The sequence below is a fragment of the Anomaloglossus baeobatrachus genome, chromosome 1 (genome assembly GCF_048569485.1).
Source record: "Anomaloglossus baeobatrachus isolate aAnoBae1 chromosome 1, aAnoBae1.hap1, whole genome shotgun sequence".
Lineage (NCBI taxonomy): Eukaryota > Metazoa > Chordata > Amphibia > Anura > Aromobatidae > Anomaloglossus > Anomaloglossus baeobatrachus.
Genome location: NC_134353.1, coordinates 395,309,363 through 395,453,541, shown reverse-complemented (window position 1 = coordinate 395,453,541; position 144,179 = coordinate 395,309,363). Strand labels below are relative to the sequence as shown.

Here is a 144,179-nt window from a genome sequence, read left to right as displayed (position 1 = left end):
CAACCTGTGCCTCCTGTGACCCCGCTTCACCACCACTGCTGCCCCCCTCCGGTAAAAGAACACCGGAGTATAAGACGGACCCCATTTTTCTTTTTTTTACCTTTTTTTATGTCTAAGTTTGGGATGCGTCTTATATTCCGGTGCGTCTTATAAAGCGAAAAATACGGTAATTTGCCACAGGAACATTCTATGAGGTAGACAACAAAATTCGATTGGCAGGACAAACGATCTTTTATTTTAAATAATTCATCCTCATTTGAGAAGCAGAAGGAGGTCCTGCCATGGCAAATGCTCTTGCAGCATAAACATTTTCTGGATCCACATCTATAAGAACCTGCTGGGGCATGGGCTTTGGGCTGCGCTGTTATGGACCTCAGTCTACTTGGTGCCAGAATATTTTTGATCGTAGGGGCCCACATGAAAGTGATCCCTGGGGTAGGGGGTAGTATAGATTTGAGGAAGGGCTCATTTTGCAAGATCCCCCAATGTTTTAATAGAACATTCTTATGGCTATATTATCACTACTATAAGTAGTTATTAAATTCAAACTGAAATCTTGGTTCTTTTGTTTTATCTGTGCCCTTACGTGCCCCACAGCCTCCAGGTGGAAGCCGGGTGTCCCTTTTGGGCTTTATAAGGTCTGCTTGTTTGAAACCAGAGGACTCTTTATAAGCCCTCTGGATCAGGGATTTCGGATATTCTTTCTCTAGGAAACGTTGTTTCAAAATCTCCACTTGGTTTTTAAAATCCGATTCTTGTGTGCAGTTCCTTCTGATCCTCTTATATTGATTTAATGGGATGTTTTTTAGCCATTTTTTATATAGGGCAGGTTCCAAGCCAAAACAAAAAGAGGGCTGCATGATAGATCCCTTTGTAAGGAACAATAAAAACGAAAATATAAATAAGAATAATAAAGACAAAAATAAGAGCACATTCGAGACCCTACAGGGGGGCAAAGATTTCAATCACACCAATGGCACGCCCAATGTTTCCCAAGGCACTACAGTCATAAATAATAATTTTAATTTGTCTGATTATTCACTCAGTAATAATGAAATTAAAGTTTTGAACAAAGGTTTATCTTTTTGTCCCTCCTACAAAACCAAGGATTTTGACATTTTTTTTAGATATCCAGAATTATGTAAGGAAACTCACCTTGAAAAGACATTTTTTGATAAAAGGAGAGAACCCCCCAATGACCTGCTCGGTACTGACTCCTTTATTCATACCGCAGTAAAACCGAAATCCAAATTCTATCCGACTAAAAGCAAGGGACATTTCCTAAAAACCTTCAGTGACTTGGTCCTGTCCGACCTCAAGGAGGTCGTAATCAGAACAGAAGACTCAAGAAAAATGTATCCTACTCAGAAAGGGAAGCACTCTTTCTTTTTAAAAAACAATAATGATATAGTCATTAGAGCAGCGTATGAAGGGGGCGGGATAGTCATCAAAAATAGGGCTGACTACCTCAAGGAAGCCTATAGAATTTTGTCTGACACAGTATATTATGAAAAAGCCAGAGAATCAGACTATAACCAGGCCGTAGCTGCATATAAAGCTCTCATCCAAAAGGCGGCTGATGATGGCATACTTAACCTCGTAGAGAAAAAATTCTTACAAATAAAAAATCCGGCCAAAGCCTTCTTTTATCACTTACCAAAGATCCACAAAAATTTATCTAACCCACCAGGCAGACCCATAATCTCAGGGATTGACTCCTTGACTTCAAATTTAGCCAAATACATAGACCTGATGCTGCAACCATACGTATTGGACCTAAACAGCCACCTTAGAGACTCTGCCGATCTTATTGAAATAATCAGTGGTATCCCTTGGAAAGATTCTTACATGTTTGTCACCATTGACGTGGCTTCCCTTTATTCCAACATCCAACATCATTTAGGTCTCTTTAGTATCAGTTTATTCTTAGAAAACGATAAAAGGATCCCCTTGTCTCAAAAGGAATTCATACTTAAGAGCATGAGTTTTGTACTTCAGAACAACTACTTTTCATTTTCTGATATATTGTACCATCAATGCCTCGGGACAACGGTGGGGTCCAAGGCTGCATGTTCTTACGCTAATTTATTCATGGGGGTCTTTGAGTTGTTACATATAGAGAATGGTCTATTTGAGGAGGGGATCATACTCTATAAAAGGTTCATCGATGATTTATTCATCATATGGGATAGTAATTCCTCTGGGGTAAATGTCTTTCTGGATTATTTGAATAAAAATTGAGTGAGGCCTTAAATTCACTTCCACAGTCCATGCCGATGAAATTCATTTTCTAGATTTGTTGATTTATCATGAGGGGAACAAAATTATATACAAAAAACTTTTTCAAAAAGGTGGACGCAAATGGGTACGTCCACTACAACAGTGAACACTATAAAAAATGGCTAAAAAACATCCCATTAAATCAATATAAGAGGATCAGAAGGAACTGCACACAAGAATCGGATTTTAAAAACCAAGTGGAGATTTTGAAACAACGTTTCCTAGAGAAAGAATATCCGAAATCCCTGATCCAGAGGGCTTATAAAGAGTCCTCTGGTTTCAAACAAGCAGACCTTATAAAGCCCAAAAGGGACACCCGGCTTCCACCTGGAGGCTGTGGGGCACGTAAGGGCACAGATAAAACAAAGAACCAAGATTTCAGTTTGAATTTAATAACTACTTATAGTAGTGATAATATAGCCATAAGAATGTTCTATTAAAACATTGGGGGATCTTGCAAAATGACCCCTTCCTCAAATCTATACTACCCCCTACCCCAGGGATCACTTTCATGTGGGCCCCTACGATCAAAAATATTCTGGCACCAAGTAGACTGAGGTCCATAACAGCGCAGCCCAAAGCCCATGCCCCAGCAGGTTCTTACAGATGTGGATCCAGAAAATGTTTATGCTGCAAGAGCATTTGCCATGGCAGGACCTCCTTCTGCTTCTCAAATGGGGATGAATTATTTAAAATAAAAGATCGTTTGTCCTGCCAATAGAATTTTGTTGTCTACCTCATAGAATGTTCCTGTGGCAAATTATATGTCGGCAGAACAAGCCAAGCCCTCCACAACAGGCTTAATTCACATCGCCATAATATAAGATCTGGTTTTCTCCTACATGGCTTGTCAAAACACTGCACGACCCAACACAATAAAAGTCTGGATTTCAGGATTACTCCCATTGAGCAAATCAGCCCATTTGTACACAATAGATCTGAGGCTCTTAGCCACAAAGAAACTTTCTGGATCCACAAACTCAATACTTTAAATCAAATTGGTCTGAATGAGGTGGCGGATCTGTTTTATTAGCTTTTAGCCATCGGCCCTTCTATTAACATAATATTCAATTGTTCATCGCTAGTTTTTATACGTTTGTCCCATATTTGTATTCCTCTTGCATGCATGTATATGAATTTTTATGCATATGTATATGTATTTGCATGTGTATTATTATCATTAGTATTACTATCCAGTATTTTTATGAGAAATCAGCATTAGATTTTTATATATATATGTTCATTACATTTTTTTTATATATATATATATATATATACATATATATATATATATATATATATTTATTCATTTAAGTTTCATATTTATATCCTTTAATGTCTATTTAACATATACGTATAATGTTTTTTACCCTCAAATTTTATTCAAATGTTTTATCCCAGCGCGTTTCCATGCATCACGGACATAGCCTCCCTTTTAAATACAGCTATTTATTTATTTATTTGTTTTTTCAACTTTCCGTAACAATATGATAGGCTTTTTCTACCGATATCACATTAGGTTCTCTCATCAATGTTTTTCACTTGCACCGCACCTCTAATTTTATTCATTCGGCTGTTCACTCTTGTATCACACGAGTTTTTTCTCCCTCTTTCCCCCCCCCCTTCCCTCCTATTGGTCTCTGTTTCTCACGCCGGTCCCTTTGTAACCAGAACACTGATGTGGTCTGATCCCTCACATTTTCTGAACTTAAGTCACCTTCATTGTGCCTCTGCGCGTGCGCTTTCTCTTTCGTTCCCACGGTCTGAACTCAATTCACCCCGGTTCCCTTTGAGAACCTGCTCAGTGTCTTCGCGCATGCGCTCTTCCCCCCCTTTCACTTCTCCTGTTCCCTGCTTTCTAGGAATCTTTCTAGCACCGTGTCTATATCTTATCCTCCTCAGAGTTGATGTTCTCAATATGTTCCCAATGCGCACTTTTAATTAAATCAGCACATTTGATTCTCCCATTATTATTATTATGATATTTTTTTCCTCACCGTGACACCAGAGAAATCTCTAAATTTCCCTTTCCCCTGAAACCGGTCAGCTTTGCAGTAATGGTTAACTACTAACCACTCTGTTAAATTCAGTGATTACCCTTTTAGGTTCGGGGTTCACATTAAATACATACGTTTGTTATCATATTGACGCACTCTGAAAAAACCAAGCAGGATACATTTATTCTTTATATATTTTTATTTATTTTCTATTTCGTATTTCAAGCTTTTGTTTCATGCTTTTATATATGTTTTTTACATGTTAGCAGAAAATACTCCTCCTTTGGAGTTTCACGTGTCTATGAGTCACTCCGTTACCATGAGAGCATTGACGTCATAGATGTTAACGTGGCGGTATGGACTCCTTTTTAAGTAACCGGTCTGCAGACTGTGTGTATATTTTCTCTTTTCCCTGAAGAAGGAGACGGTCCCTGTCTCTGAAACGCGTTGGAATGCTGTAATAAAAGAGATTTTTATTAAATATCCTGACAGCAGTGGTTTTTTAGCGCGACTAAAACCCGTTTTTCCTATATACATATATATTTTTTACCACGTCTCCATGGGGCTGCTGCTTGAACCACGCGGACACTCGCATGCTCAATAAGGGGTTGTGACTGGCACAACCTCCCCAGGTGAGTGTACCTATCTATATCTTTATACGGTCATTGCCGGGTAAGACCCTATTTGCGCCTTTGTTTCCCCTTCTCCTGCAGTCTAAGGTATTTTTATGAAAGAAAAGAGTCCAACGTATCGACCCTTTAGGGGTCTTTTTCAAGGACAATGGTTCTATACAAAAGAAATAGGACAAAAAGTTACAATCATGCAACATGATACAGGAGTACAAAAAAGAAAAAAAGAAAAAGTACAAAATACATGATTTGAGACATGATGTAAGAATCATACGAGAGTTAATCTGACAATGTTACAAGGACTAGAGTGAATCAACTTATATAATTCAATCCTCCATGAGGTGATGAGAATCTGAGAAAATATAACCAAGAGTAAGTACACAGAAAAAGGTGTAAAAACATGCACAAGAACATACCTAGGATGTACGTGTACACAGTGTAATATCCACATGGGATGAATGTCAGACTGTATTTTTAATATACCTAGGATAGGTAAATAGAAAACAGGGCTTTAGAGAAAGAGAAGTCACATAATGGCTAGAGGGGTAATGAAACTTATAAAGGACCCACCTTAAGAATAAACAAGAGAAGACTTGTATATTAAAAATACAGTCTGACATTCATCCCATGTGGATATTACACTGTGTACACGTACCTCCTAGGTATGTTCTTGTGCATGTTTTTACACCTTTTTCTGTGTACTTACTCTTGGTTATATTTTCTCAGATTCTCATCACCTCATGGAGGACTGAATTATATAAATTGATTCACTCTAGTCCTTGTAACATTGTCAGATTAACTCTCGTATGATTCTTACATCATGTCTCAAATCACGTATTTTGTACTTTTTCTTTTTTTCTTTTTTGTACTCCTGTATCATGTTGCATGATTGTAACTTTTTGTCTTATTTCTTTCGTATAGAACCATTGTCCTTGAAAAAGACCCCTAAAGGGTCGATACGTTGGACTCTTTTCTTTCATAAAAATACCTTACTAATAAACAACGCGAGTTTTTGACCACAAAGATTGTTCCCTCTTCTTTTTCTTGGTGTGCCAAAGCTTACTTTTGGAGGTTATTTACATCGTCGTGACGACACTCTCGGTTTGCGGTCAGGGTTATAGGTTACCGCCACTGCAGTTTAACGAGCGTTTGGGGCTGATGGAATCTGCAGTCGGGTGGTGTGGCCTCCCGAGAGTGAGGCTGGCCCCAAGGGCTCGGGTGTATGTGTAGAACAACAGGTCGCAGCATAATTCAGTCTCAGTCCAAAGTGTCTTGCAACTGGTTTTTACTAACTTTCAGGTGATTTTGTGAGGTAACCCGGTCGATGCTGAGATAGACCAGGTGGAACCAGGTATCCTGCAGGCTGTTATAAGGGTAACCATAAACTCACCTTCCTAGCACTTTTCCTTTTGGACAACCCCTGACTTTAAGTATCGTGGGATTCATCCAGGGAAGTCGCAACTGCGTTTTCTACCCTTTCTGGCCCGTTTGCTGAAAGCATGGACCAAGGAAGATGGCTCCAGGTTCGATCCTCCTTATGGGCCCCCTCGTTGCTGCTGATGTTTGGACTCTGTGTTGGTTGGTGTGGGACTTGTTGTCCACCCCACCGGCAGGTTTAGCAGACCACTAAATGGATGTCTGGCTCTAGGGACCTGTTCCCCGTGCGTGCCTAGCCACCAAAGTCTCCATACACGACCAGGTGACTTCCTCAGCGTCTTTCTGTCCAACCTCTGGTGACCGTTCTCCCCCACCAACGGCTACTTCACGGGCAGGGTCTGACTAGCGTGTCCGCGCCCCTGCTCACTCCTTCTCCCTGTGCTCTCTGCTTCAGACTGGCTTGCTCCTCTCCTACTCCTTTTCTGACTGCCACTTCCACCTTAGCCCCAGCCCCTCCCCAGCACCCCTAGCTGAGATATGGAGGTATGCCCCCCTCTTGGGTCTGCCCAAGGGTCCCCTCTAGTGTGTGGGAGACCTGGTCACTATGTGTCTGTGTGTACACACCCTATTCCAGCCTTTAGGATTACCTGTTTGCACTCACCCAGCATGGGTGCAGTACTCAGTGGTGCCTGCCCAGGTCAGGGGCGCCACATTTACATATGCAAACTATCACACACTAGGGTTAGATACATGGATCAGTGTAGTATATCACACAAAATGGGATTAGATGTGTGGCCCTACTCCATACCCCTCAATGGGAGCAGTAGTATAATGTGTGACACCACGCCATCTATTTCTATGCAAGCAGTGGTGCAATACGTGAGAGTTGTATCACAGATGATGGATTAGATGCGTGGCTGGAGGGTGACCTGGACAGCTGGGCATGCACACGTCACAGCTGGGCAGGCACAGATAACAGCAGTATCTCCTTTTTATGTTTTGTTAGTAGTGGAAGGGGTTTCAGAGCACCAGGTCTACACCTCAGACTGATGCAGCTCTTACTAATCAATATTTACTTAGAAATGTTGGGCTAGGCTCTGTCCCATGCATTCAAAGTGTGCCATTTAACTATTTGTACTAAATAATGCCACTTTAGTGGTGTCTGCACCTAATTTTTTGAAATGTTGAGAGACTCCAAGTTGGGTCTTCATGTTGTGTGTTGTCTGTAGTGGCAGAGGTCTCAGAGCACCAGGCATACACGTGTCACTCATCCACCTCTTCAGTTTAAATTAATTTGAAAGCTATAAATGCTGATGTGGTGCCCCTGAGGCATCAGGTGCCACAGGGCATTGCATCCAGTAAAAGGTGCGGTGCTAACCCCGGGATTCCTGGAAGACCAGTTCCGGTAAATACCATTCAAACACACACATCCATGCCCTTTTCCCAGACTGGGTAACAGGCTAGAGACGGATCTGATGGATGGCCACCTATTGGTCGGGACACATCCAATCCACTAGTCATTAATCTTGTCAGACAGTAAGTCGGAAGACGTGCAGTCAGTAAGACATCAAGTCAGTCAGAGGTCAATGCTCAGACAAGGAGTGTAAAGTGACTTGTTGGGCTAAAGGCGTACGGTCGCCAGGAAAAGTACGGTGTGAGTACTCACTGGATCGAGCACATGCGAGGTGCAGAGCCATAGTTCAGGAAGACTCTTCAAGCTCACCTGATAAATCTGCCAATCATCAAGGTTCCTCACCAACGTTAGTGTCCGGGGCACATCAGCAAAGAGGGAACCAGGGAACAGGGACAGAGGTACGACCCAAGAGAGGTTCAAGCTGCCTGCTATACGGGCCAGGACTGTGACAACAAGAGGGGACCCCAAAACGCTTCAGGCCATGGGGACCCACCAACTACAGATGGGTGAATGGAAGTAAAGCTCACCAGGTCACTACACCGGCACTGGAATCAAGAGAATATCGAATCACCTGAGGCCCAGATTGAAACCAGCACCAGCCGGATTGCAGCTACTCCAAATCAGTGAGTAAAGCACAAGTTACACCGCAGCCCCTGTGTTGTCTGAATTCTTCCTACACATCTGCATCACCATACTACAACCACCATCATCCTCCCCTGGGGCCTAGCTCTACTTGCGGAGAGCCATAATATCCAAGCTGCCCAATACAACCAGCCCCAGCAGTGAGAGACTTTGCAGTGGCGGCTTTCCCCATGTAGCCGCATACCGCAAGTAATGTCACGAAAAACATTTTATTTTTATTTTTCCCTTTTAAAATTCCTCTTTTTTAAGCGATTCCTAGGGTCACGGAACCGGGCACCGGGCATTGGCCACCCGTGATACAACCCCGTGAAACAAGGCCCGGGACCGATTACCCCAAAGCCCTGGGGTGCGTCACTGACCTAGACCCTGTTTGGTGCATGACCCATGTCTGACTGCTGCACAATGACACTACGGGTACTCTGGAGCAATTGATGCCACTTTCATGGAGTCTGCCCCTAATTTTTGGAAATAGAAACTAATTGATAACTCTGACAGTATACATGTGGGAGGCCCACACAAGTATCCAAATCTTTTTATCTCTGCTGAGATACTGTGGCTGGAGCACAGAATTATATATGAATCAGTATTTATATGCTGAAATGTCTATTTGTGGCAGACCACAGGACCAGAGATTTAGCTATCAGAATTTAGATTTTGACATTTCAATTACTGGCAGGGACACAGAAGTAGCAATCTCTAGGTGATGAAATGGCCATCTGTGGCTGGATCACAAAATTATTACTATTTAGATGATGAAATGGCAATTTTTGCCTGGACCACAGATATTGCAATCCCTATTTAGACTATCTAAGGGGAAATCTTTTCTCCTTGCAGAGACTGACAATCTGACCAATCTGGCTGCCAGTGAGGAGACTTACAGCAGCAATGCTCCTCTGGGAAATATTCAAATTGTCTCTTCAGAGCCACTTTTGACTTTTAGGATTGCTACTTTTAATAGGTGGCACTAGAGTTTGTAGATTCCTTGAAGAGACAATTTGAATTTTTAGACTATGAAATAACAATTTTTAGCTGGACCACACAATTACCACTATTAAGATGATTAAATGGCAATTTTTGGTTGGACCACAGATTTTTGCACTACTTAGATGCTGACATAGCAATTTGAAGCTGGAGAGTCGATTTTATGCTATTTAGAGACTGAATGAGCAATTTGTTGAAGGACCACACAATTAGCAATCACTAGATGATGAAATGCTGATTTGTAGCACATAACATTCCCTACACTGGACGACCCTGCATTTCACTATTCTACACTATCGCCCTCCTAACTATATCAACTACCTAAAATTAAACCCACTAGCTAAGATGCCTAGCAGCAGCACTGTCCTAAAGCTTTAGCAATCACAAAATGACGCTGACGCCACATGTCTGCATTTTATAAGCAGAGGGACATGTGACTTAGGCAACCAATGACACAAGCCCTTGTGTGTGAATGTTGTGGATGTTTCCTGTGCCCTGATTGGATGCCATATCATCCACACATAAAGTTAAGAAAACAAATAAAAAACAGTCTGCCGCTCCTCTGATCTCTCCCCATCACTATTACCCTCATGAAACTGTCCCCCCGCTCATCATACAGCACCACTATCCTAGCCAAAGTGATATTAAGGTAGAAGAAAAGCATTAGTGCAACCACGAGCCGTTACCGAACAAAAACGATTTTCCCGATTTTTTAGAAAATTGCTGGTGAATCTGAGCCCGAGCCAAATATGCCAAGGGTCGTACCGAATTTGAGATTGGCGAACCATTTTCTAAAAAAAAACACCAGGAAGAAAAAATCCCCCATAAAACTATAAACTTTATTTATGACAACATATAGGTGCAAGTAAAACCAGGTTGCTTTATGCATATATTAGATCATGGGAAGGGCCCCAGGCAAATTACCTATTGTCACCCTTCCTGACCGCGAAGGTTGGCATCCTATGTGTAATGTAGTGGCGCCCCCGCTCAATGAGGAATGGCCCTTCTGACCCTACACTGAATACTTCTCAGTGCTGCTAATCTATATGAAGGCCTTAAAAATACAAAGTGATAATGTGACGCCCTGGCAAAACCAGGTGGTCACAAAGATAGGCCCCCGCATAACACCTTCCCACAAAGGGTTCCATTCAGCCAACCTGAAATCCTAGCCACTCCCCTTTTGGGTAGTACAGACACACCAGTGCGCCTGACCAGGTGGATGAGAAACGCCCACCTAGGGGTCTGGAGAACCCGGGGGCAGGAAAGCAGTCAGTTCAGTTAAGAGTAGTTTGGAGTTTGGAGGTGCTAGTTGACAGGCGTCGGGGTTGGAGTCCTGGTGTACTGGCTAGGTGGCAGACAGTGGCCAGTGTCAGCAGGAGATGGGAAGACGGCTGCCGGAGATCTAAGGTGGACCGGGGCAGGGTTGTAGCCCGTCGGTACCGACACCGGAGAACCGACCCGGAGACCGTGCACACAAGGGGGTACTTGGACCCTGAAGCCAGGACTGAAACTAACGGCATAGCTAATTAACCAATTGAGGTCAGGATTATAGGTTCTGTCCCAACCTAAGTCCCGAAAAGAGACAACCACCCACTGAGAGGGATAGGGCATCTGCCAGGGCCCGGTAGATCCCAAGGGTCAGCGTCAACGGGCAAGGCTCCCAATTAAAGGACCGGGAGCGGACCCCCGTGTTTCACACCGGGAGGTCCAACACACAACACAAAGCGTGCAGACGAGAGAGACATTGACTACTAGCCCGGGTGTGGGATCAGATACATCCGACCGCGGCGGCCGGCCACCAACACCTTGGTTTACCAAAAGGACTTTGTGTTTATTGACTCCACACATCAGTGCAACTTCATCTAGCACCACGACAACCAGTGACTCCACACATCAGTGCAACCTCATCCAGCACCAGGACAACCGAACTGTAAGTTTACTGGTCCCTGCAACCCTGCACAACCCTGGGCCCTGGGGCATCCATCCTTACCCACGGAGGGGTTAATATCCAGCTGCCATCCCATCGCCCCCGGGTACCCCATAATAGCAGCGGTGGTGCCACACTTCACCACACACCGTGGGTGGTGTCACGGACTAATTACAGCAAACCCCGTACAAATATGTCCTCTTTTATTCGAAGTGTCCGCATGACCCCCGGGTCCGGTAGAGTCCCTTGAGCCATACTGCAGATCCGGATCCGACATTAAGTATAGGTCACTCCCCAAACTTATTGAGAATGCCAGGACACCACTTTAATACTGTAAACAACAGAGAAAGAACGTGGTACGATTCCAATTTTAATAAAATACAAACTTTATTAATTGTACATTAAAATAATGATAGAGCAAGGAGTCCTCAAGGGGTTAACAGAGCTGTGTGCAGATTAGTTCACAATGATTGTAGTCAATATTTACTGTGTGATGCACAAAGTTCAGAGGGTCATACACATTTTAATTACATGGTGCATATGTCGTGGGCGGAGGAGGGGACGCTGCACTCTCCCACTGCTCGGGTCCGGCTGCTGCTGCCGCTGCTCTGTGGTGGCTCGAGCGGTGGGCCGGATCCCGGGGACTCGAGCGGCGTTCCTCGCCCGTGAGTGAAAAGGGGTAGGGGCTTGGATGGTGGGGGCTTGATATTGTCCGTGACGCCACCCACGGTTGTGGTGATTTTGGGGGACACCACCGCTGCTCTAGACGGGGATCCCAAAAGCGATGACAGGGAGCAGCTTTGTTGTTAGTTCTCCCCTCCGTGGGTAGGGGGTTGGTTGTCCCGGGGCCCAGTGATGGGGGTAGGGGTGGATGACAGGCGGGTTGCGGGGCCTGGTGTGGTGCAGAGTCGCAGGGGCAGCGCTGTGCCGCACGGCACGGTGGTACTCACTCAGCCAATGACGAAGACACAGTTCTCGGTAAAACACACGGCTGGATGGACGGGTCCCACTGACGGCTGCGGTGGTTTCTGCTCCCGGCAGGTTGATGGTGACTGCCTTTCCCTGCACCCGTGTAGTGTTTAGTTCCGATGGGTCCCCACCGGTAACCCGCTCCCCAGCTTGGATATGGGCTGGAGGAGCCCCTTTTTGCCCGCAGGCTCTGGCCCTGGGAAACGGTTGCCTTGGCGGTGGCGGTGCTTCCCTCTCACGGTTGGACGGTTGCCTTCTTACGGGACTTGGCTGCTGGGAAACCCAGGAGGTTCCCTTCGCTAACGGATTTGACAAATTCACGGCGACTCCTAGCCTTGTCAGGGTCCGTACACCCCTGCCAGATGGTGCTGACTCACCTTGTGTACCGGTCCGGTACCGCCGGGCCACCGCCCGTCCACGGTCCTTACGGCAAACTCCGATCGGTCACTCCTGCAGACGGTCACCACCGTCTGCCAACCTTGCTGATCCGTCCGGGCCACTCACCCGGACCAACTTCAGTCTGCTCTACTGCCACTTCGCTTCCTCTCACTTTCACTTCCAAAACTCAACTCCTTACTTTTCCCGCCTCCAGGACTGTTAACTCCTCGGTGGGCGGGGCCAACCGCCTGGCCCACCCCCCTGGTGTGGACATCAGCCCCTGGAGGAAGGCAACAAGGGTTTTGTGTTTGACTTCGGTGTGGCTGACCGGGAGTGTGGGGTGTGTAGGTGTTGTGCTCTGTGCCCCCTGGCTTGTCCAGGGCGCCACACATACATATATAGCCAGAATTACTTATAAGGTGTATACATAGATGGCAATTAAGTATATATTAGACACTTATTGTGACTCAATATTACATACACCACTCAGTAGTTGTGTGACCAGAGTCACTACTTCCTATAGTTAACAGCCAGTTATACACCATTTGCATCTAAAATACCCATACTGTTGTTTTTGGTATAGAGAAAGTAAGCCCTGTATACATAGCTAATAACATTTAATCGTTTGCTGTGGGCACATTCCCAACCAAAGAATGATCACTCCAATATCATGATACGATACTGACCGGTTCTGCAGCAGCTCCAGATACCCCGCCTGCTGGCACGAGGGAGGCACAAAAATATCACATACATACAGATAGGTTATTTCCCAAAGGAATCTTTCCTGGATATTATTCACAGGATAATAGTTTTTAAAACAAGATGGTTTTTATATCAATTTTCCCAATTAAAGTTAGACCTGGAATAGGCACTGTATCGACACAATAGTCGCTGTGTAGGGTCAGAGCAGCATAATCCTCTTCATATGCAAGCAACAATATTCAAATTCATCAAGTTGATGATAAAAAAGGCCAAATGGCCAGTACTTAGCCACACTCAGCAGCTGTATTTGTAAGGCCTTCATATAGATTAGCAGCACTGAGAAGCATTCAGTGTAGGGTCAGAAGGGCCAGTCTTCATTGAGCGGGGGCGCCACTATGATACACATAGGGTGCCAACCTCCGCGGTCAGGAAGGGTGACAATAGGGAATTTGCCTGGGGCCCTTCCCATGATCTAATATATGCATAAAGCAAGCTGGTTTTTACTTGCACCTATATGTTGTCATGAATAAAGTTTATAGTTTCATGGGGGGGGGTTTCTTACTGGTGTTTTCCTATATAGTACCCCTTGATAATATTTCTGAGGTTTTCAAACCATTTTCTAACAACTTTGCTCATTGCTATTAGTAAGTCATCAGTAAATACCGTACAGCATATTTGTGTTTAGATCCTATGGTAAAAACGTTGATGTTTATACAGCATGCAATGGCAGCTATCAGAGGTACATGGCAAGGAAAAATAAAATTGCTGTAATGCGCAGCCTTGTTCGGTGCCTCCTTCTATGTAAATATTATGTGACTTAAGCCTAAGCCACACGGCGAGAAAATCGGTGCGAGTGGAGTGCGATAAAACATCGCATTCCCCTCGGACCAATTCTAGCCTGTGTGTCAGCACACATGAGCGATTATTTTCTCAGCCCTAATCAGACCGAGATAACAATCGCAGCATGCTGCAACTGTAAGCTGAGACTCTTTCTCTCGCACCCATTCAAGTGAATGGGGCGAGAGAAAAATCGCACTGCACTCGCGGTACACTGGTGTACTGCCAGTGCAGTGCGAGAATGGCAATAGCCGACTACGGAGGAGAGAGGGAAGGCTGTGCTGCCAGCGCGAGCCAAGTCTCATGCGAGCATCGCAGTAGTGCCCCGTGTGGCCCCAGCCTAATAGTCCCTGATATTACTCCTAGCCATGGGTACACTATCCTTCATGATCTTTGATGTACCCATACATCATGGCTAGGAAGGGGTTCCCAACCAATGATGTCTGAGTATGTCATGGTGATCATGTTGCCATTGTTTCTGAAAGCACGGTGATCGCATGAAGGTGCCTGCTGTATCTGATGGAACTTGTCGCAACGGAGAGTATCGCCACACCTCCTCTTCCGCAATCATAGGATTGGCTTCTCAGTTCTCAACAGCCATTCACAGCAATTTCAATATTTAGCCTGAAACACTGATGTCCAGCTATGATCAGTGCTATAACAGCATCGTTCATAGGCAGCTGCTTAGGAACATTAGCGTCAGCAGCCTCAGCACAGAATTTACAATCAGACGATGAAGCCTAATCGACCAATCAGTAGGAGGGAAGTGACCTCTAAATGACCGGTTTGCTCTGCCTCATTCTTGCTTGGAGATTTGTGCAGAATGATCATTGCGGTTGTTTTGGTTGTGGTACGATTTTAGACTGTGTCACCACTTCTGCTGTTGCTGAGTTAAAACCTGAAGGACAGAAAAATTGAAGATGTTCCTGATCTTTTTCTGTTTCCTGCTTTTTTCTAATTCACTCCGATCCCTTTCTTCCCCCTTTCCAGTAATTGATCACTCAATTTTGGACTTTTTTTTTCTTTCGCACCACCTTTGTGTGTGTATCCTGCACCCACTGATCAGTGATGCATACACACGTGGTCACAATTGTTGGTACCTCTTGTTTAATGAAAGAAATCCCCACAATGGTCAAAGAAATAACTTGAATCTGACATAAATAAAACATCTATGAAAGTGAGCAAATGAAAGTCAGACATTGTTTTTCAACCATGCTTCCACAGAATTTTTTAAAAAATAAAACTCATGAAATAGGCCTGGACAGAAATGATGGTATCCCTGAAAATAATGTGACAAAAGGGATATGTTAAATCAAGGTGTGTCCACTTATTAGCATCACAGGTGACTACAATCTTGTAATCAGTCAGTGGAGCTGTATATAGGGCCTTCAGATGTGTGCTGCTTAGTGACATGGTGAGTACCACACTCAACATGGACAAGAGGAAGTGAAGGAAAGAGTTGTCTCAAGAGATGAAAAAGAAAATTATAGACAAGCATGTTAAAGGTAAAGGTTATAAGGCCATCTCCAAGCAGCTTGATGTTCCTGTGACTACAGTTGCACATATTATTCAGAATTTTAAGATCCATGGGACTGTAGCCAACCTCCCTGGACGTGGTCGCAGGAGGAAAATTGTTAACAAATCAAAGAGACAAAGAATATGAATGGTAACAAAAGTGCACAGAAAAACTAAAAAGATTAAAGGCGAACTTCAAGTTCAAGGAACATCAGTGTCAGATCGCACTATCCGTCGTCGTTTGAGCAAAAGTGGACTTCATGGGAAATGACCAAGGAGGACACCATTGTTGAAAAAAAGTAAGAAAAAAGCCAGACTGGAATTTGCCTAATTACATGTTGACCAGCCACAAAGCACCTGGGAGAATGTCCTATGGACAGATGAGACAAAAAAGGAACTTTTTAGCAAGGCACATCAGCTCTATGTTCACAGATGGAAAAATGAAGCATCTCAAGAAAAGAACACCATCCCTACTGTGAAACATGGAGGAGGCTCTGTTATGTTCTGGGGCTGCTTTGCTGCATCTGGCACAGGGTGTCTTGAATCTGTGCAGGGTACAATGAAATCTCAAGACTATCAAGGAATTTTAGAGAGAAATGTGCTGATCAGTGTCAAAATGCTTGGTCTCAGGCGCAGGTCATGGGTGTTGCAACAGGGTAATGACTCAAAACACACAGCTAAAAACATCCAAGAATAGCTAAGAGGAAAACATTGGACTATTATGAAGTGGCCTTCTATGAGCCCTGAAATAAATCCTACTGAGCATCTTTGGAAATAGTTGAAACATGCCGTCTGGAAAAGGAAACCTTCAAACACAAGACAACTGGAGCAGCTTGCTCTTGAGGAGTGGGGCAAAATACCTGTCGAGAGGTGCAGAAGTCTCATTGACAGTTAGGCTATGTGCCCACGGGGGACAGTGTCCTGCGGTTACAGTCAGGGCCAGAAATATTTGGACAGTGACACAAGTTTTGTTATTTTAGCTGTTTACAAAAACATGCTCAGAAATACAATTATATATATAATATGGGCTGAAAGTTCACACTCCCAGCTGCAATATGAGAGTTTTCACATCCAAATCGGAGAAAGGGTTTAGGAATCATAGCTCTGTAATGCATAGCCTCCTCTTTTTCAAGGGACCAAAAGTAATTGGACAAGGGACTCTAAGGGCTGCAATTAACTCTGAAGACGTCTCCTTCGTTAACCTGTAATCAATGAAGTAGTTAAAAGGTCTGGGGTTGATTACAGGTGTGTGGTTTTGCATTTGGAATCTGTTGCTGTGACCAGACAACATGCGGTCTAAGGAACTCTCAATTGAGGTGAAGCAGAACATCCTGAGGCTTAAAAAAAAGAAAAAATCCATCAGAGAGATAGCAGACATGCTTGGAGTAGCAAAATCAACAGTCGGGTACATTCTGAGAAAAAAGGAATTGACTGGTGAGCTTGGGAACTCAAAAAGGCCTGGGCGTCCACAGATGTCAACAGTGGTGGATGATCGCTGCATACTTTCTTTGGTGAAGAAGAACCCATTCACAACATCAATTGAAGTCCAGAACACTCTCAGTGAAGTAGGTGTATCTGTCTCTAAGTCAACAGTAAAGAGAAGACTCCATGAAAGTAAATACAAAGGGTTCACATCTAGATGCAAACCATTCATCAATTCCAAAAATAGACAGGCCAGAGTTAAATTTGCTGAAAAACACCTCATGAAGCCAGTTCAGTTCTGGAAAAGTATTCTATGGACAGATGAGACAAAGATCAACCTGTACCAGAATGATGGGAAGAAAAAAGTTTGGAGAAGAAAGGGAACGGCACATGATCCAAGGCACACCACATCCTCTGTAAAACATGGTGGAGGCAACGTGATGGCATGGGCATGCATGGCTTTCAATGGCACTGGGTCACTTGTGTTTATTGATGACATAACAGCAGACAAGAGTAGCCGGATGAATTCTGAAGTGTACCGGGATATACTTTCAGCCCAGATTCAGCCAAATGCCGCAAAGTTGATCGGACGGCGCTTCATAGTACAGATGGACAATGACCCCAAGCATACAGCCAAGGCTACCCAGGAGTTCATGAGTGCAAAAAAGTGGAACATTCTGCAATGGCCAAGTCAATCACCAGATCTTAACCCAATTGAGCATGCATTTCACTTGCTCAAATCCAGACTTAAGACGGAAAGACCCACAAACAAGCAAGACCTGAAGGCTGCGGCTGTAAAGGCCTGGCAAAGCATTAAGAAGGAGGAAACCCAGCGTTTGGTGATGTCCATGGGTTCCAGACTTAAGGCAGTGATTGCCTCCAAAGGATTCGCAACAAAATATTGAAAATGAAAATATTTTGTATGGGTTTGGTTTATTTGTCCAATTACTTTTGACCTCCTAAAATGTGGAGTGTTTATAAAGAAATGTGTACAATTCCTACAATTTCTATCAGATATTTTTGTTCAAACCTTCAAATTAAACGTTACAATCTGCACTTGAATTCTGTTGTAGAGGTTTCATTTCAAATCCAATGTGGTGGCATGCATAGCCCAACTCGCGAAAATTGTGTCACTGTCCAAATATTTCTGGACCTAACTGTATATCCGCAGGACATTCCGCAGGAGCTCCCAGAAAACCGCAGCACAACTTTGTCTGTTTCCATGCTGTGGTTTATTTGCGGAATGTCCTGCAGATATGGTGCGGGCATTCTGCATTGAGGATACAGTACTATGGCTTCGGCACTGCATCCTCAATGCAGAACAAGTGCTGAGTGATCGGGGCGTTCATACCTCCATCACGCGGAACTTCTCTCAGTGTCCGGTCGTGTTTACACTGTGAAGGAGAAGGTGGGCGGGCCTGAACTAGCTCTGGCTGTCACATGACCGGAGCTTGTGCAGGCCCCACCCACCTCCTCCTTCCTGCTCCTGTGCACCGAGGGAAAATGACCGGGTGTCTGCTATCAAGGCAGGTAAGTATGCGACCAAGGCAGGGGATTTCCGCAGGTAATGCCGCAGGAATAAATGACATGCAGTTATGTGCGGCTGCGGGATATCCGCAGTATATTCCGCAACCGCACATTCCGCAACATGGACACAGCACTCACCATGTCCCATAGGATAACATGGGGAGTGTCTGTACATGCTGAAACCTGCGGATTTATCTGGAAAATCCAGATAAATCCGCAGGTTTTCCACGGCAAAATCCGCAGAACCAAGCTCCCGTGGGCACAGGGCCTTACAGGAATCGTTTGATTGCAGTGATTGCCTCAAAAGGTTGTGCAACCAAATATTAAGTTAAGGGTGCCATCATTTCTGTGCAAGCCTATTTCATGAGTTTTATTCATTTATTTATTTATTTTAATTCTGTGGAAGCAGAAAAGCAGCAATGTCTGACTTTCATTTGCATAGATTTTTTATTTATTATTACTTTTGTCAGATTCAAGTTATTTCTGTGACCATTGTGGGTTTTTATTTCATTAAACGAGGGGTACCAACAATTTTCACCACGTGTTTGATTGGCATCCGTACTCACCTTTGACTTAGGACTTTTTTTCTGTACATTTTTTTCCTCTGTGCACCACCTCCATGTATGTGTCCTACAGCCGCTGACCTGAATGACAGTCGCATTTTTTTTTTCTGTTTGTTTACAAAAAAGGGCAAAAAAAATCAAATAAAAATAATTTTTTGAATTAAGGACAGTAAAATAATATTTTAGATTAATTGAGAGAGCTAGAGTAGGGACACTGTAATCCACAGTAAAGATATACTGTAGTAATCAGCTTAGTAACTAATTAGCTTATACTACAGTATTTTTTGCTAAAATATAATCACACTTAGCGTCAGAGAGTTGCGAGTGGTCAGTAATTATTTTTTTTTTACTAAAGTCCATTTAGTAATTGTAATTTCAAATTTTTTGTGGAAAAATTGTAGTAATATAGTGCAGTTTTTTTCTACTAATATATAAAGTCAGAAATAACGTCAGATAATTGTAGACACTCAGTAAGATATTTAACGGACATCCATTTAGGAATTGTAGTTTCAGAATTTTAGTATTATTGTAGTAATTATACTACAGTTTTTTTCTACTGCATAGAATTACAGTTAGCGTAATTTAGTTGAGGGCACTCCGTAATTGATTTTTACTGTTGTCCATTTAGTATCCTTTTTTTTTAAAAAAAAAAAAATTTACCAAATTTTAATATTGTCATTTTATTTTTAGCTTTTTATTTAAGGATTATTGTCTTCTATTCTTTATTTTTTTTTCTTTACTTCCTTTTCTTCTAAATTTAATTTTAAAAAAAGTTTAAACCAAACACACCTAAATAAAATTTGGTTATCCAACTCGCATACGTAAAAGACAAGACACACACACCACACACATGAAAAATAAAATACCGCGCTCTCCCAAAGACCCCCAGCACATGTCCACCTAGTTTTGTCCATCCATGTGGTCATCCTTGTTTATGTGTGTGCCGTCCATGTGACACATGTCATAAAAAAAACGCATGACCCTAAAATGAATTATTTTTATGTGTTAAAGATGTGCAAAGATAGGTAGATAGATGGATAGATAGATGATAGATAGCTAATAAATAGATTTTACAGCTATTCAACAAATAAATAAACAATTAAAAGAAAAAAACAACATGGGGTCTCTCTCCTTTTTGGATAACCAGCAAAGGTAAAGCCAACAGCTGGGGCTGGTATTCTCAGGCTGGGGAGGCAATCGTTATTGGGCCCTTCCCAGCCTAAAAATACCAGCCCGCAGCCGCCCCAGAAGTGGGACATCCTATTATATATGCCAATTTTTGCCGCTTCACCTTGGCTTTTCCCATTTACCCTGGTGCTTTGGCAGTCGGTGTAATGGCTTTTGGGGTTGATGTCAGCTGTGTAGGGTCAGATGGCATGAAGCCCTGGTGTAGTAATGGAGAGGTGTCTATCAGACACCCACATTACTAACACAGTAATTAAAATAAAAAGACACACAAAAATACTTTATTGAAAATAAAGCACTCCCAAACACTCTGGTATGCTAAGGGTCGACAGCTTAGAGAGAAAATGGTAATACAACTCTAAGAGCAACCCGGGGTCCACTGTGCTATGGATGAATATAGCTGCCAAGAGCTCAACGACCTGGACGGACACTTACTGACTTCAAAAAACACAAAAAGAAACTGAACTGTAACAAATGTTCAGTAAACATGCAACATTACAAATATGTGAATGGCAGCCTCAAGACTAGAAATAAAACAAAGAGAAAAATTATATGAAAAATACCCTGACTATAAATAAATAAATTGCAAGTGCTTAATAACAGGGTATTTAGTATATACATTTTTGCAAAAAGGTAAGAAGCTGTCCCACCTCGTCACGGTTTACCCATCTGGGACGGTCCCTAACCAACTAAAGTTAAAAACATTTTCTTTACCTGACTTGTGTCTATCAAAACTCCAATGTGAATGGTAACAAGTGGTCAGCTGGGTCCCAGATTAAATACACAGCAAAGTGGGAAGCAAACTGATTGCCCAGTCTCAATATAAGGAGGGCTGCACCCCCATCTTGCACTAAAGCAAGAAAATAGACAAAAAAACACCAAAAGAAACTGAGCTGTAACAAATGTTCAGTAAACATGCAACATTAGGGACTGTCCCAGATGGGTACACTGTGACGAGGTCGGACAGCTTCTTACCTTTTTGCAAAAATGTATATACTAAGTACCCTGTTATTAAGTACTTGCAATTTATTTATTTATAGTCAGGGTATTTTTCATACAATTTTCCTCTTTGGTTTTTTACTTACTGACTTCAGTATAACTGAGTTTATATGAGAAGGGCGCAAACGGTCAGTGTTAATTGCAAACTCACACTACTGTAAAAAATCGTAGAGTCAAGGCGACTACACCATGGTTGAGAACCAAGCGTCTTTTAACAAGGAAAAGTACAGGTGTAGCAGAGCTACAAAAGCACACCAGCGCTGCAGCACCTGCTGTAAATAATAAGGTTCAGGTCAGCAGTGCGCAAAACCAGCGCTGCCGTGTAACAAATTAACAGGCAATACGACATAAGCACGCTTAACCAGCACTGTTATTATGGAAGAGAACTAGGAGGATTCACAGATAACAGTTCGCTTAACCAGCGCTGTTACTAGTGATAGGAAAGGAAGGATTGCGGTAACCATCAGCTCACTTGGCCAGCGCTGATACCAGCTACAATTTTCAGTAGCGGATTTAGAAGAGGTCCCGCTACAAATATTATGCAGAAAATTGGACGAGACATGCCTAATGGATTCTCACGCCACAAGGCAAGAAAAGACTGAGCGTCGTCCCAGCGTTGTCTATATATAAACTAAACACTGCCTAGCCTCAGCTCATGCTCCAATCAACACAGCTGACATCAGTAAACAGGCATGGGCCAATCCAGAGATGCCACGCCATGCGCATGCGCAGTAACCACAAAGACTCAGACTTAGAAAAAGACTCAGCCCACGCATGCACATACGCCCGCTTTCCACACTTAGACTCTGGCAACATTACAGCCACTTGTAACACAGCGGAGGATGGTGCCAAATGCTGCGACCGGCACCAAGGTGGATCTGTGCCCGCAGAGTGAGCCTCGGACAATGGAGAGACAGCAGACACACACACTCTGATCCGAGAAGGAGGTCGCCTCCGGCGTATAGCCGTAACAGTACCCCCTCCTCCAACATCCCCCCCAATCTGTTGTTCAAATGCCGCGATATGCTCCAGAGCTTGGATATTTTCCTGTGCTTCCCCAAGTTCGGTCCTCCGGCCCGTAATCATTCCAGTCCACCAAGTAATATCTCTTGGCCCTATCCGTCTTAGAACCAACAATGGCATTAATTTCAAAATCATCCACTGCCGATTCAGAGTCTACAGGAAAAGAACCGGAGAACTTATTCAGACCTACCGGTTTCAACAGGAAAACATGAAAAGTGTTGGTAATAGCTCAATTAGAAGGTAACTTAAGACGGTGGGCCAGAGGATTCACTTGGGCAAGTATATTGAAAGGGCCAAAAAAATGAGAAGCAAACTTGGGAGAAGCTACTCTCAATCTAATGTTTTTTAAATATAGCCAGACTAGCTCCTCAAGGGAAAAGGTAAGAGTGGGGCACTGATGAGTGTCTGCCGATGCTCTCATTCGTTCCTTAGATAATCGCTTCATGTGTGTGATCCCAAATACCCCGAGCTTCAGTAGCCCAATTGACTACACTTGCGACACTGGGAGCGATGGGCATAGGAACTGGGACACGAGGATGCTAACCATTATTGAGAATGAAAGGAGTTTGCCCAGTGGATTCGGAAACGGAATTATTCAAGGCGAATTCCGCCCAAGGCAGTAAAGTGGACCAGTTTTTATGACTTGCAGATACGAAATGCCGAAGATAAGTTATTAACGTTTGATTTGTTCTTTACACTAGGGCTTTAGTTTCAGGATGATATGCAGAAGACAAATTCAACTTTATGTCCAGGAGGCAACAGTGTTCCCTCCAAAAATGTGAAGAGAATTGTGGACCCCTGTCACTGACAATTTTATCAGGCATACAATGCAGATGGAAAATGTATTTGATAAATTATTCCGCCAAAGCTTGAGATGAGGGAACTCCAGAAAGAGGAATGAGATGAACCATTTTAGAAAAATGGTCTGTAGCGACCCAAATGGTGCTGCCACGGGACTTGGGTAAATCCACCACAAAGTTCATCCTGACCATCTCCCATGGCTCCCAGGTCCAACTTTGTAAAACTTGTGGATCTCCTGAACCTGTCAAACAGTTCCGAGATAAGGGGTAAAGGGTACTTGTTTTTAATAGTAATAGCATTCAACCCCCGATAGTCGATTGAAGGCCGTAGAGACCTGTCCTTTATCCACGAAAAAGAAGCCTGCACCCTCAGGAGATACTGACTTTCTTATGAACCCTCGCAAAAGATTGTATTTAATGTAAGCAGACGTGGGTTCTGTTTCTGGAACGGAGAGTGAGTATAGAAGTCCCCGTGGTGGCTCCGCACCAGGAATCAAATCAATTGGGCAGACATAAGGCCAATGAGGGGGAAGGGTTTCTGCAGCTTTCTTGAAGAATACATCAGCATATTTCCAGTAATGGTGGGGAAGCATAGACAAATCTGACAGAACTTCAGGACAGATCATCTCCACAGGTGTTTGAAGACAGTGGTCTTCGCAAATGCTACCCCATTTGAGTATCTCACCAGATAACCAATTAATATGTGGAGAATTCTGGTGCAACCACGGTAAACCTATTAACATCATCCATTACATCTAAGTTGATAAAAAAGAGATGACCTCCTGATGATTGGAAGCTATCAGAAGGGAAATAGGTGCAGTCTGATTGGATATTACTTCAGATAAAAGGGAGCCATTTATTACCCGTACCTTGACGGGTTTAGGTAGCAATAACAAGGGAACTGCATGCAAACGTGGAAGACATGAAATTGCCGTCTGCCCCTGAATCTATGCAAGCCTTGGCAGATATAACCGATTTCCCAATCAACATGCTCACAGAAGACAAAATCTTGGTGAGGGATGCAGAGTGGTCTAGTGAGCCCACTCCGACAGTCACTAGACGCAGTCATTTACCCGTCGATTGGGACATCAGGTAGAATAGTGGCCTGGCTGCTAACAATAAAAGCAGATTGGACTACTGCAAGCTGTACGAGGAGTGGCTCCAGCCCTAGAGATGTCCATGGGATTAGGGGCATCAACAGAAGTTTGACGGGTAGATAAGCGACTGGTAAAGCTTGGAGCCAAACAAACCCTAGGTCTGCTGTGTGCTACCTCCAATTTGCTTTTGGAATGAAACAAATTGATACGGGTGGCCAGAGTGATCAACCCTTCCAGGGTGGTAGACACTTCCCGGGTGGCTAATGCATCCTTGACATGATTAGCTAAACCCCTCTAAAACACTGGAATAAGTGGCTTATCTAGCACTCTAGCTCAGCAGCTAATGTCCTAAAATGAATAGCCATACTGACTAGTAGAGGAATTCCCTTGCACTAAAGCCAGCATTTGTAGAGCTGTATTGTGGGTCACCTGAGGACCTAGAAACAGTTGCTTTAAGGCCAATTAGACTGGCACTGCATTTTGTACCACATGATTGTTGTGTTCCCATAAAGGAGTTGCCCATTCCAACGCCCTTTCGGTGAGCAAAGATATAATAAAGCCCACCTTACTCCTCTCAGTAGGAAATAAAGAGGCCTGAAGATCTATGTGTATGGAACATTGATTCATAAAACCTCTACAGGTATTGCTATCCCCTGAGAATTTGCTAGGCAAGAAAAGGCATGGGACATGACTAGCAGCTTGAGCCACAACATTGGCAACATCCACGGCTGGTGAACGCTGCTCAAGAGACAACAGCCGTGCTATAATTGTTGAATATAATGCTGAAGTTGGGCGTTGTCCACCATCTTAGCCGGACCCTGGCTCAGTCTTAAACGTTTTTCCGTTTTGTTTTTATTTCCTCTCTTTCTTTCGAGAGCTGTAACTTTTTTATTTTTCCGTCAATCTTGCCATATAAGGGCTTGTTTTTTGTGGGACGAGTTGTAGTTTTAAATGAAACCATAAGTTTTACCATATAGTTACTGGAAAACAGCAAACAAATTCCAAGTGCGGAAAAATTGCAAAAAAAGTGTGATCGCATAATAGTTTTTGGGATATTTTATTCACTATATGGTAAAACTGATGTGTGGGTGCGATGCCTCGAGGTTGGTGCGAGTTTGTAAACACCAAACATAAATAGGTTTACTTGTATCTAAGGGGTTAAAAAAATTCATAAGCTTGTCCAAAAAAGTGGCGCACGTTTTGCGCCATTTTCCAAAACCCATAGCGTTCTCATTTTTCTGGATCTATGGCTCAGTGATGGCTTATCTTTTGCGTCTCGAGCTGATGTTTTTAACTGTATCATTTTTGCTACGTTTTGATCACCTGTTATTGCATTTTGCACAAAATTTGCGGCAACCAAAAAACGTAATTTTGGCATTTGGAATTGTTTTCCTGCTACGCCCTTTACCAATCAGATTAATTGATTTTATATTTTGATAGATCGGGCATTTCTGAACGCGGCGATACCAAATATGTGTATATTTTTTTAACCCTTTAATTTTCAATGGGGTAAAAGGGGGGTGATTTGAACTTTTAGGGGTTTTATTTTTTTTAATTTTTTAAAAAAAATTTAAACTTTATTTTGTTATTTTACTAGCCCCCCTAGGGGACTATAGCGATCAGCAATCTGATCGCTCTGCCATATCTCCAGATCACAGCTACAGAGCTAAGATCTGCAGATATGCTGCTTTACTTTCAATGCCGGCTGTATTCAGGCATTGAGAGGAAGTGACTCATGTTAGCTACAGGCGTCATCACATGACCCTGTGCTACCATGGCAACCACCGGAAGTCACGTGATCATGTCACGTGACTTCTGATGGGGGCGGGATAAGTCAGCATAATTGCGGCGCGTGTACACATCTCGCTGCCAGATTTTGGCAGCGAGATGTAAGGGGTTTATAGTCGCGGATGGAAGCGATTCCACTCGCGACTAGCAGGCACACATGTCAGCTGTTGAAATCAGCTGATATGTGCGCGGATTGCCGCGGCCTGCCCACGGCAGGGGGCGTGGATTAACCGCACACGATCCATGACGTACCCAGTACGTCATGGGTCGTTAACGGGTTAATGTTATGCTAAAGGTTGGTGGCTTAGCGAGAAAATGGTAATAGAACACTAAGCGCAACCCGGGGTCCGCCGTGTTATGGATAAATATAGCTGCTAAGAGCTCAAAGAGCTGGACGGACAACTACTGACTTCAGTATAACTGAGTTTATATGAGAAGGGTGTAAGCGGTCAGTGTTAATTAACAGGCAATACGACAACAGCACGCTTAACCAGCACTGTTATTACTGAAGAGAACTAGGAGGATTTACAGATAACAGTTAAAAGTTCGCTTAACCACCTCTGTTACTAGTGATAGGAAAGGAAGGGATGCGGTAATCGTCAGCTCACTTTGCCAGCGCTGATACCAGCTACAATTATTCAGTATTCCTCTCAAAAAGACCCCCATGGACAGAAAATTAGTATACACCTGCCGCTAAGAGTCAAAACACCATGAAATAAAATATATGTATCTTTTATTTGTATAAATATTAAAAAATAGACTGACACAAAAACAGTAGAGAAGCAAAAATATTCAATAATAGATAGGGAAATTCAAGAGGCAATATATGCAAATATAAATACCAGCGGGACTACAATAAATAGGTAGAAAAAATATACAAAAAATAAATAAAGTAATTTCAGATATTAATAAATGTATAGCCTAATAAACCTACAAAATGTTTCTCATAAATATTCCTTATGCACAACCATCAAAAAAATATAAAGTGCATAGTGCTCTAAAGTGAGAGTGTTGCAATTAATATGGTATAAAGAATGGATTTAGATGTCCATTACCTATGTGCAAAGACCGTGGAATTCGCCTGTCTTCTGCCCGATGCACGTTTCGTCCTGCGTTGGACTTTCTCAAGGGAGGGTAGTATAGAAAGTCTCTATTGTTTAATATTTATACAATTAAAAAATACATAGATTTTATTTAATGGTGTTTTGACTCTTAGGGGCAGGTGTACATTATGTCCATGGGTGTCTTTTTGAGATGAACACTGTATTTATTAAGCACCTATGAGGTTTTTTTTTTATTACATACAATTATTCAGTAGCGGATTTAGCAGAGGGCCTGCTACAATTATTATGCAGAGAATTGGAAGAGAGACCTGCCTAATAGACTCTCACGCTGCAAGGCAAGAATAGACTTAGCGCCGTCCCATGTATAAACTAAGCACCGCCTAGCCTCAGCTCATTTTCCAATCAGCGTAGCTGACATCAGCAAACAGGCATGGGCCAATCCGGAGATGCCACGTCATGTGCATGCGCAGTGCCTACAGAGTCAGACTTAGAAAAAGACTCAGCCCACTCATGCACACACGCCCGCTTTCCACACTTAGACTCTGGTGACACTACAGCCACTCAGAACACAGTGGAGGATTGCGCCAAATGTTGCGACTGGCACAGAGGTGGAACTGTGCCCGCACAGTGGGCAATGGAGAGACAGCGGGAACTCTGACTCTGACCCGAGAAGGAGGCCGCCTGTGGTGTGTGGCCGTAACACACTTCTTGCACTGATTGGGAGAAAGAGGATCCCATCTTCCTCTATTTTTCTTCCTCCTCCTCTCCCTCTTCATCCTCCAGTGTTAATAAACAAAAGTAGACACCCCAGAGCAACAAATGATCCAGCACCCACCGTTTTTGACCCCTATGTGACGCGCCCACGGGGTCTAGGGGGGTTACTCATCACCGGGCCGGTGTAGGGAGGTTTGGGATGTCACAGCGGCCAGGCCCGGCTCTGTGACCCTGGCGGTGTCAATAAAGATGGAGGGGTTAGTTACAGGGGAGAATAAAGTTTGTCTTTGTGACACCACCTGTGGTTTGCGGCTAACATAGGAGTTGCCGCTGCGGGATATGTCCTCTGGGGCAGATGGTAGTGCAACTAAGTTGGTGCAGCTCTCCACAGGCAGAGCTCAGGCCACAGGGAGGTTGGGAGTTGTAGTCCCCTGCTGCCGTGCATTTATAGTGAGGGTAGGGCGCGGGAAGGATTGGACGACACAAAGGTTGCAGTTAAAGTTTACTCACTGCGATGTCACCACCTCTGGAGTGCCGGACTCCGCTTTCTTGGGCTCCAGCCGATTCTGGATAGTTCGGAGATCCGAACTGGTGCTTCTCTCTGTAAGTCCTTCCTTCTTGCACTGTGTTGTGTGAGTCCCTGTGGCTTGAAGCTACACTGGGACCCGAGTCCGTGTGTTGGCTCCATTCCTGTCCCGTATGGCAGGCAGCGTGAGTCCGTTACTGGTGCTGCTCTTGTGTCACGGCTCCCGGCTCTAGTATGCTGCTGCGCCCCGGGCACTTTGTGTAGGCCAGAAGACTTGAAAATCCTCTGCCTGGCGGATTTTGCTGGCGGGACCTGAAGTGCCCACCCAGCCTACGGTTCCGCACACTGTGTTGTGCACTTGCTCCTGAGGGAGCTATGGCGCAGCTCTCTCCCCAGCGACCGTGTTCTCTCCTCACTTGTTTCCCATCACTAACCAGTGTCCGTGTCTATCTGTCTGAGTGTGTGTGTGTCGCCTTACTCCCCATTATGTAGCTCCATCCCCTGGGATGCTGAACTAGTGGGTGGGAGGTCCCATACCTTGTGGTGAAAATCCAAATGACCCTACCCTAGTCCCATCCCGGTGGAAGAGCAACTGACTGTTTTGGTGGATTGTGGTGTTTACCGGTAATGACCTCCTCTGTACCCGGGATGAGCACCGCACTTCTGCTGAAGTGCAGTACCCTGTGGCAACTGAAGCTTCAGGGGCACCACATATGGACCTAACCTCATGAAGAATTTGAGCTTCAGATTCCTTATTTTGTGGCTCAGTAAGAATGATAATTCAGTGTCTACCCCAAAATGACCCCAATTTTGACTGACTTTTCAAAATTAGCCCATCATCAATCACTTTAACAATAAATTTGCTGACGTGTTCCCCAAAGGGAGATATGCATAAAAGAGTTCCTAATACTCTTCAAGGGTCCTCCTCAAGCCTATACCGAGGCACTTTTTCACCCATCATAATTGTGATCCTAGTGGTTTTTGGGTCCGGGGCATTGAACAGGTTAAGATAGGTGCGAGGGGGGGCGATATGAAGCGCCTCCTGGCACAACGGGAATGTCGGTGGATCCATGTTCTAGGTACGCTTAGACCAGGTGGTCTTAATGAGCAACAGAGCTTTGCTCCATTTTTGTAAGTTATGCTGAGCTCACTTCTTGGATCCTTAGTTTTTAATGTGTGTTTCTTTTAATTATTCTTAATTGTGTTTTTTATTCATTTCTTGTTTAGGCTGATGGGATCCATTCTTTCTCTACCATTGATATCATCTTGAGCAACAAACTCTTTATGGTGTACATTGCTATGAATAACTGTTGCTCTGCCTTATGTATCATATATATGTGTAACATTTTGGGTAAATTCCCTATGTTTGATCTCTCCTCCTAGATTACGTGCTCTATGATTCTTTGTTTACCCTCTGTCTGTGTTATTGCTTGTGCGCATGCGCGCCGGGAGCCGGCGGCTTAGGCGCATCCTGGAAGGTCTCTTCGAGTGATGTGGGCGGGACCTTGTGACGTCACCAGGGTATTCCCTGACCCGCGACGTCACTCTGAGGCCGGAAGTGATGCGGCCGTGCTGCCCGCTCGCGCTGCGCATGCGCCGCATGTGGCGGTAGTTTCACAGTTACGGAGGGCTTTAAAAAGTCCGACACACATAATCATGGCATGGCCCCCCGAGGAAGCCCTACGCGAAACGCAGCGTCGGGGCCCCCTGGACAGTACTACCACTTTTCATACCATGGGTGAGCATTTACAATCTTATTTAAAACTGTCATTCTACTTTGGCTGCTGTGCAGCTTTGCTACACATCTGATGTAATTGGCTGCATTATATGTGCTGAGCTCTGGATGCCTGTCTTTTACTTTACACCTGAGATATAATCTTATGTGACCACTGGGATCTCTGCCTCTTTAACCATATTACTAATACTCACCATATTGTTACAGGCCTATAGTATATGGTGGGAGGTGGTTCCCTAGAGTTACTGATGGTAATAGAGGGTGTTGTAAAAATTGGCTAAACCAGATTGCGGCACTGTTGAACTGTTATTAACTGCACCGGATGTGGGCTGCACTACATGCCATTTGAATTTTGTTATGCTCACCTATTACCCTCACTGTGGTAGTATAGCTGTTCCTTGTACCTCATTCCCCCAGTTTTTACTGTGCATTATTTGTATGAATTTTGTATCTAATAAACTTATACCTTTTTAATATAAACTTTGGATTATGACTCCGCTTTTTTTGAGTTCTCATACTCTTCAAGGGGAGGCTGAAATTATTGCAATACCTGGCAGTAAAAGGGAATTGTACAGAATATAATTGTACAAACTGTGCAAGAGTACCTTAGGGTACACCAACAGATTTAGTGTTTATGAAAGGAGGGACACCCAGATGAAACCCCCTGAATGCCCCCCTGTCTTGGGAATGAGTGGGATGAGTGGGAAAATTGTATGGGAATTGATGCAAGATTAAACTGTATATTAGGAGAAGTGGGGTTATAATAAAGTATATAACAGATACTAGGGTCATCATACTGTGTATAAGGGGAGCACTGGGGACAGTTATGGAGGACATAATACAGGATATAGCGAGCTGTGGGGGCCATAATACAGTATATAAGGGGCATTGTCATGATGTGACTACAGGTGGCACGTGAGGTATGACTGGTCTCCCAGCGACTACAGCCCTTTTTCACCAATTTATTAAAAATGTATTTAAAAATAAGATTGCTGTAATCTATAGCGATGCCCTACAATGTTCTTCAAAAGCAAATCTGAAGGTCAGCCCAGGTCACAGTAGTGTGTGAGCTGCAGCGGACAGTAACAAGTTGTGACATCATGAGTTCATCGCAGGTCAGTGCCCGTGGTCGTTCTCATGCCAAGTATTGCGTGAGCCTGAGGCAATGAAGTTCAGTGAACTCATGAATTCTACCCAGTTAACTACCCGCTATTCTCACACCAAGTATCGTGGGCAGTGAACTGGTTTGAACTCATGAGTTCACCAAAGTTCATTGTCACGGGCTCTCGCGATACTTGGCATGAGAACTAGCGTATTGTCAAGAGGAAGATGAGAGACACCAGACCCAACAATGCAGACAAGCTGAAAGCTGCTAGCAAAGCAACCTGGGCTTCCAGGTAACACCTCAGCAGTGTCACAGGCTGATCCCCTCCATGCCACGCTGCTTTGATGCAGTAATTAATGCAAAAAGAGCCCTGACCAAGGATTGAGTGCATTTACAGTACATACTTTTCAGTAGGCCAAGATTTCTGGGTCTAAATGAGTTGGGTTTTCATTGCCAGTAAGCCATAATCATCAACATTAATAGAAATAAACACTTGAAATAGATCACTCTGTGTGCAATGACTCTATATAATATACAGTGCCTTGCGAAAGTATTCAGCCCCCTTGAATTTTTCAACCTTTTTCCACATTTCAGGCTTCAAACATAAAGATAAAAAATGTAATGTTATGGTGAAGAATCAACAACAAGTGGGACACAATTGTGAAGTTTAACGAAATGTATTGCTTATTTTAAATTTTTGTAACATAGAATAAACTGAAAATTGGGGCGTGCAATATTCTTCGTCCCCTTTACTTTCAGTGCAGCAAACTCTCTCCAGAAGTTCATTGAGGATCTCTGAATAATCCAATGTTGTCCTAAATGACTGATGATCACTAATGATGATATAAGCCACCTGTGTGTAATCAAGTCCCCGTATAAATGCACCTGCTCTGTGATAGTCTGTGTTCTGTTTAAAGCACAGAGAGCATCATGAAGACCACGAAACACAACAGGCAGGTCCATGATACTGTTGTGGAGATGTTTAAAGCCGGATTTGGTTACAAAAAGATTTCCACAACTTTACACATCCCAAGGAGCACTGTGCAAGTGATCATATTGAAATGGAAGGAGTATCATACCACTGCAAATCTACCAAGACCCGGTCGTCCCTCAAAAATTTAATCTCAAACAAGGAGAAGACTGATCAGAGATGCAGCCAATAGGCCCATGATCACTCTGGATGAACTGCAGAGATCTACAGCTGAGGTGGGAGAGTCTGTCCATAGGACAACAATCAGTCATACACTGCACAAATCTGGCTTTTATGGAAGAGTGGCAAGAAAGACATTTCTCAAAGATGTCCATAAAAAGTGTTGTTTACAGTTTGCCAAAAGCCACCTGGGAGACACACCAAACATGTAGAAGAAGGTGCTCTTGTCAGATGAAACCAAAATCGAACTTTTTGGGCACAATGCCAAATGATATGTTTGGCATAAAAGCAAAACAGCTTATCACCCTGAACACACCATCCCCACTGTTAAACATGGTGGTGGCAGAATCATGGTTTGGGCCTGCTTTTCTTCAGCAGGGACAGGGAAGATGGTTAAAATTGATGGGAAGATGGATGGAGCCAAATACAGGACCATTCTTGAAGAAAACCTGTTGGAGTCTGCAAAAGACCTGAGACTGGGACGGAGATTTGTCTTCCAACAAGACGATCCAAAACATAAAGCAAAATCTACAATGGAATGGTTCACAAATAAACATATCCAGGTGTTAGAATGGCCAAGTCAAAGTCCAGACCTGAATCCAATCGAGAATCTGTGGAAAGAGCTGGAAAACTTCTGTTCACAAACGCTCTCCATCTAACCTCACTCAACTAAGTATAAACTTAAAGGGGATGAATAATATTACACGCCCCAATTTTCAGTTTATTATTTCTTTATTAAAGTTTAAAATAAGCAATACATTTTGTTCAACTTCACAATTGTGTCCCACTTGTTGTTGATTCTTTACCATAACATTAAAAATTTTTATCTTTATGCTTGAAGCCTGAAATGTGGGAAAAGGTTGACAAATTCAAAGGGGCCTTTCCCTTTTTGTATTAAACTACTGACATAAATTAACTTTTTTGATGATATTCTAATTTATTGTGATGCACTTGTATATGTATTTTGTATGTAACCCCTTCTCGTGCACAGCACCATGGAATCAATGGTGCTCTATAAATAAATATTAATAAATATTATTATATTATTATATATAATAATATTAAAAATAACTATTCATCTACTATATCTATTATCTATCTCTATCTAGCTATCTGTTAGGGCCAGGTGGACGGGTAGACCCAGGAGGTGGATCCACTGGGCCGAACACCTCACTGAAGGCAAGGGGTCCGGTAGCCGGAGCACTACAGGTAGCAGGACAGTCCGTTCAAAGGAGTGGAGTGTAGAAGTCCCTGGGACCACGGAGTCACCGAAGGTAGTCCGGATGACGGAGCTCAGGTTCGGAGGCCGAGATGTTGTCAGGCAGAGTCCGGAACCGACGGAGCGAGAAGACGGGTCACCACAGAGATCAGAGATGTTATGGACTGACGGGATGGCGGACAGTCACCGTTCGGGAATCGTCAGGACCGGATGGCGAGGCAGGAGCGGCTCTAGGAGAGAGATAGGTAAGTATACCGCAAGACACAAGGAGACCTGACTCCTAGCTTAGCAAAACACGAAGAACAGGCCCCGCCCACTTGGAAAGGATCCCCCTATATACCCAGTACCTGATCCTTCAATATCCTGTTGGAGGACACTGGCCCTTTAAGAAAGGGTCAATGACCGCGCGCGCGCCCTAATGCGCATGCGCGAGGCCCGGGTGCTAGAAGCCAGGGCAGGGAGCAGTGAACAGGAGGCAGGAGAGCCGGGCTGGGGCCGAGTCGCCGACGGGCGCCGGGAGCGGGGACCGGGCTGCCTGGGGACCGCAGGCGATGGAGCAGGAAGGCTGTGGAGCGGGGGACCGGGAAGCCTGGCACGGGAGCGGCGGAGCGCGACCTGAGAGCGGGGAAGCGTGGCAGGGGAGCCGGTAAGCAAGGCAGGGGAGCCGGGGAGCCTAGCAGGGGAGCCGGGGAGCGTGACACTATCTCTCTCTATTTATTGAATCTATTATCTATGTACCTATCGTTTATCTATCATTTTTCTGGATTTACATATAAAAACATTTATTTCAGTATCATGCATTTTTTTCCTGTACCGGTCACAGATGTAAAACGGACTTGTCACATGGACATACAGACGGCACACGGATGTCACGCGAATGCCACATACGGACACATGAATGGCCATACGGATGTCGAAAAATGACCGTGCAACATGTGCTTTTTTTTACAAGGATGTGTGAAGGGGGCCTAATGGATATGTAGAGACTCATACTATATATAGGAGGGTATGTAAGGGTTCATCTATATATATAATTGTCTAATTCTGTCTGTAATCCCGCATCGCTGATTGGTCGCGCCAGCCGCTCGCGACCAATCAGCGACAGGCGCAGTCCGGCTGTGAATTGGTGCGGGATTTGAACTACGGTTCGCTGATTTGTAGCACACAGACACCACCGCACACAGACACCTCCACACACAGACACCGCCGTACACAGGAGCCTCTATATACACCATAGCAACCTCTATATACACTCCAGCAGCCTTTATATACACCCCACAAGCCAAAGCCTCCATATACACCCCAGCAGCAGCCTCCAGCACGATTATACTCACCTTGCACTTTCTTCTCTTTTCATACTCTGTAGTACTTTCTCCCCTCGCTGGCCCTGCAGGCTGGGAGATGCGGCTGCTTCCTATTTCCTCCTCGGCATGTCCCGCCACCCTCTCTGCTCAGCTGCCTCCGGATTGGATGTGGGTATTGCTGAGGGAGTATTGCGGGCAGGCTCCTTAGATACCCGACTGCAGCCTTAGCAACATGACACAGACTGTCACAGACCCTGTGTTAGAGAGCAAATGGACGGGAGAGGGGAAATGTAGCAAATGCAGGGTAAAATAATGATTGCTGCGTGACGTTGCATTTCAAGAGTTAAAATGAGATCCAACGTCAAGGTTCAAGTTTTTGATCCCCATTTACAAGGAAAGTTGCTTATAGAAAGTCAAAAGGTATTCACAAGAAATGTGGTGTACAAAGATATTTTAGGTTGATATTGTTAACTAATATATTATAGTGTCGATGTACTTCTTTCATGTGATGATTTATTTAGATACAGTTAGATATTCATGTAATACTTTATATATTTTGATGATCTGTTTAATAATTTCGTTGATTTGTATTAAGTTCTATGAACAATAACATTTAATGATAATGTATATATTTTACCCTGTATATTCATTGCATTATTCTTAACTCTTCATAAATAAACTACATACATATTCTAGAATACCCGATGCGCTAGAATCGGGCCACCATCTAGTACTATATATTGAGGGTTCACAATGTATATAGGAGGGAAATGTGATGGCTCATACTGTTTATAAGGAGGATTATACTGTGTATAAGGAGACTATTTGGGGGCTCATACTGTATATGGGGGGCTATGTGAGGACTGATAATGTACAGTATATACAGTGGCTATGTAAGGGCTCGTACTGTATATAAAGAAGCTATGCGATGACTCTTACTGAATAAAGAAGGACAGAAGGACTGTGTTGGGGCTAATACTTTATATAGAGGGACTGTGTGGGATTTCATACTGTATATAGAGGGCTATTACTGTATATAGAGGCTATTTGATGCCTCATGCTGTATATTGGGTGCTATGTGGGGGATCATACTGTATTTAGGGGGCTTTGTGGAGGTCATACTGTGTATGGCTCACACGGTAAATAGGGAAGGTGTCAGCATAACTAATTCTGCTCAATATTGTGATACAATTAATATCAATATTAAATAATCTAATATATAAAGCTCAGTGTATGTGTGTGTATATGTACAGTATGTATGTATGTCCTCTAAAGGAATCCGCACCGTCGCATGTACAATCTCGAAATTTTGAACAGACACTCCATGTGACTCAGGGCATGTCATAGACAATGTTTGGGCGGGAAAATTTAACCCCGTGCTTTCCAGTTACTCTACAAAAATCCTGCAGCCATTAAACTGAATGGAGCTGAAGGCTATAAATAGCAACTGTCAGTGGTTGCTATAGGAACAAAATAAACTGTTAGTATACGAAGCTTATGTGTGAGGTAAAAAGATGGCGGTGGTGAGACGGATAGAGAGAGACAGAAAAAGACAGAGACACAGACAGAGACAGACGGGGAAAGAGACAGATGGGGAAAGAGACAGACGGGGAAAGAGACAGACTGGGAAAGAGACAGACGGGCAAAGAGACAGCCGGGGAAAGAGACAACCCTGGTAAGAGACAGACCTGGAAAGAGACAGCCCTGGAAAGAGACAGAGCGGGAAAGAGACAGAGCGGGAAAGAGACAGAGCGGGAAAGAGACAGAGCGGGAAAGAGACAGACCTGGAGAGAGACAGACCTGTAAAGAGACAGCCCTGGAAAGAGACAGCCCTGGAAAGAGACAGACCTGGAAAGAGACAACCCTGGAAAGAGACAGCCCTGGAAAGAGACAGATGGTCAAAGAGACAGACTGGCAAAGAGACAGACGGGCAAAGAGACAGACCTGGAAAGAGACAGACCGGGGAAGAGACAGCCCTGGAAAGAGACAGATGGTCAAAGAGACAGACTAGCAAAGAGACAGACGGGCAAAGAGACAGACCTGGAAAAAGACAGACCGGGAAAGAGACAGATCTGGAAAGAGACAGACCGGGAAAGAGACAGATGGGCAAAGAGACAGATGGGTAAATAGACAGACGGGCAAAGAGACAGCCCTGGAAAGAGACAGCCCTGGAAAGAGACAGCCCTGGAAAGAGACAGCCCTGGAAAAAGACAGGCGGGCAAAGAGATAGCTGGGCAAACAGACAAATGACCAAAGAGACAGACCTGTAAAAAGACAGACCTGTAAAGAGACAGACCTGTAAAGAGACAGGCCTGGAAAAAGACAGATCTGGAAAGAGACAGCACGGGAAAAAGACAGCCAGGAAAGAGACAGAGCGGGAAAGAGACAGAGCGGGAAAGAGACAGAGCGGGAAAGAGACAGACCTGGAGAGAGACAGACCTGTTAAGAGACAGCCCTGGAAAGAGACAGCCCTGGAAAGAGACAGATCTGGAAAGAGACAGACCGGGAAAGAGACAGATGGGCAAAGAGAGAGATGGGTAAATAGACAGACGGGCAAAGAGACAGCCCTGGAAAGAGACAGCCCTGGAAAGAGACAGGCCTGGAAAAAGACAGACGGGCAAAGAGATAGCTGGGCAAACAGACAAATGACCAAAGAGACAGACCTGTAAAAAGACAGACCTGTAAAGAGACAGACCTGTAAAGAGACAGGCCTGGAAAGAGACAGATCTGGAAAGAGACAGCACGGGAAAAAGACAGCGCAGGAAAGAGACAGAGCGGGAAAGAGACAGAGCGGGAAAGAGACAGAGCGGGAAAGAGACAGACCTGGAGAGAGACAGACCTGTAAAGAGACAGCCCTGAAAGAGACAGCCCTGGAAAGAGACAGACCTGGAAAGAGACAACCCTGGAAAGAGACAGCCCTGGAAAGAGACAGATGGTCAAAGAGGCAGACTGGCAAAGAGACAGACGGTCAAAGAGACAGACGGGCAAAGAGACAGCCCTGGAAAGAGACAGATGGTCAAAGAGATAGACTAGCAAAGAGACAGACGGGCAAAGGGACAGACCTGGAAAAAGACAGACCGGGAAAGAGACAGACAGGGAAAGAGACAGATCTGGAAAGAGACAGACCAGGAAAGAGACAGATGGGCAAAGAGACAGATGGGTAAATAGACAGACGGGCAAAGAGACAGCCCTGGTAAGAGACAGCCCTGGAAAGAGACAGACCTGTAAAAAGACAGACCTGTAAAGAGACAGACCTGTAAAGAGACAGGCCTGGAAAGAGACAGCCATGGAAAGAGACAGACCTGGAAAGAGAAAACCCTGGAAAGAGACAGCCCTGGAAAGAGACAGATGGTCAAAGAGACAGACTGGCAAAGAGACAGACGGTCAAAGAGACAGACGGGCAAAGAGACAGACCTGGAAAGAGACAGACCGGGGAAGAGACAGCCCTGGAAAGAGACAGATGGTCAAAGAGACAGACTAGCAAAGAGACAGACGGGCAAAGAGACAGACCTGGAAAAAGACAGACCGGGAAAGAGACAGACCGGGAAAGAGACAGATCTGGAAAGAGACAGACCGGGAAAGAGACAGATGGGCAAAGAGACAGATGGGTAAATAGACACACGGGCAAAGAGACAGCCCTGGAAAGAGACAGCCCTGGAAAGAGACAGACCTGTAAAAAGACAGACCTGTAAAGAGACAGACCTGTAAAGAGACAGGCCTGGAAAGAGACAGATCTGGAAAGAGACAGCACGGGAAAAAGACAGCGTAGGAAAGAGAAGAGACAGAGCGGGAAAGAGACAGAGCGGGAAAGAGACAGACCTGGAGAGAGACAGACCTGTAAAGAGACAGCCCTGGAAAGAGACAGCCCTGGAAAGAGACAGACCTAGAAAGAGACAACCCTGGAAAGAGACAGCCCTGGAAAGAGACAGATGGTCAAAGAGACAGACTGGCAAAGAGACAGACGGTCAAAGAGACAGACGGGCAAAGAGACAGACCTGGAAAGAGACAGACCAGGGAAGAGACAGCCCTGGAAAGAGACAGATGGTCAAAGAGACAGACTAGCAAAGAGACAGACGGGCAAAGAGACAGACCTGGAAAAAAACAGACCGGGAAAGAGACAGACCGGGAAAGAGACAGATCTGGAAAGAGACAGACCGGGAAAGAGACAGATGGGCAAAGAGACAGATGGGTAAATAGACAGACGGGCAAAGAGACAGACGGGCAAAGAGACAGCCCTGGAAAGAGACAGACCTGTAAAAAGACAGACCTGTAAAGAGACAGACCTGTAAAGAGACAGGCCTGGAAAGAGACAGATCTGGAAAGAGACAGCACGGGAAAAAGACAGCGTAGGAAAGAGACAGAGCGGGAAAGAGACAGAGCGGGAAAGAGACAGAGCGGGAAAGAGACAGACCTGGAGAGAGACAGACCTGTAAAGAGACAGCCCTGGAAAGAGACAGCCCTGGAAAGAGACAGACCTGGAAAGAGACAACCCTGGAAAGAGACAGCCCTGGAAAGAGACAGATGGTCAAAGAGACAGACTGGCAAAGAGACAGACGGTCAAAGAGACAGACGGGCAAAGAGACAGACCTGGAAAGAGACAGACCGGGGAAGAGACAGCCCTGGAAAGAGACAGATGGTCAAAGAGACAGACTAGCAAAGAGACAGACGGGCAAAGAGACAGACCTGGAAAAAGACAGACCGGGAAAGAGACAGACCGGGAAAGAGACAGATCTGGAAAGAGACAGACCAGGAAAGAGACAGATGGGCAAAGAGACAGATGGGTAAATAGACAGATGGGCAAAGAGACAGCCCTGGAAAGAGACAGCCCTGGAAAGAGACAGCCCTGGAAAAAGACAGGCGGGCAAAGAGATAGCTGGGCAAACAGACAAATGACCAAAGAGACAGACCTGTAAAAAGACAGACCTGTAAAGAGACAGACCTGTAAAGAGACAGGCCTGGAAAGAGACAGATCTGGAAAGAGACAGCACGAGAAAAAGAGAGCGCAGAAAAGAGACAGAGCGGGAAAGAGACAGAGCGGGAAAGAGACAGACCTGGAGAGAGACAGACCTGTAAAGAGACAGCCCTGGAAAGAGACAGCCCTGGAAAGAGACAGATCTGGAAAGAGACAGACCGGGAAAGAGACAGATGGGCAAAGAGACAGATGGGTAAATAGACAGACGGTTAAAGAGACAGCCCTGGAAAGAGACAACCCTGGAAAGAGACAGCCCTGGAAAAAGACAGGCGGGCAAAGAGATAGCTGGGCAAACAGACAAATGACCAAAGAGACAGACCTGTAAAAAGACAGACCTGTAAAGAGACAGACCTGTAAAGAGACAGGCCTGGAAAGAGACAGATCTGGAAAGAGACAGCACGGGAAAAAGACAGCGCAGGAAAGAGACAGAGCGGGAAAGAGACAGAGCGGGAAAGAGACAGAGCGGGAAAGAGACAGACCTGGAGAGAGACAGACCTGTAAAGAGACAGCCCTGAAAGAGACAGCCCTGGAAAGAGACAGACCTGGAAAGAGACAACCCTGGAAAGAGACAGCCCTGGAAAGAGACAGATGGTCAAAGAGGCAGACTGGCAAAGAGACAGACGGTCAAAGAGACAGACTGGCAAAGAGACAGCCCTGGAAAGAGACAGATGGTCAAAGAGATAGACTAGCAAAGAGACAGACGGGCAAAGAGACAGACCTGGAAAAAGACAGACCGGGAAAGAGACAGACCGGGAAAGAGACAGATCTGGAAAGAGACAGACCAAGAAAGAGACAGATGGGCAAAGAGACAGATGGGTAAATAGACAGACGGGCAAAGAGACAGCCCTGGTAAGAGACAGCCCTGGAAAGAGACAGACCTGTAAAAAGACAGACCTGTAAAGAGACAGACCTGTAAAGAGACAGGCCTGGAAAGAGACAGCCCTGGAAAGAGACAGACCTGGAAAGAGACAACCCTGGAAAGAGACAGCCCTGGAAAGAGACAGATGGTCAAAGAGACAGACTGGCAAAGAGACAGACGGTCAAAGAGACAGACGGGCAAAGAGACAGACCTGGAAAGAGACAGACCAGGGAAGAGACAGCCCTGGAAAGAGACAGATGGTCAAAGAGAAAGACTAGCAAAGAGACAGACCGGGAAAGAGACAGATCTGGAAAGAGACAGACCGGGAAAGAGACAGATGGGCAAAGAGACAGATGGGTAAATAGACAGACGGGCAAAGAGACAGCCCTGGAAAGAGACAGACCTGTAAAAAGACAGACCTGTAAAGAGACAGACCTGTAAAGAGACAGGCCTGGAAAGAGACAGATCTGGAAAGAGACAGCACGGGAAAAAGACAGCGTAGGAAAGAGACAGAGCGGGAAAGAGACAGAGCGGGAAAGAGACAGAGCGGGAAAGAGACAGACCTGGAGAGAGACAGACCTGTAAAGAGACAGCCCTGGAAAGAGACAGCCCTGGAAAGAGACAGACCTGGAAAGAGACAACCCTGGAAAGAGACAGCCCTGGAAAGAGACAGATGGTCAAAGAGACAGACTGGCAAAGAGACAGACGGTCAAAGAGACAGACGGGCAAAGAGACAGACCTGGAAAGAGACAGACCGGGGAAGAGACAGCCCTGGAAAGAGACAGATGGTCAAAGAGACAGACTAGCAAAGAGACAGACGGGCAAAGAGACAGACCGGGAAAGAGACAGACCGGGAAAGAGACAGATCTGGAAAGAGACAGACCAGGAAAGAGACAGATGGGCAAAGAGACAGATGGGTAAATAGACAGATGGGCAAAGAGACAGCCCTGGAAAGAGACAGCCCTGGAAAGAGACAGCCCTGGAAAAAGACAGGCGGGCAAAGAGATAGCTGGGCAAACAGACAAATGACCAAAGAGACAGACCTGTAAAAAGACAGACCTGTAAAGAGACAGACCTGTAAAGAGACAGGCCTGGAAAGAGACAGATCTGGAAAGAGACAGCACGGGAAAAAGAGAGCGCAGGAAAGAGACAGAGCGGGAAAGAGACAGAGCGGGAAAGAGACAGACCTGGAGAGAGACAGACCTGTAAAGAGACAGCCCTGGAAAGAGACAGCCCTGGAAAGAGACAGATCTGGAAAGAGACAGACCGGGAAAGAGACAGATGGGCAAAGAGACAGATGGGTAAATAGACAGACGGTTAAAGAGACAGCCCTGGAAAGAGACAACCCTGGAAAGAGACAGCCCTGGAAAAAGACAGGCGGCCAAAGAGATAGCTGGGCAAACAGACAAATGACCAAAGAGACAGACCTGTAAAAAGACAGACCTGTAAAGAGACAGACCTGTAAAGAGACAGGCCTGGAAAGAGACAGATCTGGAAAGAGACAGCACGGGAAAAAGACAGCGCAGGAAAGAGACAGAGCGGGAAAGAGACAGAGCGGGAAAGAGACAGAGCGGGAAAGAGACAGACCTGGAGAGAGACAGACCTGTAAAGAGACAGCCCTGAAAGAGACAGCCCTGGAAAGAGACAGACCTGGAAAGAGACAACCCTGGAAAGAGACAGCCCTGGAAAGAGACAGATGGTCAAAGAGACAGACTGGCAAAGAGACAGACGGTCAAAGAGACAGACGGGCAAAGAGACAGCCCTGGAAAGAGACAGATGGTCAAAGAGATAGACTAGCAAAGAGACAGACGGGCAAAGAGACAGACCTGGAAAAAGACAGACCGGGAAAGAGACAGACCGGGAAAGAGACAGATCTGGAAAGAGACAGACCAGGAAAGAGACAGATGGGCAAAGAGACAGATGGGTAAATAGACAGACGGGCAAAGAGACAGCCCTGGTAAGAGACAGCCCTGGAAAGAGACAGACCTGTAAAAAGACAGACCTGTAAAGAGACAGACCTGTAAAGAGACAGGCCTGGAAAGAGACAGCCCTGGAAAGAGACAGATCTGGAAAGAGACAACCCTGGAAAGAGACAGCCCTGGAAAGAGACAGATGGTCAAAGAGACAGACTGGCAAAGAGACAGACGGTCAAAGAGACAGACGGGCAAAGAGACAGACCTGGAAAGAGACAGACCGGGGAAGAGACAGCCCTGGAAAGAGACAGATGGTCAAAGAGACAGACTAGCAAAGAGACAGACGGGCAAAGAGACAGACCTGGAAAAAGACAGACCGGGAAAGAGACAGACCGGGAAAGAGACAGATCTGGAAAGAGACAGACCGGGAAAGACACAGATGGGCAAAGAGACAGATGAGTAAATAGACAGACGGGCAAAGAGACAGCCCTGGAAAGAGACAGCCCTGGAAAGAGACAGACCTGTAAAAAGACAGACCTGTAAAGAGACAGACCTGTAAAGAGACAGGCCTGGAAAGAGACAGATCTGGAAAGAGACAGCACGGGAAAAAGACAGCGTATGAAAGAGAAGAGACAGAGCGGGAAAGAGACAGACCTGGAGAGAGACAGACCTGTAAAGAGACAGCCCTGGAAAGAGACAGCCCTGGAAAGAGACAGACCTAGAAAGAGACAACCCTGGAAAGAGACAGCCCTGGAAAGAGACAGATGGTCAAAGAGACAGACTGGCAAAGAGACAGACGGTCAAAGAGACAGACGGGCAAAGAGACAGACCTGGAAAGAGACAGACCGGGGAAGAGACAGCCCTGGAAAGAGACAGATGGTCAAAGAGACAGACTAGCAAAGAGACAGACGGGCAAAGAGACAGACCTGGAAAAAGACAGACCGGGAAAGAGACAGACCGGGAAAGAGACAGATCTGGAAAGAGACAGACCGGGAAAGAGACAGATGGGCAAAGAGACAGATGGGTAAATAGACAGACGGGCAAAGAGACAGACGGGCAAAGAGACAGCCCTGGAAAGAGACAGACCTGTAAAAAGACAGACCTGTAAAGAGACAGACCTGTAAAGAGACAGGCCTGGAAAGAGACAGATCTGGAAAGAGACAGCACGGGAAAAAGACAGCGTAGGAAAGAGACAGAGCGGGAAAGAGACAGAGCGGGAAAGAGACAGAGCGGGAAAGAGACAGACCTGGAGAGAGACAGACCTGTAAAGAGACAGCCCTGGAAAGAGACAGCCCTGGAAAGAGACAGACCTGGAAAGAGACAACCCTGGAAAGAGACAGCCCTGGAAAGAGACAGATGGTCAAAGAGACAGACTGGCAAAGAGACAGACGGTGAAAGAGACAGACGGGCAAAGAGACAGACCTGGAAAGATACAGACCGGGGAAGAGACAGCCCTGGAAAGAGACAGATGGTCAAAGAGACAGACTAGCAAAGAGACAGACGGGCAAAGAGACAGACCTGGAAAAAGACAGACCGGGAAAGAGACAGATCTGGAAAGAGACAGACCGGGAAAGAGACAGATGGGCAAAGAGACAGATGGGTAAATAGACAGATGGGCAAAGAGACAGCCCTGGAAAGAGACAGACCTGGAAAGAGACAGCCCTGGAAAAAGACAGGCGGGCAAAGAGATAGCTGGGCAAACAGACAAATGACCAAAGAGACAGACCTGTAAAAAGACAGACCTGTAAAGAGACAGACCTGTAAAGAGACAGGCCTGGAAAGAGACAGATCTGGAAAGAGACAGCACGGGAAAAAGACAGCGCAGGAAAGAGACAGATCGGGAAAGAGACAGAGCGGGAAACAGACAGACGGGGAAAGAGACAGCCCTGGAAAGAGACAGATCTGGAAAGAGACAGCGCGGGAAAGAGACAGAGCGGGAAAGAGACAGCCCCGGAAAGAGACAGATCTGGAAAGAGACAGCGCAGGAAAGAGACAGAGCGGGAAAGAGACAGAGCGGAAAAGAGACAGAGCGGGAAAGAGACAGACGGGGAAAGAGACAGCCCTGGAAAGAGACAGCCCTGGAAAGACAGCCCTGCAAAGAGACAGACCTAGAAAGAGACAGCCCTAGAAAGAGACAGCCCGACAAAGAGACAGACTTGGACAGAGACAGACCGGGAAAGAGACAGACCGGGAAAGAGACAGACCGGGAAAGAGACAGATTGGGAAAGAGACAGACCTAGAAACAGACAGCCGGGCAAAGAGACACCTGGGCAAAAAGACAGCCAGGCAAAAAGACAGCCGGACAAAGAGACAGCTGGGCAAAAAGACAGCCGGGCAAAAAGATAGCTGGACAAAGAGACAGACAGGCAAAGAGACAGACGGGCAAAGAGACAGACGGATACAGAAATTGAGACAGATTGATGCAAATATAGACAGAGAGATAGAAACAGACAGACAAGGAAAGAGACAGACAGCAAGACAGACAGACAGCAACACACAGACAGAGACTGGGAGAGAGACATAGAGACAGTTACTATCCCGGGCAACGCCCGGGTACTACAGCTAGTAATATTGTAAATATGTTAATATTAATATTGAGAAAAATTAATTTCAGCCTATTGGTTCTGCACTCCACTACAGACATGGCCTCTCATATAGCCCCACGGGAAAATTAATTGCCCACCCCTGATCTAAAGTGTGGTATGTCTTTGTGGGGTGCAAGGTAGTTGGTAGAAATGATAAAGGGATACTGTCAGCATAAAATTACTGTTCAAACCAATGACATTTGTTCAGTGTACCTTTGGGATGGCTAAGCATGATTTTGCATCAATCCCAACCCACCACTCTCTTCCTTCATTGACAGTTCTAGCTTTACAGTAACGAGAGGAATGTGGATGACTGATGGAAAACAAGTAGGTGGAAAGGATAAAATAACTGCTTGGCCACTACAAGAGTACACCAGGTGTCTGTGTTATATTATGGTGATAGACTCTCTTCAACCGTTTCCTGACATATGATGTACAGATACATAATATGTTGGGTCTGTTATGGCCAGGAGACCACAAAAGATCTTGCAAAAGTCCCATAAACAATGATAGAAGATAGTATACAAGAGTAGTTGGAAACTTAGCTGGCTGCAATCCACTGACTACACAAACATAACTGGAAGAAGCAGTGGAGTGTTCCTAACAAACCTAGATGCCTCATCACCGCCGGAGAACTAACTAACCTTAAAGATGGAATGAGGAATCCTGACTTGCCTCAGAGCAGCCCCAAAGGAAAGTCAAAGCCCCCAACATATAAGGACGGTGATGTAAGAAAAAACAACACACAGATGGTAGATATAGAATTAAGCAAAGTGAGGCCCTGCTAGCCAGATACAAAAGTATGCTGGTTGCAGCCAGTAAAAACCCTGAATACCAACGCCTGATAAACAAAAATTCCCTAAAAGATCATACGATCTTCCCCCCACAATATCAGGAACTCTTGTGCAAATACATTTAATTAGAAATGCAAATATAATAGAAAAGATCTTAACTACAAAAACATATGAGATACAAAAATACAAAGCTCCTTATCAAACAGGGAGTAAAAACTCCCTTTCTTGCTGGGAATAAATCGCCCTCCAAAAATAGTGCAAGCAGAGCACTTATTCACTTGCAAGAAACAAAAATAATATTCTCAAACGCAGTTTAGAAAAAGACATAATAATCTATGAAAAAGCCCTTCAGTGCAAATTCAGCCTGTAAGCAAGCCCTGACTAAGAAAACAAAATACATGTCAGGCATAGCTGCAGACTCAGGATGACATGGAAACAAAACCAATGCAAAGGAATGAAAAACCGCTGTGGAAATCATTCCTGGAATAACCAAAAAAGCGCTGAAAAAAGGCAAAACAAATCCTACAGGGAAAGGCAAAAGCCTAAAGGCTGGAGGAAAAATTCAGGACATCTTAACATGGAGCAGAAACAATTATCACCGGCAAAGGTTAGACAGAGACTGCCTTCGTATATCCCCCCAGGCTGGACTCCATAAGCTTCATGAAAAAGCAATCATCTCCAACACCTGTCTGAGCAACAGATGCAGAATCAGTCTCACTAGCCACCAGAGGGAGCCCAGAAACACTCCCGGGAACAGCACCATCTCTGATGATATTCACAACATGGGTCCCTGAATTTGATGCAGGCTCGCACGCCTAGTTTGCATCTTTCCCAGCAGATGCTTGCTGTGTTATTCAGCCATTATCTGCCGCTAACAGCAAGTGGGTGGAGCAAAGTTGTCAATTTCTGACATCAGCACTTAATGCGCGCTGGTAAGAGGGCGCATCATTCTTTGGCATGATTGCGAGGTGCTATTGGGTTTTTCTGTCCTTATACTACTCCTGTGAAAGCCAGCCTGTAGCTGGAGATCAGAGAAGATCGGGATTTTCGCTATACATAGACATGCTGTAGTATCATACAAGCGATCAGTTGATTGCAGGTACAAGCCCCCTAAGGGGATTAACAAATACAGTGAAAAAGTTAAAGAAGTTGCCTACTACTTTAACATTGATGGGGTATGAAAGGTCATCAATGTCTGATCGGTTGGGGTCTTCACACAGCACCCCCGCCAATCAGCTGTTCTCAGTGCTGGTGGAGACAGCAGGTGGCCGATTATGCACAGTTCTGCAGTTGCCCTGCCTTTTAATAGCGACCTTGGCCAGGTACTGCACATCTGCCTCCCATTCAAATCAATAGAAGGCGGATGTACAGTTCCTGCCTGTGGCCACTATCAAAAAGCAAAGGAATTCCAGAACTGAGCATTTCTGGCTACCGCTGCCAGCATAGAAAATAGCTGATTGGTGGGGGATAATGGTCCTGCAGATAGGCCATCAATGTTAAAGTAGTCGACAACCCCTTTAAAAATATGGAAAAAATAAAACATATATAAAAAATCCAAATCACCCCCCTTTTTGCCCCATTAAAAAAATAAAGCAATAAGAATAAAAAGAAAGATACCTTTGGTATAGCTGCATTTGTAAAAGCCTGATCTATCAAAATATAAAATATATGTAGATCGGTAAACAGCGTAACAAAATGAAATGCCAAAGTTAATTTTTTTTCTGTCCGCCCCACAACATTACAATACTAAAAATGGCAGCTCAGGGTGCAAAAAACAAGCCCTCAAACAGCCCCATATCCCAAAGGTTTAAAAACGTGTGGGCATAGCAAAATGGCAACTCAAGCAAAAGATTTTTTTTACAAATTTCTGAATTTGTTTTCACTTAAAAAAAACAACTATATATATATCTGTTTGTTATCTGCATAATCATAATGACCTGGAGAATCATATGGCCTGGTCAGTTATACCGTATAATGAACATAGTAACTAAAAAAAACAAAAAACTATTATGGGACTGCTCTTTTTTTGCAATTTTGACACACTTGAAATTTTATTCTTACTTTCCAGTGCAGCACATGATAAAATTAATCATGTCATTAAAAAGCACAACTCATCTTGCAAAAACCAAGCCCTCATGTAGCTATGTGGATGGAAAAATAAAAATGTTATGGCTCCTGAAAAAAAGGGAGAAAAAAAAAACAAAACAAAAAAAGCAATATTGGCCATGGCATGAAGGAGTTAGCATGTTGTACAGTGTGAAAGTGTTCTTATACTTATTGATCACCATCTTCTTTAGCTATCAGTACCATTATGGTTCTCTTCTGTATCTTGTAATTACATTTTACATTCGCTAGATCGCACTTTATCTCCAGAAGTTGATTTTTCAATAACGGAAAAAACGCATGATTCTGAAATTACTGTTTTTTTATGTGTAAAAGATGTGCAAAGATAGATAAATGGATAGATAGATGGATAGATAGAATGATAGATACACATGTGGTCAAAATTGCTGTAACTGTCAATGAGACTTCTGCACCTCTCGACAGGTATTTTGCCCCACTCCTCAAGAGCAAACTGCTCCAGTTGCCTTGCATTTGAAGGTTGCCTTTTCCAGATGGAATGTTTCAGCTCTATCCAAAGATGCTTAATAGAATTTAGGTCAGGGCTCATAGAAGGCCACTTTAGAATGGTCCAATGTTTTCCTCTTAGCCATTCATGGGTGTTTTTAGCTGTGTGTTTTGGGTAATTATCCTGTTGCAAGACCCATGACCTGCGACTGAGACCAAGCTTTGTGACACTGGGCAGCACATTTCTCTCTAGAATCCCTTCATAGTCTTGAGATTTCATTGTACCCTGCACAGATTCAAGACACTCTGTGCCAGATGCAGCAAAGCAGCCCCAAAACATAACAGAGCCTCCTCCATGTTTCACAGTAGGGACAATGTTCTTTTCTTGAGATGCTTCATTGTTCCGTCTGTGAACATATTGCTGATGTGCCTTGTCAAAAAGTTTCATTTTTGTCTAATCTGTCCACAGGACATTCTCCCAGAAGCTTTCTGGCTTGTCAACATGTAGTTTGGCAAATTCCAGTCTAGATTTTTATGAGTATTTTTCAACAATGGTGTCCTCCTTGGTCGTCTCCATTAAGTCCACATTGGCTCAAACAACGACGGATGGTGCGATCTGACAGTGATGTTCCTTGAGCTTGAAGTTCACCTTTAATCTCTTTAGACGTTTTTCTGGGCTCTTTTGTTACCATTTGTATTATCTGTCTCTTTGATTTATCATCAATTTTCCTCCTGCGACCATGTCCAGGGAGGCTGGCTACAGTCCCATAGATCTTAAATCTCTGAATAATATGTTCAACTGTTGTCACAGGAACATCAAGCTGCTTGGAGATGGTCTTATACCCTTTACCTTTAACATATATACACACCATGTCACCAAACATCACAGTGATTATCTGTAGCCCTATGTACAGGCCCACTGACTGATTACAAGATTGTAGACACCTGTGATGCTAATTAGTGGACACACCTTGATTTAACATGCCCCTTTTTGTCACATTATTTTCAGGGATACCATCATTTCTGTTCAGGCCTATTTTTAATTCTGTGGAATCATGGTTGAAAAGCAATGTCTGACTTTTATTTGTTCATTTTCATAGATGGTTTATTTATTATTACTTTTGTCAGATTCAAGTTATTTCTGTGTCCATTGTGGGTTTTTCTTTCATTAAACAAGCAGTACCAACAATTGTGACCACGTGTGTATGCATCCCTGATCAGTGGGTGAAGGACATAGGCACAAAGGTGGTGCAAAAGACAAAAAATGTCCACAATTGAGCGATCAAGTACTGATCAACATTCGGTGCAGAAGGAGGTTGAAGAAGGGCTGGAAAGAGAGAATAGAGGGATTGGAGTGAATTAGAACACAGCAGAAAACAGGAACAGATCAGGAACATCTTCAATTGTTCTGTCCTTCAGGTTTTAACTCAGCAACAGCAGAAGTGGTGGCACAGTGTAAAATCGTACCACAAGCAAAGCAACCGCAATGACCATTCTGCACAAACCTCCAAGCAAGAATGAGGCAGCGCAAACCGGTCATTGAGGGTCACTTCCCTCCTGCTTACTGATTGGTCGATTGGACTTCATCGTCTGATCGTAAAAATCTGCGCTGAGGCTGCTGACGCTAATGTTCCTTAGCAGCTGCCTATGATCGGATCAGAGCTGGACATAAGTGTTTCAGGCAATTTAATTTGGCTAGATGTTGAAATTGCTGTGATTGGCTGTTGAGAATTGAGTAGCCAATCACAGTGATCGTGGATGAGGAGGTGTGGCGATAGCCTCCTTGGTACACACCATGTCACAAAAGAGCACAGTGAGTATATGTAGCCCTATATACAGGCCCACTGACTGATTACAAGATAGTAGACACCTGTGATGCTAATACCATGCAGTAGCATCATTTCTGTCCAGTCCTGTTTCATGAGTTTTTTGTTTTTTTTTAAATTCTGTGGAAGCATGGTTGAAAAGCAATGTCTGTCTTTCATTTGTCCATTTTTATAGATGTTTTATTTATTATTACTTTTGTCAGATTCAAGTTATTTCTGTGACCATTGTGGGGTTTTCTTTCATTAAACGAGGGGTACCAACAATTTTGACCACGTGTATGTACAAGTGCATATCAATAAATTAGAATACCATCAAAAAGTTAATTTATTTTAGTAATTCAATACAAAAAGGCAAATGCTTATATTATATAGAGACCACGGGGGAACACTATTCTCCTTAAGGAGACTTTGCAAGCCAGTCTGGCTGCCAGGTAAGGGGACTTATAGCTGCAATGCCCCTCTGGGAAATATTCAAATTGTCTCTCCAGTAAAGGAGACAAACTCTAGCACAGCGCCACCTATTGGAAGTAGCGATCCTAAAAGTCACAAGTGGATTTTCGACAATCCTTTGCAATATGACTCAGGATATATAAGCCAGATCAGAATCCCAATTTGCAGACACGGTGTTTCGGGGTGCTTGCCCCTCGTCAGTGCAAAGTATGGGGGTGTCTGATCTGGCTCATGAGAAAGCTATGTGGGGACCACGGGGGAACACTATTCTCCTTAAGGAGACTTTGCAAGCCAGTCTGGCTGCCAGGTAAGGGGACTTATAGCTGCAATGCCCCTCTGGGAAATATTCAAATTGTCTCTCCAGTAAAGGAGACAAACTCTAGCACAGCGCCACCTATTGGAAGTAGCGATCCTAAAAGTCACAAGTGGATTTTCGACAATCCTTTGCAATATGACTCAGGATATATAAGCCAGATCAGAATCCCAATTTGCAGACACGGTGTTTCGGGGTGCTTGCCCCTCGTCAGTGCAAAGTATGGGGGTGTCTGATCTGGCTCATGAGAAAGCTATGTGGGGACCACGGGGGAACACTATTCTCCTTAAGGAGACTTTGCAAGCCAGTCTGGCTGCCAGGTAAGGGGACTTATAGCTGTAATGCCCCTCTGGGAAATATTCAAATTGTCTCTCCAGTAAAGGAGACAAACTCTAGCACAGCGCCACCTATTGGAAGTAGCGATCCTAAAAGTCACAAGTGGATTTTCGACAATCCTTTGCAATATGACTCAGGATATATAAGCCAGATCAGAATCCCAATTTGCAGACACGGTGTTTCGGGGTGCTTGCCCCTCGTCAGTGCAAAGTATGGGGGTGTCTGATCTGGCTCATGAGAAAGCTATGTGGGGACCACGGGGGAACACTATTCTCCTTAAGGAGACTTTGCAAGCCAGTCTGGCTGCCAGGTAAGGGGACTTATAGCTGCAATGCCCCTCTGGGAAATATTCAAATTGTCTCTCCAGTAAAGGAGACAAACTCTAGCACAGCGCCACCTATTGGAAGTAGCGATCCTAAAAGTCACAAGTGGATTTTCGACAATCCTTTGCAATATGACTCAGGATATATAAGCCAGATCAGAATCCCAATTTGCAGACACGGTGTTTCGGGGTGCTTGCCCCTCGTCAGTGCAAAGTATGGGGGTGTCTGATCTGATAGAGTCATTACACACAGAGTGATCTATTTCAAGTGTTTATTTCCATTAATGTTGATGATTATGGCTTACAGCCAATGAAAACCCAAACGTCATTATCTCAGAAAATTAGAATATTATATAAGACAAACTGAAAAAATTATTAAACTCAGAAATGTTTTTTTTCCTATTGAAAAGTCTATACAGTAAATGCACTCAATACTTGGGCTCCTTTTACATGAATTACGGCATCAATGCGGCGTGGCATGGAGGCGATCAGCCTGTGGCACTGCTGAGGTGTTATGGAAGCCCAGGTTGCTTTGATAGCAGCCTTCAGCTCATCTGTATTGTTGGGTCTGGTGTCTCTCATCTTCCTCTTGACAATACTCCATAGATTCTCTATGGGGTTTATGTCAGGCGAGTTTGCTGGCCAATCAAGCACAGTGATACTGTGGTTATTAAACCAGGTATTGGTACTTTTGGCAGTGTGGACAGGTGCCAAGTCTTGCTGGAAAATGAAATTTCCATCTCCAAAAAGCTTGTCGGCAAAGGGAAGCATGAAGTGCTGTACAATTTCCTGGTAGATAGTTTCGCTGACTTTGGTATTAATAAAACACAGTGGACCTACACCAGCAGAAGACATGGTTCCCCAAACCATCACTGATTGTGGAAACTTCACACTAGAACTCAAGCAGCTTGGATTGTGGCCTCTCCACTCTTCCTCCAGACTCTGGGACATTAATTTCCTAACAAAATGCAAAATTTACTTCCATCTGAAAACAACACCTTGGTGCACTGAGCAACAGTCCAGTTCTTTTTCTCCTTGGCCCAGGTAAGACGCTTCTAGCGTTGTCTATTGGTCATGAGTGGCTTGACACAAGGAATGCCACAGTTGTAGCCCATGTCCTGGATACGTCTGTGTGTGGTGGCTCTTGAAGCACTGATTCCAGCAGCAGTCCATTCCTTGTGTATCCCCCCATATTTTTGAATGGCCTTTTCTTAACAATCCTTTTGCACCTTTCACTACCACACTTTTTCCTTCCACTCAACTCTCCATTAATATGATTGGATATAGCACTTCTCTAGCAATTAAATTTTATGGCTTACCTCCCTTGTGGAGTGTGTCAATGACTTCCTTCTGGACCTCTGTCAAGTCAGCAGTCTTCCCCATGATTGTGTAGCCTGCTGAACCAGACTAAGGGACATTTTAAACACTTAGGAAGCCTTTGCAGGTATTTTTGGTAATTATTCTAATTTTCTGAGATAATGACTTTTGGGTTGTCATTGGCTGTAAGCTATTATCAACATTAACAGAAATCAACACTTAAAATACATCACTGTTTTTAATGACTCTATATAATATGCAATACTTAGCAGCAAGGTTTGGATTACAAAAATCTCCTAGGAGACACTAATATAAAACTTAACATTTAATAAAGACTGTATTAAAAAGTGAACAGGGTCACTGGTGATCGTGATATTCTTAAAAAGAAATGCATACATCTAGTGTTTGATCACAGCCTTACAGAAGCCATCGCAGAAGTGTATGATCTATGATCTATGATGCCGCGCGTCACATTTTGAATTGAATACATATGGAGGACGTGTCTTGTGTGCGTCCGGAAATGGGCATTTAATGTGGCCTAGCACCAGGACTTAGAGGACTTGTTGTTTTGGTCCAGCACTGGGTTTCCACTGGGGATTTTTGCCCCTGTGAATGTGGAATACCCCTAATAGTAGTATTACTGACTTCCCTGAAGAATATAATGAAACGCGTCGGAAGTTATACACCTGTAATGATGGAAGTTACACATCTGTAAAAACTAAGTGAACCGAGGAAGCAAGCATACTCGATATATGAGGATTGATATTCCAGGTTTGCTGCATGAATATAGCCCGCCTAGAATTGGTGAGACCTTTCCTTTTTTTCAGCGGGACCCCTTGTTGAGGAGGGTGGTTTCTTGAGCTGTTAAATAAGAGGTTCTGGGTCTCTTTGTCCATGTCATCACATGGGCAATGTTTATGTGTCACATACATTGGTGTTGATCCCTGAATAGCCGGAGCCAGAGACTATGTGTTATTGCATAGATCGTACACTTCTGTGATGGCTTCTGTAAGGCTGTGATCAAACACTAGATGTATGCATTTCTTTTTAAGAATATCACGATCACCAGTGACCCTGTTCACTTTTTAATACAGTCTTTATTAAATGTTAAGTTTTATATTAGTGTCTCCTAGGAGATTTTTGTAATCCAAACCTTGCTGCTAAGTATTGCTCTCGATTGTCTTTTGGAGATTTATGTTAATAAGATTATTCTGCTATTATAACTCTATATAATATGGGTTTCCTTTTTTATTGACTTACTGAAATAATTTACTGAGATGAACTTGTATACACCAAGTGCAGAATTATTAGGCAAGTTGTATTTTAGAGGATATTTTTTATTATTGATCAACAACTATGTTCTCAATCAACCCAAAAGACTCATAAATATCAAAGCTTAATATTTTTGGAAGTTGGAGTGGTTTTTTTTTTAGATTTGGCTATCTTAGGAGGATATCTGTTTGTGCAGGTAACTATTACTGTGCAGAATTATTAGGCAACTTAATAGAAACCAAATATATTCCTATCTCACTTGTTTATTTTCACCAGGTAAACCAATATAACTGCACAAAATTTAGAAATAAACATTTAGAAACAAAACCCCCAAAAATTAGTGACCAATATAGCCACCTTTCTTTATGATGACACTCAAGAGCCTACCATCCATAGATTCTGTCAGTTGCTTGATCTGTTTATGATCAACATTGCGTACAGCAGCCACCACAGCCTCCCACACACTGTTCCGAGATGTGTACTGTTTTCCCTCCCCGTAGATCTTACATTTTATGAGTGACCACAGGTTCTCTATGGGGTTCAGATCAGGTGAACAAACGGCCATGTCATTGTTTTTTCATCTTTTAGACCTTCACTGGCCAGCCACGCTGTGGAGTAGTTGGATGCATGTGATGGCGCATTGCCCTGCATGAAAATCATGTTTTTCTTGAACGATACCGACTTCTTCCTGTACCACTGCTTGAAGAAGTTGTCTTCCAAAAACTGGCAGTAGGTCTGGGAGTTGAGCTTCACTCCATCCTCAACCTGAAAAGGTCCCACAAGTTCATCTTTGATGATACCAGCCCATACCAGTACCCCACCTCCACCTTGCTGGTGTCCGAGTCGGAGTGGAGCTCTCTGCCCTTTACTGATCCAGCCTCTGGCCCATCCATCTGGCCCATCAAGAGTCACTCTTATTTTATCAGTCCATAAATCCTTTGAAAAATCAGTCTTAAGATATTTCTTGGCCCAGTCTTGACGTTTTATCTTATGCTTCTTGTTCAAAGGTGGTCGTTATTCAGCCTTTCTTACCTTGGCCATGTCCCTGAGTATGGCACACCTTGTGCTTTTTGATACTTCAGTAATGTTGCAACTCTGAAATATTGCCAAACTGGTGGCAAATGGCATCTTGGCAGCTTCATGCTTGATTTTCCTCAATTCATGGGCAGTTATTTTGCGCCTTTTTTGCCGAACACGCTTCTTGCGACCCTGTTGGCTATTTGCCATGAAATACTTGATTCTTCGGTGATCACGCTTCAAACGTTTGGCAATTTCAAGATTGCTGCATCCCTCTGCAAGACATCTCACAATTTTGGACTTTTCAGAGCCTGTCAAATCTCTCTTCTGACCCATTTTGCCAAAGGAAAGGAAGTTTAATAATTAAGCACACCTTATATAGGGTGTTGATGTCATTACACCACACCCCTCCTCATTACAGAGATGCACATCACCTGATTTACTTAATTGGTAGTTGGCTCTCAAGCCTATACAGCTTGGAGTAGGACAACATGTATAAAAAGTATCATATGATCAAAATACTCATTTGCCTAATAATTCGGCACACAGTGTATAGTAAGCTGTACATAAGGGGCTTTGGGAACATCATACTATCTATTGAGAGGCTGTGGGGCCTTATGCTACATAGAAGGGAGCTATGTGGATACTATCATGTACAGGAGATGAAGTATTGACCACAAGATCAATTTTGTAAGTAAAAATATTTCTATTGACATGGATTTCTCACCAGATGTAACAATCCATCCTATCAACACAGCCAAAAAAAATGAAACCAAAGGTGGCCATAAATTTAGTGATATGTAATAAGGTGAAATAACAGAGAAAAAGTATTGAACACATGAAGAAAGAGATGCAAAAAGCCATGGAAAGTTGTAACACCAGCAGAAATCTATCAGAAAGTAGAAAGCAATCCTGCCACTTAGTGAAAAATAATACCATCTGGATCAATGAATGGCCTACAAACGTGTATCTCATTACCAAGGTGCCACACAAGAAACATCTCATGACGGGTAAAACCAGTGAGCTGTTTCAAGACATGCACGATCTTATTATTGTAAAACATACTGATGGCATTGGTTACAGAAGAATTTCTAAACTACGAAAGGCTCCAGTGAGCACTGTTGGGGCCATAATTCAGAAGTGGAAAGAACATAATTTTATCATAAACCAGCCAAGATGGGTGCTCCCCTCAAGATTTCAGTCAGAGGAGTGAAAATAATTATCAGAACAGTTGTGCAAGAACCAATTACCACCTCTGGAGAGCTACAGAAAAAACTGGAATGAGCAGGTACAATTGTTTCAAAGAAAAAATTAAGTGATCCAACCTCCATGGCCTCACTACACAAGACTCCATTGCTGGACAAAAAGCATGTTCAAGCAAGTTTAAAGTTTACTCAACAACATTTAGACAAGTCTGTAAAATACTGAGAGGATGAAGATGAGACCAAAATTGAACTCTTTGGATGCCATAATGTCCACTATGTATGGAGGCCAGAAGGCAGTGCATATTATCCCACCAAAAGTGAGGTTTGGAGGTGGGAAGATCATGGTGTGAGGGTGTTTTTCAGCACATGGCACTGGCAAGCTTCATATAATTGAAGGAAGGATGAATGGACGAATGTACAGATATATTCTTGATAATAACATTTTAGATTGTTTCACCATGGCCTTGATTAGAATGGAAACTGTTCACATTTGGATCAAGCCTTGTTCCAACAAAACGCTGACCTGCGGTACGTTAGCAAAGACAAAAATGTTGGACGATCCGGCTGTGAGGTAAAATCTTCAAAGCTTTATTTCGTTATCTTTAAAAATCTCACATGTTGGGAAATGAAGACACACTAGTTGCCCTGGTTGTGTGTTTCAGGTCATTGTGATGCTTGAAGACTCATCTGCAATGTTCTTACTGAGGACAGGAGGTGGTTGGCCAAAATCTCACGATACATAACCCCATCCATCCTCCCTTCAATATGGTGCAGTTGTCCTGTCCCCTTTGCAGAAAAGCACCCCCAAAGTATATTTCCACCCCAATGCTTCACAGTTGGGAAAATGTTTTTACGGTTGTATTCATCCTTCTTCCTCCTCCAGGAGTGGAGATGATACTAAAAAGTCCTTAGACAGCTCTTGGAGTGTGATTGATTGATTGTGTGGACAGGTGTCTTTTACACAGGTAATGAGTTCAAACAGGTGCAATTAATACAGGTAATGAATGCAGAATAAGAGGGCTTCTTAAAGAAAAATAAGATGTCTATTGGAGCCAGAATTCTTGCTGGTTGGTAGGTGATCAAATACTTAGTTTATGCAATAAAATGCAAATTAATTATTTAAAAATCATACAGTGTGATTTTATGGATTTTTGGGGGATTGTATCTGTCACAGTTGAAGTGTACCTATGATAAAAATTACAGACCTCTCCATCCTTTGTAGAACATGGCCAAATAGTGCCCAATTACCAGTTTCCCTTCTTGGTGTCGTGTGACTCATTATTGTTACAAGGGCTCATGTGAGAATGTAAAACAAGAATGTTAAATTTGGTGTTATCGCTCAGACACTTTCTCATTCTGGCCACTGAAAGTTCAATATGCCACCTCATAGCAAAGAATTCTCTGAGGATCTGAAAATGAAAAAAATAAATAAATTCTTGCTCTACATAAAGATGGCTCAGGCTATAAGAAGATTGCTAAACACCCTGAAACTGAGCTGCAGCACAGTGGCCAATACTATACAGCCGTTTAACAAGATAGGTTCCACTGAGACTAGGCCATGGGCGACCAAAGAAGTTGAGTACACGAGTTCAGCATCATATCTTAGGGTTGTCTTTTCAGAAGAGACATATGACTGCAGTGGTTAAAGGATGGGGGTCAGCCTGTCAGTGCTCAGACCAAACGTTGTACACTGCATCAAATTAATCTGCATCACTGCTGCCCCAGAAGGATGTCTGTTCTAAAGATGATGCACAAGAAAACCCACAAACAGTTTGCTGATGACAAGAAGACGAAGGACATAGATTACTGGAACCATGTCCTGTGGTCTGATGAGACCAAGATAAACTTATTTGGCACAGATGGAGTCAAGGGTAGGTGGCGGCAACGAGATGAAGAGTCCAAAGACAAGTGTGTCTTGCCTATAGTCAAGCATGGTGGAGGGAGTGTCATGGTTTGTGGCTGCATGAGTGTTGCTGGTTGTGGGGAGCTACAGTTTATTTAGGAAACCATAAATGTAAATATGCACTGTGACACTTTTGGATGCGAAAACCAGGAGTGTCTCCAAAACACAGAACAGTTGTCAGTCTTTCAATGATAGTTCTTCTCTGTAAGTTCCACAACTGGTTTTGGCATACAAACACTGATGAAACACTGATACAAAATACTGACGTGTGAAAGAGTCCTTACACAAGCTGTACACTGAATACTTTACATTGTATCAGAGTGTCATATCTTCAGTGTTGTCCCATGAAAAGATATATATATTTATTTACAAAAATGTGAGGGGTGTACTCACTTTTATGATATACTACACACATATGTATTATATATATTTTGATAAAAATTAAGCCCCACTTATCGTGGGGGGAGGCAAAAATTATTTGAATATCCAAACAAAAAACGGTTTTAGAACTGTTCAAAACACATGATAAAACCCGAAATTGCGCCTGGTGAGGAAAGGGCTAAAATGACCATGTCCTGAATTGGTTAAACAATAACTAGGAGAATCATATTTCTAAGTCATTTTTACTGCATGAGGAATGCCATTAAAGCAAAACCCAAAATATAATTGTAGACTCTCTCATTTATGTTTTATTATAAATACATATGAGGTCAATACAAAGGGCTAGTATATGACTTATTCCTTCCGAAGACACTACTTAGGACCAAGGAGCACTCACTGCGAGTGAAAGAAAAGCGATTCCGACAGCTAAATAGGAAAGGGTTCTTTACAGTTAGAGCAGTCAGACTGTGGAATGCCCTACCACAAGAGGCAGTAATGGCAGATACTGGATGATTTCCTCAGTACACACAACATTGTTGGTTATAATTGACAAAATGTACAATGGGTGGAGGAAGGTTGAACGAGATGGACCTAGGTCTCTTTTCAACCTATGTAACTTGCATTTTTTTATGCAATAATACTATATTTGGAATTGTTCTTCTGTATTACAGTACATTGCATGGTAAAATGATGTTATTCAAAAGTGCAACTTATCTGCAGAAAATAAGACCTCATTCGCCTGTTCGGATGGAAAAAAAAAAGCTATGCCTCTTGGAAGAATAGGAGGAAAGAAGGGATTAGTTGACATCCAAGCGGTCAGTCCCACAACGTCATAGAGGTCATATATTGTTTTGTGGATTTATTAAGTGTCTTGTCATATTTTTAACTGGGGAAAAAAAAAATGTGCAACTTTTTAAAAAAAATGTATTTTTGAAGCGGCAGTCCCTGTTATGTACCAAATGTAACCCCAGTACCTTTGACATAAATGTATGTAAAAGGTAGTGTTCATGTGTTTGATGTGGACTTGCACGCCGACCCCACAATTTCCCGCACATGACAGCTGTTAACGGGAATCTGTCACCAGGTTTTTGCCACCTAATCTGAGAGCAGGATAACATAGGGGCAGAAATCCTTATTCCAGCGATGCGTCACTTACTGGACTGCTTAGTATAGTATTGATAATATCACTGATTTATCAACAATAGATCATCATTAGAGGACTACTTGGCTTGCTGTCAGGTAGCCCAGCATATTCATAAGCTCTGTACTGCTAGATCTGCAACATTAATTTTATCAAAATGACAGCAAACAGCTCAGTAAGTGACACATCGCTGGAGTCCGGGTATATGTCTCTACATTATGTTGCTCTCAGATGGGGGAGCAAAAACCTGTTGACAGATTCTCTTTAAAATAACTGCTATAATTCCCTACTTAAAGGGGTATTCTTATGGCTAAGATCCTCTCCCCATATGTAGTAGGTGTAGGTGGGGTAGCAAAAACCTGGTGACAGATTCCCTTTAAAATAACTGCTATAATTTCCTACTTAAAGGAGTAATCTTATGTCAAAGATACTCACCCCATATGTAGTAGGTGGGGTAGTAAAAAGCTGGTGACAGATGCCCTTTAATATAATTTATTCCCGAAACACATTTTTATGCTGCGTATCACAACCATGTGAACATACCCTACAGAGCATATGGAGAAGAGTTTTCGATGGGAGACAATCCCATTAAGCGAATAGAGCTGATAGGAAAAGTCCCCAGTTGGGATTGTGTGAACTGTAAACTCTTTCCTGATACAAAACAGCAAAATATAGACTGAAAAGCAAAAAAGCAAAAAAAAAAAGATGTTTGGTGCAGGGTTTGTAATAAATTAGGAAAAGAGGATTTGTGGAAGTAATGCAATAAGACGGGGCATGGGAAGGTGGATTAGTTTATTACAGTATTTGTGAAATTTGTCATTAACGTGCTAAGTCACAATACAGGATTGTGTAATTTCATTTAACCTAACCTCATTCCAATTGTTAATCTGAGTGTTCGCACCGGGCCGATTCAGTTCCAGGAACCCTGAACATCTTCTACACGTCTCACGCTTTGCCTTGTAGTGAAATGTTGAGTTTCCTAATTCACCATAGGTGCAGAAATTCTGCAACATCTAAAGCTCATGGTGTGAACGTAGCCTTACATGATGCACAGTGTAAACAATCCTGTCATTTAGGTGATAAAATCTAAATTATTGTGCCACGGAAACTTTCAGTGATGGCCTTATTGCATTCACTTCAGTCCTGTGATTCTGACAATAAGACTATTAAATGAAAACTTCTTTACCATATTGAGACAGTAGTGAATCTGTATAAAATCGATCAAAAAAAAAAATCTTCCCTCCCTTTGCACTTCTCACTACATCCCTTGGGCAGTGCCAATCATTAGAAGGGGGAGGTGACCCTTTAATAAAGTCATGTAATCCCCCTACGGCTGCGGAATCTTCCTTCAGTCTTGTGGACATCTGTGAAGATTTCACCAAGAATCCATCTCCTTCACGTTCTTCATCCCAGACTGAAGCTGGCCCCCCTTCCCAGCCACCACCGCTTAAACCTCCAAAGCCTGGATCTTATTTGGGGACTGATCTGTTTGTTTGCTAGCAGTTGAGTGCACCAAGAGGAGACGCAGCCAGGTAACCTAACCAGTGGAAGCACGGGCGCACTACAAAAGTAGCCAAAACAGGTAAAAGGAGCTTCACTTCATATTGTTTACATCCATGTTTTGTGAGAAATAAACAGATTTTGCAATGGTGACACTTTTAGATCGATCAGAAGTAACAGGATTGCTCTTTTATGCTAGACTGCCCCCAATTTAGCCCAATTTCTACACCGGAGGCCTCAACCGTATTAAATGCTCCACAGCAACTTCTACATAGTAAATGTGAGGATATAAATTGTGCAAAAATGACTGAAGAATACAGAAGACAACCCCGAGATGGGGCGTTAGTACTTTGCCCTTAGATAACGCAAGCCCTTGTATAGGTTTTCAGTGTAGAGTAAATCTTGTAATGCTAGTGAAACATAATTCCCTCTGAGAACCGTAGCATCTGCCATGGAAATTCATGACATGTGGGTTTGGTACACATACAAATTAAAAAAAAAGACTATAGTTAATAGATCCACATTTTAAAATAAGTATGTTGGAATTTATGTGGAAAAAAATGTTAATTTATACAGAGAAGTTTGGATTTTTTTTGTAACACCTAAATATATATCTACTATAGAGAACAACGTTACAATTATTGAATGGGAGAATAATACAACTTGTGTTACAAGAGTCAAGTATCTGTTTCCTCTGTGGATGGCATGTAATTGTGCCATCTATAATTTCTACATTCACATGTTATGGCCACAATTTTACTGGTCTCATATGGCACCTGCTTGGATCACTATAGGGTTTTGCCAACCAATCACTCGTGCACCACGACAAAGAGGTGCCTACCTGGACTACATGAATACAGATCATAGGGTTTCACGGTGATCTCCGTTCACTAGAACCATGGGCATTGTAGGTATGGCATTTGTGAGAAATACCAAAATGTGGCCAACAGAATCCAAACCCGATAGTACACTTTCGATCTATGAAGCTAATAAGTAACAGTATTGGTTGTAGCACTGCAAAGGAAATCAAACCTTGGGACCAAAATATTTCTAATATACTATATAACTTGGCAGCAAAAATGTATTGGAATTGTAGAACACCAGTATGATATAGACAAATTGAAAAACAAGTCATTTTTTTTCCCTTATATCCAACATGCAAATTTGGTAATTAAATAGAAATAAAACAACATGACTCCATGGAGGACATAACATAAGACGTTCGATACGCTCCTCAGAACTTGTGAAACAAACATGTGTCCACGTTATCGCTTCTACAAATTAGCTTTTGCACACATTTTTCCAGACAAATAAAATTGACATTTTTCTTTTACAATAGTGAAAAATGCAAGCACTGATGGCCAACACCATTTCTGCAGCCAGCACAATCTTACACTGTTTGATCCATGTGAGGTGTATCCTTCTGGAACCCATCTATGTTGTTGTTTGTAAAGTTGTAACACGACAAAAACCCTACTAATCCCTCAACAGTGGAGCAGATCTTCGGCTAAGGAGCTTAGCTTGGCATACCATGAGCTAACAGCAGCATGAGTGCTCCCCTTGTCAGTATCCCCACCCTACCTCACATTTGTATACTATTCTGTTATATCAAAACCTCGTTTTAATAACAAGACTTACTACTGGGTCACGTCTACATACATTTCACTTATATGGCTGCTGTGCCTCTGGTACATGTAAAAAGAACATTTTTATGATTTATTAAAATCTTTTTAGGTCTTTTAAAAAAAAAAAGTGTTCTGGCAACAGACATCTTGAGTAGTGTTGAGCGAGTAGCTAACTATACGTACTAGTTATGCCGTTAGCGAGTACTGTCTGCTACTCGCATATTCGTTACGAGTAGCAGGCGCAATTTAAGTCAATGGGAAATACTCGCTAAGTAGCATGTAACCCAAAAGCCGTACTATTCACTACTCGCACGAAAAGTACGGCTTTCGGGTTATTCGCTACTTAGCGAATATTTCCCATTGACTTACATTGTCCCCGCTAATAATAATGAATATGTGAGTAACGAACAGTACTCACTAACAGCAGAGCGAGTACGAATAGTTAACTACTAGCTCAACACTAATCTTGAGTTTATACTTTCCAAAAGGGACCGATGAGCTCAGTTTATGAAAATGTACAACCTTCTTGTTTTACAGCATTTAGGATGTTTCTAGACAAATGTGAAGGAGACTTGTGTGACCTAAGAGGAGACAATACACCAACATCATCCCCCCCTGAAGGGGAAGAAGATGAAATCCCTAAAAAAAAGCATCGAAGGAACCGAACAACTTTCACCACCTACCAACTTCATGAGTTAGAACGTGCATTTGAACGTTCACACTACCCCGATGTATATAGCCGGGAGGAACTGGCCATGAAAGTCAGCCTACCAGAAGTTCGTGTACAGGTGAGATGAGTGCAAGATCATGAATAGAAGGTGGTGGTGGAGGGGGCTAAAATTGCACACTTTTTAATTTAACTGCATGAAAATGAAGAGCAACAGTAAACTTTTTCCAAACATAAACCATAAGTATACCCATACTTTTACTTTTTAGGGTTGTTTTAATATTATGCTGTAAAAGAATATAAAAAAATATATGTTTTTTGTACCAATTTGCACAACTAATAAAAACTAAATCGATATAGCGAATTTGAAAGGAGCCTTTTCTGTTTCTTTCATGCACTAATTAAAACCATGTAGATTTGCACTCTGTAGAAGAAAATGTGCATGTGTAACAAAAATGTGGATTATTCTGTTTATAAAAAAAAAAAAAGTCCAACAAATGTCCAAAAGAAAAACTGTCCATTTCTTATAGCAATTAATCACAGCCCAGCTTTCTCCAGAGCTCTAAGAGAAATAAAAGCTATGTTCAAATTGGGTGCTTTGGGGAACAAATAGGCCGGGATCACTCCACGTTCTCCCCGCAGAATTTATTATGTGCAACTCAAAAGTCTGACACAGGAGTTCAAATATTGAAGTTAATGATTATGTCTGGGGAACATTGAATATTCTTTTTCGGGTCTTCAGACAGAAACCCTACAAAGCATCACTTAGGCTTTTAGAGATCTGCAAACACATTGTACTTGGACCTTTAGGCCGGCTTCACACTTGCGATTAACTTGCACAAGTGCAATGCGAGAAATTCTCACATTGCACTCGGACACATGTTAATCAATGAGGCAACTCCGATCTGCTATTTTTTTTCAGTCCAAATCGGACTGAGAAAAAAAAAAAAATCGCAGCATGCTGCGTTTTGGTGAGTTTCTCGCACGAGTCTCTTCAATGCTAGTCTATGGGTGCGTGAAAAAAAAAAAAAAAGATGTCACACGGGCAGCACATACACCATCCTAGTGACATCAGTTTTTCTCAATACATTTCACGCATGTAGCAGAGAACAATGTAAATGCTCCTGTACATAAGAGTACATGAATAGCAGCCGCTGAGGGTGAAAACTGATTGCACACTGACAGCACACTGATGAAAAGTGAACTAAAATCGTCCGACTTTCTAGCATGAGAATCGGACCGATTTTACACTCGCAAGTGTGATTCGAGCCTTAGGCTGAAACTAAATCATATTCTTTGCACCATTCTGTTGAGGGCTTCTGTCTGACACCTAACAAACTATATACTAGTGTTCCAAATTCGTGGCCATTGACTTCAAGGAGCTAAACAGTAGCTTGGGACTCTGCTTTTCCTTCTCTGTCAGGGTTTGTCATCTTAGTTGTGGATTATAGCATTCTGTGTTGAGCAGTAGTAGAACATGGTGTAAACGTATCCTAATGGTCTATCCATTCTTCATGTGCAGACGCCCAGGCTCTTGAAGAATGCCAAGTGTCCTTTCAACAACTACAAAACTTATAAGTATACCTTGAATATTGCTGTATAGAAATTTGAAACAAGCTTAAAAAAAAAAAAAAAGGTATTAAAGGTATACTGGGCTGTACCATTTTGTTTAAGCAATGGTGTACATTCATTTGTATGCTCTTCAGTTGTATAGGCTAGATATATAGGATTTCCGCATGTGCAGGGAAATTTACCCAGTGCACGCAATGAACAAACTTTGCTAATAAAGTGCGAGCAGACACTTAAGGCCCCGTCACACTAAGCAACATCGCTAGCAACATCGCTGCTAACGAACAACTTTTGTGACGTTGCTAGCGATGTTGCTGTGTGTGACATCCAGCAACAACCTGGCCCCTGCTGTGAGGTCGTTGGTTGTTGCTGAATGTCCTGGGCCATTTTTTAGTTGTTGCTGTCCTGCTGTGAAGCACAGATCGCTGTGTGTGACAGCGAGACAGCAACAACTAAATGTGCAGGCAGGAGGAGCCGGCTTCTGCGGAGGCTGGTAACCAATGTAAACATCGGGTAACCAAGAAGCCCTGTCCTTGGTTACCCGATATTTACCTTCGATACCAGCCTCCTCCACTCTCACTGTCAGTGCCGGCTCCTGCTCTGTGCACATGTAGCTAGCTGCAGCACACATCGGGTTAATTAACCCGATGTGTGCTGTAACTAGGAGAGCAAGGAGCCAGCACTAAGCATTGTGCGCTGCTCCCTGCTCTGTGCACATTTAGCTGCAGCACACATCTGGTTAATTAATCCGATGTGTGCTGTAACTAGGAGAGCAGGGAGCCAGCACTAAGCATTGTGCGCTGCTCCCTGCTCTGTGCACATTTAGCTGCAGCACACATCGGGTTAATTAACCCGATGTGTGCTGTAACTAGGAGAGCAAGGAGCCAGCGCTCAGCGTGCGCTGCTCCCTGCTCTCTGCACGTGTAGCTCCGTGCGGTGGTAACCAAGGTAAATATCGGGTTGGTTACCCGATATTTACCTTAGTTACCAAGCGCAGCATCTTCCACGCGGCGCTGGGGGCTGGTCACTGGTGAGCTCACCAGCAACTCGTGTAGCGACGCTCCAGCGATCCCTGCCAGGTCAGGTTGCTGGTGGGATCGCTGGAGCGTCGCAGTGTGACATCTCACCAGCAACCTCCTAGCAACTTACCAGCGATCCCTATCGTTGTTGGGATCGCTGGTAAGTTGCTTAGTGTGACTGGACCTTTAAGCAGGATAACCTATTCAAAACCACGACTGACTGCCCAGACAAACACCAACCTTATAAGCAAGAATCCTTATTACAGCTGTTTATTTGAGACAGTAAGTCTATATACCTTCATCTTACATTTTTACCACTATTTTAACTCTCAATTCTCCCAACGCACAGCCAAATTAGTTTCCGTTTTAGTAAAATACCTCCTACAAACCCTTCCATCCACGTGTACAGTTTAATTGACACTTCAGCTCCCCTTATTACCCTATGTGCTTTTTCACCCTCTCCTAATCCATAAACTGCTCTATCCAATTAGCAGACACTTCGAGCCGTTAATGGAATCATCATTATCAGGGATCTGGTCCCGGCAATGCTAATTGCACTCATCCTAATGCAGCAGATATCTTGCTCTTCCTCAGTAACACCTGCCACTCCACTTGTATATAGAATGATGCCTCCCAATCCCTGACAAATCCCTATTTCTTTTCTGGTGCAGGTTTGGTTCCAGAACAGAAGGGCTAAATGGAGGCGACAGGAGAAGTTGGAGTCTTCCTCGGCAAAGCTTCACGACTCCCAGCTTCTCGCATTTTCAAGGACACCTATAACTACAAGTGTTGGTCCGTTAAGTTCTTCTTTGCCTTTGGATCCATGGCTCACGTCCCCCATTTCGGCTGCTACAACTGTGCACAGCATGCCAGGATTTATATCTCCTTCCCAAAATCTTCAGTCACCATACACTGGCCACACTTTCCTCAATAGTGCACCTCCAATGACATCTATACAGCCTCTAAGCAGTGGTCCGTACCAGTGCATGGGCAGCTTTGTGGACAAGTTTCCCCTAGATGAGTTAGACCAAAGAAGCTCCAGCATTGCTGCTCTTCGGATGAAGGCCAAGGAACATATTCAGACCATAGATAAGACTTGGCAGCCAATCTGACCTATAGAAAGCTCATCAGAAACACACCAATATTAAACTGTTACTGGTTAATGAAGATATCCCATTTACCGCAAAATTAATTGACTAAGGCGTGACATAGGACTGGTTAGAATGACATCTGAATGGTCTAAAAATTGTAGGAGGAATTTGAGCTTCTGCAAAATTATACTTGGACACAGCAAGATTAAAGGGATACAAAAATACTGTCCTTTTTGATGTTTTTCCAAAACTATTTTTTTAATAAAAGAAAACTTAAGTATTATTTTATGCAAAACATATGTATTTACAAAGTTTATCAGAATGTAATATACTACCGGGTAAAAGACAAACCCAAACTGTTTTCTGCCCTTAAGATGTGAATTGCTCCCTCAGCATGGATGAGTAAACTAAGGGCTGCATTTACTCTGTCATTAGAGATTTTCACTCACATTCTTGCTCATTTGTACACCTCAGCTACATCTCTTAATGATTCTAACGAGTGACAAAGCACCTGGCAACATATGACTGGGAAATACAATGCACTTGCATGCATAGAAGTCCAAGTTAAGCGTGTAAATCATAGCCTATTAAGGAGTCTAAACAAGGCTAGATAAGTGACCCCCTTCCCATTCAGGTTTAACAAACTGGAATTAATTAGGCTTGAACATGGTGACCACGGGGGTCTTAGCGATAGCGTCAGTCCCATAACAAGTTAGGAGGACATTCCATGTCTGTGACACATACCATTTTCCTTTTTTCATATACGACATACTTCTCATATGTATTGTTTTAGTTCTATTCATTTTAAAAAGTTAGTTGGACACATTATCTATAAAGAGAAATAATTTATTTGGGTTTTTCGGAAGTTTTTTCATTTTCAGACAACAGGCTTATTATTTGAATTTCTTGGTCTTGGCTAGACGATTGTTTCTCCACATATGCAACTTTCGTAGAAGTTTCCAGTATTCGGGAGTATCTGGACTTCTTTCTTCCAAAGATTTAGGCGGTCCCAAATCCAACTGAAAAAGCCTAAGGAAAAAGGTAAGCGGGGGAGAAATTAACTTTAGAAAAGAGGGTTTACACAAATAAGTCAGAATATGTAATATAAATATATCTTCTAAATAAATAAATATGCAATATAATAAATCCAAATGGCCATTTACATGGAGATGTGCGGCGGTAAACAACCACTGACCCGCAACGTTAGCCGGTCAGCGATCGTTTAATAGCCTGTTTTTATAGTCTGACCCAGCTTCACATGTGCACTGAAGGATCTGTAAGGCTATGTTCACACAGTGCATCTTAAGGCTAAGTTCACACTTGTTTTGCATCAGTCACAATCCGTCGCCTTGAGGAATTACGGTATCCTGCAAAATATTTTGCAGGAATCCGGTCTTTCCCCATAGGCTTCTATTAGCGATGGATTGTGACTGATGGCCCTGTGTTGCATCCGCTGCGTGACGGATCAGTCGTTTACTGACAGACCGGCAGGCGGGAGCAACGCTGAATGTAACTTTGTGTGAAGTGGATCGTTTTTTTACTGTGAGCATGCGCACAGTAAAAAACCATGATGCACTGTAAATTCAGTTCCAGCGGCTGGAACGATCAGCTGATCGACCGGCTTTTGTGAACGATCAGCGGATAGCCGAGCTATTGTGAACGATCAGCGGATAGCCGAGCTATTGTGAACGATCAGCGGATAGCCGAGCTATTGTGAACGATCAGCGGATAGCCGAGCTATTGTGAACGATCAGCGGATAGCCGAGCTATTGTGAACGATCAGCGGATAGCCGAGCTATTGTGAACGATCAGCGGATAGCCAAGCTATTGTGAACGATCAGCGGATAGCCAAGCTATTGTGAACGATCAGCGGATAGCCAAGCTATTGTGAACGATCAGCGGATCGCCCGGTGATCAGCTTACCGTTCACAACAGCCGACCGCCGGTAAAACAGTAAAAAAAAACAAAAACACAACAGATCGTTTTTTTGCAGCATCAGACACATCAGTTGTGCCATCATCTGCAACGCATCCGTTGCATCAGTCACACAACTGATTATGACTGATGCAAAACAGCGGAAGTGTGAACTTAGGCTAAGATGCAGCGTTTTTGCCCCCCCCCCCCAAAAAAAACGCACCTGTGGCAAAAGCACAAAAAAAACCGCATGTGTTTTAACTGTACTTTGCCCAATGTGTTTTTTAAAGTCAAATTTATTGACTGGAAGGGCTCAAAAACGCTGGAAAAAAACACAAATAATTGACATGCTGCATCTTCAAAAACGCAGACAAAAAAAGATGCCCAGTGGGGACAGCAAAATAGAAATCTCAGACTTTGCTGAGAGAAGGATATGCATGCATTTAGGTGCATGTTTGTGACCTCAAAAATGCACAAAAAAAACGCAGTAAAAGATGCCTTGTGTGAACATAGCCTTATACATCATTCAGGACATATTGTTCTTGGCAGCACAGGTTCTGTGGCACAAGATGATACACTAAATATAGAGATTTTAATGAAAAGTTTGGCCCTGAGCCTAAATCATCCATAAACAGTATTTTCAGTCACTGTGGACAGATGCCCAGGCCATGGACGATGTATGTGAATGACTACTACAGAGAGGGGTAACATGTATAGCCTTCACAGCTACATAAAACATGTAAGAACACTACAATGCGCAAACCTTCCATACAGAGAAATTCCCCAGTGTAGTCCATTAAGATGGATCCACTAGTAATGTCTGTATTCCATATTATTGGAATAGTTTGTTACTTTCGCTGAGATTTCTAACATCATAAAAAATACTGACAGGTTTACTATCCAAGTGTGTACCCCCAAATTGTATTCTGTCCACAAATAAAGTTACATTTTAAGTCCCACAAACATGCAATATTTTTACCTGTGCCAAGTGCCAAGCTCAGGTACCAATTAACGATCTGCCCTGTCCCATTACTGACCTGCCCTGTCCCATTACCGACCTGCCCTGAAAGGTACCAGATAACCCTAGAGTAAACGGGGCCTGATGTTTAAAGGGGTTTTCACATGAACAAAGTTCATTTTAAAGTTCATTTTAACAAATAGATCTTGAAATACTAATATTTTCCTCAGATGGATGGGTTTAAAAAAAATGGTTCCAATGCTGAGATAATCTTATATGAGTGCCCCTGCTATGTACTGTGTAATGGCCGTGTCTGACCGTACAGGGACATGGTCTGATCATACCACATCTTCTGGGCAGGTGAGGACACAAAAGACAATACACTGACAGCACAGCCTAAGATAACAGCTGATTCTTTCTGTGAGGTAAAACATTTCCCTGCCCGTTTTCAAAAAAATGTTTTACCTCAAAAGAAAGAATTATTTGTGATCAGTGCTGTAATGTCTGTATACTTTATTACTTCTTCCTTGGTCCAGGAGATGTGGTATGATCAGACCATGTCCCTGTACAGTCAAACACGGCCATTACACAGTACATAGAAGGGCCACATATGTAAGATTATCTCAGCACAGGACATGTGGTATGATCAGACCAGGTCCCTGTACAGTCAAACACGGCCATTACACAGTACATAGCAGGGCCACATATGTAAGATTATCTCAGCCCAGGAGATGTGGCATGATCAGACCATGTCCCTGTACGGTCAGACACAGCCATTACACAGTACATAGCAGGGGCACATATATAAGATTATCTCAGCGCAGGAGACGTGGTATGATCAGACCATGTCCCTGTACGGTCAGAGACGGCCATTACACAGTACATAACAGGGACACATATATAAGATTATCTCAGCCCTTCACCCCCCAGTCTGTTTTCACCTTCCTGACCAGGCCAATTTTTTAAATTGTGACCAGTGTCACTTTATGATGTGATAACGCGAATGCTTCAATGGATCCCGGTGAGTTGTTTTTCCGTGACATATTGTACTTCATGATAGCGGTAAATTTGGGCTGATTTTTTTATTTTAGCGTTTGTGAAAATATCAGAAATTTGGCAACATTTTTGAAAATTTCAAACTTTAAACTTTAATGCCCTTAAAAAAAGAAAGTTATGTCACGTAAAATAGTTACTAAATAACATTTCCACTTTACATCAGCACAATTTTTGAAACATGATTTTTTATTTTAAGTTAGAAGGGTTCAAAGTTTAATCAGCAATTTCTCTAACAAAATTCACAAAGCCATTTTTTCTGGAACCACATGACATTTGAAGTGACTTTGAGAGGCCTAGGTGACAGAAAATACCCCAAATCGACACATTCCAAAAACTGCACCCCTCAAAATACTCAACACCACATTAAAGAAGATTATTAATCCTTCAGGTGCTTCACAGGAAATAATGGCAAGTATAATGAAATGCCAATTTATTCACTTTTACAAGAAATGGCACAACAAAATTGACCCAAACGTTTGCTATCCCGCTTCCTCTGAGCGCGCCGATACCCAACATGTGATTGGAAACCTCAGTTTGGGCAACCTGCTTGGAACAGAAGGAGCACCATTTGAATTTTGGAACACATATTTGCCTGAAATAAATTGTGGGCACCATGTCGCGTTTGCAGTGCCCCTAAGGTACCAAACATCTGAAACCCCCACAATTGACCCCGTTTTGGAAACTGGACCCATAAAGGAATTTCTGTAGGGGAGTGTTGAGCATTTTGATACCATAGGTGCTTCTCAAAACTTTTTATAATTTTTTTTTCTTTATGCTAGAAACACGGAAAATTATTTTAACGGGAACTGGTTATCAGGTTTTTTTCCTTTGAAAGCCATTGCCACCACGTTCTCTAGCCTTTTAGTACATTTCTAACCAGCCTACTCCGGACGCTGCCTAGCGCTCCATCTCTGAATTCTAATGAATGAAGTCTTCTACTTTGTCCACACAGCCAGGAAAGCCTTCTGCTGGCTATGTATATCAATCATATTGGGAAGGGCAGCATTACGTGGCAGAGGAGGAGGAAGGGGAGGAATCGTATTTAAAGGGAACCTGCCAAGTCCCCAAAAGCTATTAACCTGCATATATAGGGTTATTGGGTAGTTCTCGAATGCTGTCTGCACTAAAGCCCGGCTACCAGAATAAAATTAACTTTATTTTTCCCCAGAAGCTGCCAGCTGTCAGTCATTGAGATAAGGCCGAAGTAGCTACATTCACCACTCAGTACAAAGTGAGCAGTGCTTGTAACTACGCTCCAGCACTCTGATTGACCGCTCACTCTGTAGCACATCTGTACAGAGCGAGCTTTCAAAGTGTTGGGACGTGCTAACAGACGCTACAGTATAGAGCGGTAACTGTAGCTGATCCTGGCACATCTGCATGACAAAGCCAGCGGCTCAAGGGAAAAATAAAGTTCATTTTCTACTGGTAGCCACGCATTCAGTAAGCTGGCCCAACAGTGTTGGAGCGCTATTAACCCTATATCTACAGGATAATAATGTTTGGGTACATGAAAAGTTCCATTTAAAAAAGGATATTTTTATGTACTCACCGTAAAATGTCTTTCTTAGAGCCTTTCATTGGGGGACACAGACAGTGGGTTATATGGTGTCTCCAGGGGAGGCGTGACACTAGGTTTGAAAAAAAAAAAGCGTTAGCTCCTCCTCCCACAGCATATAACCCCAGGTAGGCGGGAACTAGCTCAGTTTGTTGTAAAAGCAGTAGGAGAAGGACAACCAAAACCACAAAGGGCGGGAGCTGTGTCCCCCAATGAAAGGCTCCAAGAAAGACATTTTACGGTGAGTACACAAAAATGTCCTTTCCTTTCTCGCCTTTTCATTGGGGGACACAGACAGTCGAACATCCCAAAGCAGTCCCTGGGTGGGAACTGAACTATTAACAATGTAGAACATCAGCCTAAGAGCTGACTAACAACTGCAACTGCAGGGAACACACAAACACTGCCAAAAAACCGAGCAGTGGCCACTTATAAATGGGCCACTGCCGCCTGAAGGACTTGTCTTGCAAGAGCAGCATCCGCGGAGGCATGCGTATGCACTCTGTAGAATTTTGTAAACGTGTGCACACTGTACCAGGTAGCGGCCTTGCAAAGTTAGGCCGCCGAAGCCTGATGGCGGATAGCCCCGGAAGCACCCACTGCTCGCGTAGAGTGAGCCTGCACAGATTGAGGGGGAACGACACCTTGTGCTTTGTAAGTTTCACGCATGGCAGTCCTGATCCATTGAGAAATCGTGGATTTGGAAGCCCGGTCGCCCTTTTTGTGTCCTTCTGAGAGGACGAAAAGGGCATCGGACTTTCGCAACAGCGCTGTTCTGGAGATGTAAATCCGCAGAGCCATGACAAGATCGAGAGTGTGAAGGGCTTTCTCAAAGGAGTGGACCGGGGCCGGGCAGAATGACGGCAACACAATGTCCTCGTTCAGGTGGAAAGAGGATACGACCTTCGGAAGGAAGGCGGGGGAAGGCCGAAGGACCACCTTATCATGATGGAATATCAGGTAAGGTGAGCGACAGGACAGAGCTGCCAGTTCGGACACTCGCCTGATAGAGGTAATAGCGACTAAAAAGGCAACTTTCCAAGACATCCGTTGAAGAGAGATTTCTCTCAAGGGATCGAAAGGAGGAAGCTGAAGTGCTCCGAGAACCAAATTCAGATCCCAGGGATCTAAGGGGTGACGATAAGGGGGGACCAAATGCGCCACCCCTTGAAGAAAGATACGGACCTGAGGGCGAGAAGCCAGCTGCTTCTGGAAAAAAATTGACAAGGCAGAAACTTGTCCTTTAAGGGTATTGAGAGCAAGACCCGAGTCCATACCGTCTTGCAAAAAGGCAAGAACATTAAGGATTGTAAAGGTAAGGGGCGACCGATTATGACGGTCACACCAGGACAGATAGGTCTTCCAGGTCCTGTGATACATGCTGGCGGAGGAAGGCTTGCGAGCATTAAGCATGGTATGAACTACCCTGGAAGAAAGACGCGACTTGGCTAGAATCAAGGATTCAAACGCCACGCCGTCAAATGCAGCTGTGCTGTATTCTGGTGGAATATTGGAACTTGCGACAGAAGATCCGGGCTCGGAATGAGAGGGAACGGAAGGAAAACGTGTGGCAGGCGAAACTGCGACCACGTGAGGACTAGAGCGTCGGAGCCGAGCGCTAGCGGGTCTCTCGACCGGGATACGAAGGGATGTACTTTGGCGTTTAGCCGAGACGCCATGAGGTCCACATCTGGGAGCCCCCAACGAAGAGTGATCTGATGGAACACCTCGTCGTGGAGGGACCATTCCCCTGCCGCTAGACCTTGCCTGCTGAGAAAGTCTGCGGCCCAGTTGTCTATCCCCGGAATGTGGACAGCTGAAATAATGGGAATGTGCATCTCTGCCCAAAGAAGAATCCTGGAGACTTCTTTCATCGCTGCCCTGCTGAGAGTTCCTCCCTGACGATTGACGTAAGCCACAGCCGTGGCATTGTCTGACTGGATCCGAACCGGGAGGCTCAGAAGCAAGGGTTGAAAGGTCTGAAGGGCCAGAAATATGGCCCTGATCTCCAGAACGTTAATATGAAGGGATCGCTCGGGGTGAGACCAGCGTCCGTGAGCAGTGTGGTGGAGAAACACCGCCCCCCAGCCTAACAGGCTGGCATCTGTCATGACCACAGGTCAGTGGACAGGGCGGAAGGACTTCACCTGAGATAGGGATGAGACCTGAGTCCACCAGACGAGGGAGCTGAGAGCAGTCCGAGATAAGTGGACTGACTGGTCTAGAGAGGCTGGATTCTTGTCCCAAGAGGACAGAAGATCCAATTGCAGAGGGCGCAAATGGAATTGGGCAAACGACATGGCTTCCATGACTGCTACCATCTTGCCCAACACTCTCATCCCACTCCGGAGGGATGTGTAACAGCGGGAGCGGAGGCATTGGGCGGCCCGGATCAGGGAAGACCTCTTGTCTTCTGGAAGAAAAACCCCGGGCCTGAACCGTGTCTATCAGCATACCTAAAAAGGTGATGCGCTGATGAGGAATGAGGGATGACTTGTTGACGTTGAGAAGCCACCCTAGCCTTGAGAGCATGTCTGGGCAAATTTGCACGCTTTCTGAGCAAACTTGAGGAGAGCTCCCCTTGACAAGTAGGTCGTCCAAATAGGGAACGACCAGAACGCCTCTGGGGTGCAAAATGGACATGACGGCCGCCATGACCTTTGTGAAGACCCGAGGCGCAGTAGCCAGTCCAAAGGGAAGGGCCCTGAATTTGGAAATGACGGTGTCCTACGGCAAATCGAAGGAACCGTTGATGCGATACACATATGGGAATGTGTAAATAAGCATCTTGAATCTCTATGGAAGCTAGGAATTCTCCCGGTTCCATAGCAGCTAGTACGGCTCGCAATGATTCCATTCGGAAGGTCCGAATCCGTACGGACCTGTTTAGCCTTTTGAGGTCCAGGATAGGACGGACAGAGCCATCTTTTTTGGGGACGACAAAGAGGTTTGAAGAGAAACCTTTGCCGTGCTGTTCCAGGGGCACTGGAATCATAACGTTTTCTTTTTGCACAGAGGCTATGGCCTGACATAAGGCCTGGCTTTGCGTTGTGGACTTTGGAAGCCGAGAACGCAGAAACCTGTTGGCCGGTAGGGAATGGAAATCGATCTTGTAACCTGAGGTGATGATTTCTCGAACTCAAGCATCGTGAGTATGGTCTAGCCAGATATCTCGAAAAAGCAGAAGCCGCCCTCCAACAGGAGTCGGCTCTGAGGGGTACCCGGCGTTATGCTGAAGGGGCCTTCGCGGGGCGAGGTCCCTTGGGTTTAGATTGCCTGGAGTGGGAACGCCAGGAAGAGTTCCTTGAGGGACCGGATCCCCGATCTGAGCGTTGCGACGACCCCTGTGATGGTTTTTGGGGGGTGGGCCGAAAGGACTGCCTGCGCCAAGAAGACGTTTTCAAATTTTTGGATACAGGCCGCTTTTGTGATAGAATGGTACTTTTACCACCCGTCGTCTCAGATATAAGCTTGTCCAGGGATTCTCCAAACAGACGAAGACCCTGGAAGGGGAGTGTGGACAGGGACTTCTTGGAGGCACTGTCCGCGTTCCAGATCTTTAGCCACAGGACTCTGCGGGCAAAAACAGTGTTGGCTGCCATTAGGGCTGACAAGCTAGCTGCATCTAAGGAGCCGTGAAGCAAGTAATTAGAGGCTAGAGAGAACAAATAAAGGATCTCAAGAGCCTCTGAAGGAATATTCCAAGAGCGAAGCAACTTGCGCAAGTTCCTACTCCACACACTCATAGCTCTCACCACCCATGTTAAGGCAAACAGGGGGCGCAGAGAGGAGCCCGAAGCCTGGAAAATAGATTTGACCGCAGCATCAATTGCTCGGTCGGACGAGTCCTTGAGAGACGCGGTGTCTGAGACAGACATAACCGTGTGCTTAGCCAGCCTGGATACTGGCGGATCCACAACGGGGGGTACTGACCAGAGCTTAACCAGTTCCGATGGAAAGGGATAAGCGAATGAAGAGGAGGATTTTTTATTAAACCTCCTATCAGGGTGATCCCACCGTTTTAGATATGATTTGATGAAAAAAATCGGATCCTGGGCAAAGAACTTAGGAGGCTTCTTGGCCCGCTTGATTGCCGACTGAGAAATCGGGTCCGAAGGCTGATCAGAAATCGACAGACAGTGATTGACAGCCGAAATTAATGTGTCTTCCATATGTCTAGACTCAGAAGGGACATCTGAACCAGAGTCAGAGTCTTTGGGAATCGTGACTACTAAAGGTCACGGAGCCTGAGTCAGACTGATCATCGTCCGAGTCGGACAAGACGTAACAGTCGCAATGGCGCCTTTTGGAGTCAGCCTTTTTACGTACTGGGAACGAGACACCAGATGAAGGCGGGCTCCCCTGGAGGCTGTGAGAGCCTGTGGAAGGCTGGGATATCTGAGTGCCAGGTCATCTAACCTCTTAGACATTAGAAGAGCCCAGGCAGGAATAACGTCATCAGACTGGGGTACTGCCTGGATAGTGGCCGCAGCCAAATCCACAGACTGCACGACCTCCTGGTCCGGCAGCGGAGGCTGTTGTGACACGGTAGTAGGGGCATTGCAGCCCCGGCATAGTGGATAGCTTCGGCTATTACAAAAACGAGCGTCCACAGGTGGTAAAAGCATAGTACAGGTCCGTAGAGGACGCCTGGGAAGCTTTATCACCCTTGTGGTTACGCATGTCAGCAACAGTTCCACAATAAGTACCGTGAGCTTCTAGCAGTATTATAAAGGGACTGCTGTGGGTGAGGAGCTGCTAGCAGTATTATAAATGACTGCTATGCAGAGCCGGTATATACCGAGTAAAGTAGCACACCCTGTCAAACAGTCGGTATATACCTACAGGCACAGTTAGTATATACTGCTAAAAGCTGATATACACCGCCAGCCAGCAGACACACACCGCTAGAAAGACAGCGATATACCACTGAGCAGAGCGGTATATAGTGCTGCAGAATCGCAGAGCCAAGGAGGCGATCTCACCTGTGTCTGCTACCCACATATAATGGCGTCCAGTGTTCTCTGGCAGCATGAAGGGGAGAGACGGCTCACTTGAGGGAGCGGCTTCTAGAGCAGTGGAGGGGGCGTTGCTAGAATGCAGGCAGACGCCAGGAGCTAAATTAATGATGCTTCCCCGGGATCACGGCCTGCATCACCCCACCGGCGCCTTTCCAGGCGGCGGTTTGGATGCAGGGGACTGACTTGTCGTCTCCCTACTTGCTCCTGGCTCCGTCTGAAGACGCGTCTGTCCTGGGATGCGGGGATCTCGGGGACGCATTTTCAACTCAAGGCTGAAGCAGGTCCTCGGCTCTGCCAGCCCTCTGGAGCTACCTTGGTGTGAGGTGCTTCCAGGGAGCCTGGAGGAGTACGCAGACCCGACCACTTGGGCGCGAGGGAAGACTGACGGCTTGTGCACGCCAGGTTTCCTCAGCCCGTACACGGGGGGAACGGGGGTGGCAGGGCACCCTGGTATTGCCCCTATCAAAAATAGAATGAATAGGAAAAGAAAAACAAAATAAAAAGTAAAAATAAGCTGGCCTGAGGCACCTCTGGTGGAGCTCAGTCCAGACATGTCAGCCTCCCTGCTGACACTAGGAAAAAACTGAGCTAGTTCCCGCCTAGCTGGGGTTATATGCTGTGGGAGGAGGAGCTAACACTTTTTTTTCAAACCTAGTGTCACGCCTCCCCTGGAGACACCATATAACCCACTGTCTGTGTCCCCCAATGAAAAGGCGAGAAAGGAATAACAATTAATTGTACTGGGACTTCTTGTATGAAATGATTCATTACTAAATGAAAGACGTTAGCTCAAGAAAAAATGTACAGATGTTTTCTATAGCTAAGTGTAGGTTTTCTGAATCATTGCTCTAGATGTGTGCAATGTACCCAGCCATGTGATTGGTTATTTTGGTGGAGTGCTGCTGTTTGGTAAACATGGAGGTAAGGTAGTAATTTACCATTCAGGATACTGAGAATTGTCCTTTAACTTAACATCTGATCCAGACTTGTATATATTCACTCCCATGGCATGCGTTGTTAGGATAGCTGGGTCTTTACAGACTTCGGGTCCTTTTTGGATCTCTTTAACAAATGATTTTCCCTTTCCTTTAAGCACTGTGAAGAAAATGACATTGTTAGTTCCAGGAAGAATTGGGCAAAAATGACCCTGCGATTCCTTCATAGCTGTATGGTGAACATAAATACGTCATATGAATCTAATGTATCCAATGGGTAAGAAGACATGCTGGCTAATGTGGACAAAATGTTGTAGCAATCAGGGCTGTGGAGTCAGTAAGCCAAACCTCTGACGCTGACATTTCCCTGACTCCACGACTCCCTCAGACAGGACTCATGTTTGTGATAAAGTTACTGTAGGAAAATTGTAATCCGGCTTTTACTCATTATTATGATGCAATAATCAAGCTGTTTAGATAGAACATAAAATATAGTTATTGGATTACAAGTTTAGAACACGAAAAACTTTACTAAGTTGTAAATATGCAATACACTGTGCAGTAAGTGGGGGGGAAAACAGTTTAACAAAAAAAAAAAAAAAAAAACGTATAGCAAATAGTGAGGGGAAAAAATTATAAATTCCAGGCCCAGCTTACTAATAATAATGCAAAAGTGAACCTACTGATAAAACTCAAAGAAGTGTCTCACCCACATTTATTATTGGCCACAACGATATTATGTTGAGAAACTCGGTTTCTCTCAGAAAGCTTGTGTTGGTAATAGTGGCTGTGAGCGGCGCTATTGCAGTCCACTCTTCCCTATCGCCTGATCCTCGGGCTCCGTGACCTCAGGGATCTGGTGAAGTCACATCAACGTCCTGTTGACCTGACATCACCGCGATCGGCCCCAGTCTCCGTGAGTCACTGGGCTGTGAGTGGCGTTTCCCCACTCATCACAGCCTAGCATCTCCCTCTTGCATGTGTGCTCTGCAGCAAAAGAGGAGTGAGCAGAGAGGTGCTGCGCTGTGATGCTGGGCTGTGACGAGCGGGGAAATTCCACCCAGAGCCCAGTGACTCAAAGAGACTGGGGCCGGCCACAGTGATGTCTGGTGAGCACGAACTTGACGTGACATCAATGGATCCCCAAGGTCATGGGGGCTGGGGGTCAGGCAATGGGGAAGAGCAGTCCGCAATAGCGCTGCTCACGGGCATTATTGGCAACACAAGGTATTTGAGAGAAACCTTGTTTTTCAACATATCATTGTGGCCAATAATGAATATGGGTGAACCACCCCTTTAACGTAAAGATTAAATTATCAAATACTTAAAAAATAACACCACATATACAGCTCTGGCAAAAATTAAGAGACCACAGCAAAATTTTCAGTCTGATTTTTTTTCTTTATAGGTATATTTTTGAGTAAAATGTAAATTGTTCTTTTATTCTATAAACTACTGACACAATGTCTCCAAATTTCCAAGCAATACATTTTGTATTTATTTTCTGAAAATGAGAAATGGTCACAATACCAAAAAAAACCATTGCTTTCATACCTCAAATAATGCAAAGAAAGCAAGTTCATAATCATTTAGAACCAACAATACTAAAAATGTTTTATCTCAGGAAGAGTTCAAAAATCAATATTTTGTGGAATAACCATGATTAATCACCGCTTTCATGCGTCTTGGCTGCTTTCCACCAGTCTTTCATACTGTTTTTGGGTGACCTTATGCCACTTCTGGGGCAAAAATGTTAGCAGTTCTTCTTTGTTTGATGGCTTGTGACTATCCATCTTCCTTTTGATTACATTCCAGAGGTTTTCAATGGGGTCTATGAAATTGTTCTGAGACATAGTATTGCCTCCATCAGATCCTCCTTCATAGAGGACCTCAAATCTGACCTAATTATTTTAAAGCCGGAGAACAAAACTCTCTATACGAACCTGTACCGGGCCAAATAGGCGTACAAGGTAAAACTTCACATTTATTTATTCTGTTAAAATCTCCAGGTTGTTAGGCATGAGGACATCAAATCATAAGGGGAGGAGAAAAGCTAATGCGTTACGGCCTAGGCCTTAACAATTGTATAAGTGCTGGAATACGCTTGTTCTGGCAGCAATATCCAATTTCCTCACTTTGCCAGAGTTCCAGCATGTCCCTCTTGCAGACTCTCTCTTATTTCCAGCTGCAGCGTGTGCACAACTTTGTGCACTAGGGTTGAACACGGTGGAACAGAAAAGAGACTTCGACAACGGGTTCCACAAGTTGCATACAATTATCCAAAGCATCATGGAATACCGAAACATTAAAGGGGTTGTCCAGTCTAAAGTCTGCAGTCATTCTTGTGACCTCAAATGCACTGTCCGCTGTGAGTATTTTCCAGTGTCAGAGCGAGAAATGGCGGTCATGTGGTCGCAAAAAAGAAATACGCCTACTTCGGACAGAATCCGACCGCATGACTGACATTCCCAGCTCTGACACTGGAGAATCCTCATGGAGCACAGTGCGAGGATTCACAAGTCAACAGGAACATAAAGTGACTGCAGACTTGTCGCAATATAGAAACAGAGAAAATGAAGCTTACTGACATTCCAGTTGCTGCAGATCGCTGTCCTCCAGGAGTGCTCCGATACGTTCCGCTACCAAGACATATCATATAAAGTAGAGAAAAAGGCAATTCTGGCACATCCATGTAGATAAAGGTACGTTTCTTTATTCAAAGGCTGCATTAAAACATGGTGCTGGGTCACAGACCACTCCTGGCGCATTCATGCGCCCTCACACTCTTAATCATAGGATTAAGGGCGCACTATCCCGCTGGAAACATGTCAGGACCAGGAGTGGTCTGTGACCCAAAGCTATGTTTTAATGTAGCTTTGAATAAAGAAACGTACCTTTTATCTACATGGATGTGCCAGAATTTCCTTATTCTTGACTGCAGACTTCATTTTAGGTTGGACAACCTCTAAGATTTCCCTTTATTTGAATTATGGGGCATAGGTTAACTCCTGAAACACAACTACGTAGTATTACCATTTCACTAAACTTTACAGTTAGCACAATTCAGTCAGGACAGTCTCCTGCCATTCGCCATATCTAGTCTAATCCATCATACTGCCAGATAAAATGGCGCGATTAGGCACAGGACATGTTTCCACTGCTCCAGATATTGCATTTGACGATGCCTCCAATCTATCTTAAACTCTGCTGCAGGACTAAACCATCTCTCCCCCACTACTCCCTGACCTCCCCTCTCTGCCTATCCCATCAAAGACTCCAGTTCAAAAACCTACCCATGACATGCAAAGCCATCCACAACCCATGTCCTCCTTACATCTGTGACCACATCTGCGGGTACCTACCTGCACGCAACCTTGGGTCCTCACAGCATCGCCTTTTCTACTCCCCTCTTCCCACAATCGCATACTAGTTTTCTCCAGTGCATCTCCCATACTATGGAGTGCTTTACCCAACATAGACTCTCCACTACAGTGGAAACCTTCAAAGGAACCTGAAGACCCACCACTTCTGACAAGCCTAAAACTTGCCGTAAGCCTCAGTAACACTATACCGCTGCACTACCAACTCTGCCCTCACCTACTGTATCCTCACCTATCCCCTGTAGACTGTGATCCCTCATGGGCAGGGTCCTTTCTCCTCCTGTACCAGTCTGTGTTGAAGCATCACTCTGACCAGCACAAGCAGAAAGTGCAGGCATAGACTAGCAAAATCAATAAAAAAAAATATAAAAGCTTTAAAAAAAAATCTAGCAAAAAAAACAACAAAAACTTAAAAAGTTCAAATCACCCCCCCCCCTTTGCCCCATTGAAAATAAAACAATAAAAAAAACCACATCTGGTATCACTGCATTCAGCAATACCCGACTGATCAAAACATAAAATCAATTAATCTGATAGGTAAAAGGCGCAGCGAGAAAAAAAATCAAAATGCAAGAATTGTTTCTTTTTGTCGCCGCAACATTGCATTAAATGCAATAACAGGCGATCAAAACATCGGATATACCCACAAATGGTTTACATAAAAACACCAGCTCAAGAGGCAAATAATAAGCAATCAATGAGCCCCAGATCCCAAAAATTGAGAACGCTACGGGTCTCGGAATATGGTGACAAAAGCACTATTTTTTATACAAACGTCAGAATTTTTTTTAAACAGCCTAGATAAAAGTAAAAGTATACATGTTTGGTATCTACGAACTCGCACCGACCTGAGACATCACACTGACACATCAGTTTTACCATATAGTGAACATGGTAAATTAAATAAAAAAAAAATAGAAAAAAAAAAAACAAAACACACACTATAATGCATGTGCATTTTTTTTGTCATTTTACCACACTTGGAATTTTTTCCCTGTTTCCAGTAGAATATGTGGCAGAATGAATGGTGTCACTCAAAAGTACAACTCATCCCACAGAAAAACAAGCTCTCATATGGCTATATTGAGAGAAAAATTAAAAAAAGGTATGGCTCTTGGAAGAAGGGGAGGGGAGAAAAAAAGATGCCCGGGGGTGAAGTGGTTAATCACTGTGTAATCAATAGATGTTAAGTGAGGATTGTTTATTAGGCTATGTGCGCACAGTGCATTTTTGCGCATTTTTCGGGTGCGTTTTTGCTCAGAAAACTGCATGACTTTGCATCCCCAGCAAAGTCTATGACTTTTCATTTTTGCTGTCTGCACACAGTGGGTTTATTTTTAGCTGCGTTTTTGTGGTGCCCACAAAAACGCAGCATGTCAATTATTTTCCACCCATTAAGTTCGATGAGATGTTCAGAAACGCAATGAAAAAACGCAAATTGCAAATATAGCTGCGTTTTAGTGCGTTTCTATGACTAAAAACGCAAGGGGAGGGCAGTAAAGTGACATGTACAGGAAGAGGATTCCTTCTGTTGGTAAACACAGAAGCATCAATCCTCCCGGTACCACCACCGCTGCTTCCACCTCCCGTCCGGCGCCATGTCCGGTGGAGGAGGAAGCAGCTGTGAAATCAAAAGTGAACAGTAGAAAAAAAAAAAAAAAATGTAATACTCACCTGTCTGCAGACTCCCGGTGCCATGTCCGCTCCCAGCTCCTCTTCCCAGTACCGCCACCCCTGTTCCGGCTGTGTGCAGACTCCCTGGACACATCCAATAGCTGCAAGACCTGGCGGTGGATCACCTGATGCGGTCATCTGATGCGGCACATGACGCATCAGCTGATCGCAAGTCTCGTAGCGATGCTGGCTTTTTACCGCCCGGCTGGCTTAAACTATCAGCTGATGCCATCAGGAGACCGCATCACTGATTACCGACAGCTCCTGCAGCGATTGGACGGGAGTCAGCACAGACGTGTGTATTTTTTTTTTTTGCACTGATGCATCAGCTGATTGCATAAACGGCTTTTATACAATCAGCTGATGTGTGATGTGATTCAGGCCCTTGAACCTGACACATCTGATCGCTTTGCCTTCCAGCAAACCGATCAGATGGATCCGGATTGGCCGGCGCGGGACCCTTGATCCAGGATTACTGCGGAGGGGGGGGGTTCTTTATTGCAATAAAGATGGAGTCACTAATTGTGTTGTGTTTTATTTCTAATAAAAATATTTTTCTGTGTGTTGTGTTTTTTTTTATCTTTGCTAGAAATTCATGGTGGCCATGTCTAATACTGGCGTGACATCATGAATTTTGGGCTTAGGGCCAGTTGATAATATACAGCTAGCCCTAACCCCATTATTACCCAGCGAGCCACCCGGCATCAGGGCAGCTGGAAGAGTTGGATACAGCGCCAGAAGATGGCGCTTCTATGAAAGCGCCATTTTCTGGGGTGGCTGCGGACTGCAATTCGCAGCGGCAGTGCCCAGAAAGCTTAAGCACTCTGCACTGTGGATTCCAATCCCCAGCGGCCTAGTTGTACTTGGCTGGACTCAAAAATGTACACACAGATTAAAAGGGTTTTGTAAAGGTTGTACAGAATGTACCTCAAGGTAAAGTGAGCTGTGAATGTAGAATGTATAATATCAAAGAAATATATTACCATTGTACTTGTGAGGAAGACCTGGAGAGACATGCGTCAGGGGGTCTCCTCGTGGCAACAGTTTTGGTAATGTACCTTTGCTTACATTATTTATTGGAGGTCCTTTTTGTGCTAACCCTTATCTTTATACCCTCCAATGGGAACAATCTATATACCTTTCTAATATGAGCCTTAGATAGTGATATTATCCCACCAATAAGGTCGATGCCTTTGGATGTGCTCTTGCTCATAATGAGGCCGGTTTCAGACATCTATGTTTAATCAGGTACAAGTCACACGCATGGTTATGGTCATCCGTGCGTCACATGTGTGTTTGCATACGTGTGACAGGTACCGGAGAAAAAACGGGTCTGTGAAATAAAAAGATTTTCCATATTTACCTGCTGTCTTCGGCTCTGCTGCCTCCCGCTCATTATATTCATCGATTATTCACTGCACTCAGGACCTGGAAGCCGGAGCATCGCGGGGTACAGCACCGCTAAGGACAGCACCACGGGGACAGGTGGGTATTCTGCAAGCACAGTGACATCCAGGTGGTCATCGGAGCTCCAAATGAACTCTGATGACATCCTGATGACCCCCGCGCTACAGCTTCATATGTTCATCAGAGTTCATTGGGAACTGTGATGAGTCCCCAACAGGGCTGTGGAGTCGTAGCTCATTTTGGTGGAGTCGGAGTCGGTATAAAATGCACCGACTCCAACTCCTAAAATATATAATAAATTGGGGACAGTAGTGCAATGCAGCATCACCTGAAAGGTTTATGAGCTCATAAATAATGCTTTCCATAGCAAAAGCAGATTAGAAAAACACCACACAAACTGACTGCTCATTCTTTGTGAGGATCCTCACAAAACGCTGTGTCTGAATGTCCTATCTTTTCACCCATTGCCTTTGCTAGGATGCCCAGAGTCACTGCATTTCACTGAATTATTTTGCCCTCAATGTTCGATATTTTTGTAACAAGAAAGAAATTGTTAGTAAGACGCTGGCAGTAAAAGATAGTAAAGCTCATCACATCAGCCAGTTTCTCCAGGCCTTAGTGGAAAAAGTTCTGCAAGATTAGGAACGCAAAAAAGAACAGGTTCTTGCCATTGTAACGGACAATGCTTCAAACATAAGTACAATTAAACTGATGAATGAGAGTAATGAACAACAGCTAGAAGAAAATTTAGGATTTAGTATATGTGAGATGGAAGGCCACAGTGCTGCTCATGTAACTGAGGAACAAACAGATATTACAACAGAAGAACAGCAAAATTATACTATAGGATTAGGTGATCTTGTTGAAGCTGCTTCAAAACACTTTCATATTCATCACATGCGCTGTGTTGTGCACACGCTGTAGCTGGCAATAAGAGTCTGCAAGAGGGACCCCGGTTTCACACGTCCGGCTTTTCGCCGGTTTGGCGGATGCAGCACACTCCAGTACAGTGTATACAGTACAGTGGCAGCCCGACAAACGCCGGTCACATGCTGTCATGTGACCGGAGCATGTGACCCGGAGGTTGCGGCGCTGCCACTGCACTGTATCGTACTGTACTGGCGTGCGCCTCATCCGCCAAACCGGCGAAAAGCCAGATGTGTGAAACTGGGCGGACATGCTGGAAATCTAATTGGAAAAGTAAGGAAGTTGGCTATTGCCGCCAGAACCCCTAAAATTGATTCCATCTTGAAGAGACGTGCTGGGAAAGGGGCAATTGTTGATCAAGCCACTTGTTGAGGCAGCACTTATGTTATGACTGAGCGATTGCTTGAACTAAAATCGTTTCTTATAGATATGGTGAACCCTCAAGTAACGTTAAATGAAGGTCAATGGACACAGGTGGCTGAATTGAAGGAATTGCTTAATCACCCATTTTCCGTGACTAAAAATTACAAGCTGAGCATTTAACTTCTGGCATTTTCATAAAGGTACCGTCACACTAAGTAACACTCCAGCGATCCCACCAGCAACCTGACCTTGCATGGATCGCTGGAGCATCGCTACACGGGTTGCTGGTGAGCTGTCACACAGGCAGATCTCACCAGCAACCAGTGACCAGCCCCCAGCCTGCAGCGACGCGTGGAAGCGATGCTGCGCTTGGTAACTAAGGTAAATATCGGGTAACCAACCCGATATTTACCTTGGTTACCAGCGCACACCGTTTAGCGCTGGCTCCCTGCACTCCTAGCCAGAGTACACATCGGGTTAATTACCCGATGTGTAGTTTGGCTACGTGTGCAGGGAGTCGGCACTCGCCGCACGAGAGCGGCGGACGCTGGTAACGAAGGTAAATATCGGGTAACCAAGGAAAGGGCTTCTTGGTTACCCGATATTTACATTGGTTACCAGCGTCCGCAGAAGCCGGCTCCCTGCTCACTGCACATTCAGTTGTTGTTCTCTCGCTGTCACACACAGCGATCTGTGCTTCACAGCGGCAGAGCAACAACTAAAAAATGGTCCAGGACATTCCGCAACAACCAGCGACCTCACAGCAGGGGCCAGGTTGTTGCTGGATGTCACACACAGCAACATCGCTAGCAAGTCGTGCCTCAGCAGCGATGTTGCTAGCGATGTTGCTTAGTGTGACGTGGCCTTAAGGGAGTGGAAGAACTTGCTATTTTGCCTGTCCCAAAGAGGAGGTTTAATCGCAGATGGCATTTCTGCTTCAATGAAACGGCGAGAGACACAGCTATTGGAACATAAAATTATTCTGGCAGCTGTGTATGTGGACCCAAGTCATCGTATACTGCTTGATGATCAACAGCTTACTAAAGGAAAAGAAGCTTTGAGTGAGGTAGCAGTTAGGATGAGCAGCTACAGGACTGCCAGGCAGAAGAGGACTTGGGGCCTGACAGCGCTACTGCTGCCATATCTTCATCCTCATCAGATGAGGAGTTAAACTTTGACAAGTATTTGGATGACATGGAGCAGCAAAGTGTTGCCGCAAGGAAAAAGATTTCACTCCGTCTCCTATAGCAGCAGATTGACCAGATTTCAGTAACATTTTTCAATTACACTCAAAGAAATAGAAAAATTCAACCGTTCATCAAAACTGACTGTGCATGAGGCAATTCCTTTATATCCGGAAATTGTTAGAGATGTTGCCCATGTGGTTACGGCTTTGCCTCCAACCCAAGTTAGTGTAGAGAGGTTGTTCTCTAGCCTTAAAATTATTAGGTCAGATTTGAGGTCATTTGCGAAGGAGGATCTGATGGAGGCAATTCTATTTCTTACAACAAATTCATAGACTGCACAAATGTTTAGTATGTTTTTGTTGAAAATTGCTTTTTGCCACTTACATAGTGTATTACACAGTGTTTATATATATATATATATATATATATATATATATAAATAAATAAATAAATAAATAATCTACTGTATATTACATATTGTATAACATATATACAATTTATTAGTTTATTGTGTTCTAAAGTTGTATGCCAATAAATATATTTTATGTTCTAAATATCTTGATTATTGCATCATAAAAATTATTAAATGTCTGATGTTCTCATACACATTTTAATGCACTACAAAAAATTTTTCACTTAATTATAAGCAATATATATAGGAGTCGGAGTCGGTGCAAGGGAAATTGAGGAGTCGAAGTCGAAGGTTTGGCTTACTGACTCCACAGCCCTGGTCCCTGATGCTGTCCCCGCGATGATCCGGCTTCCAGGTTTTCACTACACACGCAGACACACACACTGAGCACATATACACACATATGTATACACACATGCATACACCAAACACACACACACACACACACACTGAGCACATATACACACATAGACACACATGCATACACCAAACACACACACACACACACACACACACACACACACACACACTGTTGGATACTCACCTGTCCTCAGCAATGCTGTCCCCGGCACTGAAGTCCCCCGCGATGTTCCTTCTTCCAGCTCTACTACAATGAATATTCAGTGAGTATAATGAGCAGGGGTCAGGAGCGGGAGGCAGCAGAGCCGAAGACAGCATCGCTGGATACAGGTAAATATAGAAAATATTTTTATTAAAAAGACCTGTGTTTTCTCCAGTACGTGTCACACTGATGTCACATGAGTGTGCGGTCCGTGTGACGCCCGTGCTACCGGAGAAAAAACGGACATGCCCGAGTGTGTGCGTGCGGGGCCACACGGTCCGTGTGACAACGTATGAGTAACAGCATATAACATGCGTATGTGTGGCATCAGTGTTAAAAACGGATGTCACACGTACCTGAAACACGGACGTCTGAAACTGGGCTGAGACGTAATTCATTGCAAACCCACTAGGGGGAGCCAAATCCTCCAAATTGTACTTCTATTGGCCACGGCCTTTCTTTAATATTGTACAGTATAAACTTACAGATCACTTTACCTCGTTCTCGACCCGGTACAGGCTGAACAACCGTTAAACAAAAACAACTTTAATTGTGTATATTTTGTTTTAAAGTTTATTTCAATAAATAAAATATTAACTGGAGTTACACTTTTTTGTTTTGGTTTTCGTCTCCATTTAAATTATAGACCATATAGGTTTTTCTATTAATGCCAAAAACTAATATGGCTATAGGGCATCACTCCATTTGTGTGGGCAGGGTTAGATCAGTGGCCCAAGATCATTAACCTCATAACGACGGCCGTACGACTTAAAGCGGCGGCAAAACAGGGTACTTATTCTGTTCCGCCGCTTTAAAGCGGCGGCCCGAAAAAACCCTGTAGCGCCCCCCAGCGACCGAAAATCTCGGGGGTTTCAGCTACCGGGGGTAGCTGAGACCCCCCAGATTATGAATCGGGGTGTTTTTTTTGGACCCCGATCATGTGATCGGCGGTATACACCGTATACCGACGAACACATGAAAAAAAAAGAAATGGCCGGTAAAACTGATTTCTTTTTCATCTGACATGATCAAACATGTCAGATGAGAAAGAAATCTAACCCCCTAGTGCCCCCAAAGCCCCCGGTACCGGAGAGTCCCCCCACCCCCACCCCTACCCCCACCGGACATCCAAAATGGCGCCGAAGCGCACAGAAAACTGCCGCCGGCGCCGGCTCTGCAGTCATTTCCCTCTGATCTGAAATGATCAAACATTTCAGATCGTAGGGAAATGTCCTCCCCCTGACCCCTCCTCCGGTCCACCGGAGCCCTCTGGTCACCGGAGCCCCCTCCGGTTCTCCAGAGCCACCACCCCCCTCCCCCCTCCGGAGCGTGGAAGATGGCGGCGCACAGCGCGCGGCCGCCTTCATTCTGCTCTTTCTGCCGCATGTGACACGTCACATGCGACAGAAAGGTGTCCCCAGGTCCCACTAGGTCACCCCCCGTCACCCCCCCCCCCCAAGCCCCCGGTTATACGTTACCTGTCTGCCGCTCCGGGCCCGCGATCGCCGCCTCCTTCTTCAATGCTGGCGGCGCATGCGCAGACAGCGGCTGTCAGCTGGATCCCTGCAAGCAGGGATCCTGCTGACGTCGCTGATGCACAGGCTCCACTGTGGACCGGGGGAGGGTGAGTGCAGTGATCTGCAGCCACACTCCTCACATGGAGAGGCTGCTGTTCCAGAAAATGGGGGGTACGTTCTGTGAGCGTGCCCCTCATATTCTGGAATGAGGTTACTGCAGGTCACTCTGCCCTAGGTTGGACCGGGGCAGTGTGAGTGCAGTATTCTCAGATTACTGCACCCACACTGCTCATGGAGAGCTTGCTCTTCCAGAAAATGGGGGATACGTTCCCTGAACGTGCCCCCCATATTCTAGAAGATCCAGAGTCGGCGTGGGACCTCCAAAATGGATTACAGCGACCGGAATTTCTTTATTTTCAATAAATTGGTAAAAGAGGAATGTTTCGGGGACTGTTTTTTCAAATAAATTTTTTTTTTGTCTTTTTTTTTTCTATTACTGACTGGGTTAGTGATGTCGGGTATCTGTTCAGATGCCGTGACATCACTAACCCCAGGGCTTGATGCCAGGTGACATTACAGCTGGTATCAACCCCATATATTACCCCGTCTGCCACCGCACCAGGGCGCGGGATGAGCTGGGGCGAAGCGCCAGGATTGGCGCATCTAATGGATGCGCCACTTCTGGGGCGGCTGCGGCCTGCTATTTTTAGGCTGGGAAGAGTCCAATAACCATGGCTCTTCCCACCCTGAGAATACCAGACCCCAGCTGTCCGCTTCACCTTGGCTGGTGATCTAATTTGGGGGGGACCCCACGTTTTTTTTTTTTTTTAAAAAACGCCTGGGGAGCCCTCCAAATTGATCACCAGCCAAGGTGAAGCTGTCAGCTGTGGTTTGCAGGCTACAGCTGTCTGCTTTACCCTAGCTGGCTATCAAAAATAGGGGGGACCCCACGTCGTTTATTTTAATTATTAATTTTTTGGGGGGCTAAATACAAGGCTAGGCACCCTTTAGTGCCACATGAAAGGCACTAAAGGGCGCCAGCTTAGAATATGCAGGGGAATGGGACGTTATATTTGTTTGACATCTATCCATTCATCCATTGTAGCATTTTACGCTGTGTGCCCACAATCAGGGTTTGCAGCGTTTTGGGCGCAGAGTGTTTTCCCTGTGTCCATAATGCTGCGTTGTGCAGTAGAAGCACAGTGGAAGGATTTTTAGAAATCCCATGCCCAATGTGCTTCTTTTCTCCGCAGCATAAACCGACCTGTGGCGCAGCTTCCCGAGCCTCAGCATGTCAATTTATGCTGCGGAGATGAGTGTTCTCTGCAGGTAGCATAGAGCTCCACAGCGGCCTGAACCCAAATCGTGGGCTTGGGCAGCTGCGTTCTCCCGTGGACAACACTCACATCTCTGCAGGACGGCTGACACTGTGTACTAGATGCCGTGTCGCTGGATCATGGCCACAGAGCCTAACAGTGAGACATTTGTTGCTACAGCAACATTTTTGTGAAGTACCTGTGGATTCAAAATGCTTACTATACTCCTGAATAAAATCCAGTTTCCAAAATGGGGTCACTTGTGGGGGTTTTCTGCTGTATAGGTACCCAAGGGGCCCTGCTAATGTGACATGGTGCGCGCAATTTATTTCAACTTTTCCAGAATTCAAATGGTGCTCCCTCCATTCCAAGCCCTCCCATTTATCCAAACAGAGGTTTTTGGCCACATGTGGGGTATCCCTGTGCTCATAAGACATTGGATAACAACCTGTGGGGTCCACGGTTTGTTGTTGTCTCTTGAAAAAGTGAGAAATTTGATGCTAAAGCAACAGTTTTGTGAAAAAAATGAAAATTTTCAATATGGCAACCTAAGCTTATCAAATTCTGTGAAGTACTCGTGGATTCAAACTGCTCACTATACACCTTGATAAAAGCCTTGAGGTGTCTTGTTTCCAGAATGAAGTCACTTGTGGGGGACCGCCACTGTTTAGGCACCTCAGGGGCTCTCCAAATGCAACCTGGCGTCCGCTATTGATTCCAGCCAATTTTGCAGTCAAATGGCGCTCCTTCCCTTCCGAGCCCTGCCATGCGCCCAAACAGTTGATTTCCACCACATATAAGGTATCGCCAAACTCAGGAGAAATTGCACAATAAATGTTATGCTGAATTTTTTCCTTTTACTCTTGTAAAAAAAAAAGCTACCTGGTTGAAATAACAATTTTGTGGTAAAATTTTATTTTTTTTTTTTCATGGCTCAACGTTATAAAATTCTGTGAAGCACCTGAGGGTTCAGGGTACTCACCAAACATCTAGATAAATTCCTTGAGGGGCCTAGTTTCCAAAATGGGGCCACTTGTGCGGGGTTTCTGCTGTTTAGGTACCTTAGGGGACCTCCAAATGCGACATGGTGCCCGCAATCTTTTTCAGCCAAATTTCCTTTCTAAAATTCAAATATTGCTCCTTTCGTTCCAAGCCCTCCCATTTGTCCAAACAAAGGTTTCAGACCACATGTGAGGTATCACCGCGCTCATAAAAAAGTGGTTAACAAACCTTGAGGTCAAATTTTTGGAATTACCTCTTGAAAAAGTGAGAAAATTGATGCTAAAGCAACATTTTTGAGAAAATTATTAAAATTTTCAATATGACAACGTAACGTTAACAAAATCTATGAAGTACCTGTGGATCTAAAATGCTCACTATACCCCTAGATAGAAGCCTTGAGGGGTCTAGTTTCCAAAATGGTGTCACTTGTGAGGGATTTCTTCTGTTTAGGTACCTTAGCGGACCTGTAAATGCAACATGGTGCCCGCAATCTATTTCAGCCAAATTTGCTTTCCAAAATTCAAATATTGCTCCTTCTGTTCCGAGCCCTCCCATTTGTCCAAACAGAGGTTTCTGACCACATGTGGGGTATCGGCGCGCTCATAAGAAAGTGGGGAACAAGTTTTGAGGTCCATTTTGTTGTGTTATTTCTTCTAAAAGTGAATAAATTTGGGTTAGAGCAAATTTTTTAGGTAAAATTTAATTTTTGCTTTTTTTCATTCCACATTGCTTTTGTTCATGTGAAGCACCTGAAGGGTTAATATACTTCTTGAATGTGGTTTTGAGTACTTTGGGGGGTGCAGTTTTTAGAATGGTGTCACTTTTGGGTATTTTCTGTCATCTAGGCCTATTGAAGTCACTTCAAATGTGATGTGGTCCCTAAAAAACTGGTTTTGTAAATTTTGATGTAAAAATGAGAAATTGCTGATAAACTTTGAACCCCTCTAACTTCCTAACAAAAAAAAATTGTTTCCAAAATTGTGCTGATGTAAAGTAGACATGTGGGAAATGTTATTTATTAACTATTTTGTGTCACAGAAATCTCTGGTTTAACGGTATAAAAATTCAAAAGTTGAAAATTGCTAAATTTTCAAACTTTTTGCCAATATTCAATTTTTTTCATAAATAAACACAAAAAATATTGTCCTAAATTTGGTACTAACATGAAGTCCAATATGTGACGAAAAAACAATCTCAGAATCACCGGGATCCGTTGAAGCGTTCCAGAGTTATAACCTCATGAAGTGACACTGGTCAGAATTGCAAAATTTGGTCTGGTCATTAAGGTGAAAATTAGCTAAGGGTTAATCCCTTTAAAAACAAAATACACCAAAAATGAATAAATAGGGGAATAGAGGTATATGCATACACACACAAAAAACAAAACCACACACCTCTAAAAATAGTAAACCTTTATTAGTTAAATATGTATAAAATCCCAGGCAAACACAAAGTGGTGTTTATAGTCTACACAAGGGTAGTTTATGGGGTAGATAACAGCAGGGGTAACAAAAGTGATGCCCCGTATAGGTCAGGAGCTTAGGTAATCCAACACTGCTAGTCAGGACATGGGCCTTGACCTAGACTTCTCCCTGCCTGACAACGGAGGTATTATCACCCTAATTTGTACAGCGTCCCCGTTCCTTAGCAGCTATCTAGGTTGCTCCCTACTCTGCCACTAGATCTACACCCTCCACAAAACCTCATAAAAGGGCAAACACCGTCATGTAACACCTTCACAGGTCGGAATATAATCCAATCCAGCCGCCAACTATGTATGTGTATACATGGAATTATAAAACTGCCCACCAGACCACGAGACTAGGACAAAACCTACCCAGATAGTAACAGCAGGAAAAATTGGCCCCAATTAGGGGACACTTAGCATATCATTGGTAGCTCCATGGATGTCCAAAAAGTGGTCTACCTGGCAAAGAAATATCCCCTCCATTTATACATCCAGACACGTTTCCCCCCCTTCTGTGGGGTTCACCAGGGAAAGGGGGGGGGAACTACTAAAGTCCTAGGAAGAGGCCACCTATGAAGATTGAACAGTAGTCACAATACTTGCATATAGTCATTAGATAACAAGGATATAAATAAAAAAAGTCTCATGTATTTACCTGTCTGAACCTTCCTCCATATGAGTATAGCATACCCAGGATTTATGTGCACCTAATCCACGTGGGGCACACAGCGGGGTCCTGTCTCACCGCTATGACTGCAGTCTAATTGACGATACGCTAAGTGTCCCCTAATAGGGGCCAATTTTTCCTCCCATTGGGGTAGGTTTTGTCCTAGTCTCGTGGTCTGGTGGGAAGTTTTATCATTTCATGTATACACATACAGTTGGCGGCTGGATTGGATTATATTCCGACCTGTGAAGGTGTTACATGATGGTGTTTGCAGTTTTATGAGGTTTTGGTGGAGGGTTTATATTTAGTGGCAGAGTAGGGAGTAACAGGGATAGCCACCGAGGAACGAGGCCAAATTAGGGAGATATTACCTCCGCTGTCAGGCAGGGGGAAGTCTAGGGCAAGGCCCATGTCCTGACTAACTTTATGCTCCTGCCCTATACGGGGCACCACTTTTGTTACGCCTGCTGTTATCTACCCCATAAACTACCCTTGTGTAACTATAAACAGCACTTTGTGTTGTTTGCCTGGGATTATATATACAGGAAGGTCCAAAAGTAGGTGGACAGTATGTGTAATAGGGTTGTCAGAGGGAGATTTATCAAACATGGTGTAAAGTGAAACTGACTCCGTTGCCCTTAGCAACCAATCAGATTCCACTTTTCATTCTTCACAGACTCTTTGGAAAATGAAAGGTGGAATCTGATTGGTTGCTAGGGGCAACTGAGTCAGTTTTCACAGATCCAGTTTTTCTGTCCACCTTATTTTGGACCACCCTGTATATTTATCTAATAAAGGTTTACTGGTTTTATAGTTTTTTTGTGTATATCCCTTTAAAAACACCAGGGACTTGAACAAATTGGTGAAAATTAGCTATTTGCCCACTCTGAAATCAGCTGAGATGCCCAGAACATGATAAGGCCAGGCTGGAGTGACCTGGGTTTGATGCGGGCCCCCGAACAGTCAAAGGATCATGTACGATTACTGGCCCAAAGGTGTTTAACCCTTTAAAAACACCAGTCACTTCTTCACTTCTGTTCACTCCTGACGCCAGCTGAGGCCAGAGGGAGCTGCGTTTGATGCCAGGTCTGTGCCCAGTCATTGACCCTTTGGATACCGCCCTTCAGAGTCCAGTTCTATTTACAGCCGCTTGTAGTCACATTAGGGCACCACACCGCGTTGTAGCTTATTACTCTGATCTTTTCTGATATTTTTTTAAGAGTTTAAAAACAAATTTTACAAAAAAATAAAAGGCATCCCCCAATAAGAAACCACATAACTAAGAAACCGATGTCAGCATCAGAACATGTCCGCAAGGAGCAGGCACCTGTGGGTGGGGCAGTGACAGTCTGACATGACCCTTCTCACCCCCCATACATGTACGCAAGGAGCAGGCACCTGTGGGTGGGGCAGTGACAGTCTGACATGACCCTTCTCACCCCCCATACATGTCCGCAAGGAGCAGGCACCTGTGGGTGGGGGCAGTGACAGTCTGACATGACCCTTCTCACCCCCCATACATGTCCGCAAGGAGCAGGCACCTGTGGGTGGGGCAGTGACAGTCTGACATGACCCTTCTCACCCCCCATACATGTCCGCAAGGAGCAGGCACCTGTGGGTGGGGCAGTGACAGTCTGACATGACCCTTCTCACCCCCCATACATGTACGCAAGGAGCAGGCACCTGTGGGTGGGGCAGTGACAGTCTGACATGACCCTTCTCACCCCCCATACATGTACGCAAGGAGCAGGCACCTGTGGGTGGGGCAGTGAGTCTGACATGACCCTTCTCACCCCCCATACATGTACGCAAGGAGCAGGCACCTGTGGGTGGGGGCAGTGACAGTCTGACATGACCCTTCTCCCCCCCCATACATGTACGCAAGGAGCAGGCACCTGTGGGTGGGGCAGTGACAGTCTGACATGACCCTTCTCACCCCCCATACATGTCCGCAAGGAGCAGGCACCTGTGGGTGGGGCAGTGACAGTCTGACATGACCCTTCTCACCCCCCATACATGTACGCAAGGAGCAGGCACCTGTGGGTGGGGCAGTGACAGTCTGACATGACCCTTCTCACCCCCCATACATGTACGCAAGGAGCAGGCACCTGTGGGTGGGGCAGTGACAGTCTGACATGACCCTTCTCACCCCCCATACATGTCCGCAAGGAGCAGGCACCTGTGGGTGGGGGCAGTGACAGTCTGACATGACCCTTCTCACCCCCCATACATGTCCGCAAGGAGCAGGCACCTGTGGGTGGGGCAGTGACAGTCTGACATGACCCTTCTCACCCCCCATACATGTCCGCAAGGAGCAGGCACCTGTGGGTGGGGCAGTGACAGTCTGACATGACCCTTCTCACCCCCCATACATGTACGCAAGGAGCAGGCACCTGTGGGTGGGGCAGTGACAGTCTGACATGACCCTTCTCACCCCCCCATACATGTCCGCAAGGAGCAGGCACCTGTGGGTGGGGCAGTGACAGTCTGACATGACCCTTCTCACCCCCCCATACATGTCCGCAAGGAGCAGGCACCTGTGGGTGGGGCAGTGACAGTCTGACATGACCCTTCTCACCCCCCATACATGTACGCAAGGAGCAGGCACCTGTGGGTGGGGGCAGTGACAGTCTGACATGACCCTTCTCACCCCCCATACATGTCCGCAAGGAGCAGGCACCTGTGGGTGGGGCAGTGACAGTCTGACATGACCCTTCTCACCCCCCATACATGTACGCAAGGAGCAGGCACCTGTGGGTGGGGCAGTGACAGTCTGACATGACCCTTCTCACCCCCCATACATGTCCGCAAGGAGCAGGCACCTGTGGGTGGGGCAGTGACAGTCTGACATGACCCTTCTCACCCCCCATACATGTACGCAAGGAGCAGGCACCTGTGGGTGGGGGCAGTGACAGTCTGACATGACCCTTCTCACCCCCCATACATGTCCGCAAGGAGCAGGCACCTGTGGGTGTGGCAGTGACAGTCTGACATGACCCTTCTCACCCCCCATACATGTACGCAAGGAGCAGGCACCTGTGGGTGGGGGCAGTGACAGTCTGACATGACCCTTCTCACCCCCCATACATGTCCGCAAGGAGCAGGCACCTGTGGGTGGGGCAGTGACAGTCTGACATGACCCTTCTCACCCCCCATACATGTACGCAAGGAGCAGGCACCTGTGGGTGGGGGCAGTGACAGTCTGACATGACCCTTCTCACCCCCCATACATGTCCGCAAGGAGCAGGCACCTGTGGGTGGGGCAGTGACAGTCTGACATGACCCTTCTCACCCCCCATACATGTACGCAAGGAGCAGGCACCTGTGGGTGGGGGCAGTGACAGTCTGACATGACCCTTCTCACCCCCCATACATGTACGCAAGGTCATGCTCCGAGGACGCACGTACGTACAGCGCGGCCCCGCTACTTTACTGCCCTCTGTCGCTGCTGCGCTCACCCGGCTTCTTGGCATATCCTCGTAGTTGCACTGCCCCGGGCCGGCTGCAGAGAGTGCCCACGACCCGCAGTGCTGCTCTACCAGCCATCATCTCATGCTTCTTGTCACTTCCGGGGAACTCAGGCCACTTTGCACCATGGGACATGTAGTCCCTCAGCTGAAAACACTCCGCCTTTCTCTAGCAGTCAGTTATGCCGTCCTATGTGCTGCAATTATCATAGACGTGTCTACTGTTTGCCACAGTACGGCTCATACAACTCGGACTTCCTTTGTGTTCCCGTATGAGTCTCGGCAGTGCACACTATATCTCCCAGCGGCTTTTTCAGGTACAGAAGCCGCACGTTACTGTGGAAGGAAGTTGTGGACTAAAAACTACATCTCCCAGCGGCCCTTTCGGCTGAGCTCTGGGTACGGAAGCCGCCAGTTACTGTGGGCTAAAAACTTCATCTCCCAGCGGCACTTTCGGCTGAGCCCTGGGTACGGAAGCCGACAGTTACTGTGGGCTAAAAACTACATCTCCCATCGGCTCTTTCGGCTGAGCCCTGGGTACGGAAGCCGACAGTTACTGTGGGCTAAAAACTACATCTCCCAGCGGCCCTTTCGGCTGAGCCCTGGGTACGGAAGCCGCCAGTTTACTGTGGGCTAAAAACTACATCTCCCAGCGCCCCTTTCGGCTGAGCCCTGGGTACGGAAGCCGCACGCTATTGTGGACGGAAGCTAGGGACTTGACTCAGGGTCCGGGGTACACGCTAGCATTTGGCACAGAGGTGTAGTGGAAGCTGAGGGACAGGGTCTGCCCGAGCCATGTGCTGGTGAATGATGAGGACACAGTAAGCAGCTCCTTCTCCGGGATGGAGTTCCAGAGCCGGACGCCCCCGCTGCCCTCTTACTGCTCTGGCACCCTTACTGAGGGCCCACCCATGGACTTGGAGCCCGCCGACCAGGGGGCAGGGGACAGTGAGAGCAGGGCGCCCCCACGTGTAGACAGCTGTCCAGACATGGACACCAGGCCCCCGCCAGAGCTGCTGGGCATGGAGTGCCAGCTGGGCACCGCAGGGCAGGAGAGTGCTTTCCACATGAAGGAGCTTCTGAGTGAGTTGCCCACCTTCACCTGCCCCTCTAATGGTAATCACTACGAGGAAGAGAGCTGCCTAGGGAAGGCGCCCGAGGAATGCCAGCCGTGCCTACTACATATTGCCATGGGGAAGGGGCTTGGGCACACTGTGCGGCAAATGTCAAAACCCTGCATAGAAGTCGCTGGCAGCCATGGACTCTTACTGACGGAGAGTGGCAAAGATGGGATGTTCACCCTCTTCCAGTGTGAGGAGGGCACGTTATGTGCTGGGGACACTGGGGTGCCCCTGGCCAGGCTGGAGGCCATATTAAGCAGTGAGCAGTACACAGGGGCTGTGGGGCTGGAGGAAGAGGAGTCCTCAGCGACATCTTCTGGGCTCAGCAGAGAAGACTCTTCGTGTAGCCTGGCCGAGGAAGAGTCCCAGCGCCATGTCCAGGAGGTGAGGCGGCACTGCTGGTGGTAGCCACTGGGCTAGGAGAGGAGAGGGACTGAGTAGACACAGGTTATTGGGGCTCCATCCTATACCAATGATGATTAGACGCAGCGTGCTGGCTGTGTACGATCTGCGGGAGCTATGCACACTCATGGTGGTTTGTGGGGCAGCACTATGTGTATAGCTCTATGCTTGTGCAGGTCATGGCGACCCAAAAGCGTGGTATGGCTCTGATGACCTGTATACCCACCATGATGTGAGTTTGTGTACAGAGTAGGGATATATCCAGGAAGCTCTCCTAAAATCCCTTTTCTTCCCTGATGGTGCCAGTTTTCCTTTTGCGCTGTCTCTGTCACATTTGTTTCTTCTGATCTCATCAGTCTTCTCTGAGTCCGGGCACTTTCACACTTTCCCTCCCAGATGTTGTCAATCACAGCTGCGCATCTGATCTAGCAGTCTGAGGCTGCTGAGCTGTGATTGGTGGCTTCTGGGAGAGAGGGGTGAAGGCACAGACCCCCAGAAGCCTGCTTTCACACTTGCGTTGTTTTGCATCAGTCACAATCTGTTGCCTTGAGGAATTACGGTATCCTGCAAAATATTTAGCAGGAATCCGTTTTTCCCCATAGACTTCTATTAGTGATGGATTGTGACTGATGGTTCTGCGTTGCATCCGCTGCGTGACGGATCAGTCGTTTACTGACTGACCGGCAGGCGGGAGCAACGCTGAATGTAACGTTTTTGTGTGCGGCGGATTGTTTTTTTTACTGTGAGCATGCGCACAGTAACAAACCATGATGGACTGTAAATTCAGTTCCAGTGGCCGGAACGATCAGCTGATCGCCCGGCAGCCGGCTTTTGTGAACGATCAGCTGATCGGCCAACGGCCGGCTTTTGTGAACGATCAGCTGATCGGCCAACGGCCGGCTTTTGTGAACGATCAGCTGATCGGCCAACGGCCGGCTTTTGTGAACGATCAGCTGATCGGCCAACGGCCGGCTTTTGTGAACGATCAGCTGATCGGCCAACGGCCGGCTTTTGTGAACGATCAGCTGATCGGCCAACGGCCGTCTTTTGTGAACGATCAGCTGATCGGCCAACGGCCGTCTTTTGTGAACGATCAGCTGATCGGCCAACGGCCGTCTTTTGTGAACGATCAGCTGATCGGCCAACGGCCGGCTTTTGTGAACGATCAGCTGATCGGCCAACGGCCGGCTTTTGTGAACGATCAGCTGATCGGCCAACGGCCGGCTTTTGTGAACGATCAGCTGATCGGCCAACGGCCGGCTTTTGTGAACGATCAGCTGAACGGCCAACGGCCGGCTTTTGTGAACGATCAGCTGATCGGCCGGCTTTTGTGAAGGATCAGCTGATCGCCTGGCGGCCGCCTTTTGTGAACAATGATCGTTCACAAAAGCCAGCAGTCGGTAAAACCGTAAAAAAAATGGATGGTTTTTTTGCAGCATCAAACACATCAGTTGTGCCACTATCTACAACACATCCGTTGAATCAGTCACACAATTGATTGTGACTGATGCAAAACAACGGAAGTTGACTTGGCCTAATGAGAAACGCCCAGGTGGCCAAAAAAGCAGAGATTTCACATACTGATCTCCGGAAGCAACAAATGGGAACATGAGCAAAACGGAAACCAGCGGCAGAACCACAGGAGCTCAGGGATTTATACAAGGTAATTAATTTTTTTGTACAAGTGACAGGTCATCTTTTAAATAGCTTTTGTCCACAGCATGTCTTGTGGTGTAAACAGAGGCCGTGCTGCTGTATGGGGACAGATTGCTCTAGCAGCAATCATTTATCTTCATCTAGCCTGTATAAGAGGTGATAGACTTGGTATATGGGCAGAAATCTGCCTTGAAGGGAATGGTAAGTCATCTGGTGACACAAGTGTAAAGCCACTGACATGTCTTGTGATATCTGAGGCGGTGAGTACAGGGCAGAGCTGTGGATATACACTGGAGACACGTCTGCTTCCGGGTTCTGACGGGGAATGTTCTTGTTTCTAAGGTGGCACATTCTTGTGTAGGTCCAGGATTTAGTACTTTGAGGATGCCATATGTAGTACAGTAGTTTTTTTACATACAGTATTGTTTTTGAATAACTTTTTTTTTTTATCACTTTTTTCTTTACAAATGTGATCTATTTCTACCAAAGATTTTGCCACAGCCTCCGAATTTTCCAACACCACCGAAAGGTATGTGTGACACAACGCCTGGGCTATTGATTTGATGATTGGCAGCTTTCATATGTTGGTCATAATGGGATATTATAGTCTCATCAGATCTGATGTGGTTCCACTAATCACAATGCTCTGATATAAATGAATTGAAAAAGCTGTCCTAGAGTCATGTGGAGTAGAGGTTATCCTCTACTCTTAATCTGGGTTCACACATAGCGACAGCGACGTCGCTGTTACGTCACCATTTTCTGTGACACAACAGCGACCTTGTAAGTCGCTGTTATGATGGCTGCTTAGCTGTCAAACACAGCAGACGCAGCAGCGATCATAACGACACACGCCGCTGTGGAAGCCATGCTGCACTTGGTAACTAAGGTAAATATCAGGTAACCATTACCCGATATTTAACTTGGTTACCAGCGCACACGCTTAGCGCTGGCTCCCTGCTCTCCTAGCCAGGGTACACATTGGGTTAATTACCCGATGTGTACTCCAGCTACGTAAGCAGGGAGCCGGCACTGGCAGTGTGAGAGCACACCGCTTAGCGCTGGCTCCCTGCACACGGAGTCGGAGCCGGAGTACACATCGGGTAATTAACCCGATGTGTACCCTGGCTAGGAGAGCAGGGAGCCAACGCTAAGCGGTGTGCTCTCACACTGCCAGTGCCGGCTCCCTGCTCACGTAGCTGGAGTACACATCGGGTAATTAACCCAATGTGTACTCTGGCTAGGAGTGCAGGGATCAGTGAGCCGGAACTGGCAGCGTGAGAGCAGCGGTGCTAGTAACTAATGTAAATATCGGGTAACCAAGGAAAGGGCTTCTTGGTTACCCAATGTTTACCTTGGTTACAGCTTACCGCAGCTGCCAGACGCCGGCTCCCTGCTCGCTTCAGTTCGTCGCTCTCTCGCTGTCACACACAGCGATGTGTGCTTCACAGCGGGAGAGCAACGAGAAAAAAATGAAGCAGAAGATTCAGCAACGACCGGCGATCTCACAGCAGGGGCCAGCTCGTTGCTGGATGTCACACACAGCGTCAGCGACGGGACGTCGCTGCCACGTCACAGAAAATGGTAACGTAGATCTCCCTCTTATTGTTCTGAATGGGAGGCGGAAGTGCAGCAACCGGCTGCTATCAGAAGATGGGGCAGCACAAAACTGAGCATTTCTGGGCACTGAACAGCAGATCGGCGGGGATGCCGGGGGTCTGATCCCAGTCAGACATTGATGACCCTTCCTAAGGATAGGCCTTCAATGTAAAAATAGTGGCTAATCTCTTTAAATATTAACTTCAAAATGCCATTATATTCCTGGAGAGTTGTATCCAGCTAGTCAAGCCCATAAATAAATAAGCCCTTTCTGGCATGTAGCCTTTCACAGCCGTCATATAACCAATACCATTGACTAGCCGTAAATAGAAAGGAATGAGGCTGGCGAAGGGACATTAGGTGCTGTGGGATTGACTAATTTTAGAGAAGATGAATAAATCATTTGAGATCACATATTTTGAATGTCGGACTATTTCTTTAAGGCCTGTTTCACACGTCAGTGAAAAACAGTTTTTCACTGACGTGTAAAAAAAAGCCTATGTCCCTCCATGGGCCGTGATTCACAGCACACGTGGGTTGTCCATGTGCAATCCGTGATACGTGAGATATGTGGAGATAACTCACCAGTCCCCGTTCCTGCTGTCCGTGGCGCTGAAGTCTCCAGCCCTGCAGCATCCGGCCGCCGCTATCACTCACCTCTGCAGCTACTTCCGGGTCGGCTGTGGCTGCATTCATGAATATGCATACCAGTAATGAGCCGGCCAGGAAGAAGCAGACAGCAGCTGCTGAACACGGCGTCGCTGGAGACGGGGGAGTTGAAAATGTTTTTTTTTTATTTTCAATGTACGTTTTTCACGCACGGATCACACCATAGTGTGATCCGTGGGACATCAGTGATACAAGAAAAAAACGGACTTGTTTCTGTGCGGCAATCACGCACACGCTTGTATGCTGCACGGACACACAGTCAGTGAAAAATCACTGATTTGTGAGCAGACTCATTGATTATAATGGGTCTGCGTATGTCCGTGATTCTGGTACGTATAAAAAAAAGGACATACGTACCAGAATCACTGACGTCTGAAAGAGGCCTAAAGTAGAGAGAACCGTACAGGGTTGGACATGTACTTGTCATACACGAGGTGTTGCAGAAACTATGCTGACATTTCAATTGCATCTGGGCCAAGTCTTTGCAGGGTGTGAATCCAGCCTGAGGGCTCATTCTGCGTATTACACTGCCTTAAAGTATTCATACACTTGGAATTGTTCTACATTTTTTCACGTTAAATTTAAATGTACTATATTTATGCAAAGTAGCAAATATTTGTGAAGTGTAAAGGAAATACCTGGTTTTCTACATATTTTAAACCTCTACATCTGAAAATTGTGATGTGCATTTGTATTCAGCCCACTGTAGTCTGATGCCTGAAAATAAAATCCGGAGTGACCAATTGCCTCCAGAATCACATTATTAGTACCTTCATTCCATCTGTGACCTCAGAGATGTGTTTGAGAACATTAGGGATCACACCTCATTATGAAAACAAGGACCACCTCAGACAGTTCAAGTATAAAGCAATCTAAATCTAAATATAATAGCCCAAACTCTGAGCATCTCAGAGCAATGGTCAATCCATCATCCAAACATGGAAGAGTACTGTACAACTGCAAACCTACCAAGACATGGCCGCCCACCTAAACTGACATCCCAAGCAACAAGAGCACTAACTAGAGAAGCATCCACGAGGTGCATGGTCACCCTGGTGGAGCTGTAGAGATCCACAGCTGAGGTGGGAAAATATGTCCACTGGACAACTGTTAGGCTATGTTCACACTAGAAAAATGATTTTCTTTGTCGCTCCATTGGGAGACCCAGACAATTGGGTGTATAGCTTCTGCCTCCGGAGGCCACACAAAGTATTACACTTTAAAAAGTGTAACCCCTCCCCTCTGCCTATACACCCTCCCGTGCATCACGGGCCCATCAGTTTTTTGCTTTCTGTTGAAGGAGGCACACATGCACGCAAGCTCCACATTTTAGTCAGCAGCAGCTGCTGACTTTGTCGGATGGAAGAAAAGAGGGCTCCCGGCATGCTCCCTTCTCACCCCACTCTGGTCGGCGGTGCTGTTAAGGTTGAGGTACCCATTGCGGGTACAAAGGCTGGAGCCACATGCCGTTATCCTTCCCCATCCCTTAGGGGCTCTGGGAGAAGTGGGATCCTAACCGGTCACCATGCACTGGGACCGGGCTCCCTCCGCAGACCCTGGGGGAATCTGACGGACAGGAGATCGGGTATCATCAGGGACAGGCCCTGCTTCTATGAGGTACTCTGTGTCCCCTTGGGGACGGCGCATAGAGCGCCTGTGTAACAGACGCTGCAGCGGCTGCTGTGTGTTTTGACACCTCCAGCTCCACCGCCGGGACTACCGCGCCGACCGCGCTTGTTTGCCGGCCGGGTTACTAACTTTAGTCCCCGGCTTCTGCGGCCTAGTACCGCATACTCCCGCCCCCGGGCCTGCCAGTCAGGGGTAAGGGCGGGACGCTAGACTGGACGTCAGCGGTGAGGGCTGGAGCATACTAGGTATCCTCCTCCCCCCTCACTGAGCACTGTGGGGCACCAGATTCCCGCACTTTCTGAGGCACGCCCACGGCTCCCTCCTCCTCTGAGAACGCTGGCAGCCATTGCTATCTGCACTTCTGCCGGTGGAGAACTTCAGACCGAGCTCCACAGCTCTGGGAGGCCCAGGCAGGGAATCTGGTGGACACACAACCGCTGAGGGCGGTCGGTAAGCCGCACCGGTTACCTGGTGCTGGCCCCCCCGGGTGCCGAAGAGTGTATGTATATATGTATATATATATATATATATATATATATATATATATATATATATATATATATATATATATATATATATATATATATATATATATATATATATATATATATATATATATATATATATATATATATATATATATATATATATACTGTATACATTTGCTCTGTTCGGCCGCATTATTTGCTTTTGGCTATATACCCTCACTGATTGCTCTAAGAGGAGACAACAGCATGTCGTCCGCAAAAAGCAAGGGTGCCAAGGCACAGGCTTATTTTGCAACCTGTACCTCTTGTGCGGCTATGTTACCTGCAGGTTCCACCTACCCTCATTGTGTGCAATGCTCGGCCCCTGTGACACTCACTCAGCCGGAGCCTCAGCCACGGGTGGGACCCCCGGCCCAGGTAGAACCACCGGCTACCACTGTCCAGGTGGCAGGGACAGAGTTTGCAGTGTTGGCTGACAAACTTTGAGTCACTTTCACAATCCATGGCTCAGTCTATGGATAGATGGTCTGCTAAGATACTAGAAGCTTTGCAGTCCAGACCTGTAACACAGGCCCCGGGCACTGTTGAATCATTGCCCCCAGGCCCCTCTCGGTCGGAGCAGCAAAGTGCTCCTGGGGTGACTTCTAGGTCCCACGGTGAGGACTCCGACACGGACCGCAGTCCCAGACCGGCTAAGCGTGCTCGCTGGGAGCTTCCCTCGACTTCTTCACACTGCTCAGGGTCTCAGCATGAGGACTCTCTGGAGGATGAAGCGGAGGTGGCAGATCAGGGCTCTGATCCTGACGCTGCTCTCAATCTTGATACACCTGAAGGGGACGCCATAGTATATGACCTTATAGCGTCCATCAACCAGGTGCTAGAACTTTCTCCTCCACCTCCACCGATTGAGGAGTCAGCTTCTCAGCAGGAGAAATTCCAATTTAGGTTTCCCAAACGTATACGGAGTGCGTTTTTAGATCACTCCAACTTCAGAGATACAGTCCAGAAACACCGAGCATTTCCGGACAAGCGCTTTACTAAGCGCCTTAATGACACACGTTACCCCTTCCCCACTGACGTAGTTAAGGGTTGGGCTCAGTGTCCCAAGGTGGATCCTCCGGTCTCTAGACTGGCGGCTAGATCCATAGTAGCAGTGGCAGATGGTTCATCGCTCAAGGATGCCACTGACAGGCAAATAGAGCTCCTGATGAAATCCTCGGTCGGTGGCAGGCTCTCCCGCTTTTGCGACGCCTGGTTGCCACATGTCCAAGACCGATGGGTGAGAGACATTCTGTCTCACGGTTACAGGATAGAGCTCAGCTCTCGTCCTCCGACTCGTTTCTTCAGAACATCTCCGCCCCCAGAGCGAGCCGATGCTCTTTTTCAGGCGGTGAACACTCTGAAGGCAGAAGGAGTGGTGATTCCTGTTCCCCTTCAAGAATGTGGTCGCGGTTTTTACTCCAACTTGTTTGTGGTGCCAAAAAAGGACGGATCATTCCGTCCCGTTCTGGACCTCAAACTGCTCAACAGACACGTGAAAACCAGACGGTTCCGGATGGAATCTCTCCGCTCCGTCATCGCCTCGATGTCCCAAGGAGACTTCCTAGCATCAATCGACATCAGGGATGCTTATCTCCACGTGCCGATTGCACCAGAGCATCAACGCTTCCTGCGTTTCGCCATCGGAGACGAACACCTTCAGTTCGTGGCACTGCCTTTCGGCCTGGCGACAGCCCCACGGGTCTTCACCAAGGTCATGGCAGCAGTGGTGGCAGTCCTGCACTCTCAGGGACACTCGGTGATCCCTTACTTAGACGATCTTCTAGTCAAAGCACCCTCGCGGGTGGCATGCCAACACAGCCTGAACACTGCTCTGGAGACTCTCCAGAGGTTCGGGTGGATCATCAATTTCCCAAAGTCAAATTTGACACCGACCCAATCGCTAACTTACCTCGGGATGGAGTTTCATACTCTCTCAGCGATAGTGAAGCTCCCGCTGGACAAACAGCGTTCACTACAGACAGGGGTGCAATCTCTCCTTCGAGCCCAGTCTCACCCCTTGAGGCGGCTCATGCACTTCCTAGGGAAGATGGTGGCAGCAATGGAGGCAGTTCCATTTGCGCAGTTTCATCTGCGTCCACTCCAATGGGACATTCTCCGCAAATGGGACAGGAGGTCGACGTCCCTCGACAGGAACATCTCTCTTTCTCGGGCAACCAAAGCCTCTCTTCAGTGGTGGCTTCTTCCCACTTCCCTGTCGAAAGGGAAATCCTTCCTGCCCCCATCCTGGGCTGTGGTCACGACGGACGCGAGTCTGTCAGGGTGGGGAGCGGTCTTCCTCCACCACAGGGCTCAGGGAACCTGGACTCAGACAGAGTCCTCCCTTCAGATCAATGTTCTGGAGATAAGGGCAGTGTATCTAGCCTTAAAGGCGTTCCAGCTGTGGCTGGAAGGCAGGCAGATCCGAATTCAGTCGGAAAACGCCACGGCGGTGGCGTACATCAACCACCAAGGCGGCACACGCAGTCATCAAGCCTTCCAAGAAGTTCGGCGGATTCTGCTGTGGGTGGAAGCCACAGCCTCCACCATCTCCGCAGTTCACATCCCGGGCGTAGAAAACTGGGAAGCAGACTTTCTCAGTCGCCAGGGCATGGACGCAGGGGAATGGTCTCTTCACCCGGACGTGTTTCAAGAGATCTGTTGCCGCTGGGGAACGCCAGACGTCGACCTAATGGCGTCCCGGCACAACAACAAGGTCCCGGCATTCATGGCACGGTCTCAAGATCACAGAGCTCTGGCGGCAGACGCATTAGTTCAGGATTGGTCGCAGTTTCGACTGCCCTATGTATTTCCCCCTCTGGCACTGCTGCCCAGAGTGTTACGCAAGATCAGGTCCGACTGCCGCCGCGCCATCCTCATCGCCCCAGACTGGCCGAGGAGGTCGTGGTACCCGGATGTGTGGCATCTCACGGTGGGTCAACCATGGGCACTACCAGACCGACCAGACTTGCTGTCTCAAGGGCCTTTTTTCCATCTGAATTCTGCGGCCCTCAACCTGACTGTGTGGCCATTGAGTCCTGGATCCTAGCGTCTTCAGGGTTACCTCAAGAGGTCATTGCCACTATGAGACAGGCCAGGAAACCAACGTCCGCCAAGATCTACCACAGGACGTGGAGGATCTTCTTATCCTGGTGCTCTGATCAGGGTTTTACTCCCTGGCCGTTTGCATTGCCCACTTTTCTGTCTTTCCTTCAATCCGGATTAGACAAGGGTTTGTCTCTCGGCTCTCTCAAGGGACAGGTATCGGCGCTTTCCGTGTTTTTTCGAAAGCGTCTAGCCAGGCTTCCGCAGGTACGCACGTTCCTGCAGGGGGTTCGCCACATAGTACCACCTTACAAGCGTCCGCTAGAACCCTGGGATCTTAACAGGGTGCTAACGGCTCTTCAGAAACCACCTTTCGAGCCGATGAGGGAGGTTTCTCTTTCACGCCTTTCGCAGAAGGTGGTCTTCCTAGTGGCAGTCACATCACTTCGGAGAGTGTCTGAGCTAGCAGCGCTGTCATGCAAAGCCCCCTTCCTGGTGTTTCACCAGGATAAGGTGGTTCTGCGTCCGGTCCCGGAGTTTCTCCCGAAGGTGGTATCCCCTTTTCATCTCAATCAGGATATCTCCTTACCTTCTTTTTGTCCCAATCCAGTTCACCAATGTGAAAAGGATTTGCACTTGTTAGATCTCGTGAGAGCTCTCCGGCTCTACATTTCTCGTACGGCGCCCCTGCGCCGTTCTCATGCGCTCTTTGTCCTTGTCGCTGGCCAGCGTAAAGGGTTGCAGGCTTCCAAGTCAACCTTGGCTCGGTGGATCAAGGAACCGATTCTTGAGGCCTACCGTTCTTCTGGGCTTCCGGTTCCTTCAGGGCTGAAAGCCCATTCTACCAGAGCCGTGGGTGCGTCCTGGGCATTGCGGCACCAGGCTACGGCTCAGCAGGTGTGTCAGGCGGCTACCTGGTCGAGTCTGCACACTTTCACGAAACACTATCACGTGCATGCCTATGCTTCGGCAGATGCCAGCCTAGGTAGGCGAGTCCTTGAGGCGGCAGTTGCCCACCTGTAGGAGGGGGCCGTTTTACGGCTCTTTTTATCGAGGTATTCTTTTACCCACCCAGGGACTGCTTTTGGACGTCCCAATTGTCTGGGTCTCCCAATGGAGCGACAAAGAAGAAGGGAATTTTGTTTACTTACCGTAAATTCCTTTTCTTCTAGCTCCTATTGGGAGACCCAGCACCCGCCCCTGTTCCCTTCGGGCTGTTGTTCTTTTGTGTACACATGTTGTTCATGTTGAATTGTTCTTTGGTTCATGGTTTAGTTCTCCGAACATCCTTCGGATTGAGTTTACCTTAGACCAATTTATAAGTTTACTCCTTCCTGCTTTGGCACCAAAACTGATGGGCCCGTGATGCACGGGAGGGTGTATAGGCAGAGGGGAGGGGTTACACTTTTTAAAGTGTAATACTTTGTGTGGCCTCCGGAGGCAGAAGCTATACACCCAATTGTCTGGGTCTCCCAATAGGAGCTAGAAGAAAAGGAATTTACGGTAAGTAAACAAAATTCCCTTCTTTCTTGAGAAATTTCTTAAGAAATTTCTTGAGTGAAGGATTAGCGCACCTGCGGTAAAAAACGCACCAATAACGCAGGTGCGTTTTTGGAGCGTTTTTTAATGCCTTTACAGCAGAAAAGCACGTTGAAAATGAAAAAAAAAATAGAGGGATAGATAGATAGAGATAGATATTTAGGGGAATAGATATAGAAAGATAGATAATAGATAGATAGATATAGATAGATAATAGATATTTAGGGGTATAGATAGATAATGGATAGATAATAGATAGATAATAGATATTTAGGGGTATAGATAGATAATGGATAGATAATAGATAGATAATAGATATTTAGGGAGATAGATAGATAATAGATATATATTTAGGGGTATAGATAGTTAATATAGATATTTAGGGAGATAGATAGATATAGATAGATAATAGATATTTAGGGAGATAGATAATAGATGGATAGATATTTAGGGGTATAGATAGATAATAGATAATATAGAAAGATAGATGGATGGATGGATAGATAATAGAGGGATAGATATTCCAGCTTTATTTATGATGTTTCCCCCCACACACACTGCACTTCTCGCGGTCGGTAGTGTGTTCACATCAGCGGCCGTGAGAAATGTCTTGCAGTCACCTCTGCACCTCGCTCAGGAGCCGCATTCAGCACTCGCTCCCTGACCGAGGCCGTGGAGAACTGTCACACGCGGCTGGAGCAGGGCTGGAAGCGCCGTGGCACATCGCTGTGGATTACGTCGGAACTGTGTCTGGGAGGGGTTAATACAATGGAGAAAGAGGGGCTTTTTGTCTTTTATTCAAAATAAAGGATTTTTCGGTGTTTGTGAGTGTTTCTTTACTTTCACTTACAGATTAGTGACGGCGTGTCATAGACACTGCCATTACTAATCTTCGACTTAGCGGCAGCTATTGGTTGCCGTTAACTCCATAGTACCCTGATTGCCATCGCATCACGGCAACAGGAAGAGCCGGTAACACGCCGGGACTGCCGCGTAATGGATGCGACAGTTCCGGGGCAGCTGAGGGCTGATATTCTGGGCTGCGGGAGGGGGGGGGGCATTAACCCTGCCCCTCGCCCTCCCTAGCCTGAGAATACCGGGCCACCGCTGTGTGTTAACCTCGTCTGGACGGTAAAAATACAGCGGAGCACACGCTTTTTTTTTTTCTCTTCTTCCTCCTCTTCCTGTCCTAGTGACATCACTTCCCTGCAAAACGCAGGACAAGGATGTACACTATGTCCCGAAAACGCGAAATAACGCGGGAATAACGCAGGAATAACGCACATCACTTGCTACCTGCGTTATTCCTGCGTTATTTCATGATTACATTAGTCAATGGAGTGAATAATGCAGTTAACTGCAGAAAAGAAGTGACATGCTCATTCTTTTTCTTAAGAAAATCTACTGAAAGAATTTTCTTCAGAAAAAAACGCAGTGTGCGCACAGCTAATTTTTTTTTGCCATAGGTTTTGCTGGGAAATGTCTGCAGAAAGATTACAAGAATTTCTCAAGAAATTTCTGCAGCAAAAACGGACCAAAAACGCGGGTAAAAAACGCAGTGTGTGAACATAGCCGTAGTCATATAATCCACAAATCTGGCTTTATGGAAGACTGGCAAGAAGAAATACAATTTTGAAAGCAAGCCATAAGAAGACCTGTTGCAATTTGCAAAGAGCCATATAGGGGACATAACATATGGAAGAAGGTGCTCTGGTCAGATGAGACAAGCGTAGAACTTTTTGGGATAAATGCAAAATATTGTATGTGGCGGAAAACTAACATTGCACATCTTCCTGAACGCACTATATCCACCGTCAAACATCATGCTGTGGGGGCTTTTCTTCAGTAGGGTCAGGGAGGTTGGTCAGAGTTGATGGGAAGATGGGGGGAGCTAAATACAAAGCGATCCTGGAGGAAAAGCTATTAAATGCTGTAAGACTTGGGAATGGGTAGGTTCACCTTCCAGCAATGACCATAAATATACTGCCAGAGCAACAATGTATGGTTTAGGTGAAAGCATATTCATCTGTGTGAATGGCCCAGTCACAGTCCAGACCTAAATCCCATTGAGAACCTGAGGCAAGAGCTGTGACTCTCTATCCAATCTCACTGAGCTACAGCTAGAAGAATGGGCAAAAATGTCAGCCTCTAGATGAGTAAAGCTGGAAGAGACATACCCCAAAAGACTTACAGCAGTAATGACAGCGAAAGGTGGTACTACAAAGTATTGACTCAGGGGTGTTATGCACATCACAATTTCTTTTGTTTTCTTTAAAAAAAAAAAAAAAAAAAGTTTTTTTTTTTTTGTTTTTTTTTTTTCTGTTCATACACTGTCTAAACTCCTGGGTGTAATGTGAAAAAATATCCAAGTTCATGGGTATGAATACTTTTTCAAGGTACTGAATATGGCTGTCTGCAGTACATATTAAAATGGAACTGGACACTTACCAGTATTATTCCATAGGATCGAGTGTCCTTGTGATTAAAATCTTAGCATTGTAAGTACATGTACAGTTAGGTCCAGAAATATTTGGACAGTGACTGAACCTTTGTGATTTGGCCTCTGCACGCCGCTATTTTTTATTTAATGTTTTACATTAAACATTTTTTTTTTTATATTTAACTTCTCATCAGGAATAGAGCCAGTAACCTGTGCTAACCACTGAGCCACCGTTTTATCCTTATACAGTGCTTCTGTTACTATATAGATTTACGAACGTATACGATTTTAGCAGACCACACCCTTTTAATCTAGGCTCCTTTTTCTACTTCAGGACATATTGTAACAGCACCATAACTTTTAAAAATTCCGGCAGGCACTATTCTTTTCAGATGACTCGCTCCCATTCTAGTCTGTGGGCAAAAATACCACAAGGATCATCCGATTTTTACAGAGCATTAGCATGGGAAACTGTATTCGATCATGTACAACTGCAAATATGGATGCTAAAAATGGACATGTGGATTGTATACAGAAGAAAATCATATATATATATATATATATATATATATATATATATATATATATATATATATATATATATATATATATATATATATATATATATATATATATATATATATATAATCTATATATTATGATTGCTTTTATTTTTTTTCATACACTTGTCAGCCAGAGGCTAGGTTCACATTTCCGTTGTTTTGCATCAGTCACATGCGTTGCTTGACGCATGTGACTGATGCGTTGTACAACGGATGACAAAGAACAGAATTCATTGTCGGAATCCGTTGTGTGCGGGGGGGGCGGAGCGCGAGGTGGGTGGAGCCGAGCGGGGCCGTGGCGCTGAGGATGTTAGTGCCGCGGTCTGCATGGCTGGGGACGTGTGTGTGTACATGCGGAGTGCGGGAGGCGGCGGAGCCGAGCAGGGAAGTGTCGGGCTCCCTGCACACGTAGCCAGGGTAAATATCGGGTAAAAACTAAGCAAAGCACTTTTCTTGGTTACCCGATATTTACCTTGGTTACCAGCGTACACCGCTTAGCGCTGGCTCCTTGCACACGTAACCAGGGTAAATATCAGGTAACTAGGCAAAGCGCATTGCTTGGTAACCCGATGTGTATCCTGGTTACGTGTGCAGGGAGCCAGAGAGAGCATGCGCAGCGAAATCCTACGGATTGCGCTGCTCAAAAAACGTTACAAGCTGCGTTCCTTCCGCCGCGACTGATCAGTCGGGCGGAGGATGCAACGCAGCATCATCAGTCACAATCCGCCGCTCATACAAGTCTATGGGAACAATGGAATCCGCCAAACGGATTCCGTTGTTTACCAGAGCAGCGGATTGTGACTGATAAAATTTAACGGAAGTGTGAACCTAGCCTTAGACTTTTCATTGTCTAGCTTCCCTTCCATATATTGGCCTTGTGGATGGTGTACATGATATTGGAAATGGCTCCTCATGCCTTGTGAATGATGGCTAAGGAGGGACCTTTCTGAAAAAGTACACTTGGTGGAGGAGAAGGGGATCAGACCTGTGATCAGATCATGTCCTAGACACATCTGATAAAATTAAGGAAAATATCTCAACCCCTTCAAATCTGCTAAGCCAGTGTTCTCTTTACAAGAACAGGTGACTACTGTGTTATACATGGCTTGGTTTGTACAAGGTTTTGTAAAGTTGCATCTAAGGGGAGAATGCTGATGTGATAGTCTGTTTGTTTCTTTCAATCAGTGCCTGGTCCTTGTGATCCAGATGATTTACTTGATGGGGTCGTTTTTGGTGCCAAATATCTGGGATCTACACAGCTGCAGTATGAGAAACATCAGATGGCCAGTACACGTATGCGACAAGCACAAGAGGCAGTGGATAGGGTGAAGGTGAGAGTATGGGTGGGCTACTGCAGGCACAGAAGACAGAAAAGTAAGAAATACACAGACTAATCTCATTTTTCTTATGTTTGGGTATTTTTTTTTTCTGATTTACCCTTTAGGCACCAGATGGAGAATCCCAGCCTATGACAGAAGTGGATGTTATGGTGTCAACACAGCGTGTCAAGGTCCTCACCATGGACACTCAAGTGAGAACTTCTGTAACTTAAAGGTTTTTCCCTATATAAACTAAATCCACAACCTCACTCCAGCAAGCTGTTCAAAAGAGACCAGCTTTGCTGCACATCTAGGAAAATACCAGTCCTTCACTAACAAATACTAGTTGTCCGGTCCGTTGGGTGTCATTTGGCTTGGCAACAGGGCTGTGGAGTCGGTAAGCCAAACCTGCGACTCCGACTCCTCAATTTCCCTTGCACCAACTCAGACTCTGACTCCACGACTCCGACTCCCACATATATTGCTTATATTTAAGTGAAAAATGTATTGTAGTGCAATGTGAACATCAGACATTTAATCATTTTTATGATACAATAATCAAGATATTTAGATAGAACATAAAATATATTTATTGGAATACAACTTTAGAAGACAAAAAACTGTAATAAATTGTAAATATGTTATACAATATGTAATATAGATTTTCTTTATCGTTCCTTTGGGAGACCCAGACCATGGGTGTTTAGCTTCTGCCTCCGGAGGACAAAGTACTACACTTAAAAGTAAAAACAAAAAGCCAGCACTAAATGTGCACTTCAGCACTAAACATTCCAAACTGTACTTATTATAAACATTTTGAGATTTTTGGCAAAAAATTGCAATTTCTTGAGTTGCCTCGCCACGTCACGGCAAATCTCATTTGAGGCAGTCCTACACTAAAATATTTTTATAAAATGTGCCATACGGCCTCACATATGAATAGTAGAACTGCTCTTAGCAGCACTCACCTGGTCTATTTCAATCCCGTACCCATGACTGAGTCATGGCTGTGGGCGGGACAGGTCCAAGGAAATGCTGCATGAAGTAAATAGCCTGTGGACAAAGCCTGATGACTTAATGTGAACAGTCACCAACCGCCAAAATCTAGACAGATGGAATACATCCCAAATTGGGGTGAATAGCAAGGTGGAGGTCAACCACCGACCAATTCAATGAAGAAAAAACAAAAAGCCAGCACCAATTGTGCACTTCAGCACTAAACATTCCAAACTGTACTTATTATAAACATTTTGAGATTTTTGGCAAAAAATTGCAATTTCTTGAGCTGCCTCGCCACGTCACGGCAAATCTCATTTGCGTCAGTCCTACACTATAAAATATTTTTATAAAATGTGCCATACGGCCTCACATATGAATAGTAGTAGCTCCTCCACTTAAAAATGTAGCTCCTCCCTCTGAGCTTATACACCTCTGGTAGCCAGTCCTAGCCAGTTTATTGCTTTGTGTCAGGAGGCATACATCCACACATGCATTCTCATCTGATTTGTTTGACTTTTGGAAAGAGTTTGAAGAAAAGCGGGTCCATGTTTGGACTCCCGGCATGTCCCTTCTCACCCCACTGTGTCGGCGGTGTTGTTAAGGTTGATTTACAAGGCTGCAGCCTTACATGCCGCGCTCCTTCACCATCCCTTCTGGGCTCTGGCTTGAAGTGAGAGCCAGCACGGTCTCCATGCCTGGCAGGAGTCCGGTCTCCATCCACAGCCCCTTGAGGATTCTGTTGGGCCGGAGCACTCATCCCCAGGGACATGGCCCTGCGTCTCAGCAGCTAAGTACCTGAGACGTTTATGTTGGGAGTCCCGGTTCTTTATTATAAGGGGAGAGTATGCTGTATGTGATTGTTTTAACTTTTCCGGCGTGTTTTCTAGCGTTTGCCTGAGAACCGCGCCGATGGTGCCTGCTTGTCGGCCTCGCCTTAAATTTAGGCCCTGGCTTCGCCGGAGGCTTAGTTTCATTTTCCTGCCCTCGCATGTCACTCATGCAGAGGGACAGGTTCGGCTCCTCCTGGTGGCCGTTCTACACAGGGGAGGGACACTCTCCTGATTGAATAATCCTGACTTCAGCACTAACCACACTTTCTGGGCTTTAGGTCAATTATTGACACACAGGCAGTTCTAGGGCCTACTAGGAATAGCCGACGAGGAGCGGGGTCGCCCGAAACATTATGGTGTTTACCTCCGCTGCCAATAAGGTAAAGGACTAGGGATCTATGACCTGGCCATTTTTTAACATCTTAGTTGATATTACAATTTCTATCAAAAAGAACCTCACTGGGCTATCCTTAAATTCCCTAGTCTGATATCCCTTTAGAGTATATCTAGCTCTGCACGACTGGATGTGTGTTCACTGACCGATATAGCTACATACAATGAGATATAGCTTGAACTTATAATTTTAATGTTTATAAATAAAAATTGTTTTTAGAGTAATCAGTTTTCGGTCTATTATCCATGGGACTTTTGTCCAGGACTTTGATGAATATGCATCAGCCTCCCTCACAGGGTGCCTCTAATACTCTTGACAGAGGACTCCTATCCTCTGACCTCCGTCCATCGGAGCTCATGGAGGATTCATCATCTGATCCCAGACCCCGTCCTTCTAAGAGAAGGCGCAGGGTTTCCTCCCCCCTCCCCATCCCACGGCTCTGTCTCAAGAGCTGACTCTCAAGATGAGGAGGATGCCCTCACTGGGGGCTCGGAGGCTATGTATCCCATCGATTTCTCTGAGGGTGACTCAGATCTTAGTGATTTGTTTGCGTCTATTAATTCTGTGCTGGATCTCAATCCGCCAGTGTCAGAGGAGCAACTCTCTTTGGCAGAAAAACATCAGTTTACCTCGCCTAAGAGAGTGAAGAGTGTGTTCTTTAACCACTCCAGTTTTCAGACTGCTGTGACCAAACCCAGGGCCTGCCCTGACAAACGCTTTCCAAAGCGTGGTTCTGATGACCGGTTTCCATTTCCACCTGAGGTGGTCAAGGAGTGGTCTCACTCCCCAAAGGTAGACCCTCCGGTGTCTAGGCTATCAGCCCGGACCGTTGTGTTGGTGGCTGACGGCACCTCACTTAAGGATTCCACTGACCATCAGATTGACCTTCTGGCCAAATCTGTGTATGAAGCTGCGGGGGCCACGTTTTCCCCGACTTTTGCAGCAGTGTGGGTTCTCAAAGCCATCTCTGCTTCTCTAGAGGAGATGCATTCCCTCACCAAGGAATCTATGCCTGAGATGGTTACCTTAACTGCTCAGGCTTCAGCTTTTTCATCTTATGCCATGTCTGCCATGCTAGAGGCTGCTCACCGCACTGCGGTGGCTTCAGCTAATTCTCTTGTTATCCGCAGGATTTTGTGGCTGCGAGAGTGGAAGGCAGATGCTTCTTCCAAGAAGTTTCTTGCTGGGCTCCCTTTTGCTGGTTCACGGTTGTTTGGTGAACAGCTGGATGAAATCATTAAAGAAGCTACTGGCGGGAAGAGTACTTCCATGCCACAAACCAAGACCAGGAAACCCACCCAGGGTAGGAATCAATCGAGGTTTCGTTCCTTTCGTTCCTCCAACTGGTCATCCTCTAAGCCTTCCGCCTTGTCCGCTAACTCAGCCAAGGATCAGAAATCCAACTGGCGCCCAAAAGCGCGTCCGCAGAAGACCGCAGGAGGTTCTGCCACTAAGGCAGCTTCCTCATGACTCTCGACCCGCTCCAGCCACGTCCTTAGTCGGTGGCAGGCTCTCCCACTTTGGCGACGCTTGGTTAAAGCAAGTCTCCGATCAGTGGGTGAGAGACATCATATCTCACGGCTACAGGATAGAATTCTCTTCCAGCCCTCCAAACAGATTTTTTTCTCTCAACTCCCCCCTGCTCCAAGGCTGCCGCCTTCTCGCAGGCCGTGGCGTCCTTGCAGGCAAACGGAGTGATTGTCCCAGTTCCCGCTCAGGAACAGTTCAGAGGTTTTTACTCAAATCTCTTCCTAGTTCCAAAAAAGGACGGTACCTTCCGGCCCATCTTGGATCTCAAGCTTCTCAACAAGCATGTCCGGGTGTGGCATTTTCGCATGGAGTCTCTGCGATCAGTCATTGCCTCTATGACCCAAGGGGAGTTCCTGGCGTCCATCGACATCAGAGATGCCTATCTGCATGTGCCAATCGCAGTGTCACATCAGCGTTGGTTACGTTTTGCGATAGGAGAGGATCATTTCCAATTCGTGGCTCTCCCCTTCGGGTTAGCCACGGCCCCTCGGGTATTCACCAAGGTCATGGCGGCAGTGATTGCGGTCCTGCACCTCCAAGGGTTAGCAGTGCTTCCTTATCTGGACGACCTTCTGGTCAAGGGTACATCCAGCGCAGACTGTCAGCGGAGTGTTTCGCTCACTCTCGCCACCCTAGCCCAATTCGGGTGGATTGTCAATCTTCCCAAATCCACTCTGACTCCGACCCAGAGTCTCACGTACCTAGGGATGCAGTTCGAGACTTTGCCGGCACTTGTGAAGTTGCCCTTAATCAAACAGCAGTCTCTCCGGCTAGCGGTGCGCTCTCTCCTGAGGCCCCGCCGTTATTCCCTCAGGCGCCTGATGCAGGTGCTGGGTCAAATGGTGGCCTCCATGGAGGCGGTTCCCTTTGCCCAGTTCCATCTGCGTCCTCTGCAGCTGGACATTCTCCGCTGTTGGGACAAGCGGCCTTCCTCCTTACAGAGGTTAGTGGCTCTGTCGCCACGGACCAGGAGCTCTCTTCAGTGGTGGCTTCGACCCCTCTCCCTGTCCCAAGGGCGCTCCTTGATGACTCCTTCCTGGGTGATTCTCACCACGGATGCCAGCCTATCCGGCTGGGGAGCGGTACATCTCCACCACAGAGCACAGGGCACTTGGACTCCGTCCGAGTCAGCCCTTTCAATCAATGTGCTGGAAACCAGAGCTGTGCTTCTAGCTCTCCTAGCCTTTCACCACCTGTTGGCGGGCAGGCACATTCGAGTCCAGTCAGACAACGCGACAGCGGTTGCCTACATCAATCACCAGGGCGGGACACGCGGCCGCCTGGCAATGTTGGAGGTCCAACGCATTCTTCAATGGGCGGAGGACTCCAAGTCCACCATATCCGCAGTCCACATCCCTGGCGTAGAAAACTGGGAGGCAGATTATCTCAGCCGTCAATCCGTGGACGGTGGCGAGTGGTCCCTGCACCCGGCAGTGTTTCAGTCAATCTGCCGCAAGTGGGGCACTCCGGACATGGACCTAATGGCATCCCGTAACAACAACAAGGTTCCGGTTTACATGGCTCGCTCCCACGATCCTCAGGCCTTCGCCGCGGACGCTCTGGTTCAAGACTGGTCCCAGTTTCGTCTGTCCTACGTGTTTCCCCCTCTAGCTCTCTTGCCCAGAGTCCTGCGCAAGATCAGAATGGAGGGCCGTCGAGTCATCCTCATTGCACATCTTCCGGACCGTCCAGACCTGCTCTCGCAAGGTCCGTTTTTCCGCCTACTTCTTAGTTTTTTCTGTTTATTCCCACCCAGGGACCGCTTTGGAACGTCCCATGGTCTGGGTCTCCCAAAGGAACGATAAAGAAAAAGAGAATTTTGTTACTTACCGTAAATTCTTTTTCTTATAGTTCCGTATTGGGAGACCCAGCTCCCTCCCTGTTGCCTGTTGGCAATTTTCTTGTTCCGTGTGTTATCACCCGCTGTTGTCGTGGACAGAGTCTCCGGTTGTTCCGGTTCTTACTCGGTTCTACTTGTGGGTGGCTATTCTCCTTCAGCTTTTGCACTAAACTGGCTAGGACTGGCTACCAGGGGGTGTATAAGCTCAGAGGGAGGAGCTACACTTTTAAGTGTAGTACTTTGTGTGTCCTCCGGAGGCAGAAGCTAAACACCCATGGTCTAGGTCTCCCAATACGGAACTATAAGAAAAAGAATTTACGGTAAGTAACAAAATTCTCTTTTTATATATAAACACTATGTAATACACTATGTAAGTGGCAAAAAACTGTGTTCAACAAAAACATACTAAATAATATTTGTGCAGTCTATAAATTTCTTCTAAGAAATAGAATTGCCTCCATCAGATTTTCCTTCATAGATGACCTCAAATCTGACCTAATAATTTTAAGACTAGAGAACAACCTCTCTACAGTAACTTGGGTTGGAGGCAAAGCCGTAACCACATGGGCAACATCTCTAACAATTTCCGGGTATAAAGGAATTTGCCTCATGCACAGTCAGTTTTGATCAATGGTTGAATTTTTCTATTTCTTTGAGAGCAAGTGAAAAATTTTGCTGAAATATGGTCAATCTGCTTGCTATAGGAGACGGAGTGAAATCTTTTTCCTTGCGGCAACGCTTTGCCTTCTCCATGTCCTCCAAATACTTGTCAAAGTTAAACTCATCTGATGAGGATGAAGATATGGCAGCAGTAGCACTGTCAGGACCCAAGTCCTCTTGCGCCTGGCAGTCCTGTAGGCCACTCATCCTAACTGCTACCTCAGTTAGAGCTTCTTTTCTTTTAGCAAGCTGTTGATCATCAAGCAGTATACAATGACTTGGGTCCACATAAACAGCTGCCAGAAGAATTTTATTTTCCAATAGTTGTCTCTCTCCTTTTCATTGAAACAGAAATGCCATCTGCGATTAAACCTCCTCTTTGGGACAGGCAAAATAGCAAGTTCTTCCACTCCCTTTATGAAAATGCCACGAGTTAAATCCTCAGCTTGTAATTTTTCAGTCACGGTAAATGCGTGATTAAGCAATTGCTTCAATTCAGCCACCTGTGTCCATTGACCTTCATTTAGGGTTACCTTATTGTTTGCCATATCTATAAGAAATGATTTTAGTTCAAGCAATCGCTCAGTCATTAAATAAGTGCTGCCTCACCGAGTGACTTGATCAACAATTGCCCCTATCCCAGCACGTCTCTTCAAGATGGAATAAATTTTAGGAGTTCTAGTAGCAATAACCAATTTCCTCACTTTTCCAATCAGATTTCCAGCATGTCCCTCTTGAAGACTATCTTATTGCCAGCTGCAGCGTGTGCACAACACAGCGCATGTGATGAATATGAAAGTGTTTTGAAGCAGCTTCAACAAGATCTAATCCTAAAGTATCATTTTGTTGTTCTTCTGTTGTAATATCTGTATTATTCCTCAGTTACATAAACAGCACTGTGGCTCCATCTCACACATACTGAATCCTACATTTTCTTCTAGCTGTTGTTCATTACTCTCATTCATCAGTTTAATCTTATGTTTGAAGCATTGTCCGTTACAATGGCAAGAACCTGTTCTTTTTTGAGTTTATAATCTTGCAGAACTTTTTCCACTAAGGCCTGTAGAAACTGGCTGGTATGATGAGCTTTAGTATCTTTTACTGCTAGTGTCTTGCTAACAATTTCTTTGACACAAACGTATCGAACATTGATGGCAAAATAATTCAATGAAATGCAGTGACTCTGGGCATCCCAGCAAAGGCAATGGGTTTCAAGATATGACATTCAGACAAATCGTTTTGTGAGGATCCGTTTTTGGCCTCAAAAACAGATCCTCACAAAGAATGAGCAGTCAGTTTGTGTGGTGTTTTTCTAATCTGCTGCTATTGAAAACATTAGCTATGAGCTCAAAAACCTTTCAGGTGATGCGGTTTTTTTAAAAAGCTGATCTGCTTTTGCAGCTGAAAAACTTAACCTCCAAAAAAGGTAGCAAAAACGCTGTGTGAATGTAGCCTTAGATCAGGAATAGAACAGACATTTCATAACTTTCCCAAATTCCTATGAAAAAATATTTAGTACATTCTGCATTGTTAGCAATGTTTCTGGAGTAGAAAGCTCTGCACATACAGTGAGGAAAATAAGTATTTGATACACTGCTGATTTTTGTAAGTTCTCCACCTTCATAGAATGGAGAGGTCTGTAATTTTTATTGTAGGTACACGTTTAGGAATTGTAACAATTTCTCCAATATTCCAGGGGCTCAAAGGTATTTGGTGAAATGTACTTTACCATAAATAAAATGTTCATTAAAACTAGAGAATCCTTTGCAGACAATGACAGCCAATGTCCATGGCTTCCAGACTTCACCAAACACTGGGTTTCCTCCTTTACAATGCTTTATCGGCCTTTACTGCAGCTGACTTCAGTTGTTGCTTGTTTGTATGTTTTTCTGCTTTGACTTTTGGCCTAAGACACACGGCATGAAAATCGAACCAAGTGGAATGCGATAAAACATCGCATTACACTTGGACCAATATTAGCTTATGTGCCAGTGTGTCGCCCGACAAGGGCTACTCAGATCCGGGCCACGGGGTCACTTCTGTAGGTATCACGGTGGCGTGACCCGGTCTGTGATCCCAGGCTTCACAGTAAGAAGGGGATTAGGTAAGGGAGATTGTCCATGACGCCACCCGTGGTGTGCGGTGAGGTAACGGAGCACCGCCGCTGCCGGTTAATGGATCCCGGTGATGGTGGTGGGCAGCAAGGTGGTGATTTCCCTCCACGGGTAGGGTGTTTGTGTCCCGGGACCCCGGTGAGGGGGTGCAGGTTGGAAATGGAGACGGTGTGAGAGCTGTGCGTCCGGTTGGACCGGGGGATGTTGTTACTCACAGTTCGCTTTGCAAGGAAATTCACACAGAGTCAGGAATTAACCATAAACTGCCGGAGTCAGCAGCCTTCAGTACGGAGGGTGTTAGTGTCCCACACACGGTGCAGCAGCCCCTGTTCTTTCCCTGCAGCCAGGTGCCTCTTTCTCCACTCTTTCTTTCTCTTTCCTCCTCAGCCGGGAACGGGGAGTCCACTCCCCTGCAGTGATCCGGGTCACCCTTGGTACCGGCGAGCCTGGCCCCTTCCTCACTACCAGCCTGTCCCGGCCCTTTTGGAGCACGCTTTAGTAGCAGCCCGGGAGCTACAACCCCGAGCTCCTCTCCGGTCTCTCTCTCCACACACTCTGCTCCAGCCCCTCCCCTCCTGCTCTGTTTTGCTCTCACACTGGGGGAGGTGGTTTGTCCTGCTGCACCGGTGTGGGATCAGGTTACCAAGGAGGGTTAACTCTTTCTGTGACAACCTGGCTTTGCCAGGGCGTCACACCAGCACCCATGAGCGATTTATTTTCTCAGCCCTAATCGGACCGAGAAAACAGTTGCAGCATGCTGCGGGATTGTTCAAGGATTCAAGTCTATGGGGCGAGAGAAAAATAGCACTGCACTCGCGGTACACCAGTGTAATGCGAGTGCAGAGCGAGAATGGCAATAGCCGGCAATGGAGGAGAGAGGGAGATAAATCCTTCCCTCCCCTCCGCAGTGCCAGCCCTCCCCTCCGCAGTTCCGGCCACTCCTCCTCAGCACTGGCCCGCCCCTCCTCAGAGCCAGCCCGCACTCCGCAGCTGTGGTCCGATCGCAAGATCAGACCCTAGTCGCAGTGACACTCTGCTCTGCTGTGTTGCCTGCGTGAGCCGAGTGTCATGCGAGGATCGCAGTAGTCCTCCGTGTGGCCCCGACCTAAGAATGTGAAGTGCATGTTCAATGGGGTTAAGAGCTGTTGAGTGACTGCCATTGTAGAATATTACACTTCTTTGCCTTAAACTCCTGAGTTGCATTCGCAGTATATTTTGGGTCAATGTCCATCTGTACTGAAGTGCCATCCAATCATCCTTGCTGCATTTGGTGGATTCAGAACAGAAAGTATATCTCTGTACACTTAAGAATTCATCCTGCTGCTTCTGTCTTCAGTCACATCATCAATAAACACTATTAACCCAGTGCCATTGGAAGCCTTGCATGCCCGGCCATCACATTGTCTCCGCAATGCCTTACAGAGAATGTGGTGTGCTTTAGCCGTTCCAAGCCTTCTTCATACTTTCTTCTTCCCATCTTTCTGGTACAGGGTGATCTTTCTGTTACCTGCCCAAAGAATGCTTTTCCTGAACTGAGCTGGTTTCTCTGGAAATTTGTTTTGTTTTTTTTTTTTGCCTAAGTGTAATTTGACCTTTTTATCTGTAAGTCTGATTAATGGTTTGCACCTCGCATTGCACTCCGTGTATTGGTTCGTATGCAGTCTTCCCTTTATGATAGACTTAGATACTGAAATACCCACTTCCTAGAGAGTGTTCTTCATTCACTTAGTTGGATGTTGTGAAGGAGTTTTTCTCCACCATGGAAAGGATTCTGCTATCATCCACCACTGATGTTTTCTGTGGACATCCAAGCCTTTGTGTGCGTCTTTTTTTTTTTTTTTTGTTTGTTTTTTTTAGCCTATTGGGGGTTTTTTTTCTCTTCCAGAGCTCCATTGACTACTTGTTCCATTTACCTGCTTAAATGATTGATTACTGCGGCAATAGCCCATTAAAGATATTTTGAGATAGTTCTCTTAGTTTACTTTTCATCCCTTAGAAAAAAAGGCAGCTACATATTAAAGAGCTGTATTTACTAAAATGACTCCAATTAGGATGGAAATACCCTCAAATTAAAGCTGAGAGCCTGCACTTTAAGCCAATATTGATCTTGATCTTGAATGTGTGTTGGTAAACAGCTAAAATGTGTAAACTTGTCACTGTTCAAATATTTCTGGACCTAACTATATATCCTCAGAGCTGTGGGATGTCAGTGCTGTCATACAGTCTCCATGTTGTATGCAGGAGGCTTATAGTGGTCATGTGTAATGAGTATTGTATTTTACACCTCTATATATCCTCTACTTTAGGAGGCTCTTATGGATCACCCTCTGCAGACAATCTCCTATACTGCTGACATTGGTAGTATATTGGTCATCATGGCACGCAGGAAATCGCCACGCAGTCCCGATCAACAATTTTCACAAAAGCGGCCTCATAAAATGCTGTGCCACGTCTTCCAGTCAGTTGATGTAAGTTCCTATTAAAGTCTATAATTTTGATAGTGGCTTTTGCAAATCTATGTTGGAGCAGAGCTTAGGCAAATATACTGTATTTTGTGGTTTTTTTTTTTTCCTCCACATTTTGGAAGAAAGTGGGGGTTGTATCTTATAGTCCGTATGCACCTGGCTGGGAGGGAGGGGGTCACTGTGTGCCCGCTAATAAAGAAAATAAGTATTTATTTCCTCACACCCATAATTGCACCAACCTCTTGGCACTGAAGCCAGCGCAGAGAGATGGGTTTGATTATGGGCGTGGGTAGTGGTGAATATTCATTACTTTTCTTCCTGCAGCAGCTGGGCAAGAACCTGTGTCTGCTATTAAATAGAATGAATATTCTCTGTTCCTCACACCCATAGTCCTGGGCGTGGGTAGCAGTGAATATTCCGGCAGCTGACATCTTCGTGTAACTGGGGGTGCATGGCATTGACGTCATGCACTGCTCCACTTAGGCTGCTTTCACACCTCCGGTTTTCCGCAATGCGGCACAATCCGGCACTTTTGAGGAAAATCGCAACCGTTTTTTTTTTGCTGCCGGTGGCGTTTTTTCTGCATAGACTTTAATTAGTGCCGCATTGTGCCACATGGCCTTGCGTTCAGTCCGGTTTTTGCCGCATGCGGCAGATTTAGCCTATGCGGCGGCCGGATGGAATGTTGCCTGGCACGTTTTTTCGTGCGGCAAAAAAAACCTGCATCGCGCCGCTTTCGGCGATGCGGCGCATTTTTCAATGCATGCCTATGGCGGCCGGATGCGGCGCAATGCGGAAAAAAACGCATCCGGCCGCCGCATGCGGTTTTTGCCATTGCGCATGCTCAGTAGCATGCCGCAAGCGGCAAAAACCGGACAGGCCCCATGGGAAAAACTTATGCAAAGGATGCGGTGTTTTCACCGCAACCGTTGCATAGCTTGCACAGCCGGATTGAGCCGCACAGCTCAAGCCGGATGTGTGAAAGCAGCTTACACGCTGAAGTCAGTTGCCGTCATCATAAGAGGATGATACGCCCTGGGGGATTGGAGTGATTGGGAGTATAATTGTTTTGTGTAAGGCATGTTGGGAGGCAACAATTCCAATAATGGGCTCATGATGGGGAACATATATGCAAAGATGGGTATCATATTTACCAGGATGGGCTCAGGATGAGAGCCATGTATACCAGGATGGGGACCCATACCTGGAAGGGGCCAGGATCGGGGGTTATCCCCAGAATAGTATCAAAAACAGATTACTTCCCCATTACAGCAGTGCGTTGTGAACACTTTTTTTTGCTTCAATTTTTTTTTCCCACTTCTATAACCTAAGTGCATCTTATGGTCCATTTTTTTTTTATTGTCTGCAAAATGCAGTAGTGTCATAATAATTTAAAGGTATTATCCTGGCTCCCTTACTGTATGTCTTTGGAGTGTGGGAGGAAACCCACGCAAACACTGGGAGAACATACAAACTCTTGCAGATGTTGTCCTTGGTGGGATTTGAACCCAGGACCCCAGCGCTGCAAAATTGCAGTGCTAACCACTGAGCCACCATGCTGCCCTGAAGACCTGCACCGTTGGTGGGCCTTGAGGACTGGCCTTGGGCAACACTACCTAAGAGGACTATTAAAAACCGTGAATCTTAAAAATACATGGGAAAAAACACAAAGCGTAAGTTCAAATCACCCCTTTTGCCTCATGATAAAAACACGCATGTGGTATTGCCGCGTTCAGAAAAGTCCGATCTGTCAAAATATAAAAAGAAGTCACCTGTTCAGTAAACACTGTAAGCAAAAAAATTCATGTTTTTGGTCGCTGTAATAACATACAAATACTGTAACAAGCAATCAAAAAATTCTCTCTCGCAGAATCGTATCAATAAAGACGTGTGTTTTTTGTTTTCACAATTTCTCCAAATTTGGATTTTGTTCCCCGTTTTCCAGTACACTATGTGGTTAAATGAATGTCAGTCAAAAGTACAACTCGTCCCGCAAAAAAACAAGCCCTCACATGTTTGCGGACAGAAAACAAAATTATGGCTCGCCTCTGGGAAGAAGGGGAGGACAAAAATGTAAATTAGCCTCTTTGTGAAGGAGTTAAATTCTGCTAAATTGGTGATCCTGTGTGTCCCGTTTTAATAGGCCACGTTGTATTGGTGTCATCATGCTGACCAAGCATCTACACATGCCTTTCTAAAGTGAAATGACTAGTGTTGAGCGGACCTAGATCCGCACGGTTTGAGAGCCGATCTGAATCCGACCAGTACCCGGGATTCGGGGATCTCTCTCTATCTCTCTCTCGATTTTACATGGACGCAGATTCCGGATCGGATCCGGACTTCTGCGGCAAGCCGATACTGATCTGCTCAACTCTAGAAATGACACATTAGTTCTATATAATTGTGTCACAAACTTATTGTGGTGCCACCCTTTTTTTTTTTTTTTTTTTTTCTCTTTCCATGCTTGGGTTACATTAGGCCTAGTTTTGTCCTACCGTACATGTCAACACCATTTTTGTTTACATTTTTAATTATATTTAATTTTTATATCCAGTAAGTTGTATGTTTATTAGCTGCTACACTGTCTTCAAACGTACCAAGTGTCATAATTGTTGCTTTGCTTGTAACATGGTCTTAAAAGGAATCTGAATCTGTCAGCAGCCTTTTGCTACCTCATCTGAGAGCAGCATGATGTAGGCAAAGAGATCCTGAATTCAATGATGTATCACTTCGATTACTGGGTGCAGGTGTTTTGATATAAATCAGAATTTTTAGATTTTGCTATGTAGCAGAGCTGAGAGCTGTCCCCACAGACATCAGTCTCTGTATGGAGATTGAGCATTGTCAGAGGTCAATCGCAGGAGGGGGTGTGCCGGACTGCTTTGTGCTGACATTGTAGTCTGAGCACTGAAAAGTCCTGCTAGTTAAACATACATAGCAAATAAACAGATCAGACCTTGACAAGACAGGTATCCTTGAATTATCTGTTAACCCTTGCAGCATGGTGTCTTCAGCTTTCATAGCAAAAACCTGCTCATAGATTCCCTTTAACTTCTTGAGAAAACCTCACATCAGACAGTTTGTAATTCCACCAACCTGAATCTGAGAAGCATGTTTTTGCTGAAATACTTTTGAGGCGTATCACTAATGACAGATATTTTTACCTCTTTAGGCTCAGCTTATTGCACAGGCTATAGGTCAGGCTTTTGGCTTGGCATACCAGAATTTCCTTCGCTCTGAAGGTGTGGAGCCTGAGCAACAAGAAAATACACGTGTGACCGAACAACTGTACAATGCAGACCTTGCACACTTCACCAAGAAAGAAAACACTAGGGAGGTAAGAATAAAAGTTTTTGCCTTGTCCACGACTGAAAACTACAATGCAAACCGTGAATTTCAAAGCAAGGAAATCCACTGTGGACACAACCACGGCATAAAATCCACCTTTAGTCAATAGTTGCTTTGCTGTACAAATCCTGTGTTGAATGAGGGATTGTTGTGTTGGGTGACATAGATGTATTGTAATTGCCTTTTTTCCTTATCCTGCCTATAGTTAAGGAAGGAACATAACTGTCTTCTACAAATACTAGATGTCATGGCAGTTAAATTGATCTAACTAAATGGGTATGTTTTCTTTCCACCAAAATGATTGAGCGCTTAATGATCAAATTGGCTTTACTCTGTTGTAGTCAACAGGGCTGTGGAGTCTGTAAGCCAAACCTCCAACTCAATTTCCCTGATTCCGACTCCCTCATACATGACTTATGTTTGTGATAAATTTATTATAGTAAAATGGGATCATCCGGCTTTTACTCATTACTATGATGCAATAATCAAGCTGTTTAGCTAGAATATAAAATATATTTATTGGATTACAAGTTTAGAACACAAAAAACTTTAATAAATTGTAAATATGCAATATACTGCAGTAATTGGGGGGGGGGGGGTGGGGATGGAAGACAGTTTTCAACAAATGTACGGAATAACATTTTTGCAATCTATGAATTTGTTTTGAGAAATAGTATCGCCTCCATCAGATCCTCCTTCATAAACGGGCTCAAATCTGACCAAATTATCTTAAGGCTAGAGAACAACCTCTCTGTGCTAACTTGGGTTGGTGGCAAAGCGGTGATCACATGGGCAACATCTCTAACAATTTCAGGGTATAAAGGAATTGCCTCATGCACAGTTAATTGTGAGGAACGGTTGAGGTCTTCTACTTTAAGAGCAAGTGAAAAACTTTGCTGAAATATGGTCAATCTGCTTGCTATGGGAGTGAAATCTTTTTCCCCATCGGCAATGCTTTGCCTGCTCCATGTCGTCAAAGTACTTTTCAAAATTAAACTCCTCATCCGATGAGGCTGAATTTACGGCAGCAGTAGCACTAGCAGGATCCAAGTCCTGGTGCTCTTGTCTGTCCTGTACCCAACCATCCTAGCTGCTACCTCTGTCAGAGCTTCTTTTCCTTTAGTAAGCTGTTGATCATCCAGCAATATACGATGACTTGGGTCGACATACACAGCGGCCAAAAGAATTTTATTTTCTAATAGCAGTGTGTCTCTCAGCCAAAATTAAGCAGCAATGCCATTTGCAATTAAACCTCCTCTTTGGGAAAGGTAAAACAGCAAGTTCTTCCACTCCTTTATGAAAATGCTGAGCTTTAAACCCTCAGCTTGTAATTTTCTAGTCACTGTAAACTGGTGATGAAGCAACTCCTTCAGTTCAGCCACCTGTGTCCGTTGACCTTCATTTACTGTTATCTGAGGGCTCGCAATGTCTACAAGAAAGGGTTTCAGCTCAAGCAATCGCTCAATCATTAAATAAGTGTTGCCACACCGAATGGCTGGATTGAAAATAGTCCCTTTTCCAACACGTCTCTTCAAGATGGAATCAATTTTAGGGGTTCTGGCAGCAATAACCAATTTCCTCACTTTCCCAATCAGAGTTCCAGCATGTCCCTCTTGTAAACTATCTATAGCCAGCTGCAGCGTGTGCACAACATGATGCATGTGATAAATAGAGAGATGTGAAGCAGCTTCAACAAGATCATTTCATTCTCATTTTGGATCATTTTGCTGTTTATTGAAAGTTTACACTTGCTTTAAGAAGTTCTTACTTTTAAACCTACTTTCCTGTTCACTCTAGAGTCTCTAGCAGTTCCGAGATGTTTGCAGGCATTCTTTGTGTCTTTGTTTTTACCCTTATCTGTAGAGAAGAAGCTTCACTACTTATATCTTGTAGCTGAAGTGCAGCACAGATTCATCTCAGCTAAAAGTCTAGATCCTTTCATCAGGAATAGAACCGACATTTATAGGACATTTCATATCTTTCCCAAATTCCTAAGAAGAAATATTCAGCACATTCTGCATTGAACCGCTGTACCCAATTTATTACATATTTTAGGATGCGGAGTCTGTCCATTGTATACCGACTCCACCAAAATGGACACCGACTCCATGACTCCGACTCCACAGCCCTGATTGTCATGATGGACACAATAAATAAGATTTTTAATGAAAAGTATCTTGTGATACAGTTGTCTGCTTCAGTGGTGTTAGATCTTTTAGATTTTTCTATGATGACTGAAGTACAATTATTAGCATTCCAGAACTTTTTACACTTACTGACAAATACATGAAGTATAATTAAAGACTCATTATTTACAGTGTTGTGCCTTATTTTCCAAGACTTCTGCAATTTGCCCTGGCATGCTAGATATCAGCCCATTCTTGTCTGATCAGTGCTTGGAGTTTCACAATTACTGTGTTTTTATTTGCCAACCCACTTTGAGGATTGACCATAGTTTCTCTATGGGATTAAGATCTGAGTAGTTTTTTGACCATTGATCCAAAACGTCAGTCTTTTATCTTGTGACATGATACTTCATTATGCTTAAAAAAGCATTGTTGATCACCAAAATGCTCCTGGATAGTCGTGAGAAGTTGCTTCTGAGTTATGTTTAGATGCCCTTCCTTATGCATGGCAGATTTCTTATGCAAAATTGTGACCGAGCCCACTCCGTTGGATGAAAACTATGGCACAGGACTGTCCTAAACAGTCTTAAAGGGAATCTGTCACCAGGTATTTGCTACCATCTAAGACCAGCATAATATTGAGACAGAGACCCTGATTTTTCCCAAAAAAAACAGATCTGGTTCAGAGTTTTGGTGCTTTATGTATGCAAACCACTCGCCCAAGCAACGCTGTGCTCAGGTACGCACAGTGCCCAGCCCAGTGCGAGACACTTGCAGTGTTTGATCGACTCGCACTGGAGTAACAACAGCATGATCAGATGCAGTTAAAAAAAAAAAAAAATAATGAAAAACCCTGCCCACCCTCCCCCACAAGTGATATGTTTATGGCTGGGTGCCGAACTATAATAACTGAAGCAGCAAACTATATGAATACCAAAATTTGTGTCCGTCTGAAAACTTCTGGCCATGACTAAAATTTTGACACAGCGTGAGGCTGTGACTTTAATGCTTGTACATCATTTGCACACAGTGCTGACAGAATGTGCCGTGATGAGGTGTGACAACCCCCGCTTATAACATTCATGTTGAGCAGTGGCACTCGTTACGCCACAAATCTTACTCCAATGCCCTACTGGAGTAAGATCAGTGGGGAGGAGCACACCACTTGTCAGACATCCTAGTTCATTAAGAGGTGTGTGCTTGACTCCAGTATGCCCCTTCACCAAGACCGCCTTTAACCCCTTCACGACCTTGGACGGATCTATCAGTCAAGGATCGTGTCCCGTTAAGCCCCGCCCCCTGCCACGGGCAGACGGCGGCGGTCGGCACACATATCAGCTGTTTTCAACAGCTGACATGTGTGCCTGCATGTTGCGAGTGGAATCGCTTCCACTCGCAACATTTAACCCCTTACATCTCGCTGCCAAAGTCTGGCAGCGAGATCTATATGCGCGCGGCCATGTTTTTTTACTTACCGCCGCCCCCACCGGAAGTCGCGTGAGTGATCACGTGACGTTCGGTGGTTGCCATCGTAGCACAGGGTCATGTGATGACGCCTGCAGCTACGAAGTTTCACTTTCGTTTTTTCTCGGCACGGAGCAGAGGGAAACCAGAAGTGACTGTATCTGCTGTTTACAGCTGTGTAGCTGTGATCAGCAGATAGATAAGAGCGATCGGATTGCTGATCGCTATAGCCCCCTAGGGGGACTAGTAAAATAAAAAAAGTAAATAAGTTTTAAAAAATAAAAAAAAAAACCTAAAAGTTCAAATCGCCCCCCTTTCACCCCATTGAAAATTAAAGGGTTAAAAAATAAATAAATATACACATGTTTTGTATCGCCGCGTTCAGAAATGCCCGATCTATTAAAATATAAAATCAATCTGATTGCTAAACGGCGTAGTGGCAAAAAAATTCCAAACGCCAAAATTACGTTTTTTGGTCGCCGCATGTTTTACGCAAAATGCAATAACAGGCGATCAAAACGTAGCATCTGCGCAAAAATGGCACCATTAAAAATGTTAGCTCGAGACGCAAAAAATAAGCCGTCACTGAGCCATAGATCTCGAAAAATGAGAACGCTACGTGTTTCGGAAAATGGCGCAAAACGTACGCCACTTTTATTGGACAAACTTGTGAATTTTTTTTAACCCCCTTAGATACAAGTAAACCTATACATGTTTGTTGTCTACAAACTCGCACCGACCTGAGGCATCACATTGATACATCAGTTTTACCATATAGTGAACACTGTGAATAAAACATCCCAAAAACTATTGTGCGATCACACTTTTTTTGCAGTTTTTCCACACTTGGAATTTTTTTGCTGTTTTCCAGTACAATATATGGTAAAACCTATGGTTTTATTTAAAAGTACAACTCGTCCCGCAAAAAACAAGCCCTCATATGGCAAGATTGACGGAATAATAAAAAAGTTACGGCTCTCGGAAGAAAAAGGAGCAAAAAACAAAAACGCAAAAACGGAAAGTGCCCGGGGGCTGAAGGGGTTAATGAATTGGGGCCAATGAGGCTAGCTGGATTATAATGTTAGACTTACGTAATATTCTAGGCGTGCATCAATTGAGAATTCGGATACTTGTGCGTTAGAAGAAAAAACATGTAATCTGAAAAGAAAAAAATAATGCAGTGTTCTTTTCTGTAGCTTTCAGATACTGAAAAAACATTCACAAGATGCCAGTCTCTCATCTGAGTAACCATTGTGATCCAATCATTCAATATAAGGCCGCCTTATACAGCCTCAAAAGCTCAGAATTGATTTACTGACCCATTAGAATTTACACTCCTCAATATTAAAATTTCATCACCAACTAGGAAGTTAGGAATTATGGAAAGCACATAATGCATAGGCGAGTTGGCGTGCGTGCCCACGATGAGTGTTACTCGCGTTTGTAACGCTGTGTGTTTTCACTGCTTCAAAAACTAAGCCTTTTACACTATAGGAAAAGTGGATGGGATTAATAGAAATCTCTTGCCCACTGTGCTTCTTTTTTACGCTGCATTTTTCCAAGCCGCAGCATGTCCGTTTATCTAGCCACTACGTTGTGGAATTATCCCATAGACGTCCAGCATTTAACGGGTTAACAGCCGGGGGAATGTAAAAGGCACATGACAGCTGATTAAATCAGACATGTGCCGTGAAAGATGCGGGCTCAGGCGCCGACACGACCATCTATGTACATGTTCGTCAGACAGTCATGAAGGGGTTAATAACCTCATTGATAGCATGTCAAGACGTTGTATTTCTGAGTGTGGCAGTCGTACTAGATAGGGAGGATTTTGTATAGATTTTATTCATCATTTTCATCAGTAACAGGTCTATCCCTCCTGTGATGAGAATTCCAACACTTTTCTTTCTTGGTTTTACAATTTCAATGTTTAGGCGTCTAGATTTCCTATGGATCCATTAGCACTGATTACAGGTATTTCCACATAAAAAAAAAATCCTTTTAGTTCTGCAATACCATATATTGCATTAAGACAGCCATATTGTCAAAGAATAGGCTTGTGGGGATAAAATGAATAAATCACTTCTGGTTTTCATTCATTTTAAGAGGAGATTTTTTTTTTCCCAATATGTCACTTCAGATGCAGATTTATCTTGGTTTGTTGTTTATGTGGAAACCAGATATCTTTCACACTTTTTTTTTTTTTCTTCTATCAATAGGTTTATATCCAGAAAGAAAGAGGAGAAATGTTGGGTGTGGCTGTGGTGGAGTCAGGTTGGGGATCCCTACTCCCTACTGTAGTCCTTGCCAATTTAATGCATGGAGGGCCAGCGGAGCGCAGCGGAGAACTGAGCATTGGGGATCATTTGACAAGTCTTAATGGCACAAGTTTAGTCGGTCTTCCTTTTTCGAAATGTCAGGGATTAATTCGGGTAAGAAATTGTTATGAAACAAGGTCCTTGCCACTAACTCTAGATACATTGGATGGAAGGAAATGTTAAAAGTTGATTTAACAGAATCGCATGGAAACTGAAAGTGTTACATATAATAGCTCAGACTTGTCCTATATATGCATTCACACACATATAGTAACAGTTAGTTGCTAGTGGTCATACCCATGGATTCCTAAGGTCCTGCAATGCCCTGAACATGAGGTAAGTGACAGTAAATCAGAAGAACTGTGCTACATTTCTAATTAGAGGTATTTGCAAATATTAGTACACCTACTAAATATTAGGATTGGATTTTGGCGATGGGCATAACCCTTTAAAAAGTCCTTTCTTTGTCGCTCCATTGGGAGACCCAGACAATTGGGGTGTATAGCTTCTGCCTCCGGAGGCCACACAAAGTATTACACTTAAAAGTGTAAAGCCCCTCCCCTTCTACCTATACACCCCCCGTGCGTCACGGGCTCCTCAGTTTTTATGCTTTGTGCGAAGGAGGCTGACATCCACGCATAGCTCCACATCTTAGTCAGCAGCAGCTGCTGACTATGTCGGATGGAAGAAAAGAGGGCCCATAACAGGGCCCCCAGCATGCTCCCTTCTCACCCCACTCTGGTCGGCGGTGTTGTTAAGGTTGAGGTACCCATTGCGGGTACATAGGCAGGAGCCACATGCTGTTTTCCTTCCCCATCCCTTAAGGGCTCTGGGTGAAGTGGGATCCTAATCGGTCTCCAGGCACTGGGACCGTGCTCCCTCCGCAGCCCCTGGGGAATCTGCTGGACAGGAGCCGGGTATCGTCAGGGACAAGGCGGCTCTGGGAGGCCCAGGCAGGGAATCTGGTGATCACACAACGGACGCGAGCCTGTCAGGGTGGGGAGCGGTCTTTCTCCACCACAGGGCTCAGGGTACTTGGACTCAGCCAGAGTCCTCCCTTCAGATCAATGTTCTGGAGATAAGGGCAGTGTATCTTGCCCTAAAGGCGTTCCAGCCGTGGCTGGAAGGCAAGCAGATCCGAATTCAGTCGGACAACTCCACAGCGGTGGCATACATCAACCACCAAGGCGGAACACGCAGTCGGCAAGCCTTCCAGGAAGTCCGGCGGATTCTGCTATGGGTGGAAGCCACAGCCTCCACCATATCCGCAGTTCACATCCCGGGCGTAGAAAACTGGGAAGCAGACTTTCTCAGTCGCCAGGGCATGGACGTAGGGGAATGGTCCCTTCACCCGGACGTGTTTCAGGAGATCTGTTGCCGCTGGGGGATGCCGGACGTCGACCTAATGGCGTCCCGGCACAACAACAAGGTCCCGACATTCATGGCACGGTCTCAAGATCACAGAGCTCTGGCGGCAGACGCCTTAGTTCAGGATTGGTCGCAGTTTCAACTCCCTTATGTGTTTCCTCCTCTGGCACTGTTGCCCAGAGTGTTACGCAAGATCAGGTCCGACTGCCGCCGCGCCATCCTCGTCGCTCCAGACTGGCCGAGGAGGTCGTGGTACCCGGATCTGTGGCATCTCACGGTGGGCCAACCGTGGGCACTACCAGACCGACCAGACTTGCTGTCTCAAGGGCCGTTTTTCCATCTGATTTCTGCGGCCCTCAACCTGACTGTGTGGCCATTGAGTCCTGGATCCTAGCATCTTCAGGGTTATCTCAAGAGGTCATTGCCACTATGAGACAGGCTAGGAAACCAACGTCCGCCAAGATCTACCACAGGACGTGGAGGATATTCTTATCTTGGTGCTCTGATCAGGGTTTTTCTCCCTGGCCATTTGCCTTGCCCACTTTTCTTTCCTTCCTTCAATCCGGATTGGAAAAAGGTTTGTCGCTCGGCTCCCTTAAGGGACAAGTCTCAGCGCTCTCTGTGTTTTTTCAGAAGCGCCTAGCCAGACTTCCACAGGTACGCACGTTCCTGCAGGGGGTTTGTCACATAGTCCCTCCTTACAAGCGGCCGTTAGAACCCTGGGATCTGAACAGGGTGCTGATGGCTCTTCAGAAACCACCTTTCGAGCCAATGAGGGATATTTCTCTCTCACGCCTTTCGCAGAAAGTGGTCTTCCTAGTAGCAGTCGCATCACTTCGGAGAGTGTCTGAGCTAGCAGCGCTGTCATGCAAAGCCCCTTTCCTGGTGTTTCACCAGGACAAGGTGGTTCTGCGTCCGGTTCCGGAATTTCTCCCTAAGGTGGTATCCCCCTTTCATCTCAATCAGGATATCTCCTTACCCTCTTTTTGTCCTCATCCAGTTCACCAATGTGAAAGGGATTTGCACTTGTTAGATCTGGTGAGAGCACTCAGACTCTACATTTCTCGTATGGCGCCCCTGCGCCGCTGGGATGCACTTTTTGTCCTTGTCGCTGGCCAGCGTAAAGGGTCACAGGCTTCCAAATCAACCCTGGCTCGGTGGATCAAGGAACCAATTCTCGAAGCTTACCGATCTTCTGGGCTTCCGGTTCCCTCAGGGCTGAGGGCCCATTCTACCAGAGCCGTGGGTGCGTCCTGGGCTTTGCGGCACCAGGCTACGGCTCAGCAGGTGTGTCAGGCAGCTACCTGGTCGAGCCTGCACACTTTCACGAAACACTATCAGGTGCATACCTATGCTTCGGCAGATGCCAGCCTAGGTAGGCGAGTCCTTCAGGCGGCGGTTGCCCACCTGTAGGAAGGGGCCGTTTTACGGCTCTATTACGAGGTTTTACTTTACCCACCCAGGGACTGCTTTTGGACGTCCCAATTGTCTGGGTCTCCCAATGGAGCGACAAAGAAGAAGGGAATTTTGTTTACTTACCGTAAATTCCTTTTCTTCTAGCTCCAATTGGGAGACCCAGCACCCGCCCCTGTTCCCTTCGGGCTGTTGTTCTTTGTGTACACATGTTGTTCATGTTGAATGGTTTCAGTTCTCCGAAATTCCTTCGGATTGAATTTACTTTAAACCAATTTATAACTTTTCCTCCTTCTTGCTTTTGCACCAAAACTGAGGAGCCCGTGACGCACGGGGGGTGTATAGGCAGAAGGGGAGGGGCTTTACAGTTTTAAGTGTAATACTTTGTGTGGCCTCCGGAGGCAGAAGCTATACACCCCAATTGTCTGGGTCTCCCAATTGGAGCTAGAAGAAAAGGAATTTACGGTAAGTAAACAAAATTCCCTTCATTGAATAATAACATTTGTAAGTTTACTGTCCCAATTTTTTCGTTTGAATTAGATCGTTTTTATTGTATAAATTCACCAACGTTTTACTATTTTCTCTAGATTGTACTTAGTTTTTTTTGTGGTTCGTATTGCAAAGAAAACTCAAAAGAAAAATACAAACCAACACCAGAGCAATGGTATATAGCCACATTAGGCCAAATGCAAAGTCCATTCCCCATGTATCACAGCACAATAAACTACCCACCCCTATGTAAAACCTAATACGATCTACAGACGCAACAATGGTTGGATATCCATAGTCAGCCTGAGATAGAGATAACAGCAAACCCATTTAGGGACCCCCTATGAATGATAAGTTTATAGTTCGGACAGGGATAAGTGATCCAATATTTTAACCCTTAAGTTATGAGATGCCATATCTGGGGAGTCCAGCCACCGTTACCATATATTTACAAACGTTTGTAATTTTTCCTCATACATATTCCTTTTCCATGCATAGGATCTAGTTTTATTTTGTACTTTAGTCCCTCTACTGTTGGAGAAGTAGGGTGTAGCCATTGGAGTGCTAATAACATACTATTCCAAATTAATAACTTCCTGGCTCGGAATAGTATATGAGAGATCTGTCGCCATGGAAGAGTCTAGATGTGTACTTGGGAGACACATGATGATTATTATTATTATTATTTATTATTATAGCGCCATTTATTCCATGGCGCTTTACAAGTGAAGGGGTATACGTACAACAATCATTAACAGTACATAACAGACTGGTACAGGAGGAGAGAGGACCCTGCCCACGAGGGCTCACAGTCTACAGGGAATGGGTGATGGTACAATAGGTGAGGACAGAGCTGGTTGCGCAGTGGTGTACTGGTCTGAGGGCTATTGTAGGTTGTAGGCTTTTTGGAAGAGGTGGGTCTTGAGGTTCCTCTTGAAGCTTTCTACGGTAGGGGAGAGTCTGATGTGCTGAGGTAGAGCGTTCCAGAGTATGGGGGATGCAGAACCTTGGATCTAATTGTATTCACAACACAAACATACACCCTAAAAGAGCAGCCACCCAAAACTTCACAGCATATGCATTAAATGGACATTAGTCTTCTCCACTTCTTGGACATAAATCGTCTGACAGTAGTCCCGTTTTAAACTATATACTAGGAGTCCTATATATGTGAAGAATAAGGAATAATTGTGACAGCCTTTGGGATTCTGAGGTAGCTTGAGTGTTATTGGGGTTATCCAGGACGATTTAACTTTTTAAGCATGTTCCGAAAGTAGTAGTAGTAGTAGTGGTAGTGGTTGGGGTAGTAGTAGTAGGGGTAGGGGTGGTAGGGGTAGTTGTTATTGCCTATTACTGCTAATAGCCAATACTGCCTATTGAGCCCGGCACCAATCTCTGCCGCTCAGAGTGGTCACAGACCGCTCCTGACAGAAATTTAGTGGTTTCCCTTGACATTACATTCACAGAACAAAAGCTTCTCTTCTGCAGTGCTCTGTTAACTGGGCATGACTGCCGACATCATTCTGATTGTAGCTGGCTCCCCGCTGCCTAACGGTGGTAAGCCCACTGTCAATTAGCATGACTTTTCCAGACAGGGCCCTTTGTAGAGCAGCTCTGTTCACGTGGAGCAACTGAATTGTAGGTAGGAGCGGTCGGTGGCTCTGAGCTAGTGCTGGTTATAACAGATAGTTGGCAACTACCTGCATGTTCATTCTTAGGCCCATAGTAAAAACAAAAAAAAATGATTTAGTTTTCAATTGTGTTACAAGCATGACACCACAGCATATTTTGGTTAACAGATCTGTTGGATAGAGTGAAATCTATTTGTAGTTAGTCAAAACGTTTCAATACTCCATCCCTAAAGCCTCATTCAGACATCCATTTTTTTCATATACGAGAAAACGTTTTTTTGGGGGTTTTTTTTCTTACTGATGTGAAGAGAAAAAAAAAATCTCCATTGTATGGCATTCATATGTTAAAAATTGAAATGTGAATGAGCCCTAAATCCATGCATTAGGAGGTGTCAGACCACCAGCGTCTTTCCCCATTTGTAAGTTTTCTAATTGAATCTTAGCATATTACTACTTCCATAGAAAATGTGCTGTCCCGTGTTTACACAGACTGCGCACGTGCTTTATAATATGCTCATCTGAAGAAGTCCTAACTGTGACCTTGCTTTTTCAGGAACTAAAGGGACAATCTGAGGTAGTGCTAAGCATTGTACGGTGTCCTCCAGTTGTTACAGCTATTATCCAGAGGCCCGATACGACCTACCAGCTAGGCTTCTGTGTAGAAGACGGAGTGGTGAGTGTCAAGCAGCTTTTAAAGAATAAGTGTTATAAAGGACACCACCTATTTTCATCTTATGTGCCTGTACAGATCTGTAGCCTTGTACGTGGCGGCATTGCTGAACGAGGAGGTATCCGAGTGGGGCACCGCATCATTGAAATAAATGGCCAAAGTGTGGTGGCCACAGCACATGAGAAGATAATCCAGACACTGTTGGATGCTACAGGAGAGGTAAGAACTTGCTTGCTTGCTTGCTAACTCAGATGAAAGCATTTTAGACTTTGAATTCTGATCTTATGCCTCTCCTTACAGGTCCACATAAAAACCATGCCAGCCTCCACCTACAGACTGCTCACTGGACAGGAGAGCCCAATGTATCTCTGAGGAAGTGCTCCATTTTTATTTGTACAGCGTTTTCTTCTCCTACTGAAAAACAGTCATCATATACCAAGAGTATTTCCACAACCATGTTGTGCCTATACGTCTACTGGATATCTACGTAGTAGATTTGACTTTTTTAGTCAGATATCAGTATTTCTATTTCTCCTCTGCCTCACTTTTTTGAGCAGCTACCAATGGAATAAACCTATGAGCTCTTGCTGTAAGGTCTGCTTGAAGAAGCCATCACCTGTGAGCACTGCTGCAATTTTATAGAATGATTGGGACATGGGGGCAGCATTGCATTTGTATATTTCTATTCATGAAAGAACAAGCAGCATCTTTGTCCCAAAGAAATATTTTTATTTTATTTTTTTTGTAAAAGGGTTAAAAAAAACAGAACAACATAATTGATGACTGCATTTTCTGCAGTTTACATATAGGATTGTCTAAGGCGTATGCTCAATTTCTACCCTTTTATATAGATGGGAATAAAGCAACATTGCCTAGTCTCTGTTCAATAGTTTCTTCAGTTGGAAAGTTATTATACAGCTGGCATATAAATGTTAGTTGTTCTTCATGTTGATCCACCTATGCAGCTTCCAGGGTTCTGAAAAGCAAATGTGACGGTAACAAATCTGATGGCTTGACTTGTCTATACCATGCAATGTGGATCTCCATAACTGGTTTGTGCCGCTAAATTATATGTTTTGCAAACCTTAGAAAACCCATTTAACTTGTTTGTAAAACCAACAGCTGTACTTGTTGGTATAAAGCTGGGTTCTCGTGTCTATCCAAAACTGTGCCAATATGCAGATCATCACGGTTTTCAAATGTAAAGCCGTTTGTTTTTTAAAGGGAACCTGTCAGGTCAAAAAAGTGTTATAACCTACAAGCAGGAGCATGTGTAAGCTAGTAACCCCTTCCTATCCCTGTGTTGTACTATTGTGTAATATGAAAGTAATAAAATACATTTTATTACTTACATATTCCCTATGTAAATGAGCAGGTCTCTAGCCCCGTGGGCGTATGCATGCTTTCCATGGTATCACACCCCTGTGGGCGTGATACCATGGATTTACATCAGCGACGTCACAGACAGCTCCTTCAGATCCCGCGCATGCGCACTTACCATTCCTGCTGCCTTCTCATCCTGGTGTTTACTTGCCGGGTTCAGACGCGCACTGCACGAGACCGGAACAGCAGGAGTCTTTTGAGCATGCGCAGTGCGTGTCTGAAGTCAACAAGCAACCAGCATGAAAAGGCGTCGTGAATGGTAAGTGCGCGCTCGCAGGATTCTGAAGGAGCAGACGTTACCATCGCTCATGTAAATCCATGGTATCACGCCCACAGGGGCGTGATACCATGGAAAGCATGCATACACGATGTGACGCCCATGGGGCTAGAACCCCTGCTCATTTACATAGGGAATATGTAAGTAATGTATTTTATTACTTTCATATTACACAATATTACAACACAGGGATGCGTACGAAGGGGTTACTAGCTCACACATGCTCCTGCTTGTATGTTATAATGCTTTTTTGACCTGACCGGTTCCCTTTTAAAGGGTTTTTCCAGGAAATAATTGTTACTTCATAGACTCCCATTGTATGAAAATTTCAACTTTTCTTAGCCTCACCTGATTCAACACAAACTCTTCGTCAATGCCTCCAGTCTTTGATGTTGCAGTGGTAATATCACATGAACAACGCTGCCGCCAATTATTGGGCTCAACTACAGTGCCTTGCGAAAGTATTCAGCCCCTTTGAATTTTTTAACCTTTTTTCACATTTCAGGCTTCCAACAATAAAGATCAGAAATGTTAATGTTATGGTGAAGAATCAACAAGTGGGACACAATTGTGAAGTTGAACGAAATTTTATTGCTTAGTTTAAACTAACGCAAAATTGGGGCGTGCAATATTATTCGTCCCTTTAAGTTAATATTTTGTAGCGCCACCTTTTCCTGCGATTACAGCACAAGTCGCTTGGGGTATGTCTATCAGTTTTGCACATCAAGAGACTGAAATTCTTGCCCATTCTCCCTTTGCAAACAGCTCGATCTAAGTGATGTTGGATGGAGAGGGTTTGTGAACAGCAGTTTTCAGCTCTTTCCGCAGATTCTCTATTGGATTCAGGTCTGGACTGTGACTTGGCCATTCTAACACCTGGATACGTTTAACATTCCATTGTAGATTTTGCTTTATGTTTTGGATCATGTCTTGTTGAAAGATCAATCTCCGTTCCAGTCTCAGGTCTTTTGCAGACTCCAACAGGTTTTCTTCAAGAATGGTCCTGTATTTGGCTCCATCTATCTTCCCATCAATTTTAACCATCTTCCCTGTCCCTGCTGAAGAAAAGCAGGCCCAAACCATGATGCTGCCACCACCACCATGTTTGACAGTAGGGATGGTGTGTTCATGGTGATGAGCAGTGTTGCTTTTACGCCAAACATATCGTTTGGCATTGTGCCCAAAAAGTTCAATTTTGGTTTCATCTGATCAGAGCACCTTCTTCCACATGTTTGGTGTGTCTCCCAGGTGGTTTGTGGCAAATTTTTAAACAACACTTTTTATGGATATCTTTGAGAAATAGCTTTCTCCTTGCCACTTTTTCATAAAGGCCAGATTTGTGCAGTGTACGACTGATTGTTGTCCTATCGGCAGACTCTCCCACCTCAGCTGTAGATCTCTGCAGTTCATCCAGAGTGATCATGGGCCTCTTGGCTGCATCTCTGATCAGTCTTCTCCTTGCTTGAGAAAATATTTGAGGAACGGCCGGGTCTTGGTAGATTTGCATTGGTATGATACTCCTTCCATTTCAATATGATCGCTTGCACAGTGCTTCTGGGGATGTTTAAAGTTGTGGAAATCTTTTTGTAACCAAATCTGGCTTTAAACTTCTCCACAACAGTATCACTGACCTGGCTGTTGTGTTCCTTGGTCTTCATGATGCTCTCTGTGCTTTAAACAGAACACTGAGACTATCACAGAGCAGATGCATTTATTCGGAGACTACATTACACACAGGTAGCTTATATTTATCATCATCAGTCATTTAGGACAACATCGGATCATTCAGAGATCCTCAATGAACTTCTGGAGTGAGTTTGCTGCACTGAAAGTAAAAGGGACGAATAATATTGCACGCCCCAATTTTCAGTTTATTCTTTTTTAGAAAAGTTTAAAATAAGCAATACATTTAATTAAAGTTCACAATTGTGTCCCACTTCTTGTTGATTCTTTTACCATACCATTAAAATTTTTATCTTTTATGTTTGAAGCCTGAAATTTGGGAAAAGGTTGAAAAATTCAAGGGGGTCGCATACTTTCGCAAGG

The 144,179-nt window shown here is 45.0% G+C and overlaps 3 protein-coding genes across 3 annotated transcripts; 2 read left to right on the top strand and 1 right to left on the bottom strand.

Annotated features, from left to right (window-relative positions):
• Positions 1-63,713: 63,713 nt before the first annotated feature.
• RAX2 (retina and anterior neural fold homeobox 2) lies at positions 63,714-67,556 on the top strand. The gene is made up of 2 exons (XM_075352576.1): positions 63,714-63,956; positions 67,095-67,556. Exons 1-2 carry the CDS (start codon positions 63,714-63,716, stop codon positions 67,533-67,535), a joined length of 684 nt encoding a protein of 227 aa, XP_075208691.1. The 3' UTR covers positions 67,536-67,556.
• Positions 67,557-68,339: 783 nt separating this feature from the next.
• Positions 68,340-98,584, bottom strand: MRPL54 (mitochondrial ribosomal protein L54). Its single transcript, XM_075352577.1, has 3 exons — positions 98,297-98,584; positions 78,960-79,116; positions 68,340-68,543 (listed from the first exon to the last, which is right to left on the bottom strand). Exons 1-3 carry the CDS (start codon positions 98,439-98,441, stop codon positions 68,408-68,410), a joined length of 438 nt encoding a protein of 145 aa, XP_075208692.1. The 5' UTR covers positions 98,442-98,584; the 3' UTR covers positions 68,340-68,407.
• Positions 98,585-98,982: 398 nt separating this feature from the next.
• Positions 98,983-141,351, top strand: LOC142293751 (amyloid-beta A4 precursor protein-binding family A member 3-like). The gene is made up of 10 exons (XM_075337839.1): positions 98,983-99,810; positions 101,974-102,013; positions 114,681-114,826; positions 114,940-115,026; positions 125,488-125,649; positions 128,819-128,983; positions 134,804-135,016; positions 140,357-140,476; positions 140,552-140,692; positions 140,774-141,351. The coding sequence occupies exons 1-10, from the start codon at positions 99,148-99,150 to the stop codon at positions 140,843-140,845; spliced, it is 1,809 nt and encodes a 602-aa protein (XP_075193954.1). The 5' UTR covers positions 98,983-99,147; the 3' UTR covers positions 140,846-141,351.
• Positions 141,352-144,179: the final 2,828 nt, after the last annotated feature.

Bases quoted from the DNA above. Each gene is read 5' to 3' on its own strand.
- RAX2 (XM_075352576.1), top strand. From the start codon at position 63,714: ATGTTTCTAGACAAATGTGAAGGAGACTTGTGTGACCTAAGAGGAGAC. The intron at 63,957-67,094 runs GTGAGATGAGTG...TTTCTGGTGCAG, and splicing joins TACCAGAAGTTCGTGTACAG to GTTTGGTTCCAGAACAGAAG.
- MRPL54 (XM_075352577.1), bottom strand. From the start codon at position 98,441: ATGTCCCATGGTGCAAAGTGGCCTGAGTTCCCCGGAAGTGACAAGAAG. The intron at 79,117-98,296 runs GTGAGCGCAGCA...TTTTCTTCACAG, and splicing joins AGGATATGCCAAGAAGCCGG to TGCTTAAAGGAAAGGGAAAA. The intron at 68,544-78,959 runs GTAAATTACTAC...CTTTTTCCTTAG, and splicing joins AATTCTCAGTATCCTGAATG to GCTTTTTCAGTTGGATTTGG.
- LOC142293751 (XM_075337839.1), top strand. From the start codon at position 99,148: ATGGAGTTCCAGAGCCGGACGCCCCCGCTGCCCTCTTACTGCTCTGGC. The intron at 128,984-134,803 runs GTAAGAATAAAA...TTCTATCAATAG, and splicing joins AGAAAGAAAACACTAGGGAG to GTTTATATCCAGAAAGAAAG. The intron at 135,017-140,356 runs GTAAGAAATTGT...TTGCTTTTTCAG, and splicing joins AATGTCAGGGATTAATTCGG to GAACTAAAGGGACAATCTGA.